The sequence below is a fragment of the Lepus europaeus genome, chromosome 12 (assembly GCF_033115175.1).
Source record: "Lepus europaeus isolate LE1 chromosome 12, mLepTim1.pri, whole genome shotgun sequence".
Taxonomy (NCBI): Eukaryota; Metazoa; Chordata; class Mammalia; order Lagomorpha; family Leporidae; genus Lepus; species Lepus europaeus.
In genome coordinates, this window is record NC_084838.1 from 11,293,580 (window position 1) to 11,437,758 (window position 144,179).

The 144,179-nt window shown below is 40.5% G+C and overlaps 4 protein-coding genes and 1 pseudogene across 4 annotated transcripts; 2 read left to right on the forward strand and 3 right to left on the reverse strand.

Moving 5' to 3' along the window:
• Positions 1-3,528: 3,528 nt before the first annotated feature.
• On the reverse strand, positions 3,529-4,470 carry LOC133770917 (olfactory receptor 1468-like). The gene has a single exon (XM_062206709.1). The coding sequence runs from the start codon at positions 4,468-4,470 to the stop codon at positions 3,529-3,531; it is 942 nt and encodes a 313-aa protein (XP_062062693.1).
• A 24,185-nt stretch (positions 4,471-28,655) lies between these two features.
• On the forward strand, positions 28,656-65,957 carry LOC133771567 (olfactory receptor 1J1-like). Its single transcript, XM_062207618.1, has 3 exons — positions 28,656-29,143; positions 60,054-60,065; positions 65,018-65,957. The coding sequence occupies exons 1-3, from the start codon at positions 28,656-28,658 to the stop codon at positions 65,955-65,957; spliced, it is 1,440 nt and encodes a 479-aa protein (XP_062063602.1).
• Positions 42,555-43,496, reverse strand: LOC133771568 (olfactory receptor 1J4-like). Its single transcript, XM_062207619.1, has one exon. The coding sequence runs from the start codon at positions 43,494-43,496 to the stop codon at positions 42,555-42,557; it is 942 nt and encodes a 313-aa protein (XP_062063603.1).
• Positions 44,318-46,728, forward strand: LOC133771831 (ubiquitin-conjugating enzyme E2 variant 2-like; annotated as a pseudogene).
• Positions 65,958-71,894: 5,937 nt separating the features above from the next.
• Positions 71,895-111,445, reverse strand: LOC133770918 (olfactory receptor 1J21-like). The gene is given in 4 exon segments (XM_062206710.1): positions 71,895-72,521; positions 72,523-72,601; positions 72,603-72,817; positions 110,957-111,445. Coding segments are annotated over 4 exon segments (1,410 nt in total).
• Positions 111,446-144,179: the final 32,734 nt, after the last annotated feature.

Consider the following 144,179-nt stretch of genomic DNA (forward strand, 5'->3'; position numbering starts at 1 on the left):
GGCAGCTTAACCCATTGAAGCACAACACTGAGTCCTAGGTTTCTAATTAAAAATAATTTTAATTAGGCCCATCATCATTACAGTATTGTGAATTTGTGTACTTTTACATTTTCTTTTATTGTTTCTATCCCATCAATCCCAAAATCTTCTGCATCCCTTTTCATTGTTCTTTCTCTGTGCATTTTCTGTTTTTTAAGATTTATTTATTTGAAAGTCAGAGTTATGGAGAAGAGGAAGTAGAAGGGGAGGAGGAAGGGAGGGAGGGGTGGAGGAAGGGAGGGAAGGAGAGAGGGAGAAGGAGAGGGGAGAGAGAGAGAGAGAGAATGAATGAATGAATGAATGAATCTCTCGTCTACTGATTCACTCTCCAAATGCCCTCAGTGGCCCCTGTTTGGGACCAAAGCCAGGAGCTGGAGGCTCAACCCAGTTCTCCCACATGAATGACAGGGATCCAATTACTTGAGCCATCACTATTGCTTCTCAGGGTCAGCACTAACAGGAAGCTGGAGGGAGGAGCTAGTAGTGTGGGTATCAACCCTAGGTACTCTGACATGAGATGCAGGTATCCCAACTGTCATCTTAATAGGGCAAATGCTTGTCCACTCATTATTTTTCTTGATGTTTGTGGCTGTACTTGATGTCAGTGCATGGAATGTATAGGTATTTGTTCCAGTCTTCACGGTATGACTTTGGGACTATCCTCTTTAAATTTTTTTAAAATTTATTTTTTTATTTGAAAGTCAGAGACTGAAACAGACACACACACACACACACACAGAGAGAGAGAGAGAGAGAGAGAGAGAGAGAGAGAGAGAGAGAGAGAGAAATATTGCATCTTCCAATTAATTCCTTAAATGCTCATAACTTCAAGCACTGGGCCAGGTCAGAATCAGGAGCTCAATCCCAGTCTCCCATGTGAGTAGCAAGGGTGTATGTACTTGAGCCATCACCTGCTGCATCCCCGGGTGCACATTAGTTGAAAACTGGAATCATAAACAGAGCAGGACTAAACCCAAGCATTCCAATACGGGATGTGTGTGTCCTAAGTGGCATGTCAACCATTTTGCCAAATACCCAGCCCTGTGACCATCCTTCTACAGTAGGTCTGTCCAGAAATTCTTTCTCTTTTGGTCTGTTAGTCCTTGGCTACCGCAGCCATTGCAGAATTAGAAGATGCCATAAACCCAGGTCTGCTGCAATAGGCACTGAGTTTCCCACATTGGTGGCTGTGAGCCATTCTTTATTCCTAAATGACCTCTGTGGACAAGCCCTGCTGACACTGCCCTTCTTCCCTTGGGATGAGAGCAGAATGAACCTCCTGCAAAGGTTCTCAAAATGGGAGTTGGAAGCTGACTGTCTACCTCCAAGTCATTTTCTCATTGTAGAAACTGGGAATCTATGTAAATCATTCACATGTGGAACAGTGTGTGCTTGGAGCAAGCACACTGCAGTCAAAGAGAACCGTTCATTTACCAGCTGCTCATGATTTTTCGTGGCTCTGTGCTATAGGGGACGTCACTCTCAAGTTTTGTGATATTCGGGATGGCAATCTTGTCCCTAGATAGCTACTGGTTGAATTTCTGTTGAGGGGAGAGTGGAACTCCTACTATGCCATTTTGATATCACTCCACCATGTTTGCTTCATTATGCATGGCATGCGTGTGTGTGTGTGTGTGTATAAGATTTGGGCCGTTGATCTTTTCTAGAGATATCAGTGTGTGTTATCAGAAGACATTTTTTGATTCAGAAGTTAGAGGTTGATGATGCTTCACACAGTAAGAGAGTTTGAAAGTTTATTACTCATTCATGAGAGTCCCAGAGAGAGATGAATGGGTGCAAGACAAACAGTCCATCTGCTATGTTGCCTGAGCCCTTTGCCTGTATTGACTATTTGCATGTAGCAATCAGTACTCTTACAAGAACAAATGCGACTTGACTGGTCAGCAGATGGTCTAAGATTAGGAAATTACCGGCAATCATAGTGTCCAATAAACATTACTCTTAATTAAGGGCTTTGAGGGATATGGCAGTTTTAATAATATATTTTGATGTTAATTTGAACACTACCTGATGGAAACACTTCTTGATTTTATTTTGTTGTATAGTATTGTGGCTTCCAAGGTGGCATCAGTGGTCCACAAGGTGGTCAGTGGTCTGTAAAATAAGGCAATGGCTGTATATCCATATGCAGAAGGAAGAAGTTAGACTCTCATCTCTTATCATATAAGAAAAATCAACTCCAAAGGGATCAAAGATTCAAATATATTGAACTACTGGAAGAAAATATAGACAAAAGATGCTTTAGGACATGGGTCTGGGCAAGGATATTTTTGGATAAGACACCCAAAACATGGGCAATGAAAGCAAAAATTCACAAGTGGGGATTACATTAAACTACAAATGTTCTACAAAGAAAATAAAGCAATCAAAAAGACAGAGACAACCCACAGAATGTGAGAAAATATTTGCAAGCTATTCATCTGAAAAGAGGTTAAAATCTAGATTATATAAAAAACAGCAAAATGAAAAAGTTTGATTTTAAAATGGGCAGATGAACTGAAAAGCTGTTTCTCAAAGGAGGATATGCGCATGGTCAATAAGTTCATGGGCAAATGCTCAACTTTACTGAACAGGAGGAAAATAAAAGTCAAACCCACAATGAGATATGTCCTCTCTGTTCCCATGGCTGTTATCAGAAAGACAAAAAATAAGTGCTGGTGAGGATGAGGAGAATGGGAACTCTCATACACATTTGGTGGAAATGTAAGTTACCACGGACATTGTGGAAAACAGGCTGGAATCTGGGACCCAGGGATGCTGATAATTTGCTGGAATCGCACAGATGACAAAGGACCGACCTAATATGTAAGCAGAGGTACTCTTGTCTCCAACGTAGGACTTGTTTTCATTTGAAAAAACTATCTTAGGGGCAGGCATTTGGCAAAGTAGTGAAGATGCTGCTTGGGACCTCTACATCCCATTTCAGAGTGCCTGAATTTGAGTCCTGGTTTCCTTTCTGATTCCAGATTCTTGGAGGCTTTTCAGGTGATGGCTTAAGTAGTTGGGTCCCGGTCAGTGATGTGGGACACCTGGATTGAGTTCCTGGCTCTTGCCTTCAGCCTGGCCTGGCCGTTACTCTCCCAGGCATTTGGAGAGTGAACCAGGGGATAGAAGATTTCTCTCTCTCTCTCTCTCTCTGTGTGTGTGTGTGTGTATCTCTGCTTCTTTATTTCTGTGTCTTTGACTTTCAAATAAAGTAAAAGTTAATTAAAATTTTTTAAAAAGAATATTGTAAATATGATGAAGATTTAATTACAAGGCCTGGAAGAAGCATAAGTATCAGATAAATGCTGCGTAAGCCACTGTTACTACCCTTTTCTGTGAAATGAGGAAATTGCAGCTCAACAAGGGTATTTAATTCTCCCTACATTGGAAAGCTAGTGAGTGACAGGTCCAGGAGTTGAACTTATGCACCAAGATAACTTGAAAAGTTGATTTCACCTGAATTCCCAAATGATATCCCTGGTCTCACAGAGATTTCAGTGCCTTCCCCCTCAGCAGTCTCCCCAAGGCCTGCTTCATGTCTTTGTTTCTCAGGCTGTAGATGAATGGATTCAGCATGGGGGTGACCACAGCATACATCACTGCTGCCATCCTGTCCTTGCTGGCCGAATCATCAGTGGAGGGAATGAAATACACCCCAATAGCAGACATGTAGAACAGACAAACAGCCGAAAGATGGGAGCCACAGGTGGAGAAGGCCTTCCACTTGCCACTTGCTGATGGGACTCTCATAATGGCAGCCACAATGCGGATATAGGAGATCATGATTAGCAGGGGGATCAGGATGGTTAATGCCCCTCCCCAGTACATCAGCACACATTGGTTGGCATAAGTACTGGAACAAGAGAGCTTTAACAACGGGAGAAGTTCACAAAAGAAGTGGGGGATGATGTTGTCAGTGCAGAAGTGTAACTGAGCCAGGAGAATGGTGTGGGTTAGAGAGTAGGAATGAGCAAGGACCAAGGACATGCCCACCATGAGGACACAGCACCTGGGACTCATGACCAAGGCATAGTGAAGGGGGTGGCAAACAGCCACAAGCCGGTCATAAGCCATCACTGCTAGGAGGAAAACATCTAGACCAATAAACCACAGGAAGAAGTAGATCTGGGAGAGGCATCCAGCGTAGGGAATAGTATGTCTCTGAGTGTGGATGTTCACCAGCATTTGGGGAACTGTAGTCGATGATAAACACAGATCAGTGAGGGAGAAGTTGGCCAGGAAGAAGTACATGGGGGTGTAGAGGTGTGAATCCAAGCCAATTGTGAGGATGATGAGAATATTTCCTGCCACAGTGACCAGGTAAAGAACCAGGAAGGTGCAGAAGAGGAGAGGCTGCCGGGCCTGCTGTTCAGGGAAACCAAGGAGGAGGAACTCAGAAACACTGGTGTGGTTTCCTATCTTCATGTCACAGTCACTAAAGAATTCAGAGATGACATCAGCGATTTTTCTTCTCCTGATATGGTCTTAACTGAAACAAAAACATAAAATAAAGATATATTAGAATATTAACAGCTGAGCATCATCACATTGAAACCCAGAGGAGACCTATGAAGTAATTATTGTTATGCTCACTTTATTGAGGAAAGAACTAAGTCTCCTAAAAAGAGGCAGAAATAAGGTTATCTTAGGAATTCTACCTTTGTAGTCTGGGATCTTAATCTCTCTACTAATCTGCCTCTGATTAGGCAACCAGAATGAATTTTTTTTGGCAGTGTTTTAAAAGAGCTTAGCAACCTGTCCAAGGAACCATTAAGTGTTGGATCTGGGCCCTGGAGTGAAAGGCTCTTCACCCCCCTCACTGCACCCTTGGGGGAACAAATGTGAAACTTATGTGTAGTCAACAGGAAAGAATTAAGATGGTTGCTCCCACCTGCAGAGGCTTTTGAAGACTGTGTAGCTCAGAGCCTCTGAGGAATGCTCTCTGGAGTGCTTCCCAAAGGCCGACTACCTGGAATGTCCTGGAATATGTGAAGACTGTGAAGAAGGGTGTCAGCGATGGGTTCCAGAAGGGGATGAAAGGACAAAGGCAAAGGCAACAGAGCCTGTTTGCAGGGTTGGAGATGGGGAAATAATTTCTGGCGTGAGTGCTGTGTGCCAATGACTTCTAACATTTAGTTCACACTACCTGTGTGCTGTGTATCTTTTTCCTTCATCATCAGATCGGGATATGGAGACAGAAAGGCCAACTGACCAGCCTAGGATCACAAAGTTAAAAAGGAGGAAGTCAACATTCAACTTAAAGTTTTCCTTCTGCCAAACCTGGAAGTTAGTCCATAATGCATTTATGACTCCTGAGGCAGACAGACTGTCATTTTTCTCCTCGTTCTTACACGTGTCTGTTAACTGTGTTGGTACTGTAGCCTTGTGGAATAGCCCCATTGTTTAGAATGCATCTCAACAGCCTAGAGAGCTCAGTTTGTGATTTTTCATCTATTCAAACATTTGTTGAGCTTATTGCCTAATGAATTCCTGGAGTGCCTGTGGGCACTGGGTATTTACAAGTAACTGAAACACATATTTTCTACACTTAAAAGCTAAGTAAAGACACCAACCATAAATAAGTAAACAAGTGAACTCTGATTAGATAGATGAAAAGGAGAAGTAGGATGATACCAGTGAGAAAGTATAGTTGGGGGCCTAATTTAAATTAGATTTCCGGGTAAACTCATTGGAGAAGAGGGAATATAATTTGGGATCTGGAGTAGTAATTAGCTATATCAGAAGTAGGAAAGAGTAGCGTAGGGATACAAACGTTTAGGTACATGTGAACATCCCAAGGCTGTATACCACTTGGGAAGACCAGTGTGGGGAGAAGACGGTGAGCAGTATGGTGAATGACCTAAAATACGACCAGTCTCCCAGCCACAGGGGGTTGAAACTTGGAGTCAGCTGAATCAAACTGAGTTGGGTGTCTCTTCAAAACTTGGAGTTACTGATACTTGGAGTTAGCTAGTCTTAGGCTCTGAAGATCTCATATATTCATATAGAGTTGGGAGCAGAGGCAACAATCTCACCACTACAGCTTTTTGTAAACCTTCAGTGTATCTATAGGCAGAAAAATTGGACCAAACTTGGAGAAAAGAGAAGTCTGACATTCTAGAAAGACACAGAGGAGCTGACTCTTGATTTTCTAGTTTAATACAATCTTATTTAGCCCTGTTTTGTTTGTTCTTTAACAAGAAGTGGAATATCTTAGTGCTCAAGAGTACAGATTCTAGCTATAAATTTTGCCTCTGTCCTTTATTAATTTATTAATTTACTAATTAATAAATTACAAACATCTCAAACACTACAACAATAATAGTAAGAAGAGTTAACTAGTACTGGTACTGTCTATTAAAGTATTGCCCAGGCCCTGGGCTAAAGTGTTTTACTTATACTTTTTAAGATTTATTTATTTATTGAGAGGCAAATAAACATACAGTGACAGAGATATCCTCTGCTATTTTATTAACAAAATACCTGTAATAGCCAGTGCTGGGACAGGCCAAAGCTAGAAGCCAGGAACTCAAAGGAGGTCTCCCATGTGCCTGACAGGGATCCAACCTGCTGAGCCATCACCTGCTATCTCCCAAGGTATGCATTATAAGGAACCTGGAATCCACAGCAGAGCCAAGGCTCAAACCCAGGCATTTCAATATGGGAAGCAGTTTTTCCCAGTGGCGTCTTAATCGCTAGGTCAAATAGCCATCCCCAGTTTACATAACTGGTCTGTGTGAATGGGCACTTACCCAGCTATTCTCAACCAATCTGAGATGCTGTTGAGCTGTGGGGTTCGGTAGCCTTAATGCTTTGCTGTTGAACAATGGAAAATTCACATCACAGACCCATCTGGAGACAGCCTCTTTCCCTTGTAGAATGGAAATGAAATTCAGTGTTGTAGGCAACTGTAGGGTAGATTTTTTGAGGCACAGTAAGTAGAACTGAAAAGCCCCCAAGGGGGCTCATGTGGGAATATTTACAAAGTTTGGAGGCCCTAGAGTTCTCATTAGTGAAAATAGATACTAATTGTCAGTTCATCTTTAAAGACAAGAGATACACTGCCATTGTGAAGAGTCTTTCTCTAGTCCATCACCTTGAGCTTGTCCATCACCCATCACGCTGGGCTTCCTACTATCACCCTCTTCACCTCCAGTTATGACCCAGATAGAAAAACTTGGAGACAGCAGATATGAGGCATCTTTTTCTCCTATGATTTTGATACTGTCCCAGCCAGGACCTTTCTCTGTGTCATTATCCGTATAATGTAAAATTAGGGGGTCTTTTGTGGAATGGAAAATTTAAATTCAATATAAACCTATATGTCCGTTTTAGCTGGATTTTTTTGCTCAACATCATATTTGTGAGATTTACCAATATTAGTGTGTATTAGCACTATGGTTTGTTTATTCTCATTCTGCTTGGAATTATAAATGTGTCATAATTTTTAAACCTAGCATAAGGCAAATGAACACTTTGGTTTTTCTTCAGTTTTGGTCTGTTGTGGATAGTTGCTGTGAATATTGTTATAAATATCTTTTTGTTGAGCATATCCACAGAATACTGTGGAGTGGAATGATATTATGTGGCACTAAGGATTGAAAATTCTAGTCACAGGGAATATAGCAATAAAAACTAACCAGTGGCATTCCAGATTTTTGTTACCAATGTTTGTTCCTACTTGTAGTGAAAATGAATTTTAGTTTCTCCAAATACTCAGCAAGACTTAAGTTGTTAGTCTTTTAAATTTTAGGCATACTAATGAGTTATTATATCATACTATATCTTATTATCTCATGATAGTCTGCTATTATTTGTTCTTTAAATACTATGTAGTCTTAAGAATTCAACAAGTAAAATGCTAAAAGACCATAGCTTAGTGGGAATACAGGCAAGGGCTATAAACAAATGGAAAGATTTACCCAAGTCAAATGGAAAGACAACCATTTCACCCATATAAATTACATTTTATTTTTTAAAAAAGATTTATTTGTTTATTTGAAAGGTAGAGAGAGAGGTCTTTCATCCGCTGATTCACTCCCCAGATGGCCGCAATGGTGGGAGCTGCGCTGATCCGGAGCCAGGAGTTTCCTCCAGGTCTCTCACATGAGTGCAGGGGCCCAAGGACTTGGGCCATCTTCCACTGCTTTCCCAGGCCATAGCAGAGAGCTGGATTGGAAGTGGAGCAGCCATGGGCTGGCACCATGGCTCACTTGGTTAATCCTCCACCTGCAGTGCCAGCATCCCATATGGGCACTGGGTTCTAGTCCCAGTTGCTCGTCTTCCAGTCCAGCTCTCTGCTCTGGCCTGAGAGGGCAGTGGAAGATGGCCCAAGTTTTTGGGCCCCTACACCCGTGTGGGAGACCAGGAGGGAGCACCTGGCTCCTGGCTTCGGATCGGCATAGCTCTGGCTGTGGGGATGAACCAATGGAAGGAACACCTTTCTGTCTGTCTCTGTCTCACTGTCTAACTCTGTCAATTAAATATAAATAAATGAATGAAGTGGAGCAGCCAGGACTCGGACCAGACCTATATGGTATGCCTGCACTGCAGGTAGCAGCTTTACCTACTACACCACAGTGCCGGTCCCATACATTACATTTTAAAGTAATCATAGATCATGAAAACTGTAATAGTAATCTTTTTCTTTATTTATATAAGGGGAACATATTTGACATATTTCATATATACAATTTTAAGTCCATAATGATCCTTCCTCCCTTCCTCTGCCCTCCCTCCTTTCTTTCTCTGTTTTTTCCTTTTAAATTTTGCAATAACATAATTTCAATTACTTTATGGTCACAGGCTTAATTCTCCACTAAATAAAGAATTCAACAAATAGAAAGTAGAAATACCACAGTTACAGAAAAATACAGAGAAGGGTTATGAACAATAATCAAGTCTTGGGATGTGATTTCACCCGTAGATATTACTTTTTGTATTCTATATTAGCTACCACAAATTTTTTTAAAAAGCGTGATATTTTTCTTTTTGGATCTGGCTTATTTCACTAGCATAATAGTTCCCAGCTGTATCCGTTTTGTTGCAAAAGACAGCATTTCATTCTTTTTTTTTTTTAATGACTGAGTAGTATTCTCTCTTGATATGTACCACCTTTTTCTTAAACAGTAATCAGTTCTTGGACATTTGGCTTGATTCCGTGCCTTAACTATTATGAATTGAGTACTATAAACATATGTGTACTGCTTCATGTATTAACTTCATTTTCTTTGGGGAAATTCACAGGAGTGGATGTCTGAGTCATGTGGTAGATCAACTTTCAGATTTTGAGGACTCTCCATACCATATCCATATTGGTTGAACTAGTTTATATTCTCATCAGCAGTGCATTAGAGTCCCCTTTTTTCCACATCCTCAACAGCATTTGTTATATTTTTTTATATTTGGATGATAGCCATTCTAACTGTGGTGATATGATACCTCATTGTGGTTTTTTATTTTCACTTCCCTGGTGGCTAGTGGGCCTCAAAATTTTTTCGTGTGTCTATTGGCCATTTTCATTTCATCCTTTGAAAAATGCCTGTTCAAAAAAAATTCCTGTTCATTTTGTTTGCCCATTTCTTAACTGCAGTGTTTATTTTGTTGTTGTTGATTTCTTGCACTCCTTATATATTTTAGATAGTAATCCTTTATCAGATGAATACTTTGCAAATATTTTCTCCCATTCTGTCCAATACCTCTTTACTTTGTTGAGTATTTTCTTTACTGTGCAGAAACTTCTTAGCTTGGTGTAACCCCATTTGTCTATTTTTGCTTTTATTGCCTGTGCTTCTGAAGTGTTTGCCTATGCCAATGCCTTACAAGGTTTCCTCTGTTTTTCCTCTAGTAATATAATGGTTTCAGGGCAGAGTTTTATATCCCTGATTGATTGTGGGTTGATTTTTATATAGGATATAACATCTTGTTTCATACTTCTGCATGTGGAGTTCTAGATTTCCCAATGCCATTTGTTGAAAAAACTGTTCTTTCTCCAGGGAGTGATTTTGACTCATTTATCAAAGATTAGTTGGTTGTGGATGTATGAGTGATCTTTTTTATATTTTGAATTTGTTGAGGATTTTGCACCTATGTTCTTTGGTGATACTGGTCTATAGTTCTCTTTATTGGTTGCAGATTTTTCTGTTTTGGTATTAAGGTGATGCTGGCCTAAAGAAGGAGTGTGGGAGGATTCTCTTCTTTAAATTTTTTGAATGGTTTAAGAAGAATTGACATTAGTTTTTCTTTAAAAGTTTAGTAGATTCGCAGTGAAGCCTTTTGGTCCTGGCCTTTCTTTGTTGGGAGGATCTTTATTACTGAATTCAGTCTCTCTCTTGGTTATTGGTCTGTTTACGCTTCCTATGTCTTTAGGACTCAATTTTGGTAAATTTTAAGTGTCCAGAAATTTATCCATTTCTTCTAGATTTTCCAATTTGTTGGAATATAGCTTTTTGTAGTAATTCCTGATTGTTCTTTTTAATTCTGTGATATCTATTGTAAAATCTCCCCTTTCACCTCTGATTTTCTGGATTTAGGTCTTTTCCCTCTTTTTTGGTTAGTTGTGCTAATGATGTATCAATTTTGATTATTTTTTCAAAAAAGTACCTCTTCATTACACTGATATTTTATAAAATTTCCTTTTATTACAATTTTGTTTATTCTTCAATTTTATTATTTCTTTCTTCCTACTATTTTTTGGTGTGATTTGTTCTCAATTTCCTAGGTCCTTGAGATGTTAGATCATTTATTTGATGCCTTTCCAATTTCTTTATTGAGGCAGTAATTGCTATAAAATTTCCTCTTAACACCACTTTTGCTGTATCCCACAATTCTTGATATGTTGAGTTGTCATCATTTATTTCTAGGAATTTATTTCACTTTTGAATTCTTCTATGACCCATACTTCATTCAGGAGTATGTTGTTCAGTCTCCAAATATTTGTATGTTTTTTAAAGCTTCTAGATACATGGTATGATTTCAGTTTTTAAAAATTAGTTGAGATTTGCTGTTTGTCTTAGCATATGGTCTGTCCTAGAGAGGATTCTATACCTGTATTCTTCAACTGTGAATTGATATATTCTGTAGATATCAGTTAGGTCCATTTTCGTCAATAGTGTAGATTAGCTGTGTTGTTTCTTTGTTGACTTTTTTTGTCTAGTTGATCTGTCAACTGATAAAAATATGGTGTTGAAGTTTCTCATTATTACTGAAATATATGTCTCCCTTTAGATCCATTAACATTTGTTTTAAATAGGTGGATACTCTAGCATTTAGTGCAAATATACATTTAATATGATCACATCTTCCTGTTAAGTTGATCCCTTAACAATTGCATAATGATCTTTTTTGTCTCTTTTAACAGATTTTTGTCTAAAGTCTATTTTGTATGATATGAGAATAGCTATTTCTGCTCATTTTTAATTTCCATTCACATAGAATATATTTTTCCATCCTTATCTGTTTTTCTTGGTAAAGTGTATTTCTTATAGGCAGCATATCAGTGGGTTTTGTTTTCTAATCCATTCAGCCAGTTTGTAGCTTTCAATTGCAGAGATTAGTCCATTTACACTCAAGGTTATTATTGATTAGTAATGATTTGGTCCTGCCATTTTCCCATAATATTCCTATTGCTTGTTTTGGATATTCTTTGTACTTTTACTAGGAGGTTTTCTGTCTTCACGTTCTTTTTTTATGCTAATTATCTTTCTCTGTTTCTCTGTGCTTCACATCCTTAATGATAGTTTGTAATAGTGGACAGGTGGTGACAAATCTATTCAATTTATATTTTTTTTGGATGGGTGGCCTTTAATTTATAAATGAGACTTTTGATAGATAATGTTTTTCTGGGTTGACAGTTTTTTCTCTTTGAGGACTTGTAATAAATCTCTCTATTCTCTCCTATCCTATAGGGTTTCTTCTGACAAACCTATCAATCAAATCAGAGTTACTTTGAAGGTAATATGGCATTTCTTACACATTTTAAGATCTTTGCTTTACTTTTAAAAGTTTGAATATAATGTGTTGTAGTGAGGATCTTTTCTGATCATGTGTATTTTAGGTTCTATGCACTTCCTGTACTTGGATGTCCATTTTTTTCTTCAAATTAGAAAACTTCCTGCTGTTATTTAATATGCCCTGTAAGCCATTTTGCTTTTCTATTCCTTCAGGAATTCCTAGGACATGTGTATTTGGCCAATTGATGGTATCCCATAGATTTCAAACACTGTTTTCGGTTTTTCTAATTTTTTCTTTTTCTTTTTTTTTCTGAGATATTTCCAAAGAATTTTCTTTTTCTTCTAACTCAGATATTCTTTCTTCTGTTTCAGAGTCTGTTAAGGTTTTCCACTGTACTTTTTTATTTGACATATTGAATTATCCATTTCTAATGTGTCAGTGTGATTTTTCTTTTTATTTATTTTTTTTTCATTTATTAAACTTTTATTTAATGAATATAAATTTCCAGAGTACAGCTTATGGGTTACAATGGCTTCCCCCCTCCCATAACGTCCCTCCCACCCACAACCCGCCCCTTTCCCGCTCCCTCTCCCCTTCCATTCACATCAAGATTCATTTTCAATTCTCTTTATATACAGAAGATCAGTTTAGTATATATTAGGTAAAGATTTCAACAGTTTGCCCCCATATAGCAACACAAAATGAAAAAAACTACCGTTGGAGTACTAGTTATAGCATTAAATAACAGTGTACAGCACATTAAAGACAGAGATCCTACATAATATTTTTTTTAAATTAATTAATTTTCTATGCCATTTCCAATTTAACACCAGGTGGTTTTTTTTCATTTCCAATTATATTTATATACAGAAGATCGATTCAGTATATAATTAGTGAAGACCTCATCAGTTTGTACCCACGCAGAAACACAAAGTATAAAAATACTGTTTCAGTACTAGTTATAGCATCACTGCACATTAGACAACACATTAAGGACAGATCCCACATGGGGTGTAAGTACACAGTGACTCCTGTTGCTGACTTAACAATTTGACACTCCTGTTCATGGTGTCAGTAATCTCCCTAGGCTCTATTCATGAGTTGCCAGGGCTATGGAAGCCTTTAGAGTTCGCTGACTTTGATCTTATTCCAATAGGGTCATAGTCAAAGTGGAAGTTCTCTCCTCCCTTCGGAGAAAGGTACCTCCTTCTTTGATGGCCCCGTTCTTTCCACTGGGATCTCACTCACAGAGATCTTTCATTTAGGTCGTCGTCGTCTTCTTTTTCTTTTCCATGGTATCTTGGCTTTCCATGCCTACAATACTCTCATGGGCTCTTCAGCCAGATCCGAATGCCTTAAGGGCTGATTCTGAAGCCAGAGTGTTGTTTAGGATGTCTGCCATTCCATGAGTCTGCTGTGTATCCCACTTCCCATGTTGGATCTTTCTCTCCCTTTTGGATTCTTTTTTTTTTAAACTTATATTTAATGAATATAAATTTCCAAAGTATAGCTTATGGGTTACAATGGCTTCCCCCCTCCCATAACTTCCCTCCCGCCCGCAACCCTCCCCTTTCCCGCTCCCTTTCCCCTACCATTCATGTAAAGATTCATTTTAAATTCTCTTTGTATACAGAAGATCAGTTTAGTATATATTAGGTAAATATTTCAACATTTTGCCCTTATAGCAACATAAAGTGAAAAAACTACCATTGGATTACTAATTATAGCATTAAATAGCAATGTACAGCACATTAAAGACAGAGATCCTACATAATTTTTTTTAATTAATTAATTTTCTATGCCATTTCCATTTTAACACCAGGTTTTTTTTTTCATTTCCAATTCTCTTTATATACAGAAGATCGATTCAGTATATAATTAGTAAAGACCTCACCAGTTTGTGCCCACACAGAAACGCAAAGTATAAAAATACTGTTTCAGTACTAGTTATAGCATCACTTCGCTTTAGACGACACATTAGGGACAGATCCCACATGGGGTGTAAGTACACAGTGACTCCTGTTGCTGATTTAACAATTTGACACTCCTGTTCATGGCGTCAGTAATCTCCCTAGGCACTAGTCATGAGTTGCCAGGGCTATGGAAGCCTTTAGAGTTCGCTGACTTTGATCTTATTCCAATAGGGTCATAGTCAAAGTGGAAGTTCTCTCCTCCCTTCGGAGAAGGGTACCTCCTTCTTTGATGGCCCCGTTCTTTCCACTGGGATCTCACTCACAGAGATCATTCATTTAGGTCTTTTTTTTTTTTCCATGATATCTTGGCTTTCCATGCCTGCTATACTCTCATGGGCTCTTCAGCCAGATCTGAATGCCTTGAGGGCTGATTCTGAGGCCAGAGTGTTGTTTAGGACATCTGCCATCCTATGAGTCTGCTGTGTATCCCACTTCCCATGTTGGATCTTTCTCTCCCTTTTTGATTCTATCAGTTAGTATTAGCAGATACTTGTCTTGTTTGTGTGATCTCTTTGACTCTTAGAGCCATCAGAGCTATCAATTGTGAGCTGAAATTGATCACTTGGACTAGTGTGATGGCATTGGTACATGCCATCTTGATGGGATTGTGTTGGAATCCCCTGGCACATTTCTAACTCCACCATTTGCGGCCAGTCTGATTGAGCATGTTCCAAATTGTTCATCTCCTCCCTCTCTTTTTCCACTCTTAGATTTAACAGGGATCACTTTTCAGCTAAAAATTAAACACCTAAGAATAATTGTGTGTTAATTACTGAGTTCAACCAATAGTACTAGAACAACAACAACAACAACAAATACTAAAAAGGATAAAGTATTACATTGTACATCTAGAGTCAGGACAAGAGCTGATCAGGTCATTGTTTCTTATAGTGTCCATTTCACTTCAACAGGTTTCCCCTTTGGTGCTCAGTTGTCACCGATCAGGGAAAACAAATGAAATTTGTCTCTTTGGGACTGGCTTAATTCACTCAGCATGATGTTTTCCAGATTCCTCCATCTTGTTGCAAATGACCGGGTTTCATTGTTTCTTACTGCTGTATAGCATTCTATGGAGTACATGTCCCATAATTTCTTTATCTAGGCTACTGTTGGGCATTTGGGTTGGTTCCAGGTCTTAGCTATTGTGAATTGAGCTGCAATAAACAGTAATGTGCAGATGGCTTTTTTATTAGCCAAATTAATTTCCTTTGGGTAAATTCCAAGGAGTGGGATGGCTGGGTTGTATGGTAGGGTTATGTTCAGGTTTCTAAGGAATCTCCAGACTGACTTCCATAGTGGCTTAACCAGTTTGCATGCCACCAACAGTGGGTTAGTGTCCCTTTTCCCCCACATCCTCTTCAGCATCTGCTGTTGGTAGATTTCTGAATGTGAGCCATTCTCACCAGGGTGAGATGGAACCTCGTTGTGGTTTTGATTTGCATTTCTCTGATTGCTAGTGATCTTGAACATTTTTTCATGTGTCTGTTGGCCATTTGGATTTCCTCTTTTGAAAAATGTCTATTGAGGTCCTTGGCCCATCTCTTCAGTGGGTTGTTTGTTTTGTTGTTGTGGATTTTCTTGATTTCTTTGTAGATTCTGGTTATCAACCCTTTATCTGTAGTATAGTTTGCAAATATTTTTCCCATTCTTTTGGTTGCCTCTTCACTTTCCTGACTGTTTCTTTTGAAGTACAGAAACTTCTCAGTTTGATGAAATCCCAAATGTTAATTTTGGTTTTGACTGCCTGTGCTCCTGGGGTCTTTACTAAGAAGTCTTTGCCTGTACCTATATCTTGCAGGGTTTCTCCAATGCTCTCTAATAATCTGATGGTTTCAGGTCGTAGATTTAAGTCTTTAATCCATGTTGAGTGAATTTTTGTGTAAGCTGATAGGTATGGTTCTTGCTTCAAGCTTCTGCACGTGGAAATCCAATTTTCCCAGCACCATTTATTGAATAGACTGTCCTTATTCCAGGGATTAGATTTGGATCTTCGGTCAAATATAAGTTGGCTGTAGATGTTTGGATTGATTTCTGGTGTTTCTATTCTGTTCCATTGGTCTACCCATCTGTTTCCGTACCAGTACCATGCTGTTTTGATAACAACTGCCCTGTAGTATGTCCTGAAATCTGGTATTGTGATGCCTCCGGCTTTGTTTTTGTTGTACAAGATTGCTTTGGCTATTCGAGGTCTTCTGTGTCTCCATATGAATTTCAGCATCATTTTTTCCAGATCTGAGAAGAAGGTCTTTGGTATTTTGATTGGTATTGCATTGAATGTATAAATTGTTTTTGGGAGAATAGACATTTTGATGATATTGATTCTTCCAATCCATGAGCATGGAAGATTTCTCCATTTTTTGGTATCCTCTTCTATTTCTTTCTTTAAGGTTTTGTAGTTTTCATCGTAGAGATCTTTAACGTCTTTGGTTAAGTTTATTCCAAGGTATTTGATTGTTTTTGTAGCTATTGTGAATGGGATTGATCTTAGAAGTTCTCCCTCAGCTGTGGCATTGCCTGTGTATACAAAGGCTGTTGATTTTTGTGCATTGATTTTATATCCTGCTACTTTGCCAAACTCTTCGATGAGTTCCAGTACTCTCTTAGTAGAGTTCTTTGGGTCCCCTAAATAATCATATCATCTGCAAAGAGGGATAGTTTGAGTTCTTCCTTCCCCATTTGTATCCCTTTAATTTCTTTTTCTTGCCTAATAGCTCTATCTGGAACTTCCAGAACTATATTGAAGAGCAGTGGTGAGAGTGGGCATCTCTGTCTAGTACCAGATCTCAGCGGAAATGCTTCCAACTTTTCCCCATTCAATAGGATTTTGGCCATGGGCTTTTCATATATTGCTTTGATTGTATTGAGGAATGTTCCTTCCATACCCAGCTTGCTTAGAGTTTTCATCATGAAAGGGTGTTGTATTTTATCAAATGCTTTCTCTGCGTCTATTGAGAGAATCATATGGTTTTTCTTCTGCAGTCTGTTAATGTAGTGTATTACGTTGATTGTTTTGCGAATGTTGAACCATCCCTGCATACCGGGGATGAATCGCACTTGGTCTGGGTGGATGATCTTTCTGATGTGTTGTTGCATTCTATTGGCCAGAATTTTATTGAGGATTTTTGCATCTATGTTCATCAGGGATATTGGTCTGTAATTCTCTTTCAATGCTGCATCTTTTTCCGGCTTAGGAATTAAGGTGATGCTGGCTTCATAGAAAGAATTTGGGAGGATTCCCTCTTTTTCGATTGTTTTGAATAGTTTGAGAAGAGTTGGAGTTAGTTCTTCTCTAAATGTCTGGTAGAACTCAGCAGTGAATCCATCTGGCCCTGGGCTTTTCTTTGTTGGGAGGGCCTTTATTACTGTTTCAATTTCTGTGTCAGTTATGGGTCTGTTTAGGTTTTCTATGTGTTCCTGGCTCAATTTAGGTAGGTTGTATGTGTCCAAGAATCTATCCATTTCTGATAGATTTCCCTGTTTGCTGGCATACAAGTCCTTGTAGTAATTTCTGATGATTCTTTTTATTTCTGTGGTGTCTGTTGTTACGTTTCCTTTTTCATCTCTAATTGTATTGATTTGGGTCTTTTCTCTTCTTTTTTTAGTGAGTTGGGCCAATGGGGTATCAATTTTGTTTATTTTTTCAAAAAACCAGCTCCTCATTTGGCTGATTTTTTTTTGTAATGTTTTTTTGGATTCAATCCTGTTGATTTCTTCTTTGATTTTAATTATTTCTCTTCTCCTGCTGGGTTTGGGTTTGGTTTGCTGCAGATTTTCTAGATCCTTGAGATGACTTGAAAGCTCATCTATTTAGTGCCTTTCCAATTTCTTGATGTAGGCACCTATTGATATAAACTTTCCTCTTAACACTGCTTTTGTTGTATCCCATAGGTTTTGGTATGTTGTGCTGTTATCCTCATTTACTTCCAGAAAATTTTTGATTTCTCTTTTAATTTCTTCTATGACCCATTGTTCATTCAGGAGCATGTTGTTCAATCTCCATGTGTTTGCATGTGCTCTAGGGATTCCCGAGTTGCTAATTTCCAATTTCATTCCTTTGTGGTCTGAGAAGCTGCATGGTATGATTCTAATTCTTTTGAATTTGCTGAGTCTTGCTTTATGGCCTAGTATGTGGTCAATCCTAGAGAAGGTTCCATGTACTGCTGAGAAGAATGTAAAGTGTTTAGATGTAGGATGAAATGTTCTGTAGATATCTGTTAGATCCATTTGGGCTATAGTGTCATTTAAATCTACTGTCTCCTTGTTGATCTTCTGTCCTGTTGATCTGTCTATCTCTGAGAGTGGAGTATTGAAGTCCCCCAGTACTATTGTATTGGTGTCTAAGTCTCCCTTTAAGTCCCTTAACAAGTCTTTTAAATAAGCTGGTGCCCTGAAATTAGGTGCATATACATTGATAATCGTTATATCTTCCTGTTGAATGGATCCCTTAATCATTAAATAGTGCCCCTCTTTGTCTCTCCTAACAGTTTTTGTGGTAAAGTTTATGTTGTCCGATATTAAGGTGGCTACGCCCGCTCTTTGTTCATTTCTGTTGGCATGGTATATCTTTTTCCAGCCTTTCACTTTCAGCCTGTATGCATCATTGTTGGAAAGATGAGTTTCTTGTAAGCAGCAAAAAGATGGGTTTTGTTCCTTAACCCAATCAGCCAATCGGTGTCTTTTAACTGGACAGTTCAAGCCATTAACATTCAATGTGACTATTGAGAAGGAGTAACTTTGCCCTGCAATTTGCCAAAGATATTTTCTAATATATGGTTTGAGATTCCTGTGATCTTTGCTGTGAAGTTTCCTTCCTTTACCTTCTTTCATATTGGTGACCATGTTTCTGTGTTTCTGTATGTAACACATCTTTAAGCATCTTTTGCAGGGCTGGACGAGTGGCGACAAATTCTTTCAATTTCTGTTTGCTGTGAAAGGTCTTTATTTCACCTTCATTCATAAATGAGAGCTTTGCAGGATATAATATTCTGGGCTGGCAGTTTTTCTCTCTTAGTACCTGGGCTATATCTCGCCATTCTCTCCTAGCTTGTAGGGTTTCTGAAGAGAAGTCAGCTGTGAGTCTAATTGTAGATCCTCTGAGAGTAATCTGACGTTTCTCTCTTGCACATTTTAGGATCTTTTCTTTGTGTTTCACTGTGGTGAGTTTGATTACGACGAGTTGTGGTGAGGATCTCTTTTGGTCATGTTTATTAGGGGTTCTATGAGCTTCCTGTACTAGGATGCCTCTGTCCTTCTCCAAATCTGGGAAATTTTCTGCTAGTATCTCACTAAGAAGGCCTTCTAATCCTTTCTCCCTCTCTATGCCTTCAGGAACTCCTAGAACCCGAATGTTGGGTTTTTTAATAGTATCCTGTAGATTCCTGACAGTATTTTTTAGATTTCTGATTTCTTCTTCTTTTCTTTGATTTGACTGTTTCCTTTCCTGTTCTCTGTCTTCTAATTCCGATATTCTCTCTTCTGCTTCACCCATTCTGTTTTTAAGGCTCTCTAATGTGTTTGTCATTTGATCTATTGAGTTCTTCATTTCATTGTGGTTTTTTGTCACTATCACAGTTTCATGTTCTACTAGTTGTTTCATTTCATTTTGATTCCTCCTTAATATTTCATTTTCACGAGAGAGATTTTCTATCTTGTCCATTAAGGATTTCTGTAGTTCAAGAATTTGTTTTTGAGAACTTCTTAATGTTCTTATCAATTTTTTGAGATCTGCTTCTTGCATTTCCTCTATCTCTTCATCTTCATAATCTTGGATTGGGGTGTCTTGTTCATTTGGGGGCATCATAGTGTCTTCCTTGCTCTTGTTACCTCGGCTTCTATGTTTGTTGTTTGGCATGTTGGAGATAATTTGTTTTTTTTTTTTTTTTACTGTGGTGATTTTTTCTCGTTATACTATGCCTCTAAGTGGACTGTCTGCTTTGATGGATCCTTAGGGGCTGTGATGGGTGTGGCCAGAGAACTCTGCTTGATTCTTCAGGTTTAAGGCTGTGCAAAAAGTGACTCACCTTGCTCCTTGCTGGATCTCTCTCTCTTTTTTTTGACTCAGTTGGGAATTAATTCTGAATGGCTGAGTGGAATTGAGGGTAGTTGAAATCTGGCCTCTGTGAGTATTCGTTTGATCTACCCCTGGGACCACACACAGAGTTTATGCAGCCCTCAATGTGTTCTCAAGTTTCACCTTAGACCCAAAGTTACTGTGTTTGTGTACTCATTGCTGCTTTACATATGTAAAATGGTGCCTGCTCTTTGTTTTGCTCAAGTGGAGGGAGGGACCTCTGCCTTTCCCCACTAATGTCTCGCATTTCTGAGGCTTTTGTCTTACCTCTGGTTCATTCCTGCTGGGGAGATTTTGCAGCTCGGCTCCCGAGGTTGGGTTTCCACGCGGTGGGCTCCTTGTAGGTCCTCTGTGTCACATCCACTAGATCCGGAAGCGTTTCCTCTGCAGTTTTTTTCTTGAATCTTTTCCTGAGGCTACAGTAATTCCACTTTTATGAAACTTTATTTTCCAGACTATGGGCGCACGTCCTCACTATCCGCCATCTTGGCTCCACCCCCCCAGTGTGATTTTTCTTTAATATCTCTGTCTCCCAGCAGAATTTCTCATCCAGGTCACATATGGATTTCTTAACTCATGCAATTGCTTCTCTGTGTTTTTGAGTAATCTTACAATCACTCTTTTGAATTTCTTTTCAGATATTTTGTCAGTCTCATTGTCTTCACAATTTAATATTGAAGTATTAATTTTTTAATTTAGGGGAGTCATTTTGTCTTCCTGGTTCATGTTTCTTATATTTCTAAGCTTGTGTTTTACACATCTGGGGAAACACTTCGTCTCTCCTCTGAAGGCTTTGTTGTGTCTTTATGTCTTACTGGAGTGCCTTCAGTAGATATCCTGAAGTGTGTGCTAGGTGGGGTCAGGGGCTCTGTCCAGCATTTGTGGGTGGAGCAAGAATCCAGCGTGACATCCAAGTTAGGCATGGTATAGTCAATAAGTGGAGGGGATGATCATGCTGGCTGGCATGTTTACAGTCTTGGTTCTTCTCTGTGCCAAGGTGATCCAGCTGTCTGGGCTGAGTTCACAATTCCTATGAACCCCACCCACTTAGGCACATGAACTGCACAAAGGATCTTTGTACTCCATAGCATGAGCACAGAGCCCTCCATGATGACCCTCTCCACAACGCAGGGAGTTCTGAGCTTCTGGAGTCAGACCCATTAATTACCCAAAGATCTGGCCACACCCCACACCCTTCTCAGTTTCTTAGCCTATCGCACAGTTACAGGGTGCAGGGCTCCCACATCCATAGAGTACATGGGGTCTACTCTGCCCTCTAAGCCTCCCTGTCCATGGAGAGAGTTGCCTCATTCCTGGAGCCAGCAAGCCACCCAGCAGAGGTCAGTCAGTGCTCCATCTCAGCAAGCTGAGGTTGGGAAGGTGAGAGGAACAATGTGCACTCCCTTCATGTGCTTACTGGGCACCTTAACCATCTCCAACTCTCCGGGTCAGACTTAAAGCCAGGAGACCATGAATTTCTCCCTAAACAAAATCCACCGTGGTTTGCGGGTCACAGAAGCCTCCAGTTGCCTTATTCTGGGGAGATGATGCTTCCTGCTACATCAGTTGCTCAGTGTCTAGCTAGGGGAGAAAGAGAAAAGCAGTGTATCCTCCCTTCATGGGCAGGATACCCACCCAACTCCATCTCCAGCTCTTTGGGCTGGATTCAGTCAGTAGGGACTGCAGGCTTCTCCCTGAGACAAGATTGCCCGTGGCAGGTGGGCTACTGCAGACTTCTCTCACATCACCCTGAGAAGACAGCATCCCCACCAGTCACAAGCTGCAGGAGTCACTGGAGTGTCTTGTAAACTGCTGTGTGCTTGTATAATCTTCACTGCCCCATAGAAGCTCTCTTCTTCCTGTAGACTTTCCACTGAAAACTTTGCTCCAACTGTCTCCTGGGGATGTGGTTCCTCCTGTGTCCTTCTGGTACCTTCCCATGGTCAAAGCCAGTGTGCTTTTCCTTATTCAGCCATCTTGGAATCTCAAAACATTGGTTTGACAAAGGTATGAACAAATTTTGACAAATCTATATTTGCAGCAATACTGATACATACAGGAATTTTGCTTTTTTGATTTTTTTTTAAGTTTAGCTCCCACCTGTAAGGGAGAGCACGCAGTGTTTATCTTTCTGCATCTGGCTTATTTCACTCAACCTGATGTCCTTCCTTCGGCATCCATTTTGCTGCAAATGGCGGAATTTCATTCTTTATAGCTGAATAATATTTTGTTATGTATACACACCACATTTTCTTTATCCATGCATCTGATGATGGATACCTTGGTTCATTCCAAATTTTAGCTATTGTGAACAGTGCTGCTATAAACATGGTGGTACCGGTATCTCTTTGATGCAATGTGTTCATTGTCTTCTGGGTATATGGCCTTATGTGGGATTGCTGGATCATAGGGCAAATCTATTTCTAGTTTTAAAAGAAAGAAAATTTGCATACTGTTTTCCACAGTGGCTGCATTGATTTACATTCCCACCAGCATCGTAGAAGTGCTCCCCTTTCCCTACATCCTGGCCAGAATTTGATACTCTTATGCCCTTTGGATACTAGCTGTTCTGACAGGCATGAGTTGATATGCGATTGTGGTTTTGATTTGCATTTCTCTGATGGTTAGTGATTTTCTTCATATATTTGTTGGCTATTTGTTTTTCTTCTTTTTATAACTGTTGAGATTCTTTGCCCATTTTGTAACTGGATTGGTTTGGGTTTTGTTGTTGTTGTATTTTTAAATTGCTGATATATTCGAGAGATTAATCCTTTGTTAGATAAGTAGCTCACAAATATTCTTCCAATTCTGTTGGATGAGGCTTCATTCTATTGATAATTTCCTTTGCTGTGCTGAGTCTTCTGAGTTTGATATAATACAATGTGTTCAGTTTGATTTTGTTGAACGTGCTTTGGGGGTTTTATCCAAGAAGTCATCACTACATGAATGTATTCAAGTATTTCCCCTACATTTTTGTCTAGCAACTTCTGTCAGGTCTTAAATTTAAGTCTTTTATTCATCTTGAGTTGATTTCTTTTATGTGGTGAGAAGTATAGTTCTAATTTCTTTCTTCTACTTCTATACATCCAATTTTGCCAGCACCATTTATTGAAGAGGATGTCCTTAGTCTACTGTATAGGCTGAACACTTTCGTCAAATCAGTTGGCTGTATGTATTTGGGTTAATTTCTGGGATCTGTATTCTGTTCCATTGATCGATGTGTCAGTTTCTATTCCAGTGCCATGCTGTTTTAGTTACCATATCTTTGTAGTATACTTTGAAGTCTAGTATTGTGATGCCTCCAGCTTGATATTTCTTGCTCTGTATCATTTTGGTTATTCTGGGTCTTTTGTGATTACATAAAAATTTTGGGATTTTTCTTTTTTCAAAGGTTTATTTTTGTTGACTTTAAGGGCGGAGTTACAGAGAGAGTTCTTCCATCAGCTGGTTCATTTTGCAAATGGCCACAATGGCCAGAGCTGGGGCAAGACAAAACCAGGAGCCAAGAGTTTCATCCCAGTCTCCCCTGTGGGTGCAGGGGCCCAAGGACTTGTGCCATCTTTCACTGCTTTCCCTGGTGCATTAGCAGGGAGCGGGATTAGAAGTATAGCAGCTGGGACTCAAATCAGCACCCATTTGGGATGCTGGCATGACAAGGAATGGTTAACCCACTTTACTACAATGCCAGCCTGTAGGATAGTTTTTGTCTAATTCCATAAAGAATGTTGCTGGTATTTTGATAGAGATAATATTGATTCTGTAGATTGCTCTAGGTAGCATAAACATTTTAATGATATTGATTATTCTAACCCATGAGCAAGGAAAATCTTTTTATTTTTTGTCTTTGCTCATTTCTTTAATCAATGTTTTATAATTTTCATTGTAGAGATCCTTCACTTCTTTGGTTATATTTACTCCTAAATATTTGATATTTGTGGCTATTATGAATGGGATTTGTTTCTTATTCTCAATGAGTTTGTCATTGACATATAAAAAATCAGCTGTTCGTTTATTTTGTAACCTGCAAATTTACTTAATTAGACTTGCCACATGACCCAGCAATCTTACTTCTAGGTATATACCCAACTCAGGAACACATTGTATCAAAGAGATACCTGCGTCAATATGATTATTGGCAGCATTGCTCACAATAGCCAAAATATGGAATCAACCAATATGTTCATCATTATATGAATAGATAATGAAAATGTGGTGTATATACACAATGGACTATTATTCCACTATAAAAAGGAATAAAATTCTACCACTTGCAAAATGCAAATGGAGGACACATGTTAGGTAAAATAAGCTGGATACAGAAAAGCAAATCTGCATGCCCTCTCTTATATATGGGGCATTATTAAAATTAAAAAAAGAAAAAAAAAATTCCTATGTGTATCAGTATTGCTGCAAACTTTATTTTATTCCTTTGTCAAACAAATGGTTAAGAAGGTTACACTACTATAGTTTTAATTATCTGTGATTATTTTAGAATATACTAAATATGAGTAAATATTATTATTTTTTGAATTGTATCTATGAACTATAGTGAATAGTTTCTCTACAAAAAAAAAACATTGTAAAGTAAATCAAGCTGTAAACTGGGAGAAAATATGTGCACAAAACTTATGTGATAAAGGACTGTTGTCTAAAACATAGATATTTCTTGAAATACAATAATTAAACAAAAACCCCCATTAAAAATGGGCCAAAGATCTTAACAGACACCCCACCAAAGAAGACATACAGTTGGAAAATAAGCATATGAGAAAATGCTCCACCCTCTTATATCATCAGGGAAATTCAAATTAAAACAATGGGACATGAGTACATAGTTAGTTGAATAATAATTCCCAAACATGAAATGTTTACCAGCATAATTATTTATCAATTCTTAATAACCATTACTTGCAAAAACTGAAACATTCCATTGAGATGTTGCAGTGAAGTTCAGAAGCTCTGAAATTAGCCCCCAACATCTAAACAGGGAGCCTCAGGGGGCCCCTGTCCCCTCTGGAGTCACCTGTGGCAACAGGAATTCTCATTCTGCTTTCTCTGCTTAGAGAGATCGCAGCACAGAATCCCCTGAGAGGCTGGCACACCCCCCCTCAGCCTAACAAGGGTCCCAGGGGCAGGAGAGCAGACCTCAACCCCGTGAGAAGCTGCTGGGCTTCCACAACCAAGAGAGTCCTCACCACTCGGCTCAGGGCACGCCTGCCTTCAGAGTGCAGAGCTGGGATGGGCAGCGTCACCCGGGAGTCAGAGTGTGGGACAGATTTAAGGCCACCAGAGAACTGTGTTGTCCCGTCAGAGCAGTAGACCAATCCTTCCCTTGTCCCTGCTCCTCTCCTTGCCAGTCAGCCCAGATCAAGGAGGAAGCGTGAGGAAGCTGAGCTTTGGCTGAGGAGCAGGACTTGGGATTCATTCACAGAGGCTGTGCAGATCAGCTTCTGGAGGAACGTGGAAGCAACGAAAAGCCTGTGGACGTGGAGGTGAGCTGCAGTGAGGGGAGCCCCCACAGCACCCAGCCAGCTGGGCATGTGCTCGGTCCTCCCTGATGGCTTCAGATACTTCTTGCACTAAGAACTCGGGGTGCAACTGAAACCTCCATCTGGCTTTTGTATGTAGGTCCACCCAACTTGGCCTCCGGGCCATCTTTGCCACGTGTTTTGGCTTCAGCAGAAACTCTCTCCAGCCTGGTAATTATTTCCCTTATGCAAACGTCCAAAACCTTATTCCTTTACCCTAGTCATCAGCAAGGTCATCCTCACACCTGTGCCGTGAAACAACTAACTTAATTTGCTGTTTAATCCAAATGTGCCTTATTTTTTAAACTCTGCAACTCTAGGTAGCCCTTTCAGGAATGACCCCTTTATTAAATACTGGTTTGTGTTTGACAAATGGCTCTCAGACATGTTCTCTTACTTGCTATTCAAAAAATAATAATAATAAAAAACCATGAGGAATCAGACAATGAGCCGAGGATAGAAGATAAATAAAACCTGTATCATCTGTCTGTCCAGGGTCTGTCCTGCACACCACCAATGCCACACACCCCCCACCATGCATCGTCACAAATTTTCTACCTTATTTTAGCCAGTCATTCATAGATATTCAAACTTTCTTTTAAAAAAGGTTTATGTATTGATTTGAAAGGCAGAGTTAGAGTAAAAAGGAGAGACAGAAAGAAAGAAATCTTCCATCTGCTGGTTCACTCAGCCAGAATTGGGCCTTGCCAAAGCCATGAGCTTTATCAGGGTCTCCCACATGGGTGCAGGGGCCCAAGTACTCGGGTTATCTACCGCTGATTTCCCAGGTATATTAGCAGGGAGCTGCATGGGAAGTGAAGGAGCCAGGAATCATACGGGATGCCAGTGTCACAGGCAGCAGCTTAAGCTGCTACACCACAATGCTGGTCCCATATTCAAATTCTCAAATGCCATGGCCTGCTCAATATAGAAAGATACATTGCCTTTCTTGCAATACAACGACATGTTCTAAACATGGGACAAGAAAATGGGTCCCTGCTTGGTTGTTTTTCCAATGCTCATTTTCTGTGAACTTTTTGAGGACTTCTTATATGTATGTATCTCAAAAATTTTTCACATCAAAATGAACTCATCTTTTATTTCCCTTCCCATGAACTCTTTTGCACTCCCTCATATACTCTAATGGAGTTTCAAAAAGTTCACAGAAAATGAAATTAAAAGACAATTTTACTTTGGTGCATCTATAGAGTCTTCAAAATTTGTATGCAAATGTGTATTATGAAAACACTATGCATGGATTTCAAAACTTTTTGCACCAAAATAAACAATTTATTCTATTTTCCATGAACTTTTTGAAGTCCCCATGTATGCATATCCATGCATTTGTATCTTTGTCAAAATTCAGAGATTTATAGAATCACAGTTAGGAGCATGGGCTTCTGAGTGACTCCCATGGGACTTTAACCCACGTTACCATGCACAACACCCTCACTGCACCTCGCTACCTCACTCTCCTGGTATGAAGTGGCAGTAGTAACAGTGCATGCTTCATCATCCCTTATTGGGGACTTAGTGAGATGCTGAGCATGTGTCCACAATTAATAAATCTTGAATAAGTAAGTGATCAAACTTGATCATGCATTCACTCAAATCATTTAATGGATCAGCAAATATTTTTTCCTATAAAAACTTTCAAAATCATGAAATAAGTCTGATAATTAGACATGAGGTATACAATATTTTGAATATGCAAATTAATTAGCTGTTGAAGCATACAGGAATGACAGGTAAGGGAAAATGACTCAAGGGTTGATGGTGACCAACAGCTCATTCTGAGTGTTTACAACACGCTGGACCCTCCTCTATGTCTTTTAAATATATAACCTCATTAAATCCTGTGACAATGTGGATATTTGTGTCCAATTTTACACATGAGGAAACAGATTTCAAGCAGGTTAGTAACTTAATGAAAATGTAGATATTTGGTTTTAAAGAAAATAATATATATTTTGAAATGTGTGATAATTCCAATGTAATAGACCTATCCATAATGTGTGAAAGAACATACTCTCAAAAATTATTATAAACAAATATGTCCATTGTTGAGATTTTTATGGTAGTCAACAGTAATTAGAAGTAACTATATTGGAAGTAACTCATATGTTAAAATTATTAAAAATCACTGTGTAGTATATCCAGTCACAAGGTACAGATAAACATGCCAGCTCTGAAAAACTGACTTAACAACTTGCTGTACAAGAACTCTCATTGCAGGAATGTTTGTAGTAGAAAGAAATGGTGTCCACTTTGGTGTCCTTTTCTAAGTAACTGGATAGGACTCGAAAAATAAGTCTACAAAAGCAAGGTAACATATTTTCCACATTATCTATAAAAACATATGAAGATAGCAAAAACATAAACTGGCTACTCATTCTATACAAATGTGACTTAGGACAGGGGATAAAGATAGTTTATAAAAAAGCCAGGACTCGTGCACACTGAAGATAGAGGAGATAAAATCACTCTGCTGAGCTGAGTTCAGCAGTCCTCTTAACAGACCCTGGTAGTTGTTCTGCCAAACCATTTTTTTTTTTCAAGACAATACAAAGCTGAAGTTCAGCATGACACAAGTGACTGGCTTTGATAGGGAGGTCACAGCCGTTCATTCCCTATCATAAACACCTCCACCCTCAATCCGCATCCCCTTTAGTCAGTGAATTCATCCCTGCCTAACACTGTACTGCATATCTGGTTTGTTGATGGCTTAACTCCCAAACTAGAACATGAGCTCCACAAGTCAAGAATGTGTCTGTTCCATCTCTGTTCCCAGTAGGAGAGTAGTAGTTTGTACAAAACAGGAATGACTCGGAATCAGAGGGGTCCACTTGTAGTGATTCATGTGGAAATGCTTCTCTGTGCCTCCAGCTTTGACAAAGAGCCCTCGTGATGCCCAGATGTGGCCAGGGGCGAGCACCTCGAAGATCATGTGGCTGACAGCTGCCTGTGCACAGCGGATACTTGTGACCTCACACACGAAGTGAAGACTTGCAGAGTTCTCATTCTGTGAGTTACAGAACTGAAGTGCATTTAATAACAAAACTGCTTGCAGGAACAGGACACAAGCCAATGGAAAGAGTCAACCAAACCAGCAGTGTCTCTGAGTTCATCCTTGTGGGACTTTCCGCCAGGCCCGAGGACCAAACTCCACTCTTCGTCCTCTTCCTTACCATTTACCTGGTCACCATCACAGGGAACCTGCTCATTGTCCTGGCTATCCACTCTGACCCCCAGCTGCAGACTCCCATGTATTTCTTCTTGAGTTTCCTGTCTTTCACGGACATTTGGTTCACAACAACCATCGTCCCCAAGATGCTGGTGAACTTCCTGTCAGAAAGGAAGACCATCTCCTATGCGGGCTGTCTGACTCAAATGTACTTCATTTATGCCTTCGGCAACAGCGACAGCTGCCTTCTGGCAGTCATGGCCTTTGACCGCTATGTGGCCATCTGCGACCCCTTCCACTACGTTACCACCATGAGCCACCGCCGCTGTGTCCTGCTGGTGGCCTTCTCCTGTTCACTCCCACACCTCCACTCACTCCTGCACTCACTTCTGCTGAACCTTCTCACCTTCTGCGACTCCAACGTTATCCACCACTTCCTCTGTGACCTCAGCCCTCTCATGAAATTGTCCTGTTCTCCCACAGTTGTCAATGAAACTGTGATAATGGCAGAAGGATCTATAGTTTTGGTGACCCCTTTCCTATGCATTGTTTTCTCTTACACACGAATCCTCATCACGGTTCTGAAGATTCCTTCCACTGCTGGGAAGCACAAAGCCTTCTCCACCTGTGGTTCTCACCTCACCGTGGTAACACTGTTTTATGGCAGCATCTTCTATGTCTATTTACAACCTGTGTCCACCTACACTGTCAAGGACCACATGGCAACCGTTGTCTACACAGTTTTGACCTCCATGCTAAATCCATTTATCTACAGTCTGAGAAACAAAGACTTGAAACGTGGCCTGAGGAAGCTCATGAGCAGGAGGAGATCCTAAGTTGGCCCTTTTGACAAATGCACGTGGACCCAGTTTCTCTGGGTTTCTGCTGAACACTCAGACTCTTGGAGGCGTCATTTCACACCTGGTGAGATAAGGCTGTTGGGAATATTTACACACAAGGGGCTCTGCTTCTGCTTAAATCACAACACTCCACCTTTCTATTGTATTTTTTTGGAAGATCCATCACTTTCTCTACTTTCTCACCTTTCAAATCCTGCTTGAAACTAAGCCTTTTCCCACAAATATTTCCTGACCATCTTTCTGTTTATGAAGACTGGTCCTCTAGAATTCTTAATTACAATATACTGCTGAATACCTAAATGATTTGACAGGTGTTGCAAGCATTTGAAGAGGGAAAGAATGGAGGAAGAGAATGAAGATGACTAGGAGGCTTATATTTTAGTTAAATTTTCTCATGTTGAGGATTTTTATAATTTCTTATTTTTTCTCTTTCTAAAATGTTTTCCTGCTTAAGTTTTAAGTTTTGATTTGTATTCTTCTCTTTCCTTGCTCTCCTTTCTGTATTGTTCTACTGTGGGATTTATTTTTCTTTAATTTCCTCTTTTATTTTGTCATACAATCAAAAATGTTACTATGGGATCCCAAACTCCCTTAAGCTAGGTGTTAAAAATAGCATTTTGAGTGTTAGAGTGAGCATGGGGATAGGATTAAGTGTTAAGTGATCATATAAATAGAACTAAATGTTTGATAATACTAATAAAATTAAAAAGGGGTGAATGCTCCATCATGGAAAGTAGTCTACACAGCAGACTCATAGAATGACAATCGCTTTAAATAGCGCTCTGACCTCAGAATCAACCCTTAAGGCATTCTAGTCTGGCTGAAAAAACCCATGAGACCATTTCAGGCATGGAAAGCCAAAACACTATGGCAAAAAATGTCCTACATGAAGGACTTCTGTGGCTGAGACCCCAACAGAAAGAAGTGGTCATCAAAGAAGGATGTACTTTTCTCTGAAGGGAGGAGAGAACTTCTACTTTGCTCATGACCTTGTCTAAATATGGAAGGAGTCAGTAGATTCAAAATGCTTCCACAGCCAAAGCAGCTCATGTCAAGAGCCTCAAGTGATCAGAGTCACTGTGCACTAACTTCCCATATAGGACCTCTGCCCTCCAAGAGCTGGATTAGAAAAGTTAATAATAAAACTTGTTTGCAAAGATTTACCTCATTTTAATGTATTAAATGGAGGATATTATCTATGTCTCATAAGCTATAGTAATGTCTAAGGGCTCACAAAAGACATACCATTCTTGGGTCTTCTTCAAAGTTAATTCTCTCAAAAAATATATATATATAAAACCTCAGAAAAGTTTACATTTATTGATTTAAAAAATAATTCCTTATTGTAAAACCAATCCTGTTGATGTCCTATTGTACAGTAGGGTAATGATAGTTAATAATAATGTACTGTACTTTTCTAAATAGCTAGAAGAAAGACTTCTGAATGTTCAGACTACAAGGAAACCATGAATATATGATGCACTGGATACTAATTATCCTAATTTGATCATTAAAATGTATGCATGTATTGAAATATTACATTGTCCCCATAAATATGTAAAATTATTGTTTGTCAATAAATACAAAAAATGATCTCTAAAAAAAGTTAATAGCGAGAAAGCATTATCCTTTCTCTCGATCTCTCCCTCTCTGTAACTCTGACTACAAATAAATAAATAAATATAAACAAAAAAAGATCAACCCAGTGGTAGGTCTGTAAATTAGCAGCTGAAGAGAGGCTCTGTGGGCGTGTATCTAGCTGGAAACGCTATTTGCATTTCATTTTGGTGGATAATTTGCTGATTTGCTACTATATAGACTTTTAGGCTCTAAAGCTTTTCTTTTGGATCTTTAAACGTATGCCTACATTATGCTATTGCATCAGGTGTCTTCAGTGAGAAATGGGGAGTCATTGTAATTCGTTATTCTTTGTATGGGTTGCCTCCTCCACCACACTCCATCGATGCCTCTCTGGCCATGCCGCCATTGCCTGGGCCTTGAGAGCAGACCCTTGTTCTGTTGATTTTACCCAAGCCTGAGTGCAGAAGCCCAGAATTGTTCTTAACTGTGCTTAGGCCTGTGGGTGCCAACACGTAACAATAAGGTAAGAAGACTTGAGACCAAAAACAAGAAATGATTCATAAAAGGAAACATTGATAAGCTGAAACACATTGAATCTATTCTTCTTTAAAGGATTCTGATGACAATAGAAGTTACAGAGTTGGAGAAAATATCTGTAACCACACATTTGACAGAGGACTAATATTCAGAATGCATAGATAATGGCCCCAACTCACCAGCAAAAAGTAGGCAATGCTATATGAACATGAGCAAAAGACTTGAAGAGATGCTCACAGCATAATTTGTACAGATAGCAGATGAGAACCTGAAAAGATATTGAACAACGTTAGCTATTTGGGAAATGTAAATTAAAATGACAATGACACTTGACTACATACCTATCAAAATGACTAAGATAAAAAGTAAAAGTGAAAAACATCAAACAGACATAAGAATACAGAGAACCTATCCCTGATGTTTTGTTTGGTGGAACTAGAGAATAATACAGATATTCTGAAAAGAGTTTGAGGTTTTCTTTAAAAATTAAACATGCAACTATCATATAATCCAAAAATTACATTTATCCCAAAGTCATGAAAACTTATGTTTACACTAAAACAGGTACAATTCTGTACATCTTCTGAAACATTATTTGTAATAACTGCAAATGGAAAAACATAGGTCTTTCAGCCAATGAATGGTTAACAGACCATGGCAGCCCATACCATGGAATATTATTCAGCAATTGAAAAAATAAACTATTGGAGCCTTTGCCATGGCATAGTGGGTAAAGCTGCTGCCTGCAGTACTGGCAACCCATATGGGTGCCGGTTTGAGTCCCAGCTGCTCCACTTCTGATCCATCTCTTTGCTGTGGCTTGGGAAAGCAGTAGAAGATGGCCCAAGTCCTTGGGCCCCTGCACCCACCTGAGACCCCTGAAAGAAGCTCCTGGCTCCTGGCCTCGGATCAATGCAGCTCCGACCATTTTGACCATTTGGTGAGTGAACCAGTGGATGGAAGACCTCTCTGTCTCTCTGCAACTCTGCCTTTCAAAATAAACAAATCTTTAAAAAAAAAAATAAACTATTGATAAATGCAACAACCTAGGTGAATCTCTACAGATTTATGCTGAGTTCAAAAATTCAGTTCCCAGCAGGTTATAGATGTGTGGTTGCATTTATATAACATTCTTAAAATGATAAAATGTTAGAAGTGGAGAGCAAATTAGTGATTGACAGGATTTAAGAGGGGGGCAAGGGCAAGAGGCCAATGAATGTAGCTATGAAAAGACAGCAGTAGAGGGCTTCACAATGATGGAAACATCCCATTGCTGCATCCACTCGTCAGCTAAAATAGAATATTACAAAAACCAGTGACAGTCACACACGAATTTTATTGAAAATGAGAGGCAAGACAACCAATCAGGACTGACACTCCTTACCAGAGTGCGGTCCCAACAGCGAGTACACAGTTTATTTATAGCATTCTTCCACTAGGCCTCACATTTTGAACCCCTGGTATGCAGTGAACAACAACAAAAAAGCATAGAATATGGTTGTAAGATAACAGTTAACAACAACAAACCCAGGAACCATAACAAATCCAAGTTATGGCTGTAAGATAACAGTGAAGGGCACATTTCTGTCAATTTAGTTCCCTGTGATTTGGGTCCACATGGTTTCACAAGATATACCCTTAGCCATTAGCAAGCAAAGCTAATATGTACAGAAGCAAGAGATCTGCAATTAGCTTTGAGCCACACTCACTCGATTTTGATTTTCATTCTACCTGGGGGCAAGGACAAGAGGCAAATGAATGTAGCTATGAAAAAACAGTGAGAGGGCTTGAGGATGATGGCAATGTCCCAGGACAACATCCCAGTTGTGATTCTGTGCTATAATTTTGTAATAGTTATCACTGGGGTAAACTAGGCAAAAGATACAAGGTTATCACTCTTTATTATTTCTTACAACTACATTTAAATCTGCAGTTATCTCAAAATAAATTTAATTAAAATTATACTTCCAGTTACACATTGAAACTGATTAGGAGCAGTGGTTAGAAAACATAAAATAAGATGTAAGACTTCAAATCATCAGAGAATGGGACCCAGAACAGAGGAAGGGGCCAGCATATGGCACAGCAGGTTAAGCTGCTGCCTGTGAAACTGGCATCATGTATGGACACTGGTTCATGTCTCAGCTGCTCCATTTCTGATCCAGCTCCCTGCTAATGTACCCGGGAAAGCAGAAGAAGATGGCTCAAGTGCTTGGGCCTCTGTACCCACGTGGGAGACTTGGAAGAAGCCTGTGGCTCTTGGCTTTGGCCTAGCCCAACTTGGCCATTGTAGCCACTTGGGGAGTGAACCAATGGACAGAAGTTCTGTCTTCTCTCCTCCTCTTCTACCTATGTAACCAGCTTTCGAATATATAAATAAATATTTTTAAAAAGTGGGAAAAATTAAAGAGATAAAAAAATTGTAAGAAAAAAGGAAAAATGGAAGAGGGAAATTTAAAACCAAATACACAGGTTATATAGATATGAGGGACTAATTTTCATGAAAGAAAAACCTCACAGACCTATACAAGACACAGATATCATAGATGATGAAGAAATTTGCTGTAATGTCAAACTAGATAACTTGGACCAACTTTTTCAATGATGGCAAGCTGAAAAGGTCAAATGAAATATTTTTCAAATAGATTATTGAAATCAACACAAACAAAAAATGAGAAATTACTTGTAAACTCTGTAGTAGAAAGTGTGAACTCAAATAGAAAAGCCCATAGCTTCAAGCTAGTCTAGTAATGAAGGCAGTTGCCAAACCTTGAGAAACTCTGTGAAACTAGACAGAGTTTACACAAAAGTAGGAATCCTGGACCCATCCAAAAAGAATGATCTGTAAAATTCTACTTCATTTTAGGCTTCTTTCAGAATAAAAGTCTAAAATAAGTAATCTAAATTTATACCTTTAGGAAACTAGAAAAAGAGAAAATTGTATCCCAAGTGAGCAGAAGAAAATTAATAATAATTAGAGCTGAAATTCAACAATAAATCAGTAGAGAACATCAGTAATTGATAAGCGTCTCACCAGGCTTAGAAAAAGAGAAGAAAACAGAAAACACAAATTAATAATATCAGAAATAGATAGAAGAACATCTTCACAAATTCACAAATATTAAAAAGATAATGAAGGACTACTGTGGACACTTCTGTGCCCACAGATTTTGACACAGATGAAATGGACCAATTCCTTCATATTCACAATTTGCTAAAACCCACCCAAGAAGAAATAGATAATACTAATAAACCTATATTAGCCCAGTGCTGTGGTACAGTGGGTAAAGCTACTGCTTGCAACGCCAGCATCCCATATGGGCACCCATTTCAGTCCCAGCTTCTCTTCTAATCCAGCTCCCTACTAATATGCCTGGAAAAGCAGTGGATGATGGCCCAAGTGCTTGTGCTCCTGAAAGACCCGGTGGAGGCTCCTGGCTTCAGCCTGGCTCAACCCTTGCCATTGCAGCCATCTGGGGAATGAACCAGCAGATGGAAGATCTATATCTTTGTCTCTCCCTCTGTAACTCTAACTTTCAAATAAATATATAAATCTTTAAAAAAAACTAACTAATACACTTATGGGTCTGGCGCTATGGCACAGCGGGTTAACACCCTTGTCTGTAGCCCCGGCATCCCATATGGGCACTGGTTCGAGTCCCAGCTGCTCCTCTTCTCATCCAGTTCTCTGCTATGGCCTAGGAAAGCAGTAGAGGATGGCCCAAGTGCTTGGACCCCTGAACCTGTGGGGGAGACCTGGAAGAAGCTCCTGGCTCCCAGCTTTGGATCGGTGCAGTTCTGGCCCTTACAGCCAATTGGGGAGTGAACCATTAGATGGAAGACCTCTCTCTGTTTCTGTCTCTGTCTCTGCCTCTCCTCTTTCTGTGTAACTCTGACTTTCAAATAAATAAAATCTTTTTTAAAAAAAACTAATACACCTATATCTATTTAAAATTGACTCACTAATTAATAAAACAAAAAACCAGACCCAGATGGGTTTGCTGGTGAATTCTATTAAACTTTTAAGGATGAATTTATAGAAGTTACATACAGTCTTTTCCAGAATATAGAAGCTGAAGGAATACAACCTGATTCTAATAACAATTCAATTAGTGTTACCCTAATATGAAAACCAAAGACATTATAAGAAAATAAGGCTACAAACCAATATCTCTCATGAAAATATATGCATGACTCCTCAATAGAAAACTAGCAAATCAAATCCAAAGTGTACTAGAAGAACCATACACAATGACAAAGTGGGATTTATCTAAGCTATACAAGGCTCTATCAACATTTGAAAATAATTAATGTAAACTTTTCTTTAAACCAAATGCAGCTATGTTTCTTTTCCTTTTTTATTTTTATTAATATAAAAAGAACAGATTTATGTATTTCATAGGTATGGTTCTAAGAAGAAAAGCATACTTCTCACCCTCCTCCTTTCCCTCCCCCAATCCCTCTCTTTCCCACTCTTTTTTTTTTTTTTTTTTTTGCAAAGAGATTTAAAAGTATTTATTAGAATCAAAGACCTCCAGCCAGAGTTGTGTGGAAGGGGAATTCCACGAGAGGACAACCAAAATGGGACTGGTGGCAGTTGGCTTAAGTACAATTTAAAAAAAAAAAACTGACAATCACACTGGCATTTAGTTACCAGGTGAGGACAAAAACCAGCAAAAGACCTCATTTACAATTCTCCATTTTATCTGGCCTGCTAAGGGTGGGCACTCAGGAGTAGCTCCCTTGCTATTCTCAAATTTGGAGATTCCAAAGGAAGGAGGGTGGAGGGATGGCCTGTTTGTTCTTCCTAAAGATAACGTTTTGGGGAAGGAAGCAAATATTTTATACCCCAAATTCCATTGGGATCCCATGACTAACTACTAACCCATCTGACTCTCCTTTTCATCAATATTTGCAAAGACATAATTTTAATCCACTCTTAAAATCACAGTCTTAATTCACTACTAACCATAATATTTGCTTTATTTGAAAGGGAGAGACAGAGTCAGGAAGAGTTATCTTTTATCTGCTGGCCCACTCCCCAAATGCCCTCAGTAGCCAGGGCTGGACCAGGCTGAAGTCAGGAGCCCAGAAGTCCATCTGGGTCCTCCATGTGGTGGAAGGGACTCAATACTTGAGTTATCACCTGCCACCTCCCAGGGTGTACTTTACAGGAATTTGTCTCACAGGCAGAGGAGCTAGGACTCAACAAAGCTCTCTGATGTGGGATACAGGTGTCCCACATACTGACTTTAAAAGGTATTTATTACTTATCTACTTATACATTATGTATATATTTATTTATAAAAGAGAGCGATCAATTTTCCAGCTGCTGATTCACTAACCAAATGCCCAGAACAGGGTTTAGCCAAAGCCAGGAGCCTGGAACCCTTTCTGAGTCTCCCACAGGGGTGGCAGGGGCTTAAGCAGTTGAGCTCTTTTATGCTGCCCCCTCCCCCCGTACGCATTAGCAGAAGGCTGGATTTGAAGCAGAGTAGACAGGAGCTGAACTGGCACTCTGATATAGCATCTGGGCACCCTAGGCAGCAACTGGACCACAACTAATACCACAAGGCCCGCCCCCAAGTAGCGTCTGAACCACTGCACCAAAGGCCCCACGCAAATTAATTTAATCTATCATGTCAACAAGCTGAAGAAGAAGTATGATATAAATCATACTTTATTTTAGTTTGTTATTTTCGTCTTTGGAGCAGATCTCCCTTATTTGTTATTTTCACCTCTGAAGCTGGATTAAATCATATTTTCATTATTTTAGTCTGTTATTTTCATTTTTTTTATCTTCAGAGTGGCTCTCCCTTATCTATTTGTCTGTTATTTTTGACTCTGAAGCGGGATTCTAACAAATGAAGTAGGCAGGCATACAGGCTAAAACTGATTAGAGGCCGGCGCCGTGGCTTAACAGGCTAATCCTCCGCCTTGCGGCGCCGGCACACCGGGTTCTAGTCCTGGTTGGGGCACCGCATTCTATCCCGGTGGCCCCTCTTCCAGGCCAGCTCTCTGCTATGGCCCGGGAAGGCAGTGGAGGATGGCCCAGGTGCTTGGGCCCTGCACCCGCATGGGAGACCAGGAGAAGCACCTGGCTCCTTGGCTTCGGATCAGTGGGATGCGCCAGCCGCAGCGGCCATTGGAGGGTGAACCAATGGCAAAAGGAAGACCTTTCTCTCTGTCTCTCTCTCACTATCTACTCTGCCTATCAAAAAAAAAAAAAAAAAACCTCATGCATTCCTATTTGTTTGTAAGGTTTGAGCTCCTATGGGGGGGGGGGGTCTCTCCACATCACTTGGGTACACACAGCAGAGCAGCTACTTCTGAAAGTGAGCAGTCGAGAGCAAGCTTCCAGGAGACCAAGGTGGAAGCTGCATGGCCTCACCATCTTTGGAACCTGCTTGCATAGAGCCCAAAATCTCACTGCCATACAAGTCATGAACCCAGCCAGTCACTGTTGGGAGGAACCTAAGCTCCGTCTCCCAACAGGAAGAATAGCAAACAATTTCTGGCCATCGTTAGCATACTGTAGCCTACAGACAACATACCCACCTCCCACATTCAACATTGGTCATCCTTTCCCAAGGGCCTCAGGTAACATCTCATTGCAACATCAGGTCAGTGTCTAAGATCTTGCATATAAATGAGGTCCCAAGGAAAAATCAGTGTCTTCAGATTTCATTCCCTGGGAACTGTTCCTGTCTATCTGGGTAAGAGACATTATCCTCCCTCTCTCCCCATACTCAACATAATGGTGACACAGACATGGGAGAACTACAGTAGACATCCCAGTTCTTTTGTAAATGCTCATTTTATTTTCATCCGTTTGAAATACAAAGTGATGGAGAGAGAGAGGGAGAGACAGACAGACAGACAGACTGACTGACTTTTAATCTGCATGAATTCTGTCAAGGTTCCCCAGGAGCCCAAGCACTTGAGCCATAATCAGCTGCCTCCCAGGATACATTAGCAGGAAGCTGGGTTAGAAGTGGAGGAGTTGGGACTAAAACCTTCACTTTGACATGGGATATGGGTGTCCCTGTTGGGGACCCCCACATGGCCCGAATTCTGTTAAAGCCCTAGATTTTAGGCCGGTGCTGCAGCTTACTAGGATAATCCTCCGCCTGCAGTACCAGTACCCCGGGTTCTGGTCCCGGCCGGGGTGCCGGATTCTGTCTCAGTTACTCCTCTCCCAATCCAGCTCTCTGCTGTGGCCCGGGAAGGCAGTGGGGGATGGCCCAAGTGCTTGGGCCCTGCATCCACGTGGGAGACCAGGAGAAGCACCTGGTTCCTGGCTTCAGATCGGCGCAGCGCGCAGGTCGTGGCGGCCATTTGGGGGGGGGGGGGTGAACCAACAGAAGGAAGACCTTTCTCTTTGTCTCTCTACCTCTGCATGTCAAAAAAAAAAAAAAAAAGAAAAAAGAAAAAGAAAAAGCCTAGATTTCAGAGAGCACCTCATGGCCTGAATTCTGCTGAAGGCAAGCTCGGCCAGATTGCAAAGGTGTTCGGTGGAAAAGGAAGTGCTCTGGGCTCTGGTAAACAGCACGTGGCGTGTTGGCCCCAGTTAATAATTGTCCCCCTCAAGACCCCTCCACATTGTGATTTTGCTCTTAATCTCAGCTTTGAAGCAAACAAGTCCTTCCTGTAAACACTCAAACTCCCTATTGTTCCCTTTTTCACTAAGTTTAAATTCCATCATGAAATCCTATTTCCATGAAACTACATTTTTTTTTTTGACAGGCAGAGTGGATAGTGAGAGAGAGAGAGACAGAGAGAAAGGTCTTCCTTTTTGCTGTTGGTTCACCCTCCAATGGCCGCTGCGGCCGGTGCATTGTGCTGATCCAAAGCCAGGAGCCAGGTGCTTCTCCCGGTCTCCCATGCGGGTGCAGGGCCCAAGGACTTGGGCCATCCTCCACTGCCTTCCCGGGCCATAGCAGAGAGCTGGCCCGGAAGAGGGGCAACCGGGATAGAATCCGGCGCCCCAATCGGGACTAGAACCCGGTGTGCCGGCGCCGCAAGGTGGAGGATTAGCCTGTTACGCCACAGCGCCGGCCAAAACTACACATTTTTGTATGATTAATTGATCATGTCTCTGTGGGTAATAAATACTTGGAGTAACCAGACATCTGGGACTCTGCTTTTGCCTCCACCTTGACAGTGGACAGAGTGTCCCCTGGTTTCCCCACATTAAAATCTTTAACCTGAGTCTGCTTCCTTAATCTATGTGACACTTCCTCTTTCGGGTTAACCTGACCCCCTGCCCTGCTGAGCACAGCATGTCCCAGGCAGCAACTGAACCAGCTGAGCTAAAATGAAGCCCTGGACATCCTGATGCTAGAGGTTGGGGGAGGGGGTGAGTAGCACAGAGAGGACCACAGGAAGTAAAAGCTATGTTTCATTCACTTTCATTGCTGCTAATCTTCCTCTGATGGATACAGCACAATTCATCTCAGTTCTGTTGACCGGTATTTGAATGATTGCTAGTTTGGCATGTTACAAAAATAGTGACATTCTAGTACATGGACTTGGGTAATGTTCATACACATTTTGGTTAAAGATATGACTAGAAGTAGAATTTTTTGGTCTTACGTTTTGCATGTGTTCAACTTTGACTTTGCAGAGAGATTGGCATGTGGTAGCAATACTGATACATAAGCATTTGGATCGTTCCTTATCGCAACAACACTTGGTTTAGTATCTCTTCTTTTTTTATTTGACAGATAGAGTTAGTGAGAGAGAGAGAGAGCCCCTCTTTCAGGAGCAGCCACACTGGCCTAGTTCTAAGGTCCCTTGTGACACAGTTGGTGGAGCCTGAAACATGAGGTTACAGACTCAGGTGCACACTATCCCTACAACCCACATCCCATCTGATGTCCTAAACCTACTGCACAGACAGACCCAACCATTCCCCCTTCTTAACTCCTGGTGATTTCTGTAGGTCACCTCCTTGTTTCTCCGTTCTTATCCCCAGGGATTCTCAGTCCATTGATAGTGTAATACAAGTCTGAATTCTGTTTGAGACCAGGTTAAGTTATTAATGTTAGGTTCAAGCAAACTAAGAGTTGTGACTGAGTGTCCACTTTGGCTTCCCCAGTATAATTCTGTGGCAGTTAGAAGTTAGGTCTGCTTGGCCGGCGCCGTGGCTTAACAGGCTAATCCTCTGCCTTGCGGCGCCAGCACACCGGGTTCTAGTCCCGGTAAGGGCGCCGGATTCTATCCCGGTTGCCCCTCTTCCAGGCCAGCTCTCTGCTATGGCCCGGGAAGGCAGTGGAGGATGGCCCAGGTGCTTGGGCCCTGCACCCGTATGGGAGACCAGGAGAAGCACCTGGCTCCTGGCTTCGGATCAGCGAGATGCGACGGCCGCAGTGGCCATTGGAGAGTGAACCAACGGCAAAAAGGAAGACCTTTCTCTCTGTCTCTCTCTCTCACTATCCACTCTGCCTGTCAAAAAAAAAAAAAAAAAAAAGTTAGGTCTGCTCAAGGTATGTAAAGTTTCACAAAGGACACTTGCCTATTACAGTTCAAAAATATAACATTCTTAGTTTCCATCCAGCCAGAATAGTTAACAATGTATTCAAAATTCCAAACTTATTCCCCATTTGATGTGCTCTATATACCCCCATCTAAATCCCCAAGCTCATGTATTTCAAAAAGGGTTAATGTTATTTTGGTGTTAAAAATTATCCACCTTGAAGTACAGATTATTTATAAATCTTTACATTTTGGTAGTGTAATGTGAACAGGATATGTTTTTACTGGGATCAGAAGTGGGGTCCCCATACCTATTTGGGGTACTTGATTTCATTAAAACTTCTTGAAAAATTGGGTGATTTGCAACTTGTTTCCTTGCTTCTTTAAGATTATGAAACTGAATTAAAATTATTCAAGGTGCCCATCTATCCATTCTGTTCTTCAATGTTCAGAGTTAGAAATTAAAAAAAAAAAAGCCTTTATTCTACCACCTACTTCTCATCGGTTACTAAAACCTGTATGGTCCACCTTCAAAGGTCTTGTCTTCTCTTCTCTCCCCACACCATTGTCTTCATCCTGACACACCTCCTTCATCACTGGGATGTATGATGAACTTCTGACAGGGCTCCCAGTCTTCAGGCCTCCTATCCCTGGCCAAACCATCTGATGCATCAATTGCCTGAGTAATTTTTCACAAAAGTAAACATAACCTTCCCCAGGTTTAACCCTATAGCTGATGGGATCCTGTTGCTTGCAAGGGACTCTAAACAGGGCAGCCCAGCCCTTCACAATACAGTGTTTTTCTGCCCAGGTAGAATCATCTCTGATGGTCCCTCGACAAAAACACACATATGCTCAATAACACTACGTTTTTTACATTTCCATAAACTTATCAAGATGAAATCATAACAGTGGACAGTGTCCCCATGCTATGTGGCTACTATCCAGTTTCTTTTCCTGATTTCCCATCTTCAACACTACCAATAAAAAATGCAAGAAAGACATTGTATGAGAGGTGAGGAAGGAAAAAAGACAATTCCAAATTCTGTAACTTTTTTATACCAAGAAAGCCGTTGGTCAAAAAATTCAACAATTCATAAAAATCAATAAATTCCCAGGAAATGAGAGCAGAGGCTTAAGTTCTACTAGCTCTATAATTTCATATATAACAGGCAAGAGCAATAATGGGTAATATCAACCCAGAATTCACAATGTACACCAAAGAGTTATAAGGAAAAGAGAGAATCATCAAATATTTATGAGACCTTATTCTAGGTTGAGCCGAGATTAGAGGTCTAACATTTGAAGATAGATTGATACCTATCTCTGTTGTGAAAAGCGGAAATGTCACTGAGATGAGACTGTTGCCTTATTGAAGAGTTTCTCCAGAGCCCCCTTTATGTCCCTGTTCCTTAAGCTGTAAATGAAGGGATTCAGCAACGGGGTGACTACTGTGTACATCACAGAGGCAACTGTGCCCTTGTCACTGGAGGCTCTGGATGAGGGGAAAAAATAAAGTCCAATAATTGTGCCATAATACAGAGACACCACAGAGAGGTGGGAGCCACAAGTGGACAAGGCTTTGCAGATCCCTTTCGTCGATGGAACTTTCAGGATGGTGGCCCCAATGCAGCCATAAGAAATCAAGATGCATATGAGTGGCAGAGTAATGACCGCCACCCCTACTGTGAAAATAACCAGCTTGTTGAGGGAGGTGTCCGAGCAGGAGAGCTGGAGCAGAGCAGCGAGGTCACAGAAAAAATGGGGGATGATGTTGTCAGCACAAAAGGACAGCTGGGCCAGGAGGAGGGTGTGAGACAGGGCACTAGCACAAGACAGGATCCAGGACACAGCCACTAGCAAGGTACACAGCCCCTCTCTCATGATGGTGCTGTAGTGGAGAGGGTGACAGATGGCCACATACCGGTCATATGCCATTGCAGTGAGAAGGAAATTGTCCAGATCAGTGAAAAAAATGAAAAAGTACAACTGTGCTATACATCCTGCATAGGGGATGGATTGGTCCCGAGTTTGCATGCTCATTAACATCTTTGGCACAGTGACCGACGAGAAGGAGATGTCAGTGAAGGCCAAGTGGCTGAGGAGGAAGTACATGGGGGTGTGGAGGCGGGAGTCCAGCCTGATGAGCAGGATGATGAGCAGGTTCCCCAGCACCGTGGTCAGGTACATGCCCAGGAACAGGGCAAAGATCACTCCCTGCTGCTCTGGCCGGATGGGGAGCCCCAGGAGGAGGAACTCAGACATGCTGCTGTGGTTCTCACTCCTCATCCTGCTATTCTCTCTGTTGTGCATGGAGGGTCTTTGAAGAAAAGCATAAACAAATGTTGACTTATAGCAGGCAGATAAAAATGAGATCCTTTCTGTTGGTATGGATGCCAATATCTGCATTGCTTTATCCCTACCAAAAAAAAAAAAAAACATTTAAGTACATTGTATTATCATAAAATGAGAGAACCTGCCAACCAAAAAGAAAGATTGATTTAAAGAAGAAGTGAATTCCACTGGAGTTTTCCACTGTCTGAGTGGTAACCCAGACATAATTTGCAGCTGTGTGTAGTCAGAAAACAGCTTCCCGATGTCTTAGCAGAGGACTATTAGGTTAAAAACCTTCTCAATTTTGTTTCTGTTTCTGTACTTTTAAAAACAGTCAACAAGCTAAATGAGCTTTCAAGCTGTGACACACTGAATTTCCAAAGTATGACATCAAAACCCAGTAACAAAGTAGAGGGAGGAAGTTTCAATAATATATACTTAAAGAAAATTGGATCAAAAACTAGTAACCAAGTTTTCACCATGTATAAAGTAAATTAGAAAAATAACATATCCACTGATTATAGTATCATGCTATAAAATAGGAAAAATATTATCAGCAATTACAATGTTTATTGGGCTCTATTAAATCATTAACCAATCTCCTGATTCAGCAAGCTCTCACAACATCATAAAAATCCACAACCCATGGTAGAAAGAGTGTTTATCAAGAGAGAGACAAAGTTAGGGGCCATTGGTGTCCTTACCCCTTTTTAGCTTTTTCATTTTGGATTCTGGCATCTTGAACTATAGTAGCTGGTAACCAACCCCAACAAAGGATGTATCCAGGTCCCCTGGTCATCAGTATCAAGTAAGTGTCTTTTAAATCTGGTTATGTTCTACCCCAAAAGCTACTTTCTCTTTTAATTAAAAAAAAATTTGACTTATTTGAAAGAGGAGAGGAAGATAGAAATCTCCTATCTACTGGTCTATTTCTCAGATCCCCACAACAACCATGACTGAACCAGGTCAAAACCAAAAGATGGACACTCAGGCCAAGTCTGCCGCATGGGTGCCAGGGACCAAGCTACCTGAGCCATCGCCTGCTGCCCCCATGGTCCACATTAACAGGAAGCTGGAATAGGAAGTGGAGCTTTGACTGGAACCCAGGCACTCATATATGGGATGCAGGTATCCCAAGCAGGGTCTTCACTACTGTGCCAAACACAACTCCTCCTGCCAGCAGCCGCTATCTACCCATTAAAATGTTGCAGAGCCCAAGTTACCAAATCCTGTGAAGAAAGTAGGAAAGAGTTGATGCTTTTAGTATTCCAATTTAGAAATTCCCTTTAAGCCAAGATCAATGCCAAATGCCCACTACCTGTGCATACAAATAGTAAGATGTTAGGATATCATTATAGTGGCTCCAATTATAAAAGAAAACTTCAACAGTGTTATGCAGGCTAAGGGTAGGCTTAAAATTCTTTGCTTCGAGGACCTGACAGATCTTTCTCAAAAGAAGAAATACAAATGGAAAGCAAATATATGAAAGAAAGAAGCCACCAGGGAAATGCAAATCAACACCACAATGAAATATCATCTAATCCCTGCTAGAAAGACACTATCAAAATAAAGTAACAAATGCTGGCAACGATGTGAAGAAAGGGGAACTCCTACACACTGTTGATGAAATGTAAATTAGTATAGACACTATGTATGGAGATTCCTTAAAAAACTAAAACTAGAAGTGTTGTATGAGTCCAGCAATCATACTTGTGGATATATATCCAAAAGACTTGAAATAATTGGATCAAAGAGATATCTGTTCCACCATGTTTACTGGTAGAACTATTCACGATTGCCAATATATGGAATCAATCAAGGTGTCTATCATCAGAATAATGGATAAAGAGAATATGGCAGATACACAAAAAGAATACTCTTCAGCCATTAGAAGAAAAAAAAAAAAACCAATCCTGACTTAGGCAGCAAAATGGATGGAACTGGAGGTCATCACATTAAGTGAAATAAGCCAGACACTGAAAGACAGACAACACATGTTCTCACTCGTATGTAGAAGCTAAAAAATAAAAAGCCAAAAAGGACACCAAAACAAAAGTCTGAGCACTGCGTGGTAATTCGTGATAGTAATTACTAGAAGCTGGGATGGGGAACAGAGGGAGTTTGGATAACACGTCCCAGACTGGAGCTATATTGAAGGAATAAGTTACTAGTGCTCCATAGCGTAGCAGGGTGACTATAATTCACAATAATGTATTATATATTGTTTGAACAAAAGAAGGTACTCCAAGGTTCCAATCATAAAGTAATATAAGAGAAGAGGAAATGTTATTAGCCTGATTTGATCAGTACACATGTATCTGAAATGTTGCCCGGTACCCCATAAATATGTATCATTACTGTTAATAACTTTTTAAAAATGCTTTATTTCTGTAAGTTGATGATCTGAGCTTATTCCTACCCTAATTGGTTATGCTATTCTCCATTTTAAAGTTACCAAAAATCAGCCAACGTAAGAGTTCAGAATGGATCCACAGTGAAGACAAGTGAGATTTCCTGCCCCGGGTTCCCAGTCTGCCCCTACTTACTCGAGCCTCTCAGGGCTCCTTGAGGCTGTGACCTTATGGGTAAGTCTTTGCATCCATAGACTGCATGGTATATGGAGAAAAGCATTGCAATTAGAGGTGGGTTCAAATCCTGGCGTTGTCACTTTGTAACTGTGAGTTCTGCACAAGGGAATCAGTTTTCCCATTTCTAGACTGAAGATTCGACTTGGAGCTCAGGGGCTGCGGGAGAAGGTGGCAGAATCCACAAGAGTTAAAGTTCCTCATAATTTTTGCTTGTTGGAAGAACTTTAAGGAAGACAAAAAGGAATAGGTGATGGTATAGGTAGCTGGGGCTTTGAGATGATGAAGCTATGACACATACAAGTGGACAGACATGATTATTGGGCCACCAAGGACAAATTATGAGAGAATATATAGCCGGAAAGTAGAATGTGGACCTAAATACCCAGAAGCTCCTCCACCAGTCAGATTTGTAACAAAAAGTAATATGAATGGATAAATAACTCCAGTGGAATGGTGGATGCACAGAGCATGCCAGTATTAGCAAAATGGCAAACTTCATAGAACATTAAAGTTGTACTTCAAGAGCTACGATGCTAATGATGTCCGAAGAGAATATGAAGCTTCCACAGCAACCAGAAGGACAAACATACAACAGTTAACTTTAGTGGATCTCAAACTTGTTGCCTTAAACCAACAACCTTCTACTTTATGTCCTGATTAAACGTTGCAATGCAAAATACATATTCGGTAAAGCATTCCAGCTGGGATACGTGACCCAGACATTTGGAAGAATATATTTCATGTCTGTACACCCACTATGTTTTCAGGCAATGGGAGGAAAAGAACGCAGCACAATTTTTTTTTTCTCTTGTTGAGGCACTGTCGTTTAAACATGAACCTGGAGTGCTCCAAGTAGGATTCGGGTTTACAAGACACAAGCATAGTGAGAAGTGTCAGATGGCAGTGGAAACGTGTGTTTCTGAAAAGTAAAAATCCAAAGTAGGACAAAGAGAAACAGCGTGCTTTATCCATCTTGCTTGGTGAAAGAGCTGCAGCTGAAATTGTTTAAAGTAGCAGGTGCATGGCCAGCGCCATGGCTCAACAGGCTAATCCTCCGCCTTGCGGCGCCGGCACACCAGGTTCTAGTCCCTGTCGGGGCGCCAGATTCTGTCCCGGTTGCCCCTCTTCCAGGCCAGCTCTCTGTTATGGCCCGGGAGTGCAGTGGAGGATGGCCCAAGTGCTTGGGCCCTGCACCCCATGGGAGACCAGGAGAAGCACCTGGCTCCTGCCTTCGGATCAGCGCAGTGTGCCAGCCGCAGCGCACCGGCCGTGGCGGCCATTAGAGGGTGAACCAACAACAAAGGAAGACCTTTCTCTCTGTCTCTCTCTCTCTCACTGTCCACTCTGCCTGTCAAAAATAAAAAAATAAAAAATAAAGTAGCAGGTGCAATGAGTATTGTCACAAATTGTGTTAAATTTTGAAGGTGGTAAGGGTGCTAACTACTGATAGTATAAAAATATGCTCATGATTTTTTTTTTTTTTTGGACAGGCAGAGTTAGACAGTGAGAGAGAGAGAGAGAGAAAGGTCTTCCTTTCTGTTGGTTCACCCCCTGAATGGCCGCTATGGCTGGTGCGCTGCTCAGATCTGAAGCCAGGAGCCAGGTGCCTCCTCCTGGTCTCCCATGTGGATGAAGGGCCCAAGGACCTGGGCCATCCTCCACTGCCTTCCCGGGCCACAGCAGAGAGTTGGACTGGAAGAGGAGCAACTGGGACAGAACTGGTGCCCCAACTAAGACTAGAACCTGGGATGCCGGCGCCGCAGGTGGAGGATTAGCCTAGTGAGCCGTGGCACTGCCCTCAGGATTGTTTTGATACCTGTATTTTAATTTTTTAAAAAAAGAGGGGGGTCAATGAATTTCTGTTAAAAGCTGTTCCTGTGTGTTACGTGTAATGGACATGGTAAATATTTGTTTATAATCTTAGTTTAACAAACCATGCATTTAAGTTCAGCGAAGTTAAAAAAAAAAAAAGAAGTGTATGGATATGTGGGTTCAGATTAAAGTTAGTCCTAAAATGTAAATAAAATGTGAAACATGTCCTCAGGAAAAAAAAAGCTTAAAAAATAAATAAAACAACACTAAGAGCCTAAGTCAAGAGAGTATTGTGAGTATTAATAAGCTAGCATATGCAAAGAACAACGTCAGATAACTGGCACAAGTTAACACTTGTCTTCCCACTCTTCATATCATGGGACTGGTGCTCACTCTCTGGGCAGACACTAAGCCAGGTTCAGGTACCAGGGCGTCCTCTAAACATCTGTAGGCGAAAGTAGCAGTGATGTCTAAAGGGGGAGGAATGATCAGAAACATCAGTAGGAAGCAAGGGAGGACTGGCTACCATTGCTTGTAGCAGACACACACATTCTGATACCTGGACCATGAATGATGAGACGGCTCTATTCCTCACCTCCCCCAGGCCGGGGGTTAACAACATGAGTCAGTGACCAGCAATCAGTCAGTGAGCAGAACGAGAGAAGACTTCAGCAAGGGACAGAGAAGTGATAAGCACCTGAACACACACACACCTACTACTAACGAAGCACATTTAGTCCTGCTTTATGCTCGCATTGTCCAGCTCCCAGGAGAATGGACTGGCCTCTCAGCTTCTCTCTAGAAGACTCAGAGACCAGATTCAGTGCATAGCTCCTGTGGTGCTAACCCTCTTGCTGACATCAGAGAGAAAAGTCATGAACCTGGAGCTTATTCTTCTCAACTTATCAGCTTTCTAAATGGAGATGTGAAGACTCCAGGGAGAAACGCAGTGGGACCAGAGACCACGTTCTTGGTTAGAAACATGCATAAAATGTGGATAATTGCTGTGCTTTCCTCGTCTCCCTCCAGGACACATGCCCTAGGGCAGTGGTCCCCAAATTTTGATGTTCATCAGAGTCATCAGGGGAGCTTGTTAAAGATGCTGTTCCCAAGTGCACCACCATAGCATGCTCAATTATGACATTTGAGCCAAGTAGTTCTGGCACAAGCAGTTCTAAGGGCGGACTAAGAAACATCATCCCTAGGGGGAGTGTTGGGGGCATGCCCCGTGAATGAGGGCCCAGAGGAGATGGGGCAGGCCACCTCAGCAAGATTCCAATTTCCCCACGTTAGGTCATAGTCTCGAAGATGGAGAGGGAGTTTCCTGTCAAGTGGAAGTTCTTATTTGTTTGCTCCTTACAAAATTAATTCCTCTTCATGATAATATTCCAAAAACTACAGACACAAAAGCAATAGAGAAGTCAAAGTATCTCTCCCTTCCATTATTCATTTTCTAGCCTTCTAAGATGTTCTTGTTCATAAACATGTATATTTGCATAGGTGGGATTCATTTTATAGCTTTTCTTTTTCTATAACTTATTGCAATCATACTTAATATTTCTACTTCTGTGCACCTCAATATATACATACCTACTAAATTTTTAAGTTTTAGTTAATCTAATGAATTAACACAAAGACTTACTATAAAACTTTCTTAAAGACTGTGGAGAGTTTACAGCATCTATTTTGTCAAGTGTCTGATTAAAGTTACTTTAATATCTCTAAAAGCATTTATTTTAATAGCTCCCTTCTCTTGGTTCCTCAGTGCCTGTGGCTTGCTTATTTGTAAAGAGAGGAACCCAGTTGTAACAATATGTTAATAGTACAAGTTCAGGTTGAACTCTGAAAAGGATGGCAAGAGGATCAGGTCCTAGCCTAGGTCAAAGATTATGGAATGAAGTTAGATAGCAACATAGGAAAGTTACCATTGCAACATTCCACACAGTCATCACCGAGCAAAGCCCTTCAGAATGTTTTGATTTCTATCCTCACAACTCAGACTCTTGTTTAAACCTTTACGTCCAAGACTTCAATTCTGCAAATAGGTCAGTAATTTATTTATTTCAAAGTTACCATACATGATATAATTATTGCTAAATTTAAGTCTTTATAGATGTTATGTGTATAGGATGATGGAACATAATGTCAACCTAGCTTTCAATGTCAAGTCAGTCTCTGTCTATACATTTACTAGTCTTGTGTTATTATAAAACTGGTCAACATCATATTTTGCAGAGGGAAGATATAAAAAATGGGGCTATAAAGACTGGAGTAAAAATCTGATGCATGTAACAGCAATAATATGGGTTGTATTCAGTACAAACGCTCTGTGATGGCTGTGTCAAGAAACATGGGACAGGTTAAAGGAGACCTTTTATAAATGAATGACATTCTTAGCAAAGATTAAAGAAAAAAGAAGGGGGAAAAAGAAAAAAAGAGGGAGGGGGATTCAGGGAGGGAAGTATGGTTATACCTGTGAAATACAGGAAATCTGTTTTCTTTATATTAATAAAATTTTTTAAGATTTAGCTTATTTATTTGAAGGGCAGAGTTACAGAGAAGGAAAAGGAGAGAGAAAGAGAGGGAAGGGTATCTTCCATCTGCTGGTTCACTCCCCAAATGGCTGCAATGACCAGGGCAAGGCCAGATGGAAGCTAGGAGCCAGAAGATTCATCTGGGTCTCCCACATGGGTGCAGGGGCCCAAACACTTGGGCTATTTCCACTGCTTTCCCAGGCATATTAACAGGGAGCTGGATTAGAAGTGGAGTAGCCGGACTCAAACCAGCACCCATATGTCATGCTGGCATTGCAGGTGGCGGCTTAACCAGCTGCACCACACTGCCGGCCCCCAAAACTTTAAAAAAAAAAGAAACAAACAAACAAATGACATTATATGGCATAAAGTTGTTCAGGATCCTGCCAAGAAGTCAAGTGTAGCTATCTGGAGGCACTGCTTTTCTGAAATTATCTAGTACTGGAAAGCAATGTGCATTTTGTTGTGTGTGATGTATGAAATAATTGCTCATTAAAAATATAAAAATTTGGTGTAGAGTCGTTACAGAACAGGTGAATACGTCCTAACCCTTCAAGGAGAATCAGAGCATTCTCAGTGACATTAGAAAGTCACACATCATACCGAAATCCCAGAAAGCTTTCTGGGAAAGAGAAACCACTGATAGACATGAGATGTCATTTTTGAAAGCTTTGTCTTTATTTTCATTGAACATGTAGTTTGATTTGATGATATAAAGCATGACATATGGCTGGCACCATGGCTCACTAGGCTAATCCTCTGCCTGCGGCGCCAGCACCCCGGGTTCTAGTCCTGGTTGGGGTGCCAGATTCTGTCCCAGCTGCTCCTTTTCCAGTCCAGCTCTCTGCTGTGGCCCGGGAGGGCAGTGGAGGATGGCCCAAGTGCTTGGCCCTGCACCCGAGTGGGAGACCAGGAGGAAGCACCTGGCTCCTGGCTTCGGATTGGTGCAGTGCGCCAGCCATGGCAGCCATTTGGGGGGTGAACCAACAGAAGGAAGACCTTTCTCTGTCTCTCTCTCTCATTGTCTAACTCTGCCTGTCAAAAAAAAAAAAAAAAAAACCAAAAAACAAAAGCATGACATGTAGCATCTGATATGTATATATCACAAATAAGAGAGAAGAAAAGGCTGATAGTTTAGGAAAGAATATTAGAGCCCATGAATTATGGGGATATTATCTCTTACAGCAGAAGAAGGGAATGTGCTGTAACTACAGTTAATCTGAAAATATCGACAGGAGTCACTAATTTCTTTATTATTAAAAGATTTGGCCATCTTTTGCTTCATTCTGCCTACTACCAGAATTCATGTAAGGTGCTCTAAGTGTGCATCCCATAACTTCCAAGGTTACTATTTTTTTTTTGACAGGGAGAGTTATAGACAGAGAGAGAAAGAGAGAGAGAGAGAGAGAGAAAGGTCATATTCCTTCCGCTGGTTCACTCTCCAAATGGCCGCTACGGCTGGCACTGCGCTGATCCAAAGCCAGGAGCCAGGTGCTTCCTCCTGGTCTCCCATGTGGGTACAGGGGCCCAAGCACTTGGGCCATCCTCCTCTGCCCTCCGGGGCCACAGCAGAGAGCTGGACTGGAAGCAGAGCAACCAGGACTAGAACCCGGCACCCATATGGGATGCAGGTGCCACAGGCGGAGGATTAACCAAGTGAGCCACGGCGCCGGCCCCCAAGATTAGTTCTTAAACCCGTTCTTTTCAAAGTATGGCTCACTCTTATACCACGTTAGCTACACGTGTCACCGTGTAAGCAGTGTGTTTTCTTCTTACTATTTGTTGAACTCTTTACTCAGTGCAAGGTTAATCTTATGAGTATAAAGTAAACTGAAAATAGATCGTTGTAAAATTTAAGAGATAGGAGAGGAAGGAGGAAGAAGGGTTGGAGCATGGACAGGAGGGAAGGTAGGGAAGTATCACTATGTTCCTAAATCTGTATATATGAAATACCTGAAATTTGCATACTTTAAATAAAATTTAATAAATAAATGCACATTCTGGGACAGGCAGTGGGGCATCAGTTAGGATATAACACTTGGAATGCCTATATCTCATTGGAGTGCCTGGGTTCAAGTCCCAGCTCAGGTTCTGATCCCAGCTTCCTGCGATGCACATCCTGGGAGGTAGCAGGTAATGGCTCAACACATGGAGAGACAGCTTTCTCTTGGCTGGTTGTCGTGAGCATTTGGAAAGTGAACCCGTGGATGGAAAATCAATCAACCAATCTCTTTCTCTCCCCCACCCCCATCCCTCTCTCCCTCATTGTCTCTCTCCCTTTCAAATAAAATGAAAATAAATAAAAAGTTTTTAAATTTTTGCAGCCTACCCAAGAAGTACTGAATCAGAATTTGCAGGGCAGATCCCAGGATTCAGTGTTTTCATAAGCCTCCTAGGAACCCAATGCACCTGAAGTTTGAGAAGCTTTGCAGTCTTCATTAGAAAAGCAGGAGATCCAAGAAGGGTGTTCAGTTCAAAGGGGCATCTGAATATAAACAGTGTTTGCAGAGCCTGCCTTCTGATTTAGCCTAAAGCCTGCCTCATTAATGACTGAATAGGGTTAGGTACTGTTAAGCTGTATCAACCACCCAGTGTTGCCAAAGGGGGCGTCTCTAACTTGTCCTTTCTTGATTTCCTACAAAGCCCTCAATATTGTGAGTTGTTTAACATTTTACACCATGGGCAGAGAGGAAGAGATCTCCCCATATATGTAGCAATATGTAGTCTTTGATGTCAGTAGACCTATAAAATGCAAATGGAACCCACTTCGTCAGCAGAGGAGAGGATAAAAAAATAATATCATGTGTTACTTCATGATGGAGATCATGTTCAGTGAAATGTGTGGTCAGGCAATCTTGTCTTTGTATGGACATAATATATTGCACTTAGACAAACCTCAGTGGTGTAGGTCACTCAGTGAGGCCTCTAATGCAATCAAGAGATGCAGTAAATGTGAGACATATGAGGCCATGGCTGGCATAACATGGTAAACTGACTTAACAGTAAGCTATATCTTTATAAGTAGAAGGAGTCCAGTCTACAATAAATAAAACTTGAGTGTAGCAAATATAAAACCAGTAACAGAGTTGTTTATTCGCTACCAAGTATTACGCAGCATGATAATTGTATCACTGTATTTTCCAATTTGGGACATGCTCAATCGGACTTGCCCCAAACGGTAGTTAGAAAGGTGCCAGGGGATTCCAATCCAATCCCATAAAGGTGGCATGTACCAATGCCATCTTACTAGTCAAAGTGATCAATTTCAGTTCACAATTGATCATAATGATAGGTCTAAGAGTCAAAGAGATCACATAAACAAGACTAGTGTCTGCTAATACTTTCTGATAGAATTAAGAAGGAGAGAATGATCCAACATGGGAAGTGGGATACACAGCAGACTCACAGAATGGCCCTTAAGGCCTTCGGATCTGGCTGAAGAGCCCATGAGAGTATTTTAGGCATGGAAAGCCAAGACATTCTGACAAAAAAAAAAAAAGTGACCTAAATGAAAGATTGCGAGTGAGATCCCAGTGGAAAGAACAGGCCATCAAAGAAGGAGGTACCTTTCTCGGAAGGGAGGAGAGAATTTCCACTTTGACTATGACCTTGTCTAAATAAGATTGGAGTTGGCGAACTCAAAATGCTTCCATAGCCTTGGCAAGTCATGACAAGAGCCTAGGGTGATTACTGACGCCATAAACAAGAGTGTTAATTGTTAAGTCAATAACAGAAATCACTGTACACTTACTTCTCATGTAGGATCTCTGTCCTTAATGTGTTGTACAATGTGAATTAACGCTATAACTAGTACTCAAACTTTGTGTTTCAGTGTGGGTGCAAACTGTTGAAATCTTTACTTAATTTATACTAAATTGATCTTCTGTATATGAATCTTGATGCAAATGGAATGGGAGAGGGAGCAGGAGATGGGAGGGGTGTGAGTGGAGGGAAATTATGGGGGGGGGGGAAATCCATTGTAATCCATAAACTGTACTTTGGAAATTTACATTTATTAAATAAAAGTTAAAAAAATTGTATACTGCATTTTTATATGACTGGCAACACGTCAGGTTTGGTTACACCAGCATCACCACAAACACACCACTAATGCATTGCACTACAGTGTGACAGCTACAATATCACTAGGAAATAGGAATTTCTCAGCTCTGTTAGGATGTTCTAGAACCAATAGTCTGCCATTGACAGAACTGTCACTATGCAATTCATGATTATACTTGAACTCCTAAGATTCTAGGTTATAGGCTGGCCTGATGGCATGGCAGGTAATGCTGCTGCCTGTGATGCAAGCATGCCATAGGGGCGCCAGTTAGAGTCTCAGCTGCTTCACTTTTGATCCAGCTCCCTACTAATAGCCTGGAAAAAGAAGTAGAAAATGGCATTTAGGCCCCTGTACCCATGTGGGAGAACCGGAAGGAGCTCCTGGCTCCTGGCTTCAGCCTGGCCCAGCTGCAACTGTTGCAGCCATCTGGAGTGAACCAGAAGATGGATGATCTCTCTCTCTCTCTCTCTCTCTAACTCTGACTTTCAACTAAATCTTTTTTAAAAAGATTCTAGATTATATTAAAGCCTGGCATTGCAGACCAAAAATATATAGGTCTCCAAAATTTTTCTCAAATGAAGATTAACCAACCATATATTATTATATTATCTATATCCCTCAATTTGGCAGAAATAAGTAATAAAATTAATTCACCTTTTAATTATCAAAGGCAATTATATGAGAAAGCCTTATTAATAACAATGAAATTTGGCCAATAAATCTTCATATTACTAGGTAAGATGCCATCATTTGTCTTCATGCTTGGGGACATAAAGAGTTTTGAGACACATTTAAATGGAAACTCAAATACAAGCAATCCATCAAAATGAGGTTCTGAGTTTTTAAAAAGCCAATGCCATGTGAGAGAAATGTTGCTCTGCTGGAGAGTTTCTTGAACATTTCTTTCATGTCTGTACAACTAAGGCTGAAGATAAAGAGGTTCAACATGTATGCGACTGTTGTGTACCTGGCAGAAGCATGGTTGTCTTTCTTGCCTCTCTCCTTATAAATCCATTAGGGTTGACTTTTCATCTTCCACCCTGGCATATTTCTAATGATACCAGAGTCAGTGACAGCCAGTATGAACGTCCTGTAGTGTTTTCCACATGTTGTGCCCAACTCACTGTTATTGGTGGATATCAGTTTGAGCCGACACAGCGTAGTACTCTGTTTTGGATTTCCTCAAAGCAGGGGAAGTTATTAGCAAGGATTTCATGTTGCCTTGTCTTTGGAGACTGCTTGTGCTCCAGCATGCATTCTCCAGTTTCATAACTTGTTGGAGGCCCAAGTTGATTGGCTCCTATGGCTCTCTCATCTTTTCAGCCACCATCGTCCTGTCTTGGGTGCAGGACATCCCCCAACCAAAAGTTTGGCCAAGAAACAAGAGAAGCTCTCACATTCACTCTCACAGCTAAAATGTTGAGTCCTGAGTACATCCATTATTTCATGTCAAAACTGAAACAGAACTCTTCCTATACTAGGTGGTTCTGTAGGAAGAAAAATTTCTATATTCTTTGATCTGTGTTTTTATTATCCAGGGATGAGTAGTAACATTCCTCCATTTCAAATTGAGTATAGGAAGAAGTGCAGTCGCAGGGCTGGTGCCGTGGCTCACTTGGTTAATCCTCTGCCTGTGGCGCCGGCATCCCATATGGGCACTGGGTTCTAGTCCCGGTTGCTCTTCTTCCAGTCCAGCTCTCTGCTATGGCCTGGGAAGGCAGTGGAGGATGACCCAAGTGCTTGGGTGCCTGCACCCATATGGGAGACCAGGAAGAAGCACCTGGCTCCTGGCTTTGGATCGGCACAGTGCCGACCATAGCAGCCATTTGGGGGTGAACCAACGGAAGGAAGACCTTTCTCTGTGTGTGTGTGTCTCTGTCTCTGTCTCTGTCTAACTCTATCTGTCAAATAAAAAAAAATAGAAGTACAGTCACCTCAGGGCACACCATAAAGGGAGACATGATGGTTCAGTGGAACTAGGCTTTAGGTTTGGTGTTAATCTGTTTGGGTTTGAATCCTCATTTAGCATTCTTTTGAAACACTCTCAAAAACTCAGTAAAATAGGAAAATGCTACCCGCCTCAAGAATGACTGTGGGGGCTGGTGCTGTGGCACAGTGGGTTGAAGCCCTAGCCTGAAGCACCGGCATCCCATATGGGTGCTGGTTCTAGTCCCAGCTGCTCCTCTTTTGATCCAGCGCTCTGCTGTGGCCTGGGAAAGCAGTAGAGGATGTCCTGAGAGCTTGGACCCCTACACCCACGTGGGAGACTAGGAAGAAGCTCCTGGCTCCTGGCTTCGGATCGGCTCAGCTCTGGCTGTTGCGGCCATCTGAGGAGTGAACCAGCAGATGGAAGACCTCTCTTTCTGTCTCTACCTCTCTCTGCAACTCTTTCAAATAAATTAAATAAATCTTTAAAAAAAAAAAAGAATGACTGTGGGGGCTGGCACTGTGGCGTATGTGGTTAAGCCTCCACCTGCAGGACTGCATCCCATATAAGTGCTGGTTTGTATGTTAGCTGCTCCTCTTCTGATCCAGCTCCCTGCTGATGGCCTGGGAAGGCAGTAGAAGATGGCCCAGGTGCTTGGGCCCCTGCACCCAAATGGGAGACCTGAAAGAACTTCCTGGCTCCTGGCTTCACATCAGCCCAGCTCCAGCTATTGCGATGATTTAGGGAGTGAACCAGCAGGTGGAAGACCTTTCTCTCTGTGTCTCCCTCTGCCTGAAACTCTGCTTCTCAAATAAATAAATATTAAAAAAAAAAGAATGACTGTGATGGTTAGGTCAGCTCATAGATGTGACAATTCTTCATAAATAAGACTATGCAAATAATGAAAATCCTTATTTATATTCTCAAAGGAATTGACTATCTTTAGCATCGAGAAAATGTACATCTCCACTGGGGATGTTAAGAGAAATGGGATAATTAGTCCCTAATTGTATCTCACTAGTAACTTTGGCATTCATCCCTAGGGTTTCCCAACGTGGCTAGTAAGGAGGGAGCGGCACCCTTGTCATTGCCTTGGCGCTGGTGAAGAGAGTGAGTCTCTCCCACGTCAGGACTGAGCTCATGACTTATTTCCCTCCTCAGCTCCAAGTCTCTTGGAGAGAAAACCAGTGATTTGTTCTTAACATGGAGCTGACAGCATTTTAATAAATCATTCACTAAGCCAGGTAAGGGCAGTGCTTGTAGACTCTGCTCAGTGGCATGCACGTGTCTGTGTGTGTGTACATGTGCACATGCATTCACTAATGGTCTGCTACAAAATCTTCCACATGGTACGTTTGTGCCAGGTATGCTTTGTATACCTTTATTTTTTTTTAATTTATTTTTTATTTATTTGACAGGTAGAGTTGTAGACAATGAGAGAGAGAGAGAGAGACAGACAGAGAGAAAGGTCTTTCCATTGGTTCACTCCCCAAATGGCCACTACGGCCGGTGTGCTGCACCATTCCGAAGCCAGGAGCCAGGTGCCTCTTCCTGGTCTCCCATGCAGGTGCAGGGGCCCAAGCACTTGGGCCATCCTCCACTGCCCTCCTGGGCCACAGCAGAGAGCTGGACTGAAAGAGGAGCAACTGGGACAGAACCCAGTGCCCATATGGGATGCCGGCGCCACAAGCAGAGGATTAACCAAGTGAGCCATGGCACCGGTCCCCTTTGTATAACTTTTCAAATTATGTAGACACAATAATTGAAATTTTGGGGGGAGGTAGTTTATACTTCCTTTCTAAGAAAATATTATCTGTCACAGTTTTGTTAAATATGTACCCAGCATCCCAACTGTAAACACATCCGTCCAGGTTTAAAGAACTGTTCCTCTTTGCAAACAGTTTGCCAAATATCTACATTTAATTCTCTGAGATGTCCTTTCAAAAATTTTAGCCTGCATTCTGAGTTCATTTTCTTGGCTACATAATATTTCTTCCAATGGCTGTGCACCATCGTGGCCTTAACCTTTCCCTTGTTGCTGGAAACCAAGTGGTCCGTCAGAAACTGGGGTCAGGATCTTCACGGCTTTTGGAGCCCTGAGAAGTGTACTTTCTAGGCAACTGTCTTTATGAATCCAGAAGCTGGTATCCTAATTTCTCATTTCACCTCCAGTCTTCAAATCCCATACAGTGATAGTGGGACATTGAGCGAGTTTCATTATTGGGTGCCAGAGTTCTCTCCAAGATGAGGCTCAAACCTCTATGTTGAAATGTTGTGGGAACAGTAATCCTACTCGTAAGGTGTCTGGTGAAAATGAAGCATTCTATTAGATTTGATTAATAATGGGATCCTTTCTACAGCCCAGTCCTAAACTGGGAAGATGGTAAGTGTGTGCCCAGCGGCTGTAGCCCCTTCTTTCATCCTCCCTGTGAGCTCCAACCCTCTCTGCTCCTCACTTTGTTGGAGGAAGCCAGTGCCTTTGTTCTGCTTTCCAGACTTGGTCCCCTTGGTGGACTGCTCTCAGTCGTTCCATCCCAGTGAGAGTATTAGCCATGGAGTTCTCTCTCCCAGGAATGTTTACTTTGAAATCTAGCTTTTAGTTGGAAATTCAAAGTCTTTTTTTCTTGCTAAAAGAAATTCAGGTATCAGCATCCTTTCAAGTATGGTGTTTTGGGTAGGGATATGGAACATTCAGTGTTGTTCTGGAAATCACACTAAATGGGTATAGTTTTTTATGCTCCCTTGGAGGAAAAAAAATTGAGCCAGATAACATGAAGAATCTCAAGAAATAGAGAGGATTCTGTCACTCATTTTCCATAATTCATGAAGATTCTGGGGTTAGGTCTGTGTCCAATATTCTAGAATCTGTACAGGAAATCATCAGCTTCAAATACTAAGCAGCAAACCATCCTTCATTTGTTCAGTAAGATCTAATAGCAAAATCTTTATAAATATTGTTTCTGCTCCCAGATATCATATGGAGCCAGTTGGCTACTTTACGTAGTCACTGCACGTTTCATTTGACATGATTTTTCATGGATTAAATTGCCTCATAATCACTCTCTTCAGCTGGGGATGTGAGGAAACCAAGCCTGTTGCTACACAGCTGCCTTTGAATCCAGTTGACAAAGAAATGGTGAGGCCCTGGGACACCATCCTTTTGTTCCTACTTATCTGCCTCTCACTTGATAGTGTGACTGGATGCAAATGAGGCAGAAGCCATTCTTGCCTCTACTTTAAATAGGAGATTTATCAAGGCATGGATTCTGTGCTTTATTGTGGCTTCTTTATGTCCATAAACCCCTCAGATTTGATCAGCTGGCCTACAGGCAGAGATTTGGTCATTATCATTGACTTTGGGGATTAATAATTTGCCCATTGGCTAAATCAATTGGCCAAAGTAGTTTCATTAAACTTTGACATTGTGGTTTTCTACTTACTACTCATTGAATTCTTTATTTAGTGGAAAGTTAAGTGTGTGTTTATAAAAAATTCAAAGTATACCATTGTAAAAATAAAAGAAATATTTTTTTAAAAAAGGAGGAAAAAGGGTGGGAGTGAGGGAGGGTAGGTGAGAAGTATCATTAGGCTCTTAAAACTGTATTTATGAAATACATGGAATTTGTTTCCTTTATATAAATACAAAATGCTTTGCAAAAAAAAAAAAAACTTTAACAGTAAAAAGAATGCTGCTGGGGAAAGAATAGCAACAAGGAAACCTTAAACTGACAAGGATTAAGAGACACAACCACACTGGCCTCGTAACAGTTATTATTCCAAGAGGTCATTCTTCTAAAGATGCAAATTTTCCCCAAAGGTGTGAATTAATAAAGCTGGTGGATGTACCCACTTCTCCTAAGTTTGACATCCTTCTTCCTAGTGAACATACCTCATACTCTATACCTCACCCTTTTCAACAATAGAATATCACCTTACAGTGCTTCTTTCTTCATTTAAAATTATTTCTTAGTTTGTTTAGTGTTTCCTAAATAAATAAATATATGACCCCATGTACTTGCCATGGAGATTTAGCAAATATGTGGGTATTTCACAAAATTCTTAGAAAATGCATATTATCTCTTTTTAAAAAAAGATTTTATTTATTTGAAAGAGTTACAGAGAGAGGTAGAGACAGAGAGGTCTCCCATTCACTGGTTCACTCCCCAGATGGCTGCAATGGCCGGAGCTGTGCCGATCCGAAGCCAGGAGCCAGGAGCTTCTTCCTGGTCTCCCAGGTGGGTGCAGGGGCCCAAGGACGGGGGCCATATTCTACTGCCTTCTCAGGCCATAGCAGAGAGCTGAAGAAGAGCAGCCGGGACTCGAACCAGCACCCATATGGGATGCTGGTGCTTCAGGCCAGGGCTTTAACCCGCTACGCCACAGCGCCAGCCCCAGAAAATGCATATTATCTCTTAATTCTATTCTTATAAGAGTTTTGTGAAATACCCTCACCTTGTCATGTTGCTACACTTAATTTCTGACTTTTCAGACACACAACCTAGAAAGTTACCACCACAGCCCGAGCTCCATCCCACCCATCTGTTTTCCTTCCTCCCTCTCTCAACTTTAACTTTTTTCTTTTTTTTTTTCTTTTTGACAGGCAGAGTGGACAGTGAGAGAGAGAGAGAGAGAGAGACAGAGACAGAGACAAAGGTCTTCCTTTTGCCGTTGGTTCTCCCTCCAATGGCCACCGCGGCCGGTGCACCATGCTGATCCGAAGGCAGGAGCCAGGTGCTTATCCTGGTCTCCCATGCAGGTGCAGGGCCCAGGCACTTGGGCCATCCTCCCTGCACTCCCGGGCCACAGCAGAGAGCTGGCCTGGAAGAGGGGCAACCGGAACAGAATCCAGTGCCCCGACCGGGACTAGAACCCGGTGTGCCGGTGCTGCAGGCGGAGGATTAGCCTATTGAGCCGCGACGCCAGCCAATAACTTTAACTTCTAATACACATACTTTCTGTACCCATAAGTCATAATACAGTGTTCTTCAATGTTTTCATGGGTATATCAGACTATAAGCATAATTTTGTATCTACTTTAACTCAGAATTGATTTTAAATTTCTATGCATGTAAACATATATAGTGTGGAGCCCATTCTGTTTTACCAATGGATAGGACCGTATGATAAACTAACATTTATTTGTCTGATTCTTGACTCCTGGTCAATTAATTGCTTCAATTCTTCACTATTAGCAACAAAGCTGTTTCTTTGTGAGGAAGAGTGAGCATTTTCCCAGGCAGGTATGGAGAAAAATCACTACATCAAGATTAATAGAAATATTTAAATTTTTACCACATAGTCAATAATATTTCATTGTTATTTTAATTTGCATTTCTTTTATCACTTAAAATTAAATTTTTAAAATGTGCTTATTGGCCATTGGACTTCATTTTCTGCAACTTTCTAGTTCATATTGCTTGCCGTATTTTATTGAGATGTTCATCTTTTCCCTATCAATTAATAGAATTTTTATGTATTCTGAATATGAATATTTTATTGCTTTGTGGTATTACAAATTATCCCATTCACAGCTTGCCTCTTTATAGTTTTGTCGTGGTAGTTGTCATAGAAACTTAACCTTAGCATAATTAAACTTAGTAGAATTTTCATTTGTTATTCTGGGGGGAGGCAGTTAAGAAATGTATTGCTACTATAAAATCATAAACTATGACATTTTCTTCTATTGGTGCTGAAATTTTGCTTCTCATCCTAAGGCTGCTAATCCCTCTGGCACTTTTTATGTTATCGTGTGAGGTAGGTATGTGATGATACTTTTGTGCCGTGGGTAGCCCAGAGCCTCAGCACCATTCTTTGAAGAGTACATCCTTTGTTTCACTGACTTATAATACCACCCTGTCAATTAAAAAATCCTCGTTATAAGCCTGTTTCTAGGCTCTTTATTGTCCTCTGTTGCTTTATTGGTTTATCTTTGTAAAAATACAGTATTTGTTGTAAACATTGTAGTTTCATAATAATTGTTGTGGTGAACCCCTTTTCAAGCTATTTTCATATTGAGTTAAGAAATAGATATTTCATAAACTATTATAGTGTCACTGTGAAGATTAGAATTCCTGTTAAAATTACTTTGGGTTTTCAGATGGCAGTTCTTTGTGTTACCGTGTGACAATCGGTATTGTTAGGATGACTCCAGATTCTTGAACTAGGCTTAATGTGAGGTTTTTAATGAAGTTGTCATATTAGATATCCTTGGATGTGACATTTATTATTTGATCAACAAATTTATATTGTCTATATATTATCTGTCTATAACAGACTCTGGATCTATAGCCATTGAACAATTAGAAATAATCATGAAATGTGTAGCTCAGCAGGGGATACAGAATTAAACAGGTCATGTTTATGAAGGGCAATGAGATTTATGCCATCAGCTAATGAATGGATAAAGGAAATGTGGTTCATACATACAATGAATACTATTCAGCAATAAAAAAAAAGACCAGATTTTGCCATTTGCAACAATATGGGTTGAACTGAAGGTCATTATGTTGAGTGAAGCAAGCCAAGCACATAAAGACAGGAACCACATGATCTTACTCATATGTGGACTCTAAACAAGGTGAGCTCATCAAAGTTGACAGTAGGATGGTGGTTTCCAGACACTGGACAGAGAGTCAAGGAGTGAGGGATGAGGAAAGGTTTTTTTTCTTTTCTTTGTTGATCGTAATTTGGAGATATGACCAAGGAAATGAGTCTCTAAAAATTCCCTATAGAATTTTTGTTTAATTTAGAGATCGAAAAGGACATAGTTAACCTCAATATCTTCCATATTCTGCTACTACCTGCTTTAATTTGAATTTAGAAGTTATTGAATGCAGCAGGTCTTATATACATGACTACACATTCTAATTTTGTGAATTCACAGAATCCTGATGCTTGCAAATAAATTCATTGTAACCCTTGGATATGGGATTGTTGCCCACACTTATTTTTCTTTCTTTTATGGATCCCCATCTTCCCTCCTCCTCCTATTCTTATTTTTCTTATTTTTTTCAATGACACACTTTCATTTACTTTTTTTTTTTTTTGCCATGAATTTTTTTTTTGACAGGCAGAGTGGACAGTGAGAGAGAGAGAGAGACAGAGAGAAAGGTCTTCCTTTTCCGTTGGTTCACCCCCCAATGGCCGCTGCAGCCAGTGCGCTGTGGCCGGTGCACCATGCTGATCCGAAGCCAGGAGCCAGGTGCTTCTCCTGTTCTCCCATGCGGGTGCAGGGCCCAAGCACTTAGGCCATCCTCCACTGCACTCCCGGGCCACAGCAGAGAGCTGGACTGGAAGAGGAGCAACTGGGACAAAATCCGGCGCCCCAACTGGGACTAGAATCCAGAGTACCGGCGCTGCAGGCAGAGGATTAGCCTATTGAACCGTGGCGCTGGCCTCATTTACTTTTTAATCACAAGGTTAACTCTCCACTAAATAAAAAATTCAACAAGCAGTACATAGGAATGTTCGTTTACTGGATAGATATAGTTGGATGCAAGTAAGAAGTTCCAATATTCTGCACAAAGGGTAACTACAGATAATGGCTATGTACTATATATATTTTTCTTTTAAAGAAAAGCTAGAGGGGCTGGCACTGTGGCGCAGTGGGTTAACGCCCTGGCTGAAGCGCTGGCATCCCATATGGGCACCAGTTCAAGACCCGGCTGTTCCATTTCTGATCCAGCTCTCTGCTGTGACCTGGGAAAGCAGAAGATGGCCCAAGTCCTTGGGTCCCTACACCCGTGTGGGAGACCTGGAAGAAGCTCCTGGCTTCGTGTTGGCACAGCTCCAGCCATTGCAGCCAATTGGGGAGTGAATCATCGGATGGAAGACCCCCCTCTCTCTCTCTCTCTCTCTCTCTCTCTCTCTCTCTGCCTCTCCTCTCTCTCTCTGTAACTCTTTCAAATAAATAAATAAATCTTAAAAAAAAGAGAAAATCTAGAAACAAAGATTTTGAATGTTTTTACCATAAAAAATGTTAAATGATTGAGTACTTAGATGTATTTACCCCTTTTGGGACATTACACTTGTATGCATGTATTAAAACATCACATGATACCCCTAAATACATATAGATCTTAGTGTCAGAAAAATTAATAAATAATCTCTTTGCTTCCACAGAACAAATTCTGGAGTCAAAACACTGAGGTCCCTCCTATGCTTTCCACTGTAAGACTGCTTCAGTTATCCCATCTTAAGAGTAGCGTTAGTACAGTACCTACCTAGTTTAGATATTTAAGACTAATGAATCAGCTACTACAATAAGCCATTAGAACAATGTTCAAGGAAAGATTTAATAGACATTAACTGTTAATGTTATCATTTACAGAAACTTGGACCGGATTGAGAAAGAAAGTGGCTGCATATCCCAAACCTGCATTTTTTTTCCTATCACATTTGCAGTGAAATATGTGAGAAAATATGGATAAATACATCACCAGAGTCTAAAACATCTCTCTATTATCCTATACCACAATCATCATTTCTCATCCTGAAACATTCCACATTTCTCCTTCAACTTCCAGCACAGCCCCCTTCATCTGATACATAAGTATGAGGCCTGAGAACCAGAGTAATGGATTCGAATTCCTCCTCCTGGGGCTCCCCATCCGACCAGAGCAGCAGGGAGTGATCTTTGCCCTGTTCCTGGGCATGTACCTGACCACGGTGCTGGGGAACCTGCTCATCATCCTGCTCATCAGGCTGGACTCCCGCCTCCACACCCCCATGTACTTCTTCCTCAGCCACTTGGCCTTCACTGACATCGCCTTCTCGTCAGTCACTGTGCCAAAGATGCTGCTGAACATGCACACCCAACACCTCGCCATCCCCTATAAGGGCTGCATTTCACAGACATATTTTTTCATATTCTTTGCTGACTTGGATAGTTTCCTTATCACTTCTATGGCCTATGACCGGTATGTGGCCATCTGTCACCCTCTGCATTATACAACCATCATGAGTCAGAGCCTTTGTATCATGCTCGTAGCTGGGTCCTGGGTCATTGCTTATGCATGTGCTCTTCTGCATACCCTCCTTCTGGCCCGGCTTTCCTTCTGCGATCACCACATTATCCCCCACTTTTTCTGTGACCTTGGTGTGCTACTCAAATTGTCTTGCTCAGACACCTCCCTCAACCAGCTGGTAATCTTCACTGCAGGATTGACAGCCATTCTACTTCCGTTTCTATGCGTTCTGGCTTCTTATGTGCGTATTGGGATCGCCATCCTCCGGGTTCCATCCACCCAGGGCGTCTGTAAAGCCTTGTCCACCTGTGGATCCCACCTCTCAGTGGTGACTCTCTATTATGGCACAATTATTGGTCTCTACTTTCTTCCCTCATCCAGCAACACCAATGACAACATAATTGCTTCCGTGATATACACAGTGGTCACGCCCATGTTGAACCCCTTCATTTATAGCCTGAGAAATAAAGACATGAAAGGGGCTTTAAGAAAACTCTTGAGAAATAAAAGCCATCCTCCCAAATGATACTTAGCTTTCATTACAGCAGCCACATGATCCTATTTTCTCAATAACATAAATACAAATTATTGAAAATATAGCTTACTTGTCTTCCTTCTACAACTGTCACTCTGAAATGCCTTTCTGATATTATCTTACGCCTGTTCCGAGGTATATAAAATGAGATTATAAAAAATAATTTATTTACTTGAGAGACAGAGCTTCCACCTACTGGCTCACTCCCCCAGTGGTCCAATAGGTGTGTCTGGGCTAGGCCAAAGCCAAGAGCCAGATGCTAAATCTAGGTGGTCTACATGGGTGGCATGGACTCAACTACCAAACCATTGCCTGCTTCCTCCAAGAGGTGCACATTTACAGGAAGTTAGAATCTGGAACAGAGCTTGGACTCAAATCCAAGCACCTTATGGAATGCAGGTATCTCAACCAATGTCTTAATCACTAGACCAAATGCCTGCTCCAGGATAGATTTTATAGGACTTCATTTGCTCTTTTCTTGGACAACAAGATTAGAAAATATTTTGAGGGTGCTATGTTGCTTTGGTTCATATTAACTAAATGGAAGCCATCAAGGGTAGTTTTCACCCAAACTTTAAATTTATTATAAAATTGTGTTTGGCCTTTCACACTCCCATTTCCAAAGAATTTTCCACTTTTGTGGAGATGTGGCTTACATAGAGAAATCAACTAACAACAGATGCTGGCGAAGATGTGGGGAAAAAGGGACACTAACCCACTGTTGGTGGGAATGCAAACTGGTAAAGACACTATGGAAGTCAGTTTGGAGATTGCTCAGAAACCTGAATATAGCCCTACCATACAACCAGCCATCCCACTCCTTGGAATTTACCCAAAGGAAATTAAATTGGCAAATAAACAACCTGTCTGCACCTCAATGTTTATTGCAGCCCAATTCACAATAGCTAAGACATGGAATCAACCTGAATGCACATCAACAGAAGACTGGATGAAGAAATTATGGGACATGTACTCTATAGAATACTATACAAGAGGGGCTGGAGCTGTGGCTCACTTGGTTAATCCTCCGCCTGCGGCACCAGCATCCCATGTGGGCACCAGGTTCTAGTCCTGGTTGCTCCTCTTCTGTCCAGCTCTCTGCTGTGGCCCAGGAAGGCAGTGGAGGATGGCCCAAGTGTTTGGGTGCCTGCACCCGCATGGGAGACCAGGAAGAAGCACCTGGCTCCTGGCTTCGGATCAGTGCAGCACCATCCATTGCAGACATTTGGGGGGTGAATCAACGGAAGGAAGAACTTTCTGTCTCTCTCTCTCACTGTGTAACTCTGTCTGTCAAAATTAAAAATAAAAAAAGAATACTATAAAAGATTAAAAAAAAATGAAATCCGGTCATCTGCAACAAAATGGAGGAATCTGGTAAACATCATGCTGAGTAAAATGAGCCAGTCCCAAAGGTACAAATATCATATGTTCTCCCTGATCGGTGACAACTAACTGAGCACCTAAAAGGAAACCTATTGAAGCAAAATGGACACTATGAGAAACAATGTCTTGATCAGCCCTTGTCTTGATTGTCGAGGAACAACTTACTATTTTATTCCTGTTAGTGTTTTTTTTTTTGTTCTACTTAATACCATTGGTCGAAGTCGTTAATTAACACACAATTATTCTTAGTCGTTTAAATTTAACTGAAAAGTGATCCCTGTTAAATATAAGAGAGGGAAGAGATGTACAGTTCAGCACATGCTCACTGGGACTTACCCCTAGTGGTAGAGCTAGAAATGTGCCAGGGGATTCCAATTCAATCCCATCAAGGATTGAATGCCATATTACTTGTTAAAGTGATCAGTTTAAGTTCATAATTGATCAAAAAGAAAGGATTAAGTGTCAGAGGGATTACATAAATAATACCAATGTCTGCAAATAATAATTGATAGAATTAAAAAGGAGAGAATGATCCTACATGGGAAGCAGGATACACAGCAGACTCATAGAATGTCAAATGCCCTAAATAGCACTCTGGCCTCAGGATCAGCCCTTAAGGCATTCAGATCTGGCTAAAAAGTCCATGAGAGTTTCTCAGGCATGGAAAGCCAAGACACTGTGGCAAAAAATATGATGTAAATGAAAGATCTCTGTGAGTGAGATCCCAGCAGAAAGAATGGGCCATCAAAGAAGGAGGTACCTTTCTGAAGGGAGGAGAGAACTTCCACTTTGACTGTGGCTTTGTCTAAATAAGAACAGAGTTGGTGAACTCAAGAGGCCTCCATAGCCTTAGCAGCTCATGACAAGAGCCTCAGGTGATTACTGACATCATAAATAAGAGTGCCAATTGTTAAATCAACAACTTCTAACTTCCTGTAAAGCAGGTACACAGGTCCTTGGGCCCTGCACCTGCATGGGAGACCAGGAGGCAGCACCTGGCTCCTGGCTTCAGATTGGCGCAGCACACTGGCTGCAACGCATTGGTCATAGCGGCCACTTGAGGGGTGAACCAATGGAAAAAGGAAGACCTTTCTTTCTTTCTTTCTCTCTCTCTCTCTCTCTCTCTCTCACTCACTGTCTAACTCTGCCTGTCCAAAAAAAAAAAAAAAACTACAACTCAAACAGTGCTCTATATTTTGTGTGTCTTTGTGGGTGCAGTCTGTTGAAATCTTTATGTAGTATATACTAAGTTGATCTTCTATTTATACAGATAATTGAAAATGAATCTTGATGAAGAATGGGGTGGGAGAGGGAGTGGGAGATGGGATGGTTGCAAGTGGGAGGGAGGTTATGGGGGGGGAAAGCCACTATAATTCAAAAGTTGTACTTTGGAAATTTATATTTATTAAATAAAAGTTGAAAAAAAGAAAGAAAATATAAAAAAGATAAAACACTGATAGTTAAAAAGAGAAGCAAGCTTCAAACAACGGAAGGCTTACAATATAGTCAATGGACAAGGATTCAGCTCTAAGTTATTTGAAGGCTGCATAATGCAATAAACAAAAGAAAACCCAATAGAAAAGCAGGAAAAAGACATAATGTGGGCTTCACACAGAGAAATTCTTTGTAATAAGGGAATGTTGCTTTGAGTCCCAGGCTGGTTTTCTAACATGCAGATGGCTTTTCACTCTGTGGTAACTCAGGCACTAGGCTCAACTACCTTTGAGGGCAACAACTAATCTGTTTCCAGAACATAAAAGATGAGACCCACAGGATTCTTTGAATTCCCAGCCAAGAAATCACACACATCTCTCTATTAGGGAGGACATGTCTCCTAGCCACACCTAGACCGGAAGAGAACATAGCAGCTGCTGCCCAGGGTCAGTATCACAGGTCATGAGATTTGGATGGACAGCCAACCATTTTTGTCACAAATAGCTAACAAAAGTTGCCATATACTAGACTTACAAAACATTAGTCTGTTAATACCAGGTGATAAGAATTTTCATCCTCTGGGGACAATGGTTTACATTAGTACAACTCTTATGTTTATAGGCTATTTTATAGCAGTTTAAGTGTATAGAATGTATTATAGTTGAATGAATATTGATAGAGTGTTATTAACTAAAGTATACAGTTTACATTGGAGTCCATGCTGTGCTTTGTAGCTTTGTTTCTTCCTGGTTTTGCCAAAAGCTTAGTGACATGTATCCATGGTTACAGCATCAATCAGAATAGTTTCTCAGTCCTAAAACATCTCCCTTGCTTCATCTATTCAACCCTACTCTTCCTCTGCTTCAGACCCACAGGAATCACTGATATTTTTGTTATCTCAATGGTTTTGCCTTTTCTGGGAATGTCATATAGTTAAGATCAGATAGTATGTAGGCTTTTCGCGTTGGCTTCTTAGTATACTGATTTTAGGGGGAAAAATAGCAGTGATAGTTAAGTTGAACATACACATGCCCTACAATCCAGTAATTCTTATGTGTATATAATTTACAAATCTCTTTCATATACACACTGGATGCATGTAAAAATGTTCATAGCAGCATTGCTCATTGTTCAAAATGCTGATGGAACAAACTGGCACTGAACATAGAACAGAAGAAGTGTCCTATATTCTCACAGTAGGATACTATATGATGATTTTCACATTGACAATATTAGGCAGAAAAAGCAATGACCCCAGAATAAATATAGTATTATTTATATGCAGTTCTAGAATAGGTAAAATTGAAGGATCAATATAGAAATACTAAATATTGAGGGAATATTGAGGATTTTTAAGAGGAAAGATGATAAAATTGAGGAGGAGACAGAAGGAAATTTAATAGTATTGTTAGTTTTCTATTATGTAAGCCTAAAGATTATTATTTAAAATATGATCCTCTATCACATTAACATACATATACACACAGCATAAAGACATATCCAGTTAAATGTTTTATTTGCCATTTTGTTTGAATGCTATTTTCATATTTTTAATATTAAAGTTTAATTTCAGTAAAAAAGTAAAAATATTGCTCAAGTTTGAAAAATATTCAAGTGGTTGGTAGGTTTCTGGATTTGAACGCATATATACAATAGCTTGAACACTACTTCCACTACATATTGCTAGCTTAGTGGCACAAGACTGGCTACCGACCCTCTCTCAATCTGAATTCATTCCTTCATACTGATTACTAGGAAAAGTGAAATAATGGAAATGGAAACATCTGTCACAGTGATCAGCATACAGCAAAGAAGGTAGCTATCTGTGTCTTGAGCAGAGATATTTCCTCAAGAGCTAGAAACAGAACTCTACCATTTTAGATGGACAGATGGGCACTATTCATGTAGTTGGATAATTTTTCAGTTAAAGTAAAATCTAGCTGTGTGGGAGTCTTGTCTGAAGTCAGTGCAGATTGCCTCGACTCCTTGCCACTCCTCAGCCCACATCCTGGAAGGCTGAGCCCCTCTAGCAGAATGGACTGATTACCCATAATTGCATCACCACACAGAAAGCCACATTAACTCCCGCTCTCACTGCCATGCTGTATACCCAGTTGACCTTTGTAGGACCTCGAGAGATCCAATCAAGTCTCTGAACCAACTCTGTCTGGACCATTGCCCCAGCCTCCTACAGAAAACCATCTCACTTCAATTTGTGATTAATCCCACTCAATTTGAGAAGGAAAAAAAAGTTTTGTGCCTAGTTATTATCATACTATGAACATTTTTTTAAAAAAAAGTGGAGCAATGGATAGGAAATTTTAAAGAAAAAAATCTCTAATTAAGGTTACTAACAAAATTCCAAATGTTTCATGGAATTAAACACAGAATAAAATTATGAACCTACAAGAAGAAATATTTCTGTCTTAAGAATGGCTTATCAAAGTGTTTTAACTATTCAAAGAAATTAAGAGCTGCATGTATGTAAAACTTTAAAATTCTTGGAGGACAAGCCATGTCGAATGAAAAGTGTAATAACAATAGAACAGGAGAGTTGCATGGGTATGTTTGTAAAACCCTTTCCCAAGATGCTCTAAACATCACTAACATAATTAAACTAAGTCCAGGAGGAAACATAGGCTCAAAAAAGAATACTGGCCTGCACCGCGGCTCAATAGGCTAATCCTCTGCCTTGCGGCGCCGGCACACCGGGTTCTAGTCCCAGTCAGGGCGCCGGATTCTGTCCTGGTTGCTCCTCTTCCAGGCCAGCTCTCTGCTATGGCCAGGGAGTGCAGTGGAGGATGGTCCAAATGCTTGGGCCCTGCACCCACATGGGAGACCAGGAGAAGCACCTGGCTCCTGCCTTCGGATCAGCGTGGTGCGCCGGCCGCAGTGCACTGGCCACGGTGGCCATTGGAGGGTGAACCAACGGCAAAAGGAAGACCTTTCTCTCTGTCTCTCTCTCTCACTGTCCACTCTGCCTGTCAAAAAAATAAATAAATAAATAATACTGCATCGACATTCGCTAAGAAACTGCAGTTCAGAGAGAGGGTGCATGCGGGGGGCTGAGGTTGTACAACTCCAGACAGAGGACGTGGAAGAGAAGGCCCATCATGGTGAGAATCTTCTTCCTCTGCTAAAAACATTACCTAGAGCTCCTTTCATGTCCAGATTCCTTAGACTATAGATGGGTGTGACCAGACTATACAACACAACCACAATGACATCCTTGTCACTAGTGGTACTAGATGAGGAGAAAAAGTACAGTCCAATAATTGCTCCATAGTACAGAGAAAACACAGTGAGGTGAGAGCCACATGTGGAAAAGGCTTTGCAGATCCCTTTGATGGAAGGCGTTCTCAGGATGGTGGCCCCAGTGTAGCCGTAAGACACCAGAATGCATATGAATGGCAAAGTGATGACCACAGTTCCCACAGTGAGGATAACCAGCTCATTGACGCGGGTGTCTGAGCTGGACAGCTTCAGTAAGGTGGAGAGGTCACAGAAGAAATGAAGGAGAACGTTGTCTTTGTAGAAAGAGAGCTGGGCTAGAAGGAGGGTGTGTAAGAGGGCAATAGCAAAGGCTAAGACCCAAGACACAATTACTAGTAGGAAGCAGAGACTTGGACTCAGGATGGTGGTGTAGTGCAGGGGGTGACAGATGGCCAGATACCTGTTGTAGGCCATGGAGGTGAGAAGGAAGCTGTCGAGACTCCCAAACAATAAGAAAAAAAAACTCCTGGGAGATGCACCCAACATATGAGATGGATTGACTGTGTGTGTGCATGTTCAGCAGCGTCTTTGGCACAGTGACCGACAGAGAAGGCCAAGTGGCTGAGGAAGAAGTACATGGGGGTGTGGAGGTGGGAGTCCAGCCTGATGAGCAGGATGATGAGCAGGTTCCCCAGCACCGTGGTCAGGTACACGCCCAGGAACAGGGCATAGTATAGGTCTTGGTCCTGTGGCCAGATGGGGAGCCCCAGGAGGAGGAATTCAGACACACTGCTCTGATTATCCCTTCTCATGGTCTTCTTCTCTTTTGTTGGAAATGAAAAAAAAAAAGAAATGGAGATGTGAAAAAATGAGAAATGATTATGAGCATCGTATAAAGAAAGCACAGCTTTGAATTAGCAGTCCATTTTAGCCAGAACGTCTCCAGCTTTTTGCCTCACCACTGGACTAGTGATGATGTAGTGGAAGGATGTCATTGGTCCACCAAGAAATCAGCGCGTAATTCAGAGAAAACTGGAGGCATCGGAACGATTATCAGGTCAGTCCAGGAGTCCTTGATGGAAATGTGAGATTAAGAAATGAGGGTGCAAGCAGCAGACCCATAGAATAGCAGATGTCCTAAATAGCACTCTGGCCTCAGAATCAGCCCTTAAGGCCTTCGGATCTGGCTGAAGAGCCCATGAGAGTATTTCAGGCATGGAAAGCCAAGACACTCTGGAAAAAAAAAAAAAACCTAAATGAAAGATCTCTGTGAGTGAGATCCCAGTGGAAAGAACGGGGCCATCAAAGAAGGAGGTACCTTTCTCTGAAGGGAGGAGAGAACTTCCACTTTGACTATGACCCTGTCAAAATAAGATCGAAGTCAGCGAACTCTAAAGGCTTCCATAGCCTTGGCAACTCATGACTAGAGCCTAGGGAGATTACTGACGCCATAAACAAGAATGTCAAATTGTTAAATCAACAACAGGAGTCACTGTGTACTTACATCCCATGTGGGATCTGTCCTTAATGTGTTGTCCAATGTGAAGTGATGCTATAACTAGTACTAAAACAGTATTTTTACACTTTGTGTTTCTGTGTGGGTGCAAACTGATGAAATCCTTACTTAGTATATACTGAATCGATATTCTGTATATAAAGATAATTGAAAATTAAAAAGAAATTTGGTTTTAAATTGGACAATGCTTAGAAAATTAATCAATTTTTTAAAAATATCATGTAGGATGCCTGTCCTTAATGTGCTGTACATTGTGATTTAATGCTATAACTAGTACTCCAACAGTATTTTACACTTTGTGTTACTATGTGGGAGTAAACTGTTGAAATATTTACTTAATATATACTAAACTGATTTTCTGTATATAAAGAGAATTGAAAATGAATCTTGATGTGAATGGAAGGGGAGAAGGAGCGGGAAAGGGGAGGGTTGTGGGTGGGAGGGAAGTTTGGTGGGGGGGAAGCCATTGTAATCCATAAGCTGTACTTTGGAAGTTTATATTCATTAAATAAAAGTTTAAAAAAAATAAAAGGGTGCAAGGGCAAGTCAACAACTAGCTGTTAGAAAAACTAACAGAGCATCTCTATTTAACAGTCTGTTGGACTCTCTTGCTCTCCGTGCTGAAACATTCTTTGGCTAATGCTCTGTTCCTATGGATAGGATAAGACAAAAGAGAATCCAGTGGGCTTCTTTGGACTTCCAAACTATCAGGATCTGGAAACTTGGTGGAAATACCCTGCCCAGAAGATCAAGGCAACGGGATCAATGTCATGAATCTGTTTCAGAAACATAAAATATCGAGTGACATTCATTGTAAGACAGTCATCAGTTTTTCCTTTAGGAAGATTTCTTGCCACTCAAATTTTCAGTCTACATCACACTTTCTAAAGGGATTGTCCTTGAAATATGGATAAAAAGTCTGTTCAAAATCTCACCTTCTGGACACTAACCCACTGTTGGTGGGAATGCAAACTGGTTAAGCCACTATGGAAGTCTGTCTGGAGATTCCTCAGAAACCTGAACATAACCCTACCATACAACCCAGCCATCCCACTCCTTGGAATTTACCCAAAGGAAATTAATTTGGCTAATAAAAAAGCCATCTGCACATTAATGTTTATTGCAGCTCAATTCACAATAGCTAAGACCTGGAACCAACCCAAATGCCCATCAACAGTAGACTGGATAAAGAAATTATGGGACATGTACTCCATAGAATACTATACAGCAGTAAGAAACAATGAAACCCAGTCATTTGCAACAAGATGGAGGAATCTGGAAAACATCATGCTGAGTGAATTAAGCCAGTCCCAAAGAGACAAATATCATTTGTTTTCCCTGATCAGCAACAACTGAGCGCCAAAGGGGAAACCTGTTGAAGTGAAATGGACACTATAAGAAACAATGACCTGATCAGCTCTTGTCCTGACCCTAGATGTACAATGTAATACTTTATCCTTTTTAGTATTTGTTGTTGTTGTTGTTGTTCTAGTACTAGTGGTTAAACTCTGTAATTAACACACAATTATTCTTAGGTGTTTAAATTTTAACTGAAAAGTGATCCCTGTTAAATTTAAGAGTGGAAAAAGAGAGGGAGGAGATGTACAATTTGGGACATGCACAATCAATCTTGCCCCAAATGATGGAGTTAGTAATGTGCCAGGGGATTCCAATACAATCCCATCAAGGTGGCATGTACCAATGTCATCTCACTAGTCCAAGTGATCAATTTCAGCTCACAATTGATGGCTCTGATAGGTCTAAGAGTCAAAGGGATCACACAAACAAGACAAGTGTCTGATAATACTAACTGATAGAATCAAAAAGGGAGAGAAAGATCCAACATGGGAAGTGGGATACAGAGCAGACTCATAGAATGGCAGACGTCCTAAACAACACTCTGGCCTCAGAATCAGCCCTTAAGGCATTCAGATCTGGCTCAAGAGCCCATGAGAGTATTTCAGGCATGGAAAGCCAAGATACCATGGAAAAGAAAAAAAGAAGAAGACCTAAATGAAAGATCTCTGTGAGTGAGATCCCAGTAGAAAGAATGGGGCCATCAAAGAAGGAGGTACCTTTCTCTGAAGGGAGGAGAGAACTTCCACTTTGACTATGACCCTGTCAAAATAAGATCAAAGTCAGCGAACTCTAAAGGCTTCCATAGCCCTGGCAATTCATGACTAGAGCCTAGGGAGATTACTGACGCCATGAACAGGAGTGTCAAATTGTTAAGTCAGCAACAGGAGTCACTGTGTACTTACATCCCATGTGGGATCTGTCCTTAATGTGTTGTCTAATGTGCAGTGATGCTATAACTAGTACTGGAACAGTATTTTTACACTTTGTGTTTCTGCGTGGGTACAAACTGATGAGATCTTTACTAATTATATACTGAATCGATCTTCTGTATATAAAGATAATTGGAAATGAAAAAAAAAAAACCTGGTGTTAAATTGGAAATGGCATAGAAAATTAATTAATTTTTTTTTGACAGGCAGAGTGGACAGTGAGAGAGAGAGACAGAGAGAAAGGTCTTCCTTTTGCCGTTGGTTCACCCTCCAATGGCCGCCGCGGTAGGCGCGCTGCGGCCGGCGCACCGCGCTGATCCAATGGCAGGAGCCAGGTGCTTCTCCTGGTCTCCCATGGTGTGCAGGGCCCAAGCACTTGGGCCATCCTCCACTGCACTCCCTGGCCACAGCAGAGAGCTGGCCTGGAAGAGGGGCAACCGGGACAGGATCGGTGCCCCGACTGGGACTAGAACCCGGTGTGCCGGCGCCGCAAGGCGGAGGATTAGCCTAGTGAGTCGCGGCGCCGGCCTGAAAATTAATTTAAAAAAAAATATTATGTAGGATCTCTGTCTTTAATGTGCTGTACACTCTTATTTAATGCTATAACTAGTACTCCAACAGTATTTTTTTTCACTTTGTGTTGCTATATGGGGGCAAACTGTTGAAATCGTTACCTAATATATACTAAACTGGCCGGCGCCGTGGCTTAACAGGCTAATCCTCCGCCTTGCGGCGCCGGCACACCGGGTTCTAGTCCCGGTTGGGGCACCGATCCTGTCCCGGTTGCCCCTCTTCCAGGCCAGCTCTCTGCTGTGGCTAGGGAGTGCAGTGGAGGATGGCCCAAGTGCTTGGGCCCTGCACACCATGGGAGACCAGGAGAAGCACCTGGCTCCTGCCATCGGAACAGCGTGGTACTCCGGCCGCAGCGCGCTACCGCGGCGGCCATTGGAGGGTGAACCAACGGCAAAAGGAAGACCTTTCTCTCTGTCTCTCTCTCTCACTGTCCACTCTGCCTGTCAAAAATAAATAAATAATAAATAAATTAAAAATATATATATATACTAAACTGATCTTCTGTATATAAAGAGAATTGAAAATGAATCTTGATGTGATTGGAAGGGGAGTGGGAGCGGGAAAGGGGAGGGTTGTGGGTGGGAGGGAAGTTTTGGGAGGGGGAAGCCATTGTAACCCATAAGCTGTACTTTGGAAATTTATATTCATTAAATAAAAGTTTAATAAAAAAAATCTCACCTTCTGTATTCTCACCTCAAAAAAAAAATAAATAATGTTTATTCAAGTCCTCAGAACACCGGGAAATATCTGGTGTTTCAGTCACATTTTGAATCTGCCAGGAAATTCTTGGTCTATCTAGTGTGAACACACAATATGGTTTCCTTCTCCACAGTTTGCAGTTCCTAACCTAGGTTCCATGCCAGTGATTCTTTGTGGATATTTTTCCCATCAAAGGGCACCAGTTTGTGTCCCAGCTGCTCCACTTCCGATCCAGCTCTCTGCTATGGCCTGAGAAAGCAGTGGAAGGTGCCCCAAGTGCATGGGTCCCTGCACCCATGTGGAAAACCCGGAAGAAGCTTCTGGCTTCAGATCGGCACAGCTCCAGCATTTGTGGCCACTGGAGGAGTGAATCAGTGGATGGAGGACCTCTCTTTGTCTCCATTTCTCTCAGTCTGTAACTGCCTTTCAAATAAAAATAAAATTTTTAAAAAATTTACTTTTTACACTTTCTAATCCTATCATTTCTCTGTTTTTCTCCTTCAGGTCTTAGACCTACCCTTGTGAACAATCACAAGAAAGAACAGGGAACGAAAACATCATGGCCTACTGGAAAAGCAATCCATCTTCTATACGAAGACTTGTTCAGTCTTTGAGAACTAGAGAGATGTCTCTCTAAATGACTCATCATTCATTTGGGGACTAACTGAGATTCACATTAATGTACCAATTCTCCCAGCATGACTAAAATTATCTATAAAATCCATACATTCTTTAGGCTCCAACACTAAAAATCCTATTAAGGTAATATTATCACCTGAGATGAATTCCACATTCAATTATATTACTCATCACTATGTTAACAATAGTATATCACAATGAAATTACTAATTAGCTATCTGTAGAACATGTAGGTTGTTTCTAATATTTTGCTATTTTCAATTAATTGCAAAAGAAGCATTGTCATATGTCATTTTGCATAGCACATATATCTGTAGGAAAAATTCTTAGAAATGGAATTGGAGTGAATATATGTTCATGACTTTGATAGATTATCAAATTGTAAGAGACTAAGGTGATGAGAAAGTCTATTCTTATGTGTTCTCTGAAACATATCTAACCTAAGAGCCTATTCGGTAAAGACAAAAACAGGCACACTCATAAAGTGCTGGGTGAGGACAGACTAGGGTATTTGAGAAACAGAAAATTCAAGAGCATGAGAAAGATATGGGATTTGAGAATTATCTATGGGCAGAAGTATATAAGGCCCTTTCTCTTACAATAGAAAATTTCTATTTTATCCTTGGAGCAGTAGTATACCTAAGAAAATGGTTAGGGAAAGAAGTGACAATTCTTTCAGTAGCTGTTGGCTACTGGATAGAGATCAGATTATAGCAAGGCCAGAGTGTCAGCAGAAATGTGCATAGGAGGCTATTGCAACAGTTTAGGTACAAAATCATATCTGTCTCCACCTGGATTGTGGCAACAAAGGTGAAAATAATTGCAGAGCTTTGTTCTAGAACTTGGAAGAAAACCCAAGAACAGTTAATGGGCTAAAAATAATCAAAAGGAGATAAAAGTGCTCAGTATGCTCTCAAAAATTAGATAGAAGATCAGTTTAAGATAAATTCTAAATAGAGGTTTGTTTAGGCCCTGTCTTCTCAGAATGTGGATTCTCAGTTCAAGGTAGGTTGTTCTACAGGGAGCTGTCCATCATCCTCTGGTATGGGAAGGGATCAAGTCTGGGCTCAGTAGCCCATACTCCACATGCACACACACACACACTCACACACACAGAGAAACACACTACTGGGTGTAAATTCTCCTGCTCCGACATGACCCCTTAAGTGATGAGCACAGGTACCTCTGACTACAAGGCTTTGGAAAGTTCTTCCATTTCTCTCTGGAAGACACAGAATACAGTAAAACAGCTGGAGTCTCTAAGGGTCTCGAAGTTGCATTGCAACAGGCAGAAGAGCTATCAGTTTAAAACCAAATAAGATACGTGTGTATACTGATATACACCTGTTCACAGCTCATGAGAAATACGTGTGAGTTCTAATTTTATAAACCAAGGAGAGGACCTGGGGACAACTCTCCCTTCCCCAGCTCCAGATTAGAAACAAACAGGAAATAATTACCTCTTTGCCTGTGGTTCCCTTCGGGGAAGAACTTCTTATTGAAGCAGGCATGAGAGAGTTCATCCTTGGAGGAATATAATAACAACAAGGCTGCTTTGAGGAACTTTTTGGTTCACAAAGCTTTGTGTCTTTACACGGGGGAAAATGGGATGCAAAATCTCTTGTTTCTGAACTACATGCTCTCTTGAGAACAGCAGAAACACTCTAATATCCTCTGGACAAGACTAAGGGGACTTACACCCTACCATCACCATGGGACACTGGGGACTGTAATTTAGTTTCTAGGAATCTTAGTCTCTTGCCCAAAAGTTATGAAGCCAGTATTATATTCCTGTAAGATTCTCACAGCACGATAGACTATAGGCTTTCTAATGAATCCCTTAAAATTGGTTCCAAATTAACTGCATAGATCTCTAGCTCTGTTTCTTCAATGGTTCCTAGCAAATGACTATCATGTACTCCTTATCTCAGGTACATATTTGTGAACATTCACAAATGTTATCAATTTGTGCTGATTGTATTAAAATCTATCTGTACTTTGGAGCTCTTTTTTAATGAAGTCTTGTAAGATATTTAGACTTCAGGAATTATTTCTGGTCCCATAGGTCATAGTTGATAATCTGTAGCTCTGATTATAATGCTACAATTAACCTGATCTTTTTCTATTTGGGAAAAGTTCCTTCCTTCTCAAATCAGAAGAACATCTCTGGCATCTCTCTCTGCCTACCTGCATGAGGAGGAAAATAAAATCCCTGACTCTGCAAGATTTCTTACTTGACTTAATACTATGAGCAAAGATACCACTGTGAATTAACAAATGTCATTGCTCCTTCTCCAGGCAACAGAACCACCTGTGGACTTTAATCTTCCTCTTCAGCACCCCCTGCACCCTTCCAGTTCCTAATCAAAGCTTGTCTTCGGCAATAACTTATAATTTAATAATAACATATATTCACATATGCAATACACCATAAAGAAGAAAAATGGGCAAATGAGATTAACAGGGATTTCAGAGAAAAGAGGCTCAATATGGTAAATAGCCATATAAAAACGTGGTCCAGGGGAAAAAAAAACAAAGTTTTTAAAGTTTTCTCCTTTACATCAGGAGGTTGGAAAAAAATCATTTTGAGAATTCTGTTTGTTGACAATGGTCAACAAATGGAAACCTAAAGTACTTTAAAACACACACACACACACACACAATTTAGCCGAGAGGAATCAAGATGGCAGCTGAATAAGGAATTCTGATGACCATCTCCCCACAGAGATACCAATGTGAACAGCTATACACATGCTAAATCACTTTCACAAGAGCTATGGAAGCTAGGCTAGAGACACAGTGCCTCATCTTGTTACAACTGTCAGAAAAGTCACATTGAAGATAGTAAGAAGGAAAGAGTTGCCCTTATCAGCATTTTATAGCTCTAAGACGCACAATGTGGAGATGTTTCCCTCTTGGGAGAGAGAGAATGACCTGAACGGCAGTGCCAGGCCCACTTACAAAAACTTAGTTGGGCTGACCCCAGTGCCCTGGATCCCAGGCCCACATATACGGAATGAATATTCAGGGCTTCAAGCCCAGAAGTCTCTGCCACACCTCCCCCTGCAACAAGTGAAACTCCAGTGATAAGGAGATGCCAGGAGAGGGAGCTTAGGACCATACTTGGGAGCTTGGAGCCAGGACTACTGTGCCAAGACCATAAAGCCTTAAGGCTTCTAGCTGCCCTTGTCCATTGCCAGTGCTTACAGACTGAGCCACTAGACTTTGCTTAGCATCCGGCAGAGACCTGAGCTCTGTTAAACTCGTTTTGGCACATGTCACTGCCAGCCTGGTAGGCTTGGCAGACAATCGCAAGTCCTGTAGGGACCTATGACTGTAGGAACTGGGTGTGACCCACCTGGAGTCTGGGTAGCTGGAGTTGTCCTTGTCACTCTACCCAAACATTGGACAGAAAGCTAGGGGCCACAGGACTGTGTTTTGTGACTCAGTGCTGGGCTGGCAAAGCCCAATGCTGGGCAGATTCTAATGATTTCCATGCAAGGCAAGTACCAATGAGTGAGCAGAATCTCTGGACTTGCCCCAGTATCAGAGACCTGTGTCCTGGTGGAAACCACTTGTTCCAGTGAGTATCACCACTGGCCCCTTGAAGGCCTGGTGTGCACCCCCAAGACTGCACAGGATCTGTTGACTGTGAGACCCAAGTGTGACTCACCAAAGTCCTGCATGAGTAACTGAGGGACTGCTTTGATCACCCTTCCTAAAGTCATGGGCAGACAGCAAGGAGTTACCGGACTGTTTGGGGACTCAGTACCAGGCTGATAAAATTCAACATTGAGCACATCCTAATGGTCCCTGTCCCCAGGCCATCGCCTGCAAACAGAACCTCTGGGCCTGCTTCAGTTCTGTGGTCCTGGTTGGGAAGACTTATACCCCAGCCAATATCACCAGTGGCAGCTAAATGCAGCACTGGGTGGTGAGCCCACCTCAGCAGCAGCCAGAGCATGGAGGGTGAGTCTGGTCCTACCACCAGACTGCACTGGTCTTGGGCTTTGGGCCTTAGATGTGATCCCGCATTGTGGCATTCACAGATTCAAGGCAAGGGTCTGATCCCACCACAGGCCAGGAAGAGGCTGGCAGGGATGGACTAACTGAGGCATTTTTCCAGTTCATATTGAACAACGTATCAGCTGCAGATTTGGGGCAAATTTTGAGTTTAGGGAATTTTATAAGATTCAATCAGTAAAAGCAAATGAACAGCAGACTTGGGGGAAAATGTGACTTAGGGTGTTATCCAGTGCTGAAACAGAAGTATTCACAGGCTCAGAGAAAATAGACTGCTTAGAATTTCTAGAAAAACAACCATAAATGGAACCAGATGGCTAGAAATAATCCTTCAATGTGTACACAATGCTGTATACCAACAAGTATCACGAACTTCCAGGTAACCATGGCCTCACCCAAATAAGGGGCTAAAACTAACCATCTAGGAATTGATAGTATTAGTGCTCAGGTGAATATTTCAAAATGTATGCTTTAAGCAATCTTGATGAAATTTAAGACTATAGAAAAAAATTCTTCAGTATTCTAACAGAGATTTGTTGGAGAGAAGGCAGTAATTAAATTTGGCATTTAATCAAATTTGGTAAAAGACAAGGAAGCCTACTTTCACTACTTTTATTCAACATAATACTGGAGGTTCTTAGTAGGGCATTGAACTGCAGAAGGAAATAAAAAGGCTCCAAATTAGAAAGGAGAAAGTCAAATTATAACTTGTTGCAGATGGTGTGACCTTATAATCTAGAAAACCCCAAGACCTCCACCATAATGTATTAGAACTAATCAACAAATGCAGCAAAGTTGCAGCATAATTGGTAGTTAATATACAAAAATCAGTAATGTTATATGCCAATAGTGAATCATCTGGAAAAGAAATCAAGAAAGTAACCACATTTTCAATAGCTGTCAAAATAGAAATACTTGGGAATAAGTTTAATATTAGAGGTGAAAGATCACAGTGAAAACTACATATCATGGACAAGTAGGGATCCAAGACGACTGAACAGTGAGAAGCCACGCTGACCTCAACCACAGAAAGTACTGGGAAAAACAAAGGAAGGACCACATCCCCGGGGCATTGACTGAGAGAAATTTTCAGTGGAGAACAGCCAGGAGGCTCCATGGAACAGCCAAGAGGGAGGACAGACACACTGCCACCAGCCACTCCTGCATGGACATGGCAGGTTCTAGGCTGGGAAGCACCATCTTCCTAGGACAAGGTGAGAGGAGGCTGCCACCCTCTCACTGGTGGTTTTGCCTGAGGGAGACTTCCATGGTCCTCACTGGCTTTGAGTCTGGGCTGGGAGAAAGGGGGAGTCTAGGCGACTGCGTGGCTCCATAAAGTGAGGCCACATTGCATCCCTCTCTTACCCCACCAACGCACCAGACTCCATCTGCTGAGGTGCAGCTATAGGAGAGCTGTGTCCTGAGCCAGAGAGCAGCAGCCGATTCCCCCACTGCTGGGGGCTGCTGGACTGGGACTGGGAACTTTCAGGGTGGAGAGTAGACCCCCTGCACTCTGTGACTGGAAATTCTGAGCACAGGCCATAGAGCTGAGGGGGTTGTGGGTTGTGGCTGGGTTCCTGTGCACCCATCCAGTCTGACTGGGAGACTCAGAGCTCCCTGCATGCTGGGAGAAGGGTTAGAGGACACACTGTAGAGTGGGCCGGGGTTCTGTAGAACGTGTGTGCCTGGGTACTGTGAATCAGTTAGTTCACCCTGGCACACAAAAGAACTGAGACTGTGAACATGCTAGCCGACTTTAACATCCCTCTCCCTGCACTAACTGTAGCCAGAGGTGTCACTCTGGACTCTTGCCACACCTAAGCTCTCTGGGGCCCCAAGCACACACCCCTGAAACTGAAGTGTAAGCCCTCCTTAGGCATTCCAAAGCCCAAAGGCACACTTCCAGGAAATAAAGCCTTAAACTAAAAAAATAAATCCTCCAGGAGCCGGTGTTGTGGTATAGTGGATAAAGCTGCCACCCATGACGTAAGCATTTCATGTGGGCAGCAGTTTGAGTCCCAGATGCTCCCTACTAATGCACTGGGAAAAGCAGTGGAAAATGGCCCATGTGCTTGGGTCCCTGACACCCACATGGGAGACCCAGATGAAGCTCCTGGTTCTTGGTTTCAGCCATATGGTCCCTAGTACACGTCCCAGTTGGTTGCTCCACTTCTGATCCAGCTCCTTGTTAATGTGTCTGGGAAAGCATCAGAAGATGGCCCAAGTGCTTGGGCCCCTGCACTCAGGTGGGAAACCCAGATGAAGCTCCAGTCTCCTGCTTCATCCTGGCCCAACTCAAGTCATTATGGCCATTTGGGGAGTGAACCAGTGGATCAAAGATCTCTCCCTCTCTCTGTGTGTGTCTCTCTATTTCTCTCTGTAACTCAGCCTTTCAAATAAACAAATGCATTTTAAAAAAAGAAAGAAACTGAAACTAAAATAAAATACAAAATATCAGCAAAAGAAAAGGCTGATTTTTTTTGAAGAAGATAAACAAAGTACATAAACCTTTGGCCAGATTAACAGAGGAAAAAACTCAAATAAACAAACAAACAAAAAAAACAAATTAGAGAGGAAAAATAAATATTACAACCAACAGCACTGAAATACAAAGGGTCATAAGAAACTACTTTGAAAAATTATATGCTAATAAACTGGAAAATCTCTAAGAAATGGGTAAATTCTTGGATATATGTAAATCTACAAAGATTAAATCAAGATGTAGAAAATTAGAAAAAGCAATCCTAAAATTCACATGGAATAAAAAAAAACTAGAATAACCAAAGCAATCCTGAACAAGAAAAAAAATCAAGCTGGAGGCATCACAATACCTGCCTTGAAAGCATACTACAAAGCTATAGTAATTAAAACAGTTTGGTGCTGGCACAAACACTGATACATAGATCAGTGGATCAGACTAGAGAGCCCAGAAATTAATCCACGTACATATAGCCAACTGATTTTTGACAAAGTGCTCAGACCATATAGTAGAGTAACCATAATCTCTTTGACAAATAGTGATGGCAAAAATGGATGTATCTATATAGAAGAATGAAATTAGACACATACCTCTCACCATATACAAAAGTTCTCAAGATGGAGCAAAGACCTAAATTTAAGACTTGAGACTATGAAGTTGCTGGAAAGAAATGTAGGGGAAACACTCCAAAACATTGGCTCAGGGACTGCCTTCTTGGATAAGACTCCCAAAGTATAGGGAATACAAACAAAACTAAAGTAATGGGGTTAAATCAAACTCAGAAGCTTTTGCACAGAAAAAGAAATGATCAATACAGTGAAGAGACATCCAACAGAATGGGAAAAATATTTGCAAACTACCTATCCAAAAAAGGACTGATGTCCAGAATACATCAGCAACTTAAAAATTCAATATATGTTCCTAAATCTATATATTTGCAATGCATGAAATTTGTTCATATTATATAAAAAATTTAAAATTCAACCATTAAAAAACAACCAAGTCAGTTAAAAAATGGCAAAGGACCTCAGTAGACAGTTCTCAAAAGAAAAAATAGAAATAGCCAACAAATATATGAAAAAATGCTCAACATCACTATCCATTAGGGAAATGCAAATCAAAATCACAAGGAGGTATCACCTTACTCTTGTCAGAAATTCTAAAATAAAAAACAGAAAGTAACAAATGCTGGTGAGGATATGGAGTAAGGGGAACACTTACACACTGTTGACTGGAATGCAAACTAGTCCAGCCACTGTGGAAAGCAGTGTGAGATTTCTTTAAGAAATAGAAATAGACTTGCCATACAATCTAGAAATCCCACTGTGTATATAATCAGAAGACATGCATACAACTTATGAAAGAGATACCTGCAACCATGTTTATAACAACACCGTTCACAATAGCTAAAATATGGAATCAACCTAGGTGACTATCATCAAATGAATGGGTAAAGAAAATGTGATATATATACACAAAAAAGAATGAAATTCTACTGTTCACATTAAAATGGATACAACTAGAGACCATCATGTTGTGTGAAATAAGCTGGACACAGGAAGGCAAATAGCAGATGTTCTCCCTTCTATGTGGAAGTTAAAACTTAAAAAGAAAATAATAATAAAAAAGAAAAGACCTGTATAAGTATTGTTGCAAATATAGTTTTGTCAACCTATTTTACATCTTTATCAAATAAATGGTTAAGAATATTACATCTCTATCATTTTAATGATCTGTGATTACTTTAAAATTTACTATGTATTGCTTCTTGGCCTTTTGGCTAAGATCAAGTGTAAAATTTACTGTGTTTAGGTGAAATGGTCATCTTTCCATTTAACTATTGGTTATAGTCCTTGCCTATATTCCCACTAAATTAGAATCTTTTTTTTTTTTTGCTTTTTACCTTTTGAGCTCTTTATTTGATGGAGAATTAAGCCACTGACAAGGAAGGAAGGAAGGAAGGAAGGAAGGAAGGAAGGAAGGAAGGAAGGAAGGAAGGAAGGAAGGAAGGAAGGAAGGAAGGAGAGGGGGGGAGGGAGGGAGGGAGGGGAGGGGGAGAGAGAGAGAAAGAAAATAGAGAGAGATGGATTGAGGGAGGGAGGGAGGGAGGGGAGGGGAAGGGGAAGACAGTAGAAGGAGGGGGAGGGAGAGAGAGGGAGGGAAAATCAATTATATTCTCAGAATTCTATTTATGAACTATAAAATAACCTTGAATGTAAATGGACTAAGTTCTCCAGTTGAAAGATACAGACTGGCTGAATAGATTTAAAAAAAAAGACCCATCTATCATCTATATGCTGCCTACATGAAACACACTTCACCAATAATAATATACACTGACTGTATATGTGGAAAGTAGAAAAAGATATTCCATGCAAACGGAATTGAAAATGAGCAGGAGTAGCTAATATTCGTATCAGACAAAATAGAATGTAGATATAAATTGTTAAGAGACAAAGATGTTCATTATGTAATGATTAAGGGATCAATTCAACAAGAAGATGTGACTATAGTAAACATGTATGCACCCAATACTAGGGCACCCAGTTTTATAAAACAAGTATCATGGATATAAAGGAAGACATAAGTTCCAATCAATACTAATGGATGACTTCAGCACCCCACTTTTACTAGTGGACAAATCATCCCAAGGAAAAAAATCAATCAAGAAACAACAGAAGGATTCCAAGATGGCAGAATAAGGAGGCAAGTTACTGCTCTAGTCTAGGGGAAGATAGTTTTAAAAAAGCAGAGAGAGTGCAATCTCAGGGGAGGGTTAGGGAGAAAACTGCAGAGGAAACTCCACACAAATTAGAGGGACCCTGTGGATCTACATGGAGGGTGTGGATGTGCACAACTCAGGACCCTTTCAGCAGAGAGCCTCACCACCAGCTTTGGAGTAAGGTGAGACCAGACTGTAGCAGCCCAAGCTACTGGCAATAAAGCTGTGGGAAGAGCCTGGCATGAGTCCAGCTTAGAGCCCTGTGGGGGACAATGTACCTGCCAACCTATAGGGAAAAAATGGGGATACATTTCTCTCTACTTGACCATCCAGTACTAGCATCCTGTAACTAGCTAGAAGAGTAGTTAGTATGAGAAAGCAGAAGTATGAAGCAAGACCCCTACCTTATACTTTATACAAAAATCCACTCAAAATGGATCAAAGACCTAAATCTACAACCCAATAACATCAAATTATTAGAGAACACTGGGGAAACCCTGAAAGACATTGGCATAGGCAAAGAGTTCTTGGAAAATACCCCAGAGGCACAGTTGATCGAAGCCAAAATTGACAAATGGGGTTACATCAAATTGAGAAGCTTTTGCACTGCAAAAGGAAGACTCAGCAAAGTGAAGAGGCAATCAACAGAATGGGAGAAATTATTTGCAAACTATGCAACTAAAAAGGGTTAATAACCAGAATACATAAAGAGCTCAAGAAATTCAACAATAAAGCAACCCAGTTAAGAAATGGGCAAAGGATTAAACAGACATTTTTCAAAGAGGAAATCCTATTAGCCAACAGACACATGAAAAAATGTTTAGGATCACTAGCCATCAGGGAAATGCAAATCAGAACCACAATGAGGTTTCACCTCACCCCAGTTAGAATGGCTCTCATACAAAAATCAACAAATAACAAATGCTGGTGAGGATGTGGGGGGAAAGTACCCTAATCCACCACTGTTGGGAATGCAAACTGGTACAGCCACTGTGGAATACAGTGTATAGATACCTCAGAAATATGAATATAGATCTACCATATGACCCAGCCATCCCACTCCTCGGAATTTACTCAAGGGAAATGAAATCAGTATATGAAAGAATTATCTGTACCCCCATGTTTATTGAAGCTCAATTCACAATAGCTAAGATATAAAATCAACCCAAATGTCTATCAAATGAAGACTGGATAAAGAAATCATTAGATGTGTACTACATGGAACACAGTGGTTCAAAAAATGAAATCCTGTCATTTGCAACAAAATGGATGAAATTAAAAAAACATACTTAGTGAAATAAGCCAGTCCAAAAATGACAAATGCCGTATGTTCTCCCTGATCTGTGATAACTAACAGAGCACCATAAAGGTAATTTGTAGAAGTGAAATTGACACTTTGAGATGTGATGACTTTGAACAGCCCTTTTCTCAACTGTTGAAGAACAACGTTTTTTCCAGACTGTTTGTTGAACTCTTTGCTTAGTATAGAGTTATTCTTATGTGTATAAAATTAATTGAAAGTAGATCTTAGTAAAAAATAATAATGGGAATAGAAGAGGGAGGAGGAAGAGGGGTGCAAGTGCAGGTGGGAGGGTGAGTACAGTGGGAAGAATCACTATGTTCCTAAAGTTGTATTTATGAAATACCTGAAGTTTGTATACCTTAAATAAAAGGCTTCTTGGGGTGGAAGAAAGATACAACAGAGCTAATCTACACTACAAATCAAGTGTCCCTAACAAATATCTACAGAACATTTCATTCCAAAGCTGCAGAATACACATTCTTTTCATCAGCACAAACATTCTCAGGGATAGACCATATACTCAGCCATAAAACAAGTCTCAACAAATTCAAAGAAATTGAAGTCATTATCAGGTATCCTTTCTGACCACAATGCAATGAAGGTGGAAACTGACAAAAGAAACCTCAAAAATTGAGGGGGCAGAGCCAAGATGGCGGATAGTGAGGACGTGCGCCGTGGTTTGGGAAAATAAAGTTTCATAAAAGTGGAATTACTGTAGCCTCAGGAAAAGACACAAGAAAAAAGCTGCAGAGGAAACGCTTCCGGATCTAGTGGATGTGACACAGAGGACCTACAGGGAGCCCACCGCGTGGAAACTCAACCGCGGGAGAGGAGCCGCAGACTCTCACCAGCGCGGGAATGGGAGGGAGGTAAGACAAAGACAGCAGAAACCCGAGACATTGGGGGGGAAAGCAGAGGCCTCTCTTGTCACTCTACAAGCAAAACAAAGAGCGCCATTTTACATATCTAAAGCGCAGCCACAAACTCAGTAACTTCGGAATTTGGTGAATCTTGAGAACACGTTGAGGGCTGCATAAATTCTTTGTGTGGTCCCAGGGGTAGATCAAACGAATACTCACAGAGGCCAGATTTCAACTACCCTCAATTCCACTCAGCCATTCGCGATTACTTCCCAACAGAGTCAAAAAAAAAGAGAGAGAGAGAGAGAGAGCGAGCAAGCAATCCAGTAAGGAGCAAGGGAGTGAACAATCTGGGTGAGTCGCTTTTTGCACAGCCTTAAACCTGAAGAATCAAGCAGAGCTCTCTGGCCACACCCATCACAGCCTCTAAGGATCCATCAAAGCAGACAGCCCACTTAGAGGCATAGTATAACGAGAAAAAAACACCACAGCAAAAAAAAAATAATAATAATAAACCATAAATTATCTCCAACATGCCAAACAACAAACATACAAGCCCAGGTAACAAGAGCAAGGAAGACACTATGAGGCCTCCAAATGAACAAGACACGCCAATGCAAGATTATGAAGATGAAGAGATAGAGGAAATGCAAGAAGCAGATCTCAAAAAATTGATAAGAACATTAAGAAGTTCTCAAAAACAAATTCTTGAACTACAGAAATCCTTAATGGACAAGATAGAAAATCTCTCTCGTGAAAATGAAATATTAAGGAGGAATCAAAATGAAATGAAACAACTAGTAGAACATGAAACTGAGATAGTGACAAAAAACCACAATGAAATGAAGAACTCAATAGATCAAATGACAAACGCATTAGAAAGCCTTAAAAACAGAATGGGTGAAGCAGAAGAGAGAATATCGGAATTAGAAGACAGAGAACAGGAAAGGAAACAGTCAAATCAAAGAAAAGAAGAAGAAATCAGAAATCTAAAAAATACTGTCAGGAATCTACAGGGTACTATTAAAAAACCCAACATTCAGGTTCTAGGAGTTCCTGAAGGCATGGAGAGAGAGAAAGGATTAGAAGGCCTTTTTAGTGAGATACTAGCAGAAAATTTTCCAGGTTTGGAGAAGGACAGAGACATCTTAGTACAGGAAGCTCATAGAACCCCTAATAAACATGATCAAAAGAGATCCTCACCACGACACGTCGTAATCAAACTCACCACAGTGAAACACAAAGAAAAGATCCTAAAATGTGCAAGAGAGAAACGCCAGATTACTCTCAGAGGATCTCCAATTAGACTCACAGCTGACTTCTCATCAGAAACCCTACAAGCTAGGAGAGAATGGTGAGATATAGCCCAGGTACTAAGAGAGAAAAACTGCCAGCCCAGAATATTATATCCTGCAAAGCTCTCATTTGTGAATGAAGGTGAAATAAAGACCTTTCACAGCAAACAGAAACTGAAAGAATTTGTCGCCACTCGTCCAGCCCTGCAAAAGATGCTTAAAGATGTCTTACATACAGAAACACAGAAACACGGTCACCAATATGAAAGAAGATAAAGGAAGGAAACCTCACAGCAAAAGATCACAGGAGTCTCAAACCATATATTAGAAAAAGTCTTTGGCAAATGACAGGGCAAAGTTACTCCTTCTCAATAGTCACATTGAATGTTAATGGCTTGAACTGTCCAGTTAAAAGACACCGATTGGCTGATTGGGTAAAAGAACAAAACCCATCTTTTTGCTGTTTACAAGAAACTCATCTTTCCAATAATGATCCATACAGGCTGAAAGTGAAAGGCTGGAAAAAGATATACCATGCTAACAGAAATGAAAAAAGAGTGGGCGTAGCCATCTTAATATTGGACAACATAAACTTTACCACAAAAACTGTTAGGAGAGACAAAGAGGGGCACTATATAATGATTAAGGGATCCATTCAACAGGAAGATATAACGATTATCAATGTATATGCACCTAATTACAGGGCACCAGCTTATTTAAAAGACTTGTTAAGGGACTTAAAGGGAGACTTAGACACCAATACAATAGTACTGGGGGACTTCAATACTCCACTCTCAGAGATAGACAGATCAACAGGACAGAAGATCAACAAGGAGACAGAAGATTTAAATGACACTATAGCCCAAATGGATCTAACAGATATCTACAGAACATTTCATCCTACATCTATTCTACATCATTCTCAGCAGTACATGGAACCTTCTGTAGGATTGACCACATACTAGGCCATAAAGCAAGTCTCAGCAAATTCAAAAGGATTAGAATCATACCATGCAGCTTCTCAGACCACAAAGGAATGAAATTGGAAATTAGCAACTCGGGAATCCCTAGAACACGTGCAAACACATGGAGATTGAACAACATGCTCCTGAATGAACAATGGGTCATAGGAGAAATTAAAAGAGAAATCAAAAATTTTCTGGAAGTAAATGAGGATAACAGCACAACATACCAAAACCTATGGGATACAACAAAAGCAGTGTTAAGAGGAAAGTTTATATCAATAGGTGCCTACATCAAGAAATTGGAGAGGCACCAAATAGATGAGCTTTCAAGTCATCTCAAGGATCTAGAAAATCTGCAGCAAACCAAACCCAAACCCAGTAGGAGAAGAGAAATAATTAAAATCAAAGAAGAAATCAACAGGATTGAATCCAAAAAAAATTACAAAAAAAATCAGCCAAACGAGGAGCTGGTTTTTTGAAAAAATAAACAAAATTGACACCCAATTGGCCCAGCTAACTAAAGAAAGAAGAGAAAAGACCCAAATCAATAGGATCAGAGATGAAAAGGGAAACGTAACAACAGACACCACAGAAATAAAAAGAATCATCAGAAATTACTACAAGGACTTGTATGCCAGCAAACAAGGAAATCTATCAGAAATGGATAGATTCTTGGACACATACAACCTACCTAAATTGAGCCAGGAAGACATAGAAAACCTAAACAGACCCATAACTGACACAAAATTGAAACAGTAATAAAGGCCCTCCCAACAAAGAAAAGCCCAGGACCAGATGGATTCACTGCTGAGTTCTACCAGACATTTAGAGAAGAACTAACTCCAATTCTTCTCAAACTATTCAAAACAATCAAAAAAGAGGGAATCCTCCCAAATTCTTTCTATGAAGCCAGCATCACCTTAATTCCTAAGCCAGAAAAAGATGCAGCATTGAAAGAGAATTACAGACCAATATCCGTGATGAACACAGATGCAAAAATCCTCAATAAAATTCTGGCCAATAGAATGCAACAACACATCAGAAAGATCATCCACCCAGACCAAGTGGGATTTATCCCTGGTATGCAGGGATGGTTCAACATTCGCAAAACAATCAATGTAATACACTACATTAACAGACTGCAGAAGAAAAACCATATGATTCTCTCAATAGATGCAGAGAAAGCATTTGATAAAATACAACACCCTTTCATGATGAAAACTCTAAGCAAACTGGGTATGGAAGGAACATTCCTCAATACAATCAAAACAATATATGAAAAACCCACGGCCAACATCCTATTGAATGGGGAAAAGTTGGAAGCATTTCCGTTGAGATCTGGTACCAGACAGGGATGCCCACTCTCACCACTGCTCTTCAATATAGATCTGGAATTTCCAGACAGAGCTATTAGGCAAGAAAAAGAAATTAAAGGGATACAAATTGGGAAGGAAGAACTCAAACTATCCCTCTTTGCAGATGATATGATTCTGAATTTAGGGGACCCAAAGAACTCTACTAAGAGACTACTGGAACTCATCGAAGAGTTTGGCAAAGTAGCAGGATATAAAATCAATCCACAAAAATCAACAGCCTTTGTATACACAGGCAATGCCATTGCTGAGGAAGAACTTCTAAGATCAATCCCATTTACAATAGCTATAAAAACAATCAAATACCTTGGAATAAACTTAACCAAGGACGTTAAAGATCTCTACGATGAAAACTACAAAACCTTACAGAAAGAAATAGAAGAGGATACCAAAAAATGGAGAAATCTTCCATGCTCATGGATTGGAAGAATCAATATCATCAAAATGTCTATTCTCCCAAAAGCAATTTATACATTCAATGCAATACAAATCAAGATACCAAAGACCTTCTTCTCAGATCTGGAAAAAATGATGCTGAAATTCATATGGAGACACAGAAGACCTCGAATAGCCAAAGCAATCTTGTACAACAAAAACAAAGCCGGAGGCATCACAATACCAGATTTCAGGTCATACTACAGGGCAGTTGTTATCAAAACAGCATGGTACTGGTACAGAAACAGATGGATAGACCAATGGAACAGAATAGAAACACCAGAAATCAATCCAAACATCTACCGCCAACTTATATTTCATCAAAGATCCAAATTCAATCCCTGGAATAAGGACAGCCTATTCAATAAATGGTGCTGGGAAAATTGGATTTCCACGTGCAGAAGCTTGAAGCAAGACCCATACCTTTCACCTTACACAAAAATTCACTCAACATGGATTAAAGACTTAAATCTATGAACCGAAACCATCAAATTATTAGAGAGATTTGGAGAAACCCTGCAAGATATAGGTACAGGCAAAGACTTCTTGGAAAAGACCCCAGGAGCACAGGCAGTAAAAACCAAAATTAACATTTGGGATTGCATCAAATTGAGAAGATTCTGTACTTCAAAAGAAACAGTCAGGAAAGTGAAGAGGCAACCGACAGAATGGGAAAAAATATTTACCCAAAGGAAATTAATTTGGCTAATAAAAAAGCCATCTGCACATTAATGTTTATTGCAGCTCAATTCACAATAGCTAAGACCTGGAACCAACCCAAATGCCCATCAACAGTAGACTGGATAAAGAAATTATGGGACATGTACTCCATAGAATACTATACAGCAGTAAGAAACAATGAAACCCAGTCATTTGCAACAAGATGAAGGAATCTGGAAAACATCATGCTGAGTGAATTAAGCCAGTCCCAAAGAGACAAATTTCATTTGTTTTCCCTGATCGGCGACAACTGAGCACCAAAGGGGAAACCTGTGGAAGTGAAATGGACAATATAAGAAACTATGACCTGATCAGCTCTACTCCTGACTCTAGATGTACAATGTAATACTTTATCCTTTTTCGTATTTGTTGTTGTTGTTGTTGTTCTAGTACTAGTGGTTGAACTCTGTAATTAACACACAATTATTCTTAGGTGTTTAAATTTTAACTGAAAAGTGATCCCTGTTAAATATAAGAGTGAAAAAAAGAGAGGGAGGAGATGTACAATTTGGGACATGCACAATCTGACTTGCTGCAAATGATGGAGTTAGAAATGTGCCAGGGGATTCCAATACAATCCCATCAAGGTGGCATGTACCAATGCCATCTCACTAGTCCAAGTGATCAATTTCAGTTCACAACCGATGGCTCTGATAGGTCTAAGAGTCAAAGGGATCACACAAACAAGACAAGTGTCTGCTAATACTAACTGATAGAATTAAAAAGGGAGAGAAAGATCCAACATGGGAAATGGGATACACAGCAGACTCATAGAATGGCAGGCATCCTAAACAACACTCTGGCCTCAGAATCAGCCCTTAAGGCATTCAGATATGGCTCAAGAACCCATGAGAGTATTTCAGGCATGGAAAGCCAAGATACCATGGAAAAGAAAAAAAAAAGAAGAAGACCTAAATGAAAGATCTCTGTGAGTGAGATCCCAGTGGAAAGAACGGGGCCATCAAAGAAGGAAGTACCTTTCTCTGAAGGGAGGAGAGAACTTCCACTTTGACTATGACCCTATCGGAATAAGATCAAAGTCAGCGAACTCTAAAGGCTTCCATAGCCTTGGCAATTCATGACTAGAGCCTAGGGAGATTACTGACACCATGAACAGGAGTGTCAAATTGTTAAGTCAACAACAGGAGTCACTGTGTACTTACATCCCATGTGGGATCTGTCCTTAATGTGTTATCTAATGTGCAGTGATGCTATAACTAGTACTGAAACAGTATTTTTACACTTTGTGTTTCTGTGTGGGTACAAACTGATGATATCTTTACTAATTATATACTGAATCGATCTTCTGTATATAAAGAGAATTGGAAATGAAAAAAAAATCCCTGGTATTAAATTGGACATTGCATAGAAAATTAATTAATTTTTTAAAAAAAAATATTATGTAGGATCTCTGTCTTTAATGTGCTGTACACTCTTATTTAATGCTATAACTAGTACTCCAACAGTATTTTTTTTTCACTATGTGTTGCTATATGGCGGCAAACTGTTGAAATCGTTACCTAATATATACTAAACTGATCTTCTGTATATAAAGAGAATTGAAAATGAATCATGATGTGATTGGAAGGGGAGAGGAAGCGGGAAAGGGGAGGGTTGCGGGTAGGAGGGAAGTTTGGGAGGGGGAAGCCATTGTAACCCATTAGCTGTACTTTGGAAATTTATATTCATTAAAGAAAAGTGTAATTTAAAAAAGAAAAGAAACCTCAAAAATTATACAAACACCTGGAGACTGAACAACATGCTCCTGAAAGAATAGTGGGTCATAGAAGAAATAAAAAGGGAAATCAAAAATTCCTTGAAATGAAGAAAATGAAAACAACATATCCAAACTGACCAGTTTTGTTCAGCATTTTTTCATATACTTGCTTGTCATTTGTGTATCCTCTTCTGAGAATTGTTTGTTCAGATCCTTCACCCAATTTAAAATAGATTATTTGGGTTTTGGCCATTGACTTATTTGAGTTCTTTACATATTTTGGAAACTAATACCTTGTCAGATAAATATGTTGTCCTATTTTTTAGTTTATTCTCCCACATTATTGACTGTTTCTGTTGCTGTACAGAAGCTTTTAGTTTAATGTAATCACATTTGTCTACTTTTGCTATTATTGCCCATAATTTGGGGAGTTTTAAAGATCTTTGCTGACACCAAGGTCTGAAAGCATTTCCCTTGTGTTTTATTCTAGTTTTTTCATAGTTTAAAGCCTTATATTTAGATCTTTGATTCATTTTCTTGAAATAACATTTTTTAAATATTTATTCAAAAGGCAGAGTTACAGAGAGAGTAGAGGCAAGACAGACAGGAGAGAGAGAAAAACAGGGAGACAGAGAGAGAGGGAGGGAGGGGTCTTCCATCCATTGGTTCACTCCCCAAATGGCCACAAATACCAGAGCTGGGCCAGGTTGATGCCAGGAGCCAGAATCTCCAACTGGTCTCTCACATGGGAGCCATTAATTGAATCATTATTTGCCCAGAGATGTGAGCCATCTTCCACTGCTTTCCCAGGCACTTTAGAAGGGAACTGGATTGGAAGTGGAGAAGTCAGGATGTGAACCAGTGCCCATATGGGATGCTGGCACTTAAGGCAGTGGCTTAACCTACTGTGCCACAGCACTGGCCCCAGATAACATATTTTTAATTTACATCTTACTAGCCATCCCACTCCTGGGGATTTATCCAAACAAAAAGAAATCAGCATATTAAAGAGTTATCCAGGACAAGAGCTGATCAAGTCACTGTTTCTCATAGTGTCCAATTCACTTCAACATGTTTCCCCTTTGGTGCTCAGTTAGTTGTCACGATCAGGGAGAACATATGATATTTGTCCCTTTGGGACTGGCTTATTTCACTCAGCATAATGTTTTTTGACTTGATCAGCTCTTGTCCTGACTGTTGATGTACAATACAATACTTCATCCATTATAGTATTTTTTTTGTTCTAGTACTATTGTTTGAACTCTGTAATTAACACACAATTATTCTTAGGTGTTTAAATTTTAACCGAAAAGTGATCCCTGTTAAATATAAAGTGAAAAAAAGAGAGGGAGGAGATGTTGGGACATGCTCAATCGGACTTGCCGCAAATGGTGGAGTTAGAAATGTGCCAGGGGATTCCAATACAATCCCATCAAGGTGGCATGTACCAATGCCATCTCACTAGTCCAAGTGATCAATTTCAGTTCACAGTTGATCACACTGATAGGTCTAAGAGTGAAAGGGATCACACAAACAAGACTAGTGTCTACGAATACTACCCAATAGAATCAAAAAGGGAGAGAACGATCCAACATGGGAAACGGGATACACAGCAGACTCATAGAATGGCAGGCATCCTAAACAACACTTTGGCCTCAGAATCAGCCCTTAAGGCATTCGGATCTGGCTCAAGAACCCATGAGAGTATTTCAGGCATGGAAAGCCAAGACACTCTGGCAAAAAAAAAAAAAAAAAAAAAAAAAAAAAAACCCTAAATGAAAGATCTCTGCGAGTGAGATCCCAGTGGAAAGAACGGGGCCATCAAAGGAGGAGGTACCTTTCTCTGAAGGGAGGAGAGAACTTCCACTTTGACTATGACCCTGTCGGAATAAGATCAAAGTCAACGAACTCTAAAGGCTTCCATAGCCTTGGCAACTCATGACTAGAGCCTAAGGAGATTACTGACGCCATAAACAAGTGTGTCAAATTGTTAAGTCAACAACAGGAGTCACTGTGTACCCTCGTCTCATGTGGGATCTGTCCTTAATGTGTTGTCCAATGTGAAGTAATGCTATAACTAGTACTGAAACAGTATTTTTACACTTTGTGTTTCTGTGTGGGTGCAAACTGATGAAATCTTTACTTAGTATATACTGAATCGATCTTCTGTATATAAAGATAATTGAAAATGAAAAAAAACACTTGGTTTTAAATTGGACATTGCATAGAAAATTAATCAATTTTTAAAAAATATCATGTAGGATCTCTGTCCTTAATGTGCTGTACATTGTGATTTAATGCTATAACTAGTACTCCAACAGTATTTTACACTTTGTGTTACTATGTGGGTGCAAACTGTTGAAATCTTTACTTAATATATACTAAACTGATCTTCTGTGTATAAAGAGAATTGAAAATGAATCTTGATGTGAATGGAAGGGGAGAGGGAGCGGGAAAGGGGAGGGTTGTGGGTGGGAGGGAAGTTATTGGGGGGGGACCATTGTAATCCATAAGCTGTACTTTCGAAATTTATATTCATTAAATAAAAGATTCAAAAAAAAGAGTTATCCATACCCTCAATTCACTGCAGTGCAATTCACAATAGCTAAGATATGGCACCAACCCAGATATCTGTCAACTGTTGCCTAGATAAAGAAATTATGGTACATTTAATGGTATATATACATTATGGAGTACCACTCAGCTATAAACAAAATGAAATCATGTCTTTGCAATAAAATGGATACAACTGGAAACCATTATATTTAGTGAAATAAGCCAGTCCCCAAAAGACAAATACCATATGTTTTCCCTGGTCCACGGTACCTATAGAGTACCTAAAATGTAATGTATTGGAGTGAAATGGTCATTTTGAGATTATTTACAGCCCTTGTTTATTTGGTTGAAGAACAGTGTTTTTTTTCCTTATACTATTTGCTGAAGTCTTTTACTTAGTGGAGAGTTAACTTTATGATCATTAAGTAAACTCAAATTAGATGAAGAGTGGGAATGGGAAGGGGAGGAGGAAGAAGTATTGGAGAATGTGCAGGTGGGAGGGATGGTGGTGAAGCATCATTATGTTCCTAAATTTGTAAATATGAAATACATGAAACTTGCATAACTTAAATAAAATTTTTAACAAAATTTATATCTTAGTCAAAGGCTTAATTGCTCTAGTAAATAAAGAGTTCAACAAATAAAAAGTAAAAAGACCGTAGTCCAGCAGGAAACTAGGCAAGGGCCGTAAACAATAACCAGATGAAAGATTTTCAACTTCCTTTATGTAAATATTAAAATAGTCACAAAATCATTGAAACTATAGGGTCTATAATTTCCATGAATTTATTTGACAAAGATTTAAAACAGTTTGACAAAATGTGGCATTTGCACATAAATAGATACACATGAATATTTCTTTTTGAGTCTTATTTTTACTTTTGGTAAAGGCCGATTTCACTCTTTTGTATATGTACTCATATATCTACTTTTCTCACGACCATTTATGAAACAGGCTTTCCTTTCTCTAATGTATATTGTTATTGCCTGTGTCAAAAACAGATTGGCTGTAGATATGGATTTACTTCTAACTTCTTTATTCTGTTTTCCTTGGTTTATGTATCTGCTTTTATGCCAATATCATGCTGTTTTAGTTACTTTAGCTTTAGAGTATGCTTTGAAATCAGGTATTATACCACTGGTTGAACTCTTTACTTAACAGAACCATGCATAGGTGTTTAAATCCAATTGAAAATTGATCTCTATAAAAAATAAAGAGTGGGAATAAGAGAGGAAGGATATGTGGAAATGTACAGTTCAGCACACATTCCCACGGACTTACCTCTAACAGTAAAGCTAAAAACTTGCCATGGGACTCCAAATCCCATTAAGGTGGCAGGTCCCAATGCCATCTTACTAGTTAAAGTGATCATTTTAAGTACATAACTGATCATAAAGATAGGAATAAGTGTCACATAAAAAGACCAAGTATTGGGTAATAACAATAGATAGAATTAAAAAGGAGAGAATGATCCAACATGGGAAACAGGTCACACATCAGACTCATAGAATGGCAGATGCCCTAAACAGCCCTCTGGCCTCAGAACTACTTCTTAAGGCATTCAGATCTGGCTAAAAAGCCCATGAAAAGCATTTCAGGCATGGAAAACCAAGACACTGTGGCAAAAAATGAAAGAAGGGGCCATCAAAGAAGGAGGTACTTCTCTCTGAAGGGAGGAGAGAACTTCCTCTTTGATTATGGCCCTGTCTAAATACTGACGGAGTCTGTGGACTCAAAAACCTTCCATAGCCTTGGCAGCTTATGACAAGAGTCTCAAGTGATCACCGACATCATAAATAAGAGTATCAATTGTTAAATCAACAACAGGAGTCACTGTGCACTTGCTCCCCATGTAGGACCTCTATCCTTAATGAGTTATACTATGAGAATTATGGTAAAACTTGTCTTCAAACTGTTCTTTATCCTTTGTGTGTGTGGGTGCAAACTGTTGAAATCTTTACTTAGTATAGAGTTGGTCTTCAGTATATAAAGATAATTAAAAATGAATCTTAATGAAGAATAGGATGGGAGAGGGAGTAGGAGGGGGGGGTGGGAATGGGATTGTGAGGGTGGGTATGGGGGGGAAGAATCACTATATTCCAAAAGCTGTATCTATGAAATTTATATTTATTAAATAAAGATTTCTAAAAAATAAATAAATCAGGTATTGTAAAATACCTCCAGCTTTGTTCTTTTTTTGCCCAGGATTTATTTGTCTATTCAGAGTCTTTGTGTTTCCAATACATATTTTAGGGGCACTTTTTAAAATTTCTGTGAGAATGTCATTTATATTTTGAAATCAGCCTCTCTGAATCTGTAGATCAATTTGGAAATTCTAATATTAATTATTCTAATCTATGAACATGGAACGTCTCTCAATTTGTTTATGTCCACTTTAATTTCTTTCTCAGTGTTTGGTAGCTTTCATTGTAGGGGATCATTCATTTTCTTAGTAAAATTTGCTCCTGGTAGTTTTTTGTTGCTGATGATTTTGTTAATTTTTTGGTAGCTGTTTGAATGGAACTGCTTGATTTCTTTCTCAATAATTTTGCTATTGGTGTATTTAAAACTTTGTTGGTTTTGTGTGTTGATTTTGTATCCTGCAACCTTACTGAATTCATTTATCAGTTCTAACAGTTTTTGGTATAGTCTCCACGTTTTCCTGTATACAAAATCAAGTCATTTATAAACACAAATAATTTGACCTCCTCTTTTTCTATGTGAATGTGGTTTTTTTTCTCTCTTGCCCATTGCTCCAGCTAAAACATCTAGTACCATAGTAAATAAGAATGGTGAATGGACATCTTTGTCTTGTGCCAGATCGTGGAGGAAGTATTCAGAGGTATTCCTTCTACTTACATAACTATTTGAAGATTGTTTTTAATCATGAAGGATTCTTGAATTTTATCAGATGCTTTTCTACATTTGTTGAGATGATCACATGGCTTTCATTCTTTATTCTATAGATATGATGTATCATATATATGATGTATATTGTTTTGCGTATGTTGAAGCATTCCTGCATCCTGCGACAAATCCCACATTGTCATGGTGAGTGATCTTTTTGCTATGTTGTTGGATTTTATGTGCTGTTGTATTTGATTTGCTAGTATTTTGTTGAGAAATGTATGTTGATCAGGGAGGTTGGCATGTAGTTCGTATGTGTATATGTCCTTGTCTGGCTTTGATATCAGGCTAATGCTGACTTCATGGAAGGAATTTGGAAGGGCTTCCCCCTTTCAATAATTTGGAATCGTTTGAGAAAAATTGATCTTAGTTTTCTTAGGAGATTTAGTAAAATGCAGCAGTAAAGACATCCAGTCCTGGGCTTTTCTTTCTTGGGATACTTATTACTGACTCAGTAGTATTACTTGTGTTAGTCTGCTCGAGTTTTCTATGTCCTCGTGGTGTACATGTAATGTGAACTTATCCATTTCTTCTGGGTTTTCCAATTTGTTGGTTTGTTAATAATAGAAAGCTCAATGATCATTTGTATGTCTGGTAGGTCCTTTTTCATCTCAGATTTTATTTACCTGGATATTGCCTCTCTATTTTCTTGATTACTCTGGCTTTATTTATTGATCTTTTGCATTTTTTGGTCTCTGTTTAATTCTGTTCAATTCTGTCTTTTCTTCTATTATCTTTGGATTTGCTTTGTTCTTGCTTTTTTAATAACTTGAGTGGTGTTTTGATGTTCTTTATTTGAAATATTTTTAAGTGTAGGCACTTGTTGTTATAAACTTTCTTCTAGTACTGCTTTTCCTGTATTTATAGACTTTGGTAATATTGTGTTTAAATTTTCATTTGTTTCAAGAAATTTTTTAAGATAATCTTTTGATTTAATTTACTCATTGTTCAATGGAACACTGATTAACATCCACATATTTTTATAATTTCTAAAGTTCTTGTTATTGATTTTTGGTTTTATTAATCTGTGGTCAGATAATAAATATATGCTATGATTTGACATTTTTAATTTGTGGAGACTTGTTTTGTGGCCCAACATTTCATCTACCCTGGAGATTATGCTATGTGTTAGTGAGAACAATGTATATTCTGCACCTGTTGAATGAAATGTACTGCACATGTCTGTTGGGTAAATTTGGTTTTAATCATTATTAATAGAGAAACAAGATACCATTATGATATACAGTAACAAGTGTGCATAGCTGTTGATGATGCAATTCTATTGTCAAATTTATACCCTGTGTACATGTCAACTAGAGATAGAAATAAGAAGGTTCATAGAAATAAGAAGGTTAATAATATCAGAAGATTGGAAAGATGTTCAACAGAATATAAACTGTATTTTTATTATTTAGCATTTTTTAAAAATTTTATTTAAGTTATACAAGTTTCATGTATTTCATATATACAGATTTAGGAATAAATTTTATTTTTACATGAGGAAAATTACAGAGTATTCATGTTCCAGCTCTCTGTTTACCGTAACATCTATTCTTGGATCTTTTTCTACTTTTCCAATTAGACAGTCTGGCATATTTATTCAGTTATTTTAACACTCATGACTGATGTTTCCAACATCTGTAAAGTCTGGTTTTGATGCTTGCTTTATATCTTTTTTTTTTAAGGGAAAGAGTTTATTGGGGGAAACTCGACAGACCAGAGGGAAGGGGCGAAGAAGGAAAAAGAGGGAGAAGGGGAGTATAAGAGACAGAGACAGAGACAGAGGTCAGGAGACAGAGAGGAAGAGAGAGAGAGCCACGTGTTCAGGAACAGGTCCCTTTAAAACTTTTCCAGGGAGGGCGGGTAGGGAAGCAGGAGCAGTGAATCCCATTAGGATGGGGGTGGGGCTGACATGGGTGGTTGGGCCACGTGGCTACCTGGCTTCCAGCAATGGCTGTTTTGTACTGTAAGAATGTTGGGCTTTTTGCCTGTTAGCATATCTTATAATGTCTTGTTGAATTTTGGATTGATGCTCTAGATAATAATAACTGAGTGAATAGAAATGAATAGGGTCTGGTGCTGTGGCATAGCAGGTAAAGCTGCCACCTGCCCTGCTGGCATCCCACATGGGCGCTGGTTTGAATACCTGCTGCTCTACTTCCAATCCAGCTCTCTGCTATGGCCTGGGAAAGCAGTAAAATGTGGCTCAAGTCCTTGGGCCCCTGCACCCGCATGGGAGACTCAGAGGCAGTTCCTGGCTCCTGGCTTAAGACCGGCCCATATCTGGCCATTGCTTCTATTTGGGGAGTGAACCAGTGGATGGAAGACTTCTCTCTCTCTCTCTCTCTTTGCCTCTGCCTCTCTGTAATTCTGCCTCTAAAATAAATGAATCTTTTAAAAAATGAATAGAATGTTCACCATGAGCATTTTTGCTTGGAAGACTAGGAATTAGGCTGTGTTTACTGTTTCCAATAGCTACAGGTGTTGGAGGCCCCAATGTTTCCTGGTTTCCATGTTTTTTCTCTCTTACTGTCTTTGGATGTCTGTAGAGACTTCTTTTTACATAGCTTCTGTGCCTTGTATCTCAGTTGTAATCCACTATTCTTCAACTGAAGTCCTGTGGATGTGGTGATTAACTATGAGGAAAGGAAGTATTCCACAACCTTATGATTCAATTTCAGATACTGTGATGAGCATGAATTCCTAGACTGTGACTTTCAAAAGGGTTGAATTAGTTTCTCTTGTGGGTAAGATTTTAATAATGAAAATTCATTTCAAAATGATTACTTCTCCCCCCCCCCTTAACTTATTCCCTCCCTCTTTGAAACCAGTGCTTACAAGAACTGAATTTGAATTAATATTCAAATATTTAATATTTTTTTTCTTTTTTTTTAACTTTTATTTAATGAATATAAATTTCCAGTGTACAGCTTATGGATTACAATGGCTTCCCCCTCCCATAACTTCCCTCCCACCCGCAACCCTCCCCTCTCCCACTCCCTCTCCCCTTCCATTTGCATCAAGATTCATTTTCAATTCTCTTTATATACAGAAGATCAATTTAGTATAAAGATTTCAACAGTTTGCACCCACATAGAAACACAAAGTGAAACATACTGTTTGAGTACTAGTTATAGCATTAAATCACAATGTACAGTACATTAAGGACAGAGATCCCACATGAGGAGCAACTGCACAGTGGCTCCTGTATTAAAATATTCAAATCAGAGCATATCATTTAATTCAAATAGAGATGTCTTCCAACTCCTTTTAAATAAACCCAGTAGAGTCCTAGAAGTCCTGAGAGCAGTCTCAGGGAAGAGTGAGGGAGAAAACAGCAGAGGAAACTTCATGCAAATTGGGGGACACAGTGGGCCTACATGGAGGGCGAGCACACCCACAACTCAGGACCCCAGCAGCTGAGAGCCTCTGCACCAGCACTGGAGAGTGAGGTGAGACAAGACTGCAGCCCAAGACACTGGCAAAAAAGCTGCAGGAAAAGCCTATAGAGAATTCGGCTTGGAGCTCTGTGGGGGACAGTGGCAGGACAGTGAACCTGCCAGACTAGAGAAGAAAAAGCGAGAAGGGATGTTTCTCTCTCCCCAATCACACTGCAACGGCATCCTGTAACAAACTGATAGAGAGTAGGCACCATTTTGGACATATGTAACAGTTGCACCAGCTGATGTCCAGGCCCAACAACCAGCCAAGCAGAGACTCCTAAGTCTAGTAAGGAGAACAGATAAGAGACTGAGTGCTCATGACTGTGGGAGGATTGTGTGCTGGGACTGTGAAAACACTGAGGCTGTGTATGGCTGGGATACTGCAGTCACTGTGGGAGGATCCACACTATCAGGGCTCCCTGGTTACCTGGTGAGGGACATTGCTGGGGAATCTGAGCTTACACGGAGGACCACACAGATCTTTGTGTGGTCCTTATGGCAGAATGAATGAATAACGTACTGATTGGGGCTAGTGCACAGGCACTGGTGTCCTTCGAGAAGCTCAGCTGAGACTAAGCCAACAGACAAGATAAACCTCCTCTCTGATAAAAAAAAGAAAGAGGAGATTTACCATGCCAAACCTTGATATGTCACCTCAGACATGCCTTTGTCCTGGAGCAATGAACAGAACTCCTTGGTCACACCCACCACATGCCCCTAATTTATTCCCTGAAAGGAGAACTCCACTAATCCACATAGTCCAAAGATAAAAAGCTACTGCAATGAAAAAACAATGAAGAAACCAATGAGTAGTTCCATAAATGCTTAATAATAAATACACCAATGCAAGAAACAAGAATAAGGAAAACAACATGGTGCCCCTAAAAGAACACAACACTTCAATACTATATTACAAAGATGAGGAGATTGAAGAAATGCCAGAAATGGAATCCAAAAATCAAAAAAATAGGACTACTTAGAAGTAATCAGAAACAAATGCAAAAACTAATGAAACCCATATATGACATGAATGAAAATTCCTCCCACGAAGTTGAACTATAAAAAGAAATCAAAATGAAATCTTGGAAATGAATAATTCAATAGAAGAAATAAAAAATGCAAAGAAAAGCCTAAACAACAGACCAGTGAAGCAGAAGAAAGACTATGTGACACAGAAGACAAAGCACAGGCAATTATACAGTCAGACCAAACACAAGGAGAAGAAATTAGAAAACTAAAAATCATTGTTAGGAATCTACAAGATACTATAAAAAGACCAAATATACAGGTTCTAGGACTTCCTGAAGGTTTACAAAGAGAGAAAGGATCAAAGGTTTTTTAGTGAAATAATAACAGAAAATTTCCCTAACCTGTATAAAGAAAGGGGCATCCAAGTATAGGAAGCACATAGAACTTCTAATAGAGATGACCAGAAAAGTTCTTCACAACACATGGTTATCAAACAATCTGCAGTAAAACGTAAAGAAAAGATTCTAAAATGTGCACAAGAGAAACGCTAGATTACTTTCAGAGAATCTCAAATAAGACTCATAGCAGAATTCTCATCAGAAACCCTACATGTTAGCAGAGAATGGTGAGATATATTCCAAGTCTTAAGAGAAAAAACTGTCAACCCAGAATACTATACCCTGCAAATCTCTCATTAATGAGAAAAGGTGAAATAAAGACCTTCCATGACCAACAGAAATTGAAAGAATTTGTCACCCACCTGTCCAGCCCTGCAGAAGATGCTTAAGGATGTGCTGCACACAGAAGCACAGAAACATGGCCATCACGATAGAAGAAGATAAAGGAAGGAATCTCCCAGTAAAAGTATAAAGGAAATCCAAAGTTAAAAATAGGAATATTTATGGAAAAATGGCAGGAACAAATCATTACTTATCAACAATAACCTTGAATGTAAATAGTCTAAACTCTCTAGTTAAAAGAAAGTTTATAGCAATAGGTGCCTACATCAAGAAACTGGAAAGGCACCAAATAAATGAGTTATCAATGCATCTCAAAAATCTAGAAAAACAATGGCAAACTAGACCCAAAACTAGTAAGAGAAAAGAAATAATTAAAATTAGAGAAGAAATCAACAAAATTGAAACAAAAAAAGAAATGAAACAAGAAAAAAAAGAAATGAAAGGGATACAAATTTGAATGGAGGAAGTCAAATTATCCTTATTTGCAGATATCATGATTCTATATATATAGGATCCAAAAGCCTCGCCAAGAGACTGTTGGAATTAGTTTGATAAAGCAACAGGATATAAAATAATACACAAAAATCAGCAGCCTTTGTATACAGACAATGCTATGGCTGAGAAAAAACTTCTAAGGTCAATCCCATTCACAATAGCTACCAAAAAAATAAAATACTTTGGAATAAATTTAACCAAGAATATCAAAGATCTCTATAATGAGAATTACAAAACATTAAAGAAAGAAATAAGAGATACAAAAAAAAAAACTTCCATGTTCATGGATTGGAAGAATCACTATTATCAAAATGTTCATTTTCCAAAGTAGTTTACAGTTTCAATGTAATACCAATCAAAATACCAGACATTATTTTCTCATCTAGAAAAACTGATGCTGAAATTCATTGGAAACACAGGAGACCTCAAATAGCTAAAGCAATCTTATATAACAAAAACAAACCCAGAGGCATCACAATACCATGTTTCAAGAAATACTACAGGGCAATTATAATCAAAACAGCCTGGTACTGGCAAAAAATAGACATATAGACCAATGGAACAGAATAGAAACACTAGTAATTAGTCCATGCATCTACAACCAACTTTTTTTTTACCAAGGAGCTAAAACCAATCCCTGGAGCAAGGACGATCTCTTTAACAAATGGTGGCTGGTAAAATTGGATTTTCACATGCAGAAATATGAAGCAGGACCCCTAGCTTACACCTTACACAAAAATCAATTCAAAATTGTTTAAAGCCCTAAATCTACAACCTGATACCATCAAATTATTAGAGAACATTGGGACAGGCAAAGAGTTCCTGGAAAAGACCCCGGAGGCACAGGCAATCAAAGGCAAAGTTATCATCAAACTGAGAAGCTTCTGTACTGCAAAAGAAACACTCAGCAAAGTGAAGAATGGGAGAAATTATTTGCAAACTACACAACTAATAAAGGATTAATAACCAGAATATGCAAAGAGATCAAGAAATTCTGCAATAATGAAAAAAAAACCCAGTGAAGAAATGAGCTAAGGATTTAAACAGACATTTTTCAAAAGAGGAAATCCAAATGGCCAACAGACATGTGAAAAAATGTTCAGATCATTAGCCATCAAGTAATGCAAATCAAAACCACAATGAGGTGTTTTTGTTTGTTTGTTTGTTTTTTGGTTTTTTACAGGCAGAGTGGACAGTGAGAGAGAGAAAGGTCTTCCTTTTCCACTGGTTCACCCTCCAACGGCTGCCGCAGCCGGCACACTGCAGCCGGCGCACCATGCTGATCTGAAGGCAGGAGCCAGGTGCTTCTCCTGGTCTCCCATGCAGGTGCAGGGCCCAAGGACCTGGGCCATCCTCCCGGGCCATAGCAGAGAGCTGGCCTGGAAGAGGGGCAACCAGGACAGAATCCGGCACCCTGACTGGGACTAGAACCAGGTGTGCTGGTGCCACAGGCAAAGGATTAGCTTATTGAGCCATGGTGCCAGCCAACCACAATGAGGTTTTACCTCACCTGTTAGAATGGCTTTCATACAAAAACAACAACAAATGCTGGCAAGAATGTAGGGGGAAGGTACCCTATCCATTGTTGGTGGGAATGTAAACTGGTATAGCCAATATGGAAGTCAGTTTAGAGACACCTCAAAAATCTGAATATAGACCTACCATATGACCTAGCCATTCCACTACTGAGAATTTACCCATGGGAAATGAAATCAGCAAATAAAAGAGTTATCTGTACCCCTGTGTTTATTGCAGCTCAGTTCACAATAGCTAAGACATGGAATCAACCTGAATGCCCATCAACTGAAGACTGTATAAAGAAATTATGGAATATGTACACCATAAAATACTATACAGTGGTAAAAAGAAAAAAAAGAAATCCAGTCATTTGCAACAAAATGGATGGGTGTGGAAAACATCATACTTAGTGAAATAAGCCCATCCAAAAGTGACAAATACCATACGTTCTCCCTGATCTGTGAAAACTAATAGAGCACCTAGAAGAAAACCTGCAGAAATGAAATTGACACTTTGAGAAGCAATGACTTGAATAGCCCTTGTCTTGACTGTCAATAAACAGTTTTTTATTCTCTTCTTTCTACTATTTGTTGAACTCTTAGAGTTAATCATATGTGTACAAAGTCAACTGAAAATAGACCTCAATCAAAAATAAGACTGGGAATAAGAGAGGGAGGAGGAAGTTTGTAACTGTAAAGCTGTATAGCTCTGCATGTATTCCTACATACTTACTTCTAAGGGTACAGTTTAAAAACTTGCCATTGGACTCCAAATTCCATTAAGTTGGGTGGTAAAAATGTTATCATTTTTCTTTATTTTTAAAAAATTTTTTGACAGGCATAGTGGACAGTGAGAGAGAGACAGACAGAGAGAAATGTCTTCCTTTTGCTGTTGGTTCACCCTCCAATGGCCACCGCACCGGCACGCTGCGGCCGGCGCATCGTGCTGATCCGAAGACAGGAGCCAGGTGCTTCGCCTGGTCTCCCATGCAGGTGCAGGGCCCAAGGACCTGGGCCATCCTCCACTGCATTCCCGGGCCACAGCAGAGAGCTGGCCTGGAAGAGGGGCAACCGGGACAGAATCCGGCACCCTGACCAGGACTAGAACCTGGTGTGCTGGTGCCGCAGGCGGAGGATTAGCCTATTGAGCCACGGCACTGGCCAAAAATGTCATCTTAACGTTAAAGTGACCATATTACATGTTAAAATGATCATAGAGATAGGATTAAGTGTTAAATGGATCATATAAATAAGATCAAATGTCTGGTAATAATAATAGAATTTAAAAGGAAAGAATGTTCCAACATGGGAAGCAATCTACACAGGAGACTCATAGATTGATAATTGCTTTAAATAGCACTCTGACCTCAGAATCAGCCCTTAAGGCATTCTGGTCTGAAAAGTCCATGAGAGAATTTCAGGCATGGAAAGTCAAGACATTGTAGAAAAAAAAAAAGTCCTACAAAGAAATGGCTATCAAAGAAGGATGTGCTTTTCTCTGAAGGGAGGAGAGAACTTTCACTTTGCTTATGGCCTTGTCTAAATGCTGACAGAGTTTGTGGTTCATGTCAAGAGCCTAGAGTCATCACTGACATCATACATATGAGTGTTGATTGTAATTTAACAATAGGGCTCACTGGCCACTTCTGTCCTCAATGAGTTGTAGTATGAGAATTAACTGTAAAACTTGTTCTCTGTGTGTGTGTGTGCAAAAACCATTTCCATGCAATTACATTTCAATGCAAATTGTTGAACTCTTTTACTTAGTGTAGAGTTGGTCTTCTGTGTATAAAGTTAATTGAAAATGAATCTTAATGGAGAATGGTACTGGGAATAGGAGAGAAGTAGGAGGTGGGTGAGAGTGGGGATGAGAGGGCGGGTATGGTAGGAACAATCACTATATTCCTCAAGTTGCACTTATGAAATTTGTACTCATTAAATAAAAGGGTTCTGTGGGGAAAATTTTTTAAAATAAAATAGATGAGGTAAAAAATGACATATCTGAAAGCAGAAAAAGGTAAATCCATAATAATGATACATATTTGCCTAAGACTTTCCATATATCTTATAAAAGTTGATAAATGAGCAAATATTGATTAGAGGGCTGACAATGTAAGTAATAAAGTTGGTCCTGATGACCTGTCAAGGATACAGTACATAATAGTGGAATACATAAATGTATTATTTTAAAAACTACGTCAGTTATCTCCATAAAATAATCTTAGGAGTCACATCTCACAGTGCTCATGACTCAAATATAATGATTTAGTGATGGCCACTTAAAGAGGTTGGCCCTCTTGACTAATACCTCTAAGGCCTGTTTGATATCTCTGTTCCTCAGACTGTAGATGAAGGGGTTCATCATCGGTGTGACTACTGTGTAAATGACAGAAACACTTATGTCCTTGTCACTGGGGTTCTGTGACAAAGAGAAAAAGTAAACACCTGCAAGTGTCCCATAGTATAAAGACACCACGAAAAGATGAGAGCCACAGGTAGAAAAGGCTTTCAAGAATCCCTTGGAGGAGGGGACCCTCAGAACAGTGGTCCCTATACGGACATAAGAGCCTAAGACACTACTCAGAGGGATGACAAAAAGCATTCCTCCCTCAGTAAGGATGACCAGCTCATTGAGGGAGACGTCTGAGCAGCTCAGCTTCAGGAGGGCAGTGAGCTCACAAAAGAAGTGAGGGATGGTAACATCAAAACAGAAGGACACCTGGACCAAGAGGACCGTGTGTAACAGGGCATGAGCACAGCAGAAAATCCAAGACCCAGCCACCAATGAGATACACAGTTCCTCCCTCATGACAGAGATGTAGTGCAGTGGGCGGCAGATGGCCACATACCTGTCATATGCCATCACTCCAAGAAGGAAATTGTCAAGGCAGCCAAAGAGTATGAAAAAATACATCTGTGCTATACATCCTGCATAGGGGATGGATTGGTCTCGAGTTTGCATGCTCATTAACATCTTCGGCACAGTGACCGACGAGAAGGCGATGTCAGTGAAGGCCAAGTGGCTGAGGAAGAAGTACATGGGGGTGTGGAGGCGGGAGTCCAGCCTGATGAGCAGGATGATGAGTAGGTTCCCCAGCACCGTGGTCAGGTACATGCCCAGGAACAGGGCAAAAAACATGCCCTGCTCTTCTGGCCGGATGGGGAGCCCCAGGAGGAGGAACATGGACACATGGCTCTGGTTCTCCCAACTCATGCTGGTGTTTTCTCTGTTGGCAGTCAAGGAGATTCGTTTATGTCAGTGGACATGACCAGACCATTATCAGTATATCCTCCGATACGAAATTCTTGTTGCAGTTACAGTTGTGTTTCTTTCTCACACTGGATGCATGAATCACAAATCTGTCCTATTCTAGCCCCAACTACATATCAAACCCTCACATTAACCAACTTTCTATCCAAATAAATGAAAGGAGATTAATTGTTCATTCAACATGTATTTATTTGAGAACAAACTTGTCCCAGTCACAACACTAACTCCTGAGCATGTGCGTAGTAATAGTGGACAAGAAATGCAAAGCTTCTGGATTGAAGGAGTTGACATCTTGAGATCAAGAAAAAGATGCAAACCTCAGTAATTCGTTATGACTAAAACATGGAACCAGTACCAGGAAAGAGGAATCAGACATTGTTAATCTACTAGGCATTACTAATTTGGTTTATTCAGTAGATCTCCTAGTTTTCAATCTTGGAAGTGGCCTCAGCTCTCTGAGGTCCACATTTCTCACTAGTAATGGAGTAGTAACCATTTCTCCTTTATAATGGCATTTGAGAAGTAAGTGACCCAATGGACAAAACTTATTCAGCACCATGGAGAAGTAGAACAGCAAATCCTCCTCAGGGACCTTGTACTTGCTCAGGGGCACAGGTTATCTCAGATCATGACCACCGAGGAAGGCAATGATTGCCCCTATGCAGAGCCTAGCTGTTCACTGTCATACTCACCAAAGAACCAGAAAGCAAGAGCCAGCTAGGAACTTTGCTACAAGTAGAACCTTGCACGCAGAAGGAAGCAAGACCCATGAGCTGTGAAAAGTAAATCAAGTCATGACCTTGAGGTTTTGGAGGGAACATTTGGACAGGCTTTTGACGTCTTCCTGTTCCTCCCTAGACAATGGGAAAATAAGAAATCCCCATAACACCAACAAAGGATTTGGGGAAAGGTAACAAAAATTCCTCCTTTGCACTGAGGACCATTGGCCAGCCATGGTGCTGAAGAATTTGTATGCATTGTCTCATTCATCCTACTAACAGCCGTTATACAGGAGAAACGGTTACCCCTCATTTACCCATGAGGTCTGAACCCCAGAGAGCTGAGGTCACTTCCCAAGGCCAGAAAAAGGTACAAGGACAGGATTGAAGACTGGGAGACTTACTACAGGCATCAGGAGCTGCCAAAGTGTGGAAATGCACATGAAATTGTCCATCTCAGACAGAAATATAATCACTGTTTAAAGAAATTTAAGAAGTATTTGAGTTCATAGAGGTTAACCAGAAGCTCCCGAAACACATACAAGTATACTTCAAAATCTCATAGAAAAATGAAATTAAAATATGAGTTGATTTAGGCCATAAAATGTAATCTATGCATAGTTTTTATAATATGCATTTTCTATTAACTTTTTGAAGACCCATTGTGCACATAAATTTTAAAAATTTTTATACCTTGGCCACCATTGTGGTGTAGCATATAAAACCACTGCCTTTGATGCCAGCATCCCAAATGGGTACCAGTTTGAATTTTGGATCTTCCACTTGCTATCCAGCTCCCTGCTAACTGCCTAGGAAAAGTGGCAGAGGATGGCTCAAGTGCTTGGGTCCCTACTACCCAAATGGAAAACCAGGATAAAGCTCCTGGTTCCTGGCTTTGGCCTGGCTAAGCCCCAACAGTTGCAGCCATCTGAGGAGTGAACCAGCAGATGGGAGACCTCTCTCTTTCTCTCTCTCTCTCTCTCTCGATAGATAGATGTATAGATAGATATTGATAGACAGACAGGACATAGACTGTGTGGCTAAATTATCTATGGAATCATAAATCAAAACTCTCAAGTAACATACAAGGTCTGATACACAAAACAATGCACACAACCACATGCAAACACTTGTATCATCTCAATACAAAGCACACAACCAGCAGCACGTAAGAGTCACATTTCAGATAAATACACTGACACTCTAGATACTCACACAATAAAAAGTAAACACAAAGACACATCACACAAAAGTCATTAAAATCACCAACTCCACACACATGCCTCTTCCCACTCAGGCAACAAGCAGCATACATTATCACACTCACACACGTCATTGGAGATGAGGTTCCAGCCTGCCTCCCCCCACCCCCGACCCACATCCAACACAGGTGAAGGTAGTCGGCCATAAAGGTGCACGAGCTCCTGTCACTCACAAGCATCAGCGCATAAACATAAGCACAATGTACAAATTAAGCAAGCAGCACTTACACACACACACCACTTTCTCAAACACATGTAATCTCACTCAGGAACAAGTACAGATCTAAGATCACACCCACATCGTTGAGCACAGATGCAGGGCTTCTTTCCCATGGCTGTCATGAGTCAACTCAGAAAATGTCTGTTCCAGATTGCTGAACACATCTCTCTGTCTTCAGATTCTGCAAACTCATTTACTCACACTGATGATGGCTGTCCACTGATAAAAATGAGGGAGTCAGAGAAGGAGAGAGGAGCAAATGTTTGAAACGAAAGGAACAAAAACAAAAAAATTACACTTTCTTAATGTGAGTCTGTTTGGAGTTGCATGGTGTGTGTCTAGAGAGGAAAAATACTGGGCTGTGGGTCAATCACATATTACACACACACACACACACAAACACACAGAGATGGGAGAGGGGGAGAGGGAGAGAGGGAGAGAGAATCATCAAAAATAGATACATACATCCATGTTGCACAAGCAATGAAACATCACACAGAATGCATATGGAATATATGAGGAATACATATGGAGACCCTAGGCACAGATACACACCTTGCCCACCTAGAATTCCAACCTCACTCTGACCTCCGCCAGTATGTTGTGAACTCAGGCATCAAACAGCTTTCTGGGTCTTCAGCTTCTACTAAGGATACCAGAAACAAAACAGCAACAGGAGAGCCTTGTGAGTCCAGGACCTCCTGAGCTTTCTCTGTCTGTCTTGCACTCTAGAGCAAGAGCCGAGAGGATACCATTTTACAAACCACAGAGAGGACTCTTGAAAAGTCCCTAAGCTCCTGGTTAAGGAAAGAAATCAAACTAGACTAATTGCCTCCAATTCCTACCAGACCTTAAGGAGGGGCCCAAGCAGTAGCTGCAAGGACTACACCCTTGCAGTCATCTGGGAAGACGTCCTGGGTTCCAGGGACACCCTAGGGTACGCTGAGACTGCCCATATTTTTAGCTGAGAAGCAAGAGTGGAAAGGCAATCGCCCCACTCTGATGTAGCCAAGGTACTAACAGCTTTTCCCAACAGCATATGATGATGCAGGTGCAGAAAGTCTGGCTTCTGTGAATTCCTTCACCACTGACACCTGCCATCTTGAGAGCACAAATCCAGCTTTAACTCTACATCTTTCAGATCTCTTCTATCCTTTAGGAGACACAACAGGATATGGCGAGGTATCTTTTCCAAGAGATCACCACTGGGCTCAGGACTCAGAGAACGTGTCTGGACTATTCTACCCATTAATTTTTGGCCCTGAACAAGCAAAATAATCCCTCATTCTCCCATGAAGAAAAAGTCCAGCATCCAATAGCGTTACAGCTGAATTCTCCAAAACATTTTGAGGAACTAACTCCACTACTTTTCAAGCTATTGCCATGTTCCCTGGCTGAGTCTGTCCTGGAGAGTTGGCAGGGGCTGAGCACCCACTTAAGACTGTGAGGAACTCCCATCCCTCCACTCTAACATATGAATCATGGGGCTGGCACTGTAGCGTAGTAGGTAAAGCTGCCACCTGCAGTGCCAGCATCCTATATGGGCGCCAGCTCAAGTCCCGGCTGCTCCACCTCCAGTCCAGCTCTCTGATGTGGCCTGGGATAGCAGTAGAAGATGGCCCAAGTCCTTGGGCCCCTGTACTTGCATGGGAGACCTGGAAGAAGCTCCTTGCTCCTGGCTTTGGATCGGCACAGCTCTGGCAGTTGCAGCCGATTGGGGAGTGAACCAGCAGATGGAAGACCTCTCTGTCTCTGTCTCTCTCTGTCTCTGCCTCTCCTTGTCTCTCTGTGTAACTCTTTCAAATAAATAAATCTTTAAAAAATAAATAAAAAATAAAGATTTATTTCAAAACAAAAAAACATAGGATCCAGGTCTCAAACTGACAAGCAGCTGGCTCTGGGAGCACCTCTGCAGTCTTTATGGAAGGGGCAGGCTCCTAGGGCTGAGAGTGGAACTCCTGCACCCTCTGACCATGGAAGCCTTGTGTTCTATGACTGTAGGAATTCTGTGACTGCACCATAGGTGTGGAGTGTAGCTGAATCACTGGGCAATCGCGGTGTCTGGCCTCAGAGCTCCCTGATCTCCTGGGGTGCGTCACTGCAGAGGGTTCTCTGCTCACACTGGGAAATGCACAGATTCTTTATGTGGTTCATGCACCTGCATGGGTGGGGGATTGTTGCCACTCTAGGCTAACCTGGGCATTGATCACTTTGGAAGAGAGGAGGTGAGGCTGTGATTATGCCTGCAGATGTCATCATACCCTCCCCACTACTGACAGCAGAGGATATCTACCATGCCCAACTTGGACGTCACGCTGATTTCTCACCCCATCCTGGAGCACAGATGAGAGCTACCTGGCCACATCCAGCACACACCTCAGGATATCCTCTGAAGCAGCAGACATTCCATTAAGGCACAGAAGCATATTTCAAAGATAAAAGCCATCAGTGGAAAAATGCCAAGTGTTTCCACAAATGCCTAAAAATAAACACATAAATACAAGAAGAACAAGGAAGACAATATGGCTCCCCCAAAGGAATACAACAATACTTCAACATTAGAATGTGAAGATGAAGAGATTGATGAAATGTCTGAAAATGAATTCAAAAGAAATATGAAATTACTCAAACACAGAGAATAAAATTCATGAGATAAAAGAATCCATATACAATATGGATGAAATATTTTGCCAAGAGATGGAGATACTTAAATCAAATTGAAATATTAGAAATGAAGAAATCAATGTCAAATAGAAAATACAGTGGAAAGCCTCAGCAAAGACTTGGTGAGGCAGAAGAAAGAATATCTGTGCTATAAGACAAATCCTTAGAAATATCTCAGAGAAAAAAAAAAGAAATTAGAAAAACTGAAAATAGTGTTCAAGATTTATGGGATACTATCAAACAACCAAACATATGTGCCTTAGGAGTTCCTGAAGGCATGGAAAGAGAGAATGGCTTAGAAGGCCTATTCAGTGAAATAATAGCACAACTTCCCTAATTTGGAAAAAAGGACATCCAAGTACAGGAAGCACATAGAACTCTTAATAGAAATGATCAGAAAAGATCTTCACCACGATACATTATAGTCAAACTTTCAACAGTAAAATACTAAGAAAAGATTTTAAAACCTACATGAGAGAAACACCAGATTACCTTCAGAGGAACCTCAATTAAACTAACAGCTGTTACTCACCAGAAACTCTACAGGCTAGGAGCAAATGGAGAGACATAGTCCAAGTCCTCAAATAAAGAAACTGTCAACCAAGAATACTGTACCAATCAAAGCTCTCACTTATAAAATGAAGGTAAATAAAGACTTTCTGAAACCAACAGAAACTGACAGAATTTGTCATCATTTGCCCAGCCTTACAAATGATTCTTTTTTTATTTTATTTTATTTTTTGACAGGCAGAGTGGACAGTGAGAGAGAGAGACAGAGAGAAAGGTCTTCCTTTGCCGTTGGTTCACCCTCCAATGGCCGCCACAGCTGGCGCGCTGCAGCCGGCGCACTGCGCTGATCCCAAGGCAGGAGCCAGGTGCTTCTCCTGGTCTCCCATGGGGGTGCAGGGCCCAAGCACTTGGGTCATCCTCCACTGCACTCCCGGGTCACAGCAGAGAGCTGGCCTGGAAGAGGGGCAACCGGGACAGAATCCGGCACCCCGACCAGGACTAGAACCTGGTGTGCCGGCGCCGCAAGGCAGAGAATTAGCCTAGTGAGCCGCGCGCTGGCACAAATGATTCTTAAGGATGTGCCACACACAGAAACAGAATGATAGTCATCATTAGGACAGAATGTGAAGGCAGAAAATCCCCTAGTAAAAGAACAAAGGAAATCCAGTGCAAACAATGGGAATATTTACAGAAAAATGGTGGGACCAAGTCATTACTTATCAGTAATAACTGAATGTAAATGGTCTAAATTCTCTAATTAAAAGATACATACTGGGGCTGGCTTTGTGGTGTAGCAGGTAAAGCTGCCTCCTGCAATACCGTCATCTCATATGGGTGTCAGTTTGTGTCCTGGCTGCTCCACTTCTGATCCAGCTCCCTGCTGATGGCCTGGGATAAGCAGGCCATCAAATGTTGGGGCCCTGCCACGCACGTGGAAAACCCACATGAAGCTCTGGCTCCTGACTTCAGTGTCGCTCAGCTTTGGCTGTTTTAGCCGTCTGGGGAGTGAACCAGTGATGGAAGATCGATCTCTCTCTCCCTCTCTCTCTCTCTTTCTCTCTATAACTTAGACTTTCAAATGCATAGATAAATAAATACTTTTTAAAAAGAGGAGATCCAACATGCTGAATGGGGTATAGACACACTAACTTGGGCTGCTCTGGGATATGAAAAGAACAAAGGCAAGGCTACATTTCCAAGGGTCTGACTAATGGAAATTTTCAGTGAAGAAGTAAAAAAAAAATGACAAAGATTCTGTGGAACAAGAGGAGAGAAGACAGAGACACCACTGCAGCCAGCCACATGGCAGAGCCAGCTGCCAGCTATGAGCTGCCATCTTATCACTGTAGGTAGGAAGAAATCACCATGCACCCTGCTTCTCAAAGCGTCAGCCGAGAGAGAATTCCAGTCACCACTGACTTTTATTCCAGCCTAGAAAGCTATCTGGGGTCTGAGCAACTGCCAGGCTTCAAGCAGAGAAGCCACACTGTGTTCCTTTCCTCCCTTCCCCCACCCACCCAGAGCACCATACTCTGCTCCTACCAGCCTCGTAGTCAGAGTCAGGACAGTGTGTAGGGCAAAGAATAGATCCCCTGCATTCTGCAGCTGTGGGAGTTTTGAGGCATCAGCCCCAAAGCTATGCTCACACACTCTACATGAACCAGGGGGATTAGCCTAACTGCTGGGGACTAACACCAGAAACAGCTCATAAAAAAAATCCATTCCCACCCTGGGAAACCTGAGTAATGATCCCACCATACCCTGTGACACCAGAACTGTAACAACTACTTCTAAATTTCTTGGTGCCACTGGACTCTACCCTGTTGACATAGGGAAGAACCTACATGCAACGCCTTCTATAGACTCATTCCCTCCAAGTAAAATCTCCTGTATACCTTGTAGTCATCCTGTAGGACTGGAACAGGGTTCACTTTGCATCCTCTAGTCCTAGGACTAACGTTTTTGATATTATAAGCCACAGCACCAGTTGAACTCTCCTAGCAGTACCTGAGGAAGGGTCCATCTGTATCACCCAATCCTAGAGTCACAGAAATTGGTACCACAAGCCCCAGTATCACTCAGGCTTGGTGTAACACAAGGGGGCAGCCAGCTTTGTCCCCCTCAGCCCCAAGAACAAGGCCTTGGCTATCACATTCACCAGGGAGACTGACAGCAAACTCTCTGTGAGCCACAAAGATGCACACCCAAGGAAACCCTTACTCATCTCAAAGCCACAATTCTGTCCCTATGAACTGCAGCAGGCTAATCCACTATGTCACTTATAGTCACAGCTGACACTGATTAAGACAGAAGAAATCACTCAGACTACAATCCTGTGGTCACTTAGGACCAAAGGCAAAGCAACAAGCCAAGTGATACCCTGCAGTGCAGCTAAACCATAAAGTCATTTACAATAAAACCTACTCCATAAATAAGAAGGGAAAATACACTAGATGGGCAGATGTCAACATAAAGACATGGGAGACATGAAGAAGCAAGGTAGCATGATGCCTCCAAAATAATACAGTACTCCTCTATAAATAGATCCTGAACTGAAGGAAACCTATGATATGACAGATATAGAATTCAAAATAATGAGTTTAAGGAAACTCAACAAGATGCAAGAGAATAAGAAATATTAAAGAAATGAGGAAATGAATGAGTGACATGAATGAAAATATTACCTAAGGTGACAGAAGTCATTAAGAAGAACCAAATAGAAATTTTGGAGATGAACTCTTCAATCAGTGAAATTTAAAAAAAAATGATTAAGAGCTTTAACAGCAGAATATATCAAGCAGAAGAAAGAATTTCTAACACAAGAATTTTCAAATAACACAGTCAGACAAAAATAAAGAGAAAAGAATTTGGGATACCATTAAATGACCAAATATTCATATAATAGGTACTCCTGAAGGAGAAGAAAGGGAAAAAGGTACTGAGAATCTGCTAAATGAAATAATAGTTGGAAATTTCCCAGATCTTGAAAAGGCATGGACATCCAGTTACAACAAGTTCAAAGAACCCAAAGCAGACTGAACCAAAAAATGTCTTCCCCAAGGCATATTGTCATAAAATCGTCAAAAGTTAAAGACAAGGAAATAATCCTAAAGACAATAAAAGTCTCTAACATAAAGGAAAACCAATTAGATTAACATCATGTTTCTCAGAAACCATACAAGGCAGAAGAGAGTGGAATGATATATTCAAGGCCTTAAAAGAAAAAAAAATTCAACCAATAATATTATATCCAGCAAAGCTATCCTTTAAAAGTGAAGGTGAAATAAAATATTTTCCAGGCAAGCAAAATAGAGAATTTACCACCACTAAATGAGCCTTACATGAAATTCTAAAAGGCATCCTGCACTAGAAGTAAACAAGAGGGGCTGGTACTGTGGCTTAGCAGGTAAAGCCCTGGCCTGAAATGCCAGCATCCCATATGGGTGCCAGTTCTAGTCCTGGCTGCTCTTCGTCCGATCCAGCTCTCTGCTGTGGCCTAGGAAAGCAGTAGAGGATGGCCCAAGTCCTTGGGCCCCTGCACCCACATAGGATACCTGGAAGCAGCTCCTGGCTCCTGGCTTCATATCGGCCCAGCTCCAGCCATGACGGCCATCTAGGGAGTGAACCAGCAGATAAAAGACCTCTTTCTCTGTCTCTACCTCTCTAACTCTGTCTTTCAAATAAATAAAATAAATCTTTTTTTAAAAAAGTAAACATGAAAGACATGTCACCACAAAATTATCTAAGAGAGCAGGAAGAATCACTATTCAATCAACAAATGACAGGTCTTAGTTCTTACCTGTCAATGCTAGCCTGGAATGTAAACAGATTAAATTCACCAACCAAAAGTCTTAGGTAGGCTGAAAGAATTAAAAAAAGACATGACCATCATATGCAAGATGGCGGAATAGGAAGGGAGCACACTTAGTCCCGGGGGAGAGAAAGTTTAATATAAGTGGAGATACTGCAGGGTCAAGGAAGAGTAGGGGAAGAAACAGCAGAGGAAACTCTTCCGGAACTAGTGATTCACAGTGGACCTGCGTGGAGAGCGTGGGAGCCCAAGTTCGGGACACCAGCGGCAGACTCAACGCACCAGCGCTGGAACGCGAGGTGAGCCGAACCTCCATAGCCCGAGATACCAGCAGGCAAGCGGAAAGAGGAGGCTAGAGGGAACGAGGCTTGAAACTCCGTGGGGAAAAGTTCACCAGGCTAACTAGAAGAGAGAGAAAAAAAATTAAAAAAGTGACTGATACGGACACAAGTTTCTCTCTCTCCGCTCACCTCTCAAAGGCGAGCAAGACAGAGCAGGCGCCATTTTGGACATACGTCATAAGCAGGGCGACCTCAGGTCTGCACCAGCCCTGAGCCTAGCAGAAAAACCTGACTCTGTGGGGAGGGGTGAAATAACAGGAGATTAGCATCTAACTTGGCAACCCAGTGGGAGACTGCAGGAGAATTGGAGCCCACACTGAGGGCAGCAGAGATTCCCTGTGTGGTCCTTGGGAAAGAGCTTCCAATCTCTGGCTCCTGTGGGTATATCATTCGCCTGCTAACTACCTCCAATTACGTTCAGCTGTGCGGAATTACTTCCCTTTTAAATCAAAAAAAGAAAGAGAGATTTACCACACCTAACCTGGGAGTGTCATCCTTGACACACCCTCAACCCTGAGGAACCAAACACAGCTCTCAGTCCACACTCATCTCAAGCCTCTAAGGCTCCACTGAAAGCAGACAGTCCACTTAATATAGAGCCATAGTATAACAAGAAAAAACACCACAGTGAAGAAACCAAATATCTCCAACATGCCAAACAACAAACGCAAAAACCGAGGTAACAAGGAAGACACTATGACGCCCCCAAATGAAAAAGACACCCCAATTCAAGATTATGAAGATGATGAGATAGAAGAAATGCAAGAAGCGGATCTCAAAAAATTGATAAGAACATTAAGAAGTTCTCAAAAACAAATTCTTGAACTATAGAAATCCTTAATGGACAAGATAGAAAATCTCTCTCGTGAAAGTGAAATATTAAGGAGGAATCAAAATGAAATGAAACAACTAGTGGAACAAGAAACTCTGATAGTGACGAGAAATCATAATGAAATGAAGAGTTCAATAGATCAAATGACAAACACATTAGAGAGCCTTAAAAACAGAATGGGCGAAGCAGAAGAGAGAATATCAGACTTAGAAGACAGAGAACAGGAAAGGAAACAGGCAAACCAAAGAAAAGAAGAAGAAATTAGAAATCTAAAAAATATTGTTGGAAATCTACAGGATACTATTAAAAAACCCAACATTCGGGTTCTAGGAGTTCCTGAAGGCATGGAGAGGGAGAAAGGATTAGAAGGCATTTTCAGTGAGATACTAGCAGAAAATTTCCCAGGTTTGGAGAAGGACAGAGGCATCTTAGTACAGGAAGCTTATAGAACCCCTAATAAACATGACCAAAAGAGATCCTCACCACGACATGTTGTAATCAAACTCACCACAGTGAAACATAAAGAAAAGATCCTAAAAGGTGCAAGAGAGAAACGTCAGATCACTCTTAGAGGATCTCCAATTAGACTCACAGCAGACTTCTCATCAGAAACCCTACAAGCTAGAAGGGAATGGCGAGACATAGCCCAGGTACTAAGAGAGAAAAACTGCCAGCCCAGAATACTATATCCTGCAAAGCTCTCATTTGTGAATGAAGGTGAAATGAAGACTTTTCATAGCAAACAGAAACTGAAAGAATTTGTTGCCACTCATCCTGCCCTGCAAAAGATGCTTAAAGATGTCTTACACACAGAAACACAGAAACATGGTCACCAATATGAAAGAAGGTAAAGGAAGGAAACCTCACAGCAAAAGATCACAGGAAGCTCAATTTCTCTTTGACATAGAATTAAACTCTGATGCTCTGTTAAAGCAATGTGTTAAAGTAATTATTATGTTCTCTTGATGTCTGTTAAATTCTAATTGTTCAAAAACAGCTGAATTTTTATTAAGAGCTATGGGTTATTTAAATATGTGCTTTTTTCAAAAATTTGAATAATCACCTTGTAACAATGATCAAATTTGGTCTATGTTATGTCATGATTTTAAGGAATCTTATTTCAACCAGATATTTTGGATTTTGAGCCTTCTTGGCATTCTTGACAGGCATTCAAAAAAATCAAAGTTTCAAACAATCTGGACTCTAAAATTTCCAGTAAATCCTGGACTTTGGTTTTTCCAGTTTGGGCCCAACTGAAAAAATCGAAGGACCTATGTCTCTCATCTTATAGAGACACCAACTAATCAGTCTATTTGGATTATATTAGAAGTACTGTCAAGATGTGATGTGGTACCAGACTTTAAGTTTCTATAATGGAAAATGATATTAATACAAATGTTTGAGAATTAAAAAGTCTAATGATCTTGTGTTACTAGACATGATAGTTATCTTAACGAGAAAGCCCCAGAGGCTTAAAGGGTTAAATACTTGTAAAATCCTACAGGTGCTTTCAAAAATACTGTGAAGTAAGCAAGTGCCTCTTGTTGGTTGAGGAGTTTATAATTTTAAACATGGTGACTTAAAGTCTTTTGTCATCCACAGTTATATATGATGTGCCACTCATAAAACTAAAGCGTTGTTGGTTCTGTGTTTAGCTGTCCTCCTATAGGTTCCTAGGGACTTTTTCCAGCCACTTTTATTGTATTCAGTACTTTGGGATAGCTCTGTAAACAGATGAAGCCAATAATGTATTAACAGTACCGACTGAGAGAAAGTATGGTTAACTGAGGTTACTCAAAACAAAAAGCAATTCAAATCAATTGGCAATCTACAAAAAGAGTTAAAGATTTTAAAAGCTATTATTAAAATTGCTATATTGGTCTATTATGCTATATTATATGTGTGTACATATTGTATGTCCACATGGGGAAATTTTATTAAGAGTTTTATTTTAAATGGCTTATAGATAAGATTGTCCATAAATTTAAGCTGCTAAAATCAATCAAAGATACATTTTAATTAGTGGGACCTGAATCTGTGTATCATATGTTTTAGACTTGTTGGTAGAAAGAAACTAAAAACATTTTAGATGGTTGTGCTTAAGTTTACTGGCTAAACAAACTACACCATGTTAGATATTTAAGAGGTGTTTTCAAATACATGATTCTTAAAATTTATAGAAGGCATTGGACCTTCTGGTAAATGTTTTCTTCAGTTGTTATCTAAAGGTTGAAACGGTTTGCTAAGTATTCATGTGATATTGCTATTGTCAGCAAGCGATCTAGGACTTGCTCCCTCATTTCTCTATTCTAAGCCCAACTTGTTCTTTCATTTCTCTATTCTCCTCAAGGTAGGAAACTAATTCTATTATGAAGGAATCAGTAGGATGCACAATTTAATCTTTAGACCTTATAAAAGAGATGGCTAACATTTTTCTGCAATAGCATAGCCAAAATAAGAACTCAAATAATAATCTCATAGCTAGATTCACTTCGCCATCAGCGAAGTATACAGTAAGTAGAAAGAACCTCCCTTTCAGACCAAAGGGAAAGAAAGTTTTAAAGTGAGAATATAATTTTCCTCATGGGCATTGTCTACCTTAGAAAAACTACTACAGAACGTGCCTGTGACTATAGACTTGTAGTTCAGGCCACCGAAGATTAGAGATGGGACTTGGGCACTCCCTTGACTTGCATCCTCTGGTCTGCTTTAACACAAACCAGGAGGAAAAGAAAGCTTGGCATCAGAAGCAATGGGTGGCAGGCCTATTAATGGCTGATCTGTACAGTGATCTGCCCTCAAGGAGACCCAACAGGCCAGTCCACTGCAGTGGATTTCAAAGTGGTAAGCCTGGGCTTCAGCAGAAGTCAGCTTGTGAAGAGCCCTGGCAGCTCTGCCAAGAGTTGGATCACTGGAAATGGACCTGCCCTGGAGTCGAAGGATGCCCAGGTCAGAGCCACAGATCTTATTGGCTCTAAGCTGAAAGGCCCTTCACTCAGCCCAACTTCCAAAGTGACCACTGCAGCTGAGGGGATGGTCAAGTAGGGTCAGCAACATTGCAGGCAGAACTGTAAATTTCTTGTTAGAGATGCCCCCTGCCTTTACCTGGCCAGCTCTCCTCCCAGGCCAGCCAAGTAATGAAAGTCAACAGAGTGCCTTCCCCTAGGAGGTTCACACCTCCCTTAGGATATACCCCATGTGAAGAGATAGATAGGTCTGGGCCTCTGAATTTACAAGGCCTAAAGCCCACCAGATTATTATCAAGCCCCTTCTATCAGGTTCTATTTGCCTCTCAATCAGAACACTTCATTGTAGCTTAGACAGCACCTTTCTTAGCTCCTCTAATAATGACTCTGTCCTTTGTTCTAGGCCCTGTCTAGTGCACTTGGGCCTCATTCCTTTGTAATCATAACCTCTACTCTACCACCAATGGCTCTACTCCCAACCTGTGTGTACTGATGGTCCTCTTCCCCACTCAATGCTGTATAATTGTTCAAACCTGGTAAATGCCACTCTTAGGATCATTGGTTACTATCCTCACTCTGTCTTTTATGACCTTGTCTAAATATGATCAGAGTCGGCAAACTTGGAAGGCTTCCATAGCCTTGGCAACTCATGACGACAGCCTAGGGTGGCTACTGGCGCCATAAACTAGAGTGTCAATTTGTTGGGTCAACAACAGGAGCCACTGTGCACTTGCTCCTCATGTGGGATCTCTGTCCTTAATGTGCTGTACATTGTGATTTAATGCTATAACTAGTATTCAAACAGTATGTTTCACTTTGTGTTTCTATGTGGGTGCAAACTGTTGAAATCTTTATACTAAATTGATCTTCTGTATATAAAGAGAATTGAAAATGAATCTTGATGCAAATGGAAGGGGAGAGGGAGCGGGAGAGGGGAGGGTTGCGGGTGGGAGGGAAGTTATGGGGGGGGGAGTCATTGTAATCCATAAGCTGTACACTGGAAATTTATATTCATTAAATAAAAGTTTAAAAAAAAAAAAAGACATGACCCCACTATGTTCTGCCTGCAAGAAACTCAGTTCACAAAGATACCCACCAACTCAAGGTGAAGAGTTGGAAAAAGATATACGAGGCAAATGGAAACCAAAAGAGAGCAGGCATGGCTATCCTGATATCAGATAAAACAGACTTTAAATCAAAACAGTAAAAAGAGATAAAGAAAGACATTACATTTTGATAAAAGGTTCAATTCAGTAAGAAAACATAACAATCATTAATAATTATGAAGCTAACACAAGACCACCAAGATATATACAGAAAATACTATTAGAACTAAAGAGATCTTTCAATATAATAGTGAGTGACTTCAACACCTCACTCCCATCAATGGACACATCACCCAGATAATAAATCAATAAAGACAGATGGGAATTGAAACATACTATAGGCCAAATGGACCTAACAGATTTACAGGATATTTTACCCAATGGCTATAGAATACACATTCTTCTCATCAGCATATGGAACATTTTCTAGGATAGACTACACATTAGACTACAATCAAGTCTCAGCAAATTTAAAAAGATCGAAATTATACCATTTATCTCTTTAGACCATAAAGGAATAAAACTAGAAATCAACAAGAACACTAGAACACTCATAAATACTTGGAAATTAAACAATATGCTACTGAACTATCAATGGGTCATCGATGAAATTAAAACTTATTGTGATATAAATGAAAATTAAAACACAGTATATATCAAAACCTGTGGAATACAGCAGAAGTAGTATTAAGAGGTACGTTTAAAGCATTAAATGCTTACATTAAAAGAGAAATGTCTGAAATTAATGATTTATTGATGCATCTTGAAGACTTAGAAAAACAAGAACAAACAAAACCCAAATCAGCAGGAGGCAAGAAATAATAAGGATCAGAGCAGAAATAAATGAAATTGAGACTAAAAAAAAAGATAAACAAATCAGTTTGTTTATTGAGAAGAAAAACAAAATAGATAAACCTTTAGCCAGACTGACCTAGAAAAAAAAAGAGAAAAAACTAAATTAATTAAATAAAATTAAAGATGCAAAATGATGAGGGCCAGCGCTGTGGTGCAGGAGGTTAAAGCCCCGGCCTGAGGTGCCAGCATCCCATATGGGTTCTGGTCCTAGTACTGGCTGCTCCACTTCAGACCCAGCTCTCTGCTATGGCCTGGGAAGGCAGTGGAAGATGCCCCAAGTCCTTGGGCCCCTGATCCCATGTGGGAGACCCAGAAGAAGCTCCTGGCTCCTGGCTTCAGATCAGCGCAGCTCCGGCCATTGCAGCCATCTGGGGAATGAACCAGCATATGGAAAGCCTCTCTCTCTGTCTCCACCACTCTCTGTAACTCTGTCTTTCAAAAAAATATGCAAAATGAGGCATTACAACAGCCACCACTGAAATACAAAGGATTGGGGCCACGGCTGTAGCATACTGGGTAAAGCTTCTGCCTGCAGTGCCAGCATCCCATGTGCATGCTGGTTCAAATCCCAGCTACTCCACTTCTGATTCAGCTCACTGCTAGTGTACCTGGGAAATCAGTAGACTATGGCTCAAGTGCTTGGACCTCTGTACCTATGTCAGAGACCCAGAAGAAGACCCCTGTTCCTGGCTACAGACTAGCTCAGCCCTTGCCACTGCAAGCCAATATGGGGAGTGAACCAGTGGATGCAAGATTTCTCTCTTTCTGACTCTCCTTCTCCCTCTCCTTGCAACACTGCCTTTCAAATAAATAAATAAATTTTAAAATAAAGAAATACAAAAGATCATAAGCAACCACTATGAAGAACTATAAGGTAATTAACTGGAAAACCATGAAGAAATGCATAAATTTCTGGATTCATATAACCTACCAACATTAACTCTAGAAGATATAAATAATCTAAACAGAATCATAACAAGCAATGATATTGAAGCAGTAATCAAAAGTCTTCCATCAAGGAAAGTCCAGGATATGGTGGCTTTACTATTGAATTCTTCAAAATATTCAAAGAGGATGTAACTCCAATACTCTTCAAACTATTCCAACATACTGACCAGGATAGAATCCTGCCAAACTCTTTTATGAGACCAACATTACTTTGATACCAAAACCAAAGACATGACACAAAAAGAAAACTACAGACCTATATCCTTAATGAACATAAATGCAAAGATTCTCAGCAAAATACTAGCAAATCGAATCTAAAACCACATCAAAAAAACTCATACATCATGATCAAGTGGGATTTATCCCAGAAATGCAAGGGTGATTCAACATTTGCAAGTCAATAAATGTCACTGGCGCCGCGGCTCAATAGGCTAATCCTCCGCCTTGTGGCGCCGGCACACCGGGTTCTAGTCCCGGTCGGGGCACCAAATTCTGTCCCGGTTGCCCCTCTTCCAGGCCAGCTCTCTGCTGTGGCCAGGGAGTGCAGTGGAGGATGGCCCAAGTCCTTGGGCCCTGCACCCCATGGGAGACCAGGAGAAGTACCTGGCTCCTGCCATCGGATCAGCGCAGTGCGCCGGTCGCAGCGCGCCAACTGCAGCGGCCATTGGAGGGTGAACCAACGGCAAAGGAAGACCTTTCTCTCTGTCTCTCTCTCTCTCTCACTGTCCACTCTGCCTGTCCAAAAAAAATAAAATAAATGTCATAAATTCCATCAATAGAATGAAAAAGCAAAAAAAAGAAATATCATCTCAATTGATATAGAGAAAGTTTTTTTAAGATTCAACATCCCTTCATGATCAAAATCCTCTAAAAGTCAGTCATGGAAACAACAAAATTATAAATGCTATATGTGACAAACCAACAGTCAATATCGTTCTCAATGGGGGAAAGTTGAAAGCATATCCCCTCAGATCTGGGACAAGACAAGGATGTCCGCTTTCATCACTCTTATTCAACATAGTACTGGAACGTTTATTGAGAGCAACTAGGGAGGAGAAAGAAATAACAGGCATCAAAATTGGAAAAGAGAAAGTCAAATTATCCAAGTTTGCAGATGACATGGTGTTGTATATGCAAAAATCTAAGCATACCACCAAAAAGCTGTCAGAATTGGTAAAGCAATTCAATGAAGTTGCAGGTTATAAAATAAACATATGAAAAACAGCAGCTTTTTATATGCTATAATGAACTATCAGAAAGAGTAATCAAGAAATAAATCACATTCACCACAGCCACAAAACAAAATAGAATATTTAGGAATAAATTTAACCAAAGAAGTGAAAGTGCTGTACAATAAAAATTATCGAAAATTTATGGAAGAAATCATCAAGAACACACAAAAAATGGGACCAGATTCCTTGCCTGTGGACCAGAACAATCAATATCATTAAAATGTCTGTACTACCTAAAGAAATCCATAAATTGAGTTAAATCCCTATCAAAATACCAATGACATGCTTTACAGAACCAGAAAAAGCAATCCTAAAATTTCCATGGAATCACAAAAGACCCAGAATAGACAAAGCAATCATGAACAAGAGAAATCAAGCTAGAAGCATCATAATACCTGACTTCAAAGCATTCTACAAAACTATAGCGATTAAAACAGTATGGTACTGGCATAAAAACTGATAAATGGGACAGAATAGAATGCCCGGAAACTACTCCGCATACATAGAGCTAACTGATTTTTAACAAAAGTGCTCTGGCCGTATAATGGAGTAAGGACAGTCTGTTCAACAAATGGTGCTGGCAAAACTCGAAATATATGTGTAGAAGAAAAAACTTAGATCCATACCTCTCACCATATTCAAAAGCCAATCAAGATGGATCAAAAATCTCAATTTAAGACTTGAGACTATGAAGTTGCTGGAAGAAAACATAGGGGAAACATCCCAAGACATTGGTGTAGGGGGTGACTTCTTGGATGAGACCCCTAAACTATGGTTAACAAAACTAAATGAGACTGTATCAAACTCAGAAGCTTTTGTATAGCAAAGGAAGTGATCAACAGAGTGAAGATACATGCAACAGAATAGGAAAGAATTATTTGCAAACCTCCTCTCTGGCAAATGATTAATATACCAAATATATCAGCAACTTAAATAACAAATCCTGTTCAGAAATGGGAAAAGAACTTCAATAGATAGTTCTCAAAAGATGAAATACAGGTGCTGGTGCTATGGTGTAGCAGGTAAAGCCACCACTTGCATTGCCAGCATCCCATATGGGTGCTGATTCAAGTGCTGGCTGCTCCACTTCCAATCCAGCTCTATGCAAAGGCCTGGGAAAGCAGTAGATGACGTTCCAAGTACTTGGGCCCCTGCACCCACGTGGGAGACCAGGAAGAAGCTCCTGACTCTTGGCCCAACTCCGGCCATTGCAGCCATTTGGGGAGTGAACCAGAAGATGAAAGACATCTCCCTCCTTCCCTCCCTCCCTCCCTCCCTCCTTCCCTCTCTGTAACTCTGCGTTTCAAATAATAAATAAATCTTTAAAAAAAAATATTCTTCCCAAAAATAGAATGCACATTCAAGTGAAGTGTCCATGAAGTATTCACAGTATTTTTAAAAATAAAAGATAACATACAAATGGCAAAAAAATATATGAGAAAATGCTCAACATCACTATGCATCATGGAAAGGGAAATCAAACCACAACGAGATATCACCTACCCTGTCACAATGGCTAAAATCTAAAACACAGAGTAACAAATGCTGGAGAAAGGGGAACACTTATACACTGTTGCTGGGAAATAAATTAGTGTAGCCACTGTGGAGATCTCTTTAAAAACTAGAAATAGATGTGTTTTATGATCCAGCAATCCCACTAATGGGTATATACCCAAAAGACTTGAGCACAATATATCCAAGAGACACCTGCACCACCATGTTTATAGCAGCACTGTTCACAATAGCCAAAATTTAGAATCAACCAAGATGTCCATCATCAGATGAAGGGATAAACACAATGGATTATCATTCAGCTATAAAAAAGAATAAAATTCTACCATTTACAGCAAAATTGACACAACTGGAGAACATCATGTTTAGTGAATCAGCCAGACCAGAAAGACAAATACCACATGTTCTCCCTTATATGTGGGAACTAAAATTAAAAAACAAACAAAAAAAGAAAGAAATGTCTATGTGTTTCAGTATTACCACAAATATAGTTTGGTGAAACTTCGTTTTATACCTTTATGAAAAAAATAGGAAGAATGTTATGCTACTATAATTTTAATGATGTTTGATTAATTTAAAATTTACCATACATATTTGAAATGGTGATTTTTTTCCCATTCAATTATTACTTATAACTGAGTCTGTATTTCCACTAACTGTAAGGAAAAGAGTGCAGATTGGTGTCTACTCATACGGGGCACCAAATATAAGGAAAAGGGGCACAGAACCGAGAGGAGGCAGAATATGAACTCTCAGCCAGACCAAACTTATTCAGAGACAATAAATTCGCAGAGGTTGACCAACTGCCAGCATGTACACAGACCCAAAGAACACATGGCAGAGGGCCCAACCCCAGCAGATTGGGTTTTTTTTATCTTAGGTGGGCTAGGGGTGGTGGTGAAGGGCAGTAGGTGGAAGTGAACTTCTCCATGCTGGTTCTTCATGTTTGGCCCACTAGCTTCCAAGCCTGGGTAAAAATGCAGGAGGTGGTTTGGGGAACAATACAGGGTGTGAGACTGAACTGGTCTCTTGAAAGAAGGCAGGGGTAACAAAACCTCACTGGCTGAGGCTTATGTACTCGTTCCATCACTAACTAGGACCTTTTTGCTTTTTACTTGTTATACTTATTATTTGGTAAAGTTTTAAACCTTTTTACTATAATATACATTTAAAATATGTTATCTCAAAAACTAAAAAAGAAAGGAAGGAGACAGGATGGAAATGAGAAAGGGGGAAGAGGAGAATATCATTATGTTTTTTGAATTGTTTCAACAAAGAACATTGAATATCTTAAAAACTAATTAAAATTAAAAATGTATAAGAGAAAAAAAGTTGCAAACTGGCTGAATGGATTAAAAAACAAGATCCATCTATTTGCTGCCTACAAGAAACACACATGACCAACAAAGATACACACAGAATGAAAGTCAAAGGATAGAGAAAGATATTCCATGCTAATGGAAAGCAAAAATGAGCAGGAGTAACCATCCTAATATCAGACAAAATACACTTTTAAAAAACCTGTTAAAAGTCAAAGAAAGGCATTATGTAAGATTAAAGGATCAATTCAACAGAAGATGTGGCTACTGTAAATACATACTCACCCAATGCCAGGGTGCCTGGCTATTTAAAACAAATGTTAATGGATTTAAAGGGAGACACAGACTCCAATACAATAATAACTGGGACTTCAAACACCCTACTTATATCAATGGACAGATCTGTTAGACAAAAAAGAAAACAGGAAAATCAACAAAGAAACAACAGAGCTGACCTACAATGTGGACCAAATGGACCTAATTGATATCTACAGAACACTTCATTCCGCAGTTCAGAATACACATTGCTTTCATCAGTGCATGGAACTTTCTCTAGGATAGATCAAATACTACTCCATAAGGCAAGTTTCAGCAAATTCAAAACAATTGAAATCATACCACATATCTTTTATGACCACAATGGAATGAAGCTGGAAATTAACAACTTAAGAATCTCTAGAAAATATGCAGAAAGATGGAGAATAAAAAACATGCTTCTGAATGAGCAGTGAGTCATAGAAAAAAGCAAAAGGGAAATAAAAAAATTCCTGGAAATGAATGAAGATGATGAAACAACATATCAAAACTTATGGGACACAGCAAAATCAGTGTTAAGAGGGAGGTTCATAGCAATTAGTGCCTACATCAAGATTTGGAAAGACATCAAATAAATAAGCTTTCAATGCATCTCAAGGACCTAGAAAACAGCAAGCCAAACCCAAAATCAGTAGAGGAAAAGAAATAGAGAAGAAATAAATAAAACTGAAACCAACAAAACATAAAAAAAAAAAACAAAAAACAAGATCAGTAAAATGAAGAATTGGGTTTCTTGAAAAAAAAATAAACAAAATTGATATATTATTGGACCAACTAACCAAAAAAAAATGGAGGGGGAAGCCCCAAGTTAATAAAATCAGAGATGGGGGGGGGGTAGTGTGGCGTAGTGGGTAAAGCTGCTGCACGCAGTGTCAGCATCTCAAATGGGCACCAGTTCAAAACCCAGCTGCTCCACTTCCAATCCAGTTCTCTGATATGGCCTGAGAAATCAGAATAAGATGACCCAAGTCCTTGGGCCCCTGAATCTGCATGGGAAGACCCAGAGGAAGCTCCTGGCTCCTGGCTTCAGATCAGTACAACTTGGGCCATTGTAGCCAATTAGGGAGTGAACCAGCAGATGGAGGACCTCTCTCTCTCTCTCTCTCTCTCTCTCTCTCTCTCTACCTCTCTCTCTCCTTCTCTGTGTAATTCTGACTTTCAAATAAATAAATAAATCTTTTTAAAAAATAAAAATCAGAGTTGAAGAAAGAGATGTTACAACAGATACATAGAAATAAAAAGAATCATCAAGAATTGCCACAAACAGCTATATACATACAAATTGGAAAATCTAGAATTGATAGATTTCTGGACACAAACAATCTACCAAAATTGAGTCATGAAGACATAGAAAACCTAAGTATACCAATAACGAAGACAGATACTGAATCAATAATAAAGACCTTTCCAACAAAGAAAATCCCAGGACCAGATGGCTTCATTGATGAATTCTACTAGACATTTAAAGAACTCAGTCCAATTCTTCTCAAGCTATCAAAACAATTGAAATGGAGGGAATCCTCCCTAACTCCATCTATGAGTCCAGCACCACCTTAATTCCTTAACCTGAAAAAGATACATTAGAGAAAGAAAACTATAGACCAATATCTCTTATGAACATTTATGTAAAAATCTTTAACAAAATGCTAGCTAATCAAATCCAACAACAGATCAGAAAGATTATTCACTCAGTCCAAGTGGGATGTACCCTTGGTATGTAGGGATGTTTCAACATTCACAAATAAATCAATGTGATACATCACATTAACAAACTGAAGAATAGAAACCATATGATTATCTCAACAGATGTAGACAAATCAGTTGATAAATCACAACATACTTTCATGATAAAAACCTAAGGCAAATTGGGTAACGAAGGAACATTCCTCAACATAATCAAGGAAATATATAACAAACCCAAAGCCAGAATCCTATCAAGTGTGGAAAAGTTGGAAGCATTTCTGCTATGATCTGGAACCATACAAGGATGCCCTCTTTCACCACTGCAATTCAAAATAGTCCTAAAATTTAAGCCAGCATAATTAGGCAAGGAAAAAAATTAAATGGGTACAAATTGGAAAGGAAGGAGTCAAAATATCTGTTTGCAGATGACATGGTTCTATATAGAGAGGAACCAAAAGACTCAGCTAAGAGACTATTGGAACTCATAAAAGAGTTTTGCTAAAGTTGCAGGATATCAACACACAAAAATCAGCAGTCTTTGTATACACAGACAATGCCATGGCTGATAAAGACCTTGTAAAAATCAGTCCATTCACAATAGCTACAAAGAAAACCTTGAAATAAATTTAACCATGGATATAAAAGATCTTTACAACAAAAGTTACAAAACATTAAAGAAAGAGAAGAAGAGACAGAAAATGGAAACATCTTTGGTGTCCTGAATTGGAATAATATCATCAAAATGTCCACACCACAGAAAGTAATTTACAGATCCCATGTAATCCCAACCAAAAACCAATGACATTCTTCTCAGATCTTTGCAAAAGGATGCTAAAATTCATATGGAAACACAAGGGACTCTCAATAGTTTAAACAACAAAAACAAAACCAGAGGCATCACAGTACCATGCTTCAAGACATGCTACAGGGCAATTATAATCAAAACAGGCTACTTCTGGCATAAAAATAGACATGTAGACCAATGGAACCAAATAGAAACCCCAGAAATTAGTCCATGCATCTACAACTAACTAATTTTTGACAAAGGAGCTGAAATCAATCCTGGAGAAAGGACAGACTTTTCAACAAATGGTGGCTGAGAAAATTGAATCTCTGATGCAAGAATAGGAAACAAGAACCTTACCTTACACATTATACAAAATCAATCAAGGATGTTAATCTACAGCCTGATACCATCAAATTACTAGAGAGGAACATTTGGTAAACTCTGGAAGACATTGGCATAGACAAAGATTTCTTGGAAAATACCCTAGAAGCACAGACAATAGACAAATGATATTACATCAAGTGAAGAAAGTACTGTACTGCAAAGGAAACATTCAACAAAATGAAGAGGCAATTGACAGAATGGGAGAAAATATTTTCAAACTATGCAACTGATAAAGGATTACTACCCAGGATCTATAAAGAGCTCAAGAAACTCAACAAGAAAACAAGCAATCTAGTAAAGAAATGGGCAAAAGACTTGAACAGGCAATTTTCAAATGATGAAATACAAATAGCCAACATGAGAAAATGCTGAGGATTATTAGCCTTCAGGGAAATGCAAATAAAAACTGCAGTGAGATTTCACCTCACCCAAGTTTGAATGGCTATCATCTAAAAATCAAAAAGCAATGATTTCTGGTGAGGATATAGGGGAAAGATACCCCAATCCACTATTGGTGGGAATGTAAATTTGTACACCAATGTGGAAGAGAGTGTGGAGATACCTCAGAAAGCTGAAAATAGATATTCCATATGACCCAACAATCCCACTCCTGGGAATTTACCCAAATGAAATAAAAACAGCATATTAAAGAGTTATCTGTAATCCCATGTTTATTACAGCTAAATTCACAATAATAAGATATAGAATCAACCTGGGAATCCATCAACTGATGACTGGATAAGAAAATATGGGGTGCCGGTGCTATAGTGCAGCAAGTTAAAGCCCTGGCCTGAAGTCCCGGCATCCCATATGGGTGCTGGTTCTAGTCCCAGCTGCTCCTGTTCTGATCCAGCTCTTTGCTATGGCCTGGGATAGCAGTAGAAGATGGCCCAAGTCCTTGGGCCCCTGTACCGATGTGGGAGATCTGGAAGAAGCTCCTGGCTCCTGGCTTCGGATTGGCACAACTCCAGCTGTTGCAGCCATATGGGGAATGAACCAGCAGATGGAAGACACCCCCCCTCTCTGTCTCTGTCTCTGTCTCTTCCTCTTTCTGTAACTCTTTCAAATAAATAAATCTTTTTTTAAAAAAAGAAAATATGTGATATATTCAATAAGGAATACTATTCAGCCATAAAAAAGAATGAAATCCTGTGTTTTGCAATAATATGGATGTAACTGAAAGCCATTATGCTTAGTGAAATAAGCAAGTCTCAAAAGACAAATATCATCTGTTTCCTCTAGTATGTGACAGTTAATATAGAATACCCAAAAAATGAAATGGTCATTTTGGGATATGACTTTTTTTTAGCCCTTGCTTATACTCCAATGGAACTTTGGTCTTCCTAATTTTTACTCGTTGAAAATTATAATTAGTGGTGAATTAAGCCTGTGAATATAGAATAGATTAAAATTATGGTTTTGCAAAAACAGGTGATGAGAGAGGAGGTAAGGAGGGGCATTGGGGTGGTTGCGCCAGAGCGAGGGAAGTGTGGCTGTCTTCTTGGAACCATACCTATGGCAAGTGTAAAATCTGCTCTCTTGAAATTAATTAAAAACTTTTTAAACTAACTTAAAAATTTTAAAATGTTTAATGTAAAAAATAAATAATAAATGGACCACACAAACAAGACTAGTGTCTGCTAATACTAACTGATACAATCAAAAAGGGGAAAAAAATGATCCAACATGGGAAGCGGGATACACAGCAGACTCATAGAATGGCAGATGTCCTAAATAGCACTCTGGCCTCAGAATCAGCCCTTAAGGCATTTGGATCTGGCTGAAGAGCCCATGAGAGTATTTTAGGCATGGAAAGCCAAGACACTCTGGCAAAAAAAAAAAAGAAAGAAAGAAAAGAAAAGAAAAGAAGACCTAAATGAAAGATATCTGCGTGTGAGATCCCAGTGGAAAGAACGGGGCCATCAAGGAAGGAGGTACCTTTCTCTGAAGGGAGGAGAGAACTTCCACTTGACTATGACCCTATCAGAATAAGATCAAAGTCGGCAAACTCTAAAGGCTTCCATAGCCTTGGCAACTCATGACTAGAGCCTAGGGAGATTACTGATGCCATAAACAAGAGTGTCAAATTTTGTTTTGTTTTGTTTTTTAAACTTTTATTTAATGAATATAAATTTCCAAAGTACAGCTTGTGGATTACAATGGCTCCCCTCCCCCATAACTTCCCTCCCACCCGCAACCCTCCCCTTTCCTGCTCCCTCTCCCCTTCCATTCACAGCAAGATTCATTTTCAATTCTCTTTATATACAGAAGATCAGTTTAGTATATATTAAGTAAAGATTTCAACAGTTTGCCCCCACATAGCAACACAAAGTGAAAAAATACTGTTGGAGTACTAGTTATAGCATTAAATAACAGTGTACAGCACATTAAAGACAGAGATCCTACATGATGTTTTTTAAAAATTGATTACTTTTGTATGCAATTTCCAATTTAACACCAGGGATTTTTTTTTCATTTTTAATTATCTTTATATACAGAAGATCGATTCAGTATATGCTAAATAAAGATTTCATCAGTTTGCACCCACACAGAAACACAAAGTGTAAAAATACTGTTTTAGTACTAGTTACAGCATCACTTCACATTGGACAACACATTAAGGACAGATCCCACATGAGACATAAGTACACAGTGACTCCTGTTGATTTAACAATTTGCATTCTTGTTTATGGCGTCAGTAATCTCCCTAGGCTCTAGTCATGAGTTGCCAGGGCTATGGAAGCCTTTAGAGTTCGCTGACTTTGATCTTATTCCGATAGGGTCATAGTCAAAGTGGAAGTTCTCTCCTCCCTTCAGAGAAAGGTACCTCCTCCTTTGATGGCCCCGTTCTTTCCACTGGGATCTCACATGCAGAGATCTTTCATTTAGGTCTTCTTTTTTTTTTTTCCAGAGTGTCTTGGCTTTCCATGCCTACAATAAAGAGTGTACTTGCAGACAATGAAAAGATTATTGTTGCCAGCAATTCAGAGGAGAGAGGGATGAGTAGGCAGAGCAGAGTTTTTCGGGGCAGTGAAACTTCTCTGTATGACATTCTAAGGTGGATACCTGTCATTATAAAGCTGTCCTAACACACCGCGACTGAACTCTAATGTAAATTACAGACTTCAGGCAACAGTGATGGGTCAGAGGAGGATCCTCAGTCCTAACGAACGTGCTGCTTTTGGGAGCATGTTGTTAACTGGAGAAGTTATACCCGTGTTGGAGTGTTTTACATAGAAAATCTCTACCCTCTGCTCAATTTTGCTAGAACCCTACAACTGCTCTAAAATGTACAGTCTATTAAAAATATTTGTATAAATATAAAGTAGTCAAATAACCACAGACCTCTGAACCACATGTAAGTAGGAAGTAAAGTGAAGATGGATCAGATGTTTGCCATGCCTGCATCCTGTATCGATGTGCCTGGCTCCGGTCCCAGCTCTTCCATTTTTGATCCAATTACTTCCTAACGTGCATCCTGTGAGGCAGAAAAGAACGGCCCAGGTACCTGGGTCCCTGCCAGCCATAGGGGAGACCCAGTCTTGAACAGGGCCAATCTTCGGATATTTCTCTGTCTTCCAGATAAAATGAAAAATTTTTTAAAAAGAGTAAAATTATGCAATTGCCACTCATTACATTAAGTGCTTTACATGTATTACATTGTTGAGTCCTCACGAAACTTTGAAATACGGATAATTATCCTTGATTCTGCGTGTAGGAAACTGAGGAGTGGATAGGTAAAGTATCTCTCCAGCATGGACCTGAACTGCTGACTTGTACACCTGCTGTCTGCTCAACCTGTCTGCTTCCATATATAACAGCCATCAGTAACTAGACTTCTCGGTTACAAAATGCCCCATCTCTCCTGGACCTGCTCTTCTCAAGACCTCCGCACCTCAGTTAATGAAAGTCAGCCCAGACTCATCTCTCTCTTGCCCATGCCACAACCAATCTGCCTGAAAATCCTGTTGGTTCTGCCACCTCCGTCGCCGCCACCTTCATTGCCCAAGCCACTATCACATCACATCTGGATTATGACAACCACCTCCTAACTGGTCTCCCTCTTTCTATCCCAACAGGGCACCCATAGCAATTCTTTTACAAGTATCTTTTATTCTGCTACACCCTTCCATTTCTCCCCATTTCCTTTAGAGGAAACGTTAAAGTCCTAAGGATGGTCCAAAAGGTCCTAAACAATACAGTGACCTCATCTCCTCTACCTAGTAACCTACCCTACCACAGTGACCTCTGTGATCCTCATCAAACATGCCAGGATGCCCCTCACCTCCTTCAAGCTTGCTCAGATGTCACTGTCTCTTCGAGGCCACCCTGACCACCATATTCAAACTGAAGTATTCCCATGTCTCAATCCCACTTACTTTCATCTATTTCACTTGTGCCTCTCCTGCTCTACTGAACAAACTGAAGTCTATAGAGGTTAAGTGATCTTTTATAAAAGTAAATACTAAGTGGCAAGGCCAGCATTCTAATAAATATCTCCATTTCTCAACACCAGCTCTCAAAACACTACTCTAAGCCTATACTCTAAAAATACATGCATTTTCTTTCCAATGCTCCTTTGCTAAACAAGACAATAACCTTTGCCTGAGCCTGTGGTTTAAACACAGATACACTGACACTAACCTAATTCCACACAGAAAAATCTGATCCATATCCCTCCAAAGACCCTGGAGCTTTCATATACACCATTCATCGACCCTCCATCCTGCTTGATAATGCACAATGGGGAGAAACTGAAGCAAGCCCCTGAGACTATGCAATGAAGCTAAGAAGCTCTGCTAGTCACCCTAACTTCTACGCAGGGAGCCTCGGGGGTCCCCTGTCTTCTTGGAGTCACCTGTGGCAACAGGAATTCTCATTCTGCTTAGAGAGATCACAGCACAAAGGCCCCCGAGAGGTCAGCACACCACAGCCCCCTCAGCTTAACAAGGGTCCCAGGGGCAGGAGAGCAGACCTCAACCCCATGAGAAGCTCCCTGGGCTTCCACAGCCAACAGAGTCCTCGCCACTTAACTCAGGGCACGTCTGCCTTCAGAGTGCAGAGCTGGGATGGGCAGCCAGCGTCATGCTGAGGACCAGCAGTTAGGAAAGAGTTGAGGCCGGATCCAAGAAATGTGTTATCCTGTCAGCAGTAGATCGGTTCCTCCTTATTCCTTCTCCTCGTTTTGCTAATCTGCCCAGAAGTTCAAGGAAGAGGCATCAGGAGGCTGCATTTTGGCTCAGGAATAGACTTGGAATTAAATCACAGCTGTGCTGAGGATCAGCTTCTGGAGAAACTTAGAGGCAAAGAAAATCCTCTGGACATGGAGGTGAGCTGCACTGAATTAACCATTCCCTGGGTGTCAAACCCAACTGGGCATTTCCTCTGTCCTCCCTGATGGTTTCAAATAGTCTGTGCATTAGGAAGTCATAGGGTTCAACTGTAACCTCCACCCAGCTTGGGGCTGTACCTCTATCCCATCTGACTTCTAGGTCATCCCACCACACATGTTGGAGGAGGCAAAACTCCATCAGTAGAAAACACACAACATCACTATCATATTCTCAGTCTCATCTTCTCAGCATGTGCCTTTAAAACCATTCTTCCTCATTCACAGGTCCAACACCTTATTCAGCCTAGGTGATCCTCATGACCCAGGGCTCCCAACCTCACTCCATGAGCCCTAATCTCTACCACATTTTCTTTGCATGCCAAATTCCCTAGGCATCCCTTTCATGAATGATTCACTTTGGAAAACCAGTTTGCATTTGAGAACCTGACTTTCAGACATGCCCCCCCCCACCCCGATTTGTGTAAAACGCCACTTGTCATCTTCAGGAGGTGGCGGAGGACAAATCAGACTCATGAGTTCTGTCTCACATCCAGGGTGCCATGCTATGCACCACCACAGCTTCACACAACAAACATGCTCCAGCCATGCATGGCCAATGCCTTTAGAGATAGAATCTCTGGCCAGTCAATCATGGATATCCCAAATTTCAAATCCAACCTTCCAGACAACACAGAAAGATAGCTCAACTCTCTTGCAAATACAGGATGATTCAGAACAAGGGAAAAGAAAGATTGTCAATTTAGGGGAAAGTCTGGCTAATTCACATAGAAATAAAGCATATGATTGTAATAGACTACAAGGGTACTTCAAAAAGTTTGTGAAAAACAATTAGAAGATACGTTTATTTTGAGGGTAAAAAGAATTTTGAAATACATGCACAGTTTTTCCGTAATACTCAGTTTCCATGTAGATTGTATGTATATATGTATACACATATGCATCCATCCATACCCCACACACACAGTCATGCGTTGTTAACCATGGGAATACATTCTGGGAAATGCATCACTAGGCAGTTTTGATGTGTGGTGTTCATCAAGTACATTTGTGAGAACTAAGATGGCTCCAAAATTCTTAGGAAATATAATCTTATGTGACCACTGTCATATATGAGTTCTCTTGTTGACCAAAACATTCCTATGTGGCTCAGAACCATGCCTATGCATACAGCTGTATGCACAGGAACAGGAAAAGGAATAGAATAAGGTAGCGGAAAGGTTGAAAGCATGAGCATCAGAATGAGTCAGGTGGAGGCTCAAACCCTGGTTACTACCCACTTCTTTGGTGACTTTGTTAAAATCACTTAACTTCTCTAAGCCTCAGTATCTTGATACATAAAATAGCACAGTAATATCACATGTTTCATACTTCCTTAAGGCCATAGTGATATACTTAGCTTATGCCTGGTGGGTCATAAATTTTCAGTAAATATTGGTTACTATTAAACTCAATTTCTTTTTAAAAGATTTATATCTTTTATTTGAAATGCAGAATTACACAGAGAGAAGAAAAGGTAGAGGGAGAGCTCTTCCATCTGCTGCTTCACTCCCCAAATGGTCACAACAGCCAGGACTAGACCAGGCTGAAGCCAGGAGCCTGGAACTCCATCTGGCTCTCCCATATGGGTAACAGGGGTTCAAGCTTTTGACCATCTTTCGCTGCTTTCCCAGGCACATTAGCTAGGAGCTGGACCGGAAGTAGACAGCCAAGAATTGAACAAAGGTCTATATAGGATGCTGGCATCGCACGCAGTGGCTTAACCCACTAGTGGCCCACTATAAAATCTTGTAAAGTCATGCAGTTAGTCTGAGGATTCAAAAAGGAGGCATATGATAACCTAAAATGTATTAAAAAGCCCTTTAACTGTATTATCTCATTAAGTCCTCTGTGAGTCCAATTTTACACATGAAGGGAACTGAATGTAAAGATGTTTAGTAACTTACAACAAAAATGTAGGCATTTAACTTTTAATTGGAGAAATATCCACATAGATGATGTTTTTAAGTGTGGGGAAATTCTATTGTAATAGACCCATTCACAATGTGTGAAAGAATATTTTGATTGTAAATAAATAATTTTGAACACTTTGGTGACACAAATATGTCATTGTAGATATTTTTCTGTTAGCCAAGAATAAATAATTAACATCTTAAAATATTTTAAAATCTCCATGTAGTAGGACTACTCACAAGATATGTTTTCACACACTCAGAAAAAGATTTCTAATAATTGGCCGGCGCCGTGGCTCAACAGGCTAATCCTCTGCCTTGCGGCGCCGGCACACCGGGTTCTAGTCCCGGTCGGGGCACCGATCCTGTCCCGGTTGCCCCTCTTCCAGGCCAGCTCTCTGCTGTGGCCCGGGACGGCAGTGGAGGATGGCCCAAGTCCTTGGGCCCTGCACCCCATGGGAGACCAGGAGAAGCACCTGGCTCCTGCCATCGGATCAGCGCAGTGCGCCGGCCGCAGCACGCTACCGCGGCGGCCATTGGAGGGTGAACCAACGGCAAAAGGAAGACCTTTCTCTCTGTCTCTCTCTCTCACTGTCCACTCTGCCTGTCAAAAATAAAAAAATTTAAAAAAAAGATTTCTAATAATTTACTGACAAAGGAACTCTCATTGAAGATTTTTGTGTTATAAAGAAGTGTCACTTTGATGTCCATTTCTAGGTAACGGGATATGACTGAAAAAGAATATCAAGAAAACATATTTCTCATATGTGCTTTTAGATAAACATATGAATAGGAAAGCATGAATGAGACAATCAGCAATGGGTTTGCCCATCCTGTATGAACATGATTTAGGGCAGGGGAATGAGGAAGGAAAAAACCACAAAGAAGGCGGGGCTTGTGCAGAGTACTTATGACAGCATCCAGGAGCTAAGGGGGATGAACCTCTCATTCTGAAGTCAAAGGCAAAGAAAATGTGCCCTGAACTGGGCACACCATTCCTCTGAGGTGTACCCTCATGGTGACTTTGGCAAGGCATTGTTTTCCATGACAATGCAAAGATGAAGCCCAGCAGACACCCTGAATTTGGTTGGACAAGGAATGAGTGGGCTGTTACCTCCCTAGTGAACATCTCCCTACACTCACTCCCCGTCTACCTCCGTCCCTTTGTACTGATTTATTCACAAAATTTATGCCTACCTTGTATTTTACAATATTATTTTGTTGATCTGTCTCCAAAATTAAGAATTTAAACCCTACAAAGGTACAATTTATCTACTCTACTGCTGTGTCCACAACAGGTGACCATGCTTTCAACTGAATAGGAATGAATGAATCTAAATCAAGGAGATCCTTATCTGATGGTTTTTCTGTCCCCCAGCTTTCAAGATAAAGACCAAAGGTCTTCCTTCTGTTGGTTCACCCCTAAACGGCTGCTACAGCTGGCACGCTTCACTGATCCGAAGCCAGGAGCCAGGTGCTTCCTCCTGGTCTCCCATGGGGGTGCAGGGCCCAAGCACTTGGGCCATCCTCCACTGCCTTCCCGGGCCACAGCAGAGAGCTGGACTGGAAGAAGAGCAACCGAGACAGAATCTGGCGCCCCAACCAGGACTAGAACCCGGGGTACCGGCGCTGCAGGCGGAGGATTAGCCTAGTGAGCTGCAGCGCCAGCCCTCACTCTAGTTCTTGATGAAAACATCAAGTTTTTAGCCCATGTGAGGCAAGGCTATTTGAAAACTTAGATCCATTTGTGATGGCTCGCCAGTTAGCTCCGTCCCTGCTTACGTCATGCTGTGGTTCCTCTTGCTGCCTCCTCCTCCCTAGGATGACCCATTACTTTCTCATCTTCCAAATACTTCTTAAAATTGATCTTTTTCCTTCTAAGATTTTCCCTCAATTTTGAAGAACTGAT

Excerpts from the sequence above, each read along its gene's own strand:
- LOC133770917 (XM_062206709.1), bottom strand. The coding sequence starts at position 4,470 with ATGAAGATAGGAAACCACACCAGTGTTTCTGAGTTCCTCCTCCTTGGT.
- LOC133771567 (XM_062207618.1), top strand. The coding sequence starts at position 28,656 with ATGGAAAGAGTCAACCAAACCAGCAGTGTCTCTGAGTTCATCCTTGTG.
- LOC133771568 (XM_062207619.1), bottom strand. The coding sequence starts at position 43,496 with ATGAGGAGTGAGAACCACAGCAGCATGTCTGAGTTCCTCCTCCTGGGG.